Consider the following 144,179-nt stretch of genomic DNA (forward strand, 5'->3'; position numbering starts at 1 on the left):
ACTCTACAAGCAGTCATACCCCGCTGAAAAACTCAAGGGTCAAGTTAGTTGGCTGGAAATATGGCCAGGCAGTGAAAACGCACCCAGATTCAGTCTCAGACTTTGGAAGCTTTCTTTGGTGACAAAGAAGACCAAAACATAGAGACAGAAGAAGTCAACAAATTCCAAGAGCCTACACCAAAAGCCTCCAAGAAAAACATGAACTGGTCCCAGGACATGGAAGGGCTCAAAAAGGATTTGGAAAAGCAAGTTAGAGTAGAGGAAAAATTGGAAAGAGAAATGAGAAGGATGTGAGAAAACCATGAAAAACCAGTCAATGATTTGCTAAAGGAGACCCAAAAAAATACTGAAAAATATACTGAAGAAAACATCACCCTAAAAAACAGACTAACTCAAATGGCAAAAGAGCTCCAAAAAGCCAATGAGGAGAAGAATGCCTTGAAAGACAGAATTAACCAAATGGAAAAGGAGGTCCAAAAGACCACTGAAGAAAATACTACCTTAAAAATTAGATTGGAGCAAGTGGAAGCTAGTGACTTTAGGAGAAATCAAGATATTATAAAACAGAACCAAAGGAATGAAAAAATGGAACACAATGTGAAATATCTCATTGGAAAAACCACTGACCTGGAAAATAGATCCAGGAGAGATAATTTAAAAATTATTGGACTACCTGAAAGCCATGATCAAAAAAAGAGCCTAGATATCATCTTTCAAGAAATTATTAAGGAGAACTGCCCTGATATTCTAGAGCCACAGGGCAAAATAGAAATTGAAAGAATCCATTGATCGCCTCCTCAAATAGATCCCAAAAAGAAATCTCCTAGGAATATTGTTGCCAAATTCCAGAGTTCACAGTTCAAGGGGAAAATACTGCAAGCAGCCAGAAAGAAACAATTTAAATATTGTGGAAACACAATCAGAATAACCCAAGATCTAGCAGCTTCTACATTAAGAGATCGAAGGGCTTGGAATACGTTATTCTGGAGGTCAATGGAGCTAGGATTAAAACCAAGAATCACCTACCCAGCAAAACTGAGTATCATGCTCCAAGGCAAAATATGGATTTTCAAAAAAATAGAGGACTTTCAACCTTTTTCAGTGAAAAGATCAGAGCTGAATAGAAAATTTGACTTTCAAACACAAGAATCAAGAGAAGCATGAAAAGGTAATCAAGAAAAAGAACAAGAAAAAGAAATTGCAAGGGACTTACTAAAGTTGAGAGAGGGAGATAGGGAGAGATAGAATGGGGTAAATTATCTCGCATAAAAGTGGCAAGAAAAAGAAGTTCGGTAGGAAGAGAAGAGTAGTCAGGTGAAGGGGAATGAGTGAATCTTGCTCTCATCAGATTTGACCTGAGGAGGGAATATCATACTTACTCAATTGGGTATCTTACCCCACAAGAGAAAAGGAGGAAGAAGATAAGAAAGGGGGGATGATAGAAGGGAGGGCAGATGGGGGTGGAGGTAATCAAAAACAAACACTTTCGAAAGGGGACAGGGTCAAGGGAGAAAATTCAATAAAGGCGAGTAGGTTAGGAAGGAGCAAAATATAGTGAGTCTTGGATTATTCTGATTATGTTTCCACAATACTCAAATTGTTTCTTTCTTGCTGCTTTCAGTATTTCCTCCTTGATCTGGGAGCTCTGGAATTTGGTGACAATATTCCTAGGAGATTTCTTTTTGGGATCTATTTGAGGAGGTGATCGGTGGATTCTTTCAATTTGTACTTTGCCCTGTGGCTCTAGAATATCAGGGCAGTTCTCCTTGATAATTTCTTGAAAGATGATATCTAGGCTCTTTTTTTGATCATGGCTTTCAGGTAGTCCAATAATTTTTAAAGTATCTCTCCTGGATCTGTTTTCCAGGTCAGTGGTTTTTCCAATGAGATATTTCACATTGTCTTCCATTTTTTCATTCCTTTGGTTCTGTTTTATAATATCTTGATTTCTCCTAAAGTCACTAGCTTCCACTTGCTCCAATCTAATTTTTAAGGTAGCATTTTCTTCAGTGGTCTTTTGGACCTCCTTTTCCATTTGGCCAATTCTGCCTTTCAAGGCATTCTTCTCCTCATTAGCTTTTTGGAGCTCTTTTGCCATTTGAGTTAGTCTGTTTTTTAAGGTGTTGTTTTCTTCTGTATATTTTTCAGTATTTTTTGGGTCTCCTTTAGCAAGTCATTGACTCAAAGTTTTAAAAACAGATGTTCAGAAACAAAAATAAAAGTTTTTGCATTCAACTAGAAAATAAGATACACAGGCAGTGGGGCATAGAAATTTATCTTGCCCTACAAGAAAGGAAGGGAAAACGGGATGGGAGGGGAGTGGAGTAACAGAAGGGAGGGCTGACTGGGGAACAGGGCAACCAGAATATATGCCATCTTGGAGTAGGGGGGAGGGTAGAAATGGGGAGAAAATTTGTAATTCAAACTCTTGTGAAAATCAATGCTGAAAACTAAATATATTAAATAAAAAAATTAATTTAAGAATTTGGATGCTATACCACTTGGTACACATATGTTTAGTAATGATGTTACTACATTGTCTATGGTACCTTTTAACGAGTTGCAATTTCCTTCCTTATCTCTTTTAATTTTATCTGTTTTTACTTTTCCTTTGTTTGACATCGAGGTTTCTACTCCTGTTTCTTTTACTTCAGCTGAAGCACAATACATTCTACTCCAGCCTTTTACCTTCACTTCACATACATCACTCTGCTTCAAATGTATTTCTTCTAAACAACATATTGCAGGATTATGGTTTTTAATCCACTCTGCTGTCTGCTTCCTTTTTACGGGAAATTTCATCTTGTTCATATTCACAATTATGATTCCTGTGTCTTTCTCTCCATCCCATTTCCCCACCTGTTTATGCTTTTCATTCCCCTTTGTCCCTTTCTCTCTTCATAAGTGTTTTTCTTCTGACTACCACTTCCCTCAATCTGCTCTCTCTTCTATCAGCCCTGCTCATTTTTCTTTCCACTTTCCCTTCCTACTTCCTATATGGTAAGATAGATTTCTATACCCAATTGAGTGTCTATGTTATTCCTTCTTTGAGCCAAAGCCAATGAGAGTAAGGTTCAAACATTGCTTGTCTCCTCCCTGCTTTCCTTCCAGGGTAATATGTCTTTGCACCTCTTCATGTGATGTAGTTTACTCTTTTTTGTCTTCTCCTTTCCCCTTCTCCCAGGAAAATTCTTTTTTTTACCCCTTAATTAATTTTTCTATCATCACATGAAAGTCAACTTCTATGCACACCAAACGTCTATGAATACCCCTCTCAAGTGTCATAATAACGATGCAGTTCTCAAGAGTTATAAGTATCATCTTCTCATGTAGGGATATAAACCGTTTACCCTTATTGAACAACATATTTGGGGTTTTTTTCCTGTTTATTTTTTTATGCCTCTCTCTTGAGTTTTGTATTTGAAGGTCAAATTTTCTGTTGAACTCTGGTCTTTTCATGAGGAAGTCCCCTATTTCCCTGAATGTCCATTTCTTCCCCTGAGATAGTATGTTCAGTTTTGCTGGATAGTTGATCCTTGGTTGTAATCCAAGCTTCTTTGCCTTCTGGAATATCATATTCCAAGCCCTCTGTTCCTTTAATGTAGAAGTTGTTAGGTCCTGTGTAATCCTGACTGTGGTTCCATGATATTTACATTGTTTCTTTCTGGCTGCTTGCAGTATTTTTTCCTTGACCTGATAATTCTGGAATTTGGATACAATATTCCTTGGGGTTTTCATTTTGGGATCTGTTTCAGTAGGTGATTGGTAGATTCTTTCAGTAGCTATTTTGCCCTGTGGTTCTAGGACCCAAGGGCAGCTTTCCTTGATAATTTCTTGAACGATACACTCGAGGCTCTTTTTTTGATCATGCTTTTGAGGTAGATCAAAAATTCCTAAATTGGCCCTCCTGGATCTATTTTCCAGGTCAGTTGTTTTTCCAGTAAGGTACTTTACATGTTCTTCAATTTTTTCACTTTTTTGATTTTTGTTTGACTGATTCTTGATGTCTCATAGAATCGTTAGCTTCCCCTTGCCCAATTCTAATTTTTAACAAATTGCTTTTTTCAGTTAGCATTTGTGCTTCTTTTTCCATCTGGCCAATTCTCCTTTATAAGGAGTTCTTCTCTTCGTTGGAGTTTTGTACCTCTTTTTCTATTCAGCCAGTTGTAATTTTTTAAGGAGTTGTTTTCTTCAGTCAATTTTGTCCTTCCTTTTCCAAGCTATTGACTCTCTCTTGCATACCACTAATTTCTTTTCCCAATATTTCTTCTACTTCTCCTATTTGACTTTTAAAATCCTTCTTGAGCTCTTCCAAGAAGACTTTTAGAGTTTGGGACTAATTAATATTTCCCTTTGAGTTTTCAGATGTAGGTATATTGAACATGTTGTCCTCTTCTGAGTTAGTATTTTGATCTTCCCTGTCACTATAGTAATTCTCTATGGTCAGTGTTCTTTTCTCCTTCTTGTTCATGATAATTACCTATTTCCTGGCTTTTAAAGTTGAGTTCTCCTACTGCAGCACAGGGGGCACTGTCCCAAGCTTCTTGTACTGGGGCCAGGGTCCTGGTCACTGGCTTTGTGTGCTGAGGCCTCAGGTGTTGGCAGTTGAGGGCTCTAAAGGTCTGCTAGCTTACCTGGTGCTGAGCTGTTGTCCTAGTGGTGGTGTCTGGTGTGTGCTGAGGCCAGGTTGGGGTGGTTTTGTGTTTTCTTGGGGCTGTGCTGAAGCACCTGGGTGGTTCAGCTGGTGGAAGCCATACTTGAAGGGGTATAGGAGATAATTTTTAAAAAGTTGTCAGTTGTCATCAAAGTTCATAGCCAAAGTGACTTTTATTTAAGGTATTTGGTTAAGCTGATTTTATATATTTGAAATAATAGTAAATATCAAAAAAGATGATTTGTAATAACCTTAATATCATATTTATTCATATTACAACAATGATTTATATCCATGATAACTTTTTAAAGGTGCTGGTGGATGTTTTAAATTCTCTAGAAGTTAAATCTTATTCACTATAATCTTAGAGTGAAATGCATTTTATTTTAGTTTTGTCTTTTGATAATTTGGAATTTATATATGGTATTTGTGGCAATTCATTATTTACATATGTTTGATTTAAAGGGACAGCTTATTCATCATGGAATGGGAAAACATGCCAGATAAATTATTTTTTTCTAACAAATATAAATTTTCTTAAATTATTAATATTCACATCCACAATGATCATGAGTAAGCAGTATTTTTAATATTGTACAATTAGATAAGGAACAAAATTGAAAGTAAACATAGAAAACCATATCATAAGTAGTAGACTAATTGTGTGAATGGTGATTATGTGTCTTTGAGGAGGCCTCCCAGTAGGCATACTGGCACATATACTTTTGAAATGAGGAAGCAAAGTACAGTTAGTGAGAGAAAATCAGTTGACTCTATCTCATTGAAGTTTTAATAATATCTTTTTTTCTTTAAGTACTTTCATAATTAGTAAACTAAATAGACTATTCTTGCAATTCCTACATTCCTTATAGAACAGAGCTGCTTGTCTTCATATTTTTTTTCTGATTTCATTGTTTCATCTCTCCCTTTTATGCCTATTCCTAAACAGATATAGAAATACAGGAATCTCCAGTGCAGACATCAGGAACAAGAATTTCAGGGAAAGGTACTCTTTGAAATAACCAGATGTACTCAAATAATAATTAAACTACTTTTGTTGCTACTCTAGTTCAAATTTTATTTTTGGTGTTGCTTTTACTATTTTTTGTTTCACCTAAGCATTACATAGAACAAAATAGTATATGATCCCTTATACTGATATTTTCTTTGTGGCATGCCATTAGAAAGTAGTATACAGTTTTTTAACTTGATAAGCTCTGAACATTTTGTTAATAATTGAGAGGATTTCAGGGGAAAAATGTGTTAGTATAATCTTTTTAGCATTTCTACTATTTTTGAATAATTATCTTGAGTTTGAATTTTGTATTTAAGGTATAAGTATCTTTTTTGAAATTCCTATTTTAAAAACTACTTTGTAATCATAATTTCTTTGGTTTTGTTCATTATTAGATTGAGTTAATTCTACTCATGTAAATATTGGTATTATATTGATTATATATCATATTAATATTATAATTCCACTCCATTATATATATATATATATATATAAAGACAAACTAATCAAATAGTTTTGCAAACTATCTTATTTTGCCTAAGTGTTTCATTCATATTAATTGCTTATGTGCCACAAAAAGAAGGAATATCAACATGTTACTACTCCGATCTTTTTTGGGTTTTCTTTTCAGTGCGACCATGTAGTTGTTAACTATACTGAAGTTTTGCTACAATCATTATATTGTGTAGTTTGGGTGCTTTCTAATTTAAAAAAAAAATGAATGAGAGCCTAAACCAGGGGACTTAATTTGCTGGATATCTTGTCCCTGAAGAGGCTCTATCCAAGCCCACAAAGCATGATTTTTCTCCTTTCCTTTATCATGTAAATTTCACCCTGCCCCATTATACATGTCTATGGTGTGATGTAAGACTGGAGACATTGTGCCAGCTCTCCAGCTTTGAGGGGATTAGAGCTTTTATTCTTTTTAAAACCTCCATAGTGAAACCTTTCCTGATTATCTTTAGGAAAGAGAACTAGAGACTTTGTCCTCTATGAATTTGGCTTACTTCTGATCCTCCACCCTTAGGAAAGTAAAGGAATACCGTTTTATCCTGCACAGTATGATATAACAATTTTTGCTTAGTTATAATTTAATTGGGAAGAAACAATGTAAGACTCATACTGGTCACTCTGCTTTATACTGAAGTATTATTCTAAAATTCATCAAAGTATAGAGGTAATCCTAATTCTCAAAATTTATGTAGACAAAGTGAACACTCTTGCAGGTCTTAGCCATTTGGAAAGACTCGATAGAGAGCTGGACTCTACGGCAAGATGTCATGGGTTTTAAACCCACTACTGATACCTACTGGCTGGTTGACTCTACACAGATTGCTTAACCTTTCACTGCCTCAAGTTACTAATTCTCTAAGACAATAATTTGCAGAGAAATTGCCTGATGAAATCTCCTATCTAGTAGAACATTCTTAGTTCAAAAGAAATCTGGCAGGATTTTGTTAGATGGATTGGAGAAAGTCAAGTTTAGAGAATGGTTATGAATCAAATAATTAAAGAATGCACTCAGGGAAATGGGCAAGTGGTCACCTCTTAATTGCTTCCCTGAAATTAGTGTGATGGTTGATAGGAAAAAAGTGCTTATTTCATTGCCCATCTAGCTATCTTTGGACTGTATTTTGGGGAAGAAGGTCAGAAGAAATAACACATGTACATTGTACATCATAAGTCTGTTGTTTTTATTTTTAGCACCCCTCTCCAGGAAGGCTTGAAAAGAAAAAAATATATATTTACAACTCAACATTCCCTTCTTTCTAGGGATTGTAGAGGTTCATACAAGGTACATTATTTCTGAATCTCTTGCCATGGAAAAGAGCTAGAAATATGCTATGTCATGCTAAAGAGAGCAGTCTCTGGATCTTCACTGACTTACAGAATGGACCAAACAGGTCATGCTGTGTCATACTTAATGTGGCAGTACTATATCTCCAAACATTCCATCTCTGAGGTATGTGGTGAGAAAGGTGAAACAAAAACAGTCTTTCTCAATCTACCCCCAGAAAAAGCCCAGATTAATCCTGTAATATCAGCTTGTTCCTTCTGTTTATGATATCTGTTAGTGAGGTTATGTTCTGTCAGTGTGAAAGAGCATGCTAGTAAAATGGTTAATGTAAACGAATCACTGACAGATTTGATGCTTGAAGAAGATCTCTTTCTACCCTCAGAGCCTTGATATTTAAGACATTTATCTCTAGCATAATTCCATTTGTATCAAGGGTCTCTGTTACATCCCCCAAAACACACTGTAATAAAGCTTCATAAATTATACTTTTAGGTTTTTTAATATTTGGGGCATGTATTGGTATATATGTTTTAATGCTATATTACCTCTTTCTCCAATAGTGAAAGAAAGTTCCCTAGAAGAATCTACAAGCAGGTAGGCTTCATAGCAGGTTAATATTTGATTAATTAATTCACATAGTCCATTCTCCAATAGGTGTTTCTATCCAAGGCAAAACAAATTCTCATACTCCAAAAAACAACATATCTTCAATTTAACCAATGACTACCATCACATTAACCTGTGTTTTTACTTCATTATCTTGCATCAAATTATGTTTATTAAACACCTACTATATTTATTAAGTAGATGGGCAACTGTTGTGTGTTAGAGAGCTGCTTGGGAATACTGAAGGATTAAGTGACTTGCTTGGCCTCACAAAACCAGTATGCGACTAAGGGAGAACTTGAATTCAGTATATTTGTACTCCCAGACATACTCCTGATCCATAATCCCCTAAGAGAACTATTAATAAACAGTAATTAGCTGAATGAAGAATGAGCCAGCTATGTTCTTCCATATGGTCACACTATGTATTAGCTACCTGGGATGGATTCCTAATAAGCCTTTTAAGGCACATCTATGGTGCAAATATGTATCTTCTTATAATTGTGGAGATGTATTTAAGTGCTCAGGGATTATCAAGTCAAGGAGTTATCAACATGGGGTGGGGATTAGTCACAGAGGACAGGGTCCTAAGTCAAGGCAGAAAGTGGTATCTCAGCAAGAAGTAGAGAAGCAATAGAAAGAAGTCAGAATTGGCTGCTAAGTGGTTCCTGCTTGGAACTCTTGTGAACAACAGTGGTAGAAATCTGCTTCTCACATTGAGACTCTTGGCAGGAATATTCTAGTTCCTAATTTGAGGCATACAGGCAAGCTGGCATTATATCTTGAGAACAAGTGACAAGCGTGTTAAAAGTATGATACCTGAGTAGCCAGCTATTGCTAGAAAAACCCTGCCCCAACCCCTAACTACAAACCCCAGTTTGCACAATAAAGAGTGGACTCAGAACTTTTGGAGTCTAGCAAACGTTCCTAGGGCTCCGAGACTCCTCCAAGGAATGTCAATAGATAAGATTATCCCACTTAATGATAACCAGTCAGAATCTGTGATCTGTCAGAACCTTTGTTCCTGTACCCCCAGACCACCCTATGACCTGGCATGTAAATTTCCTATGTAACGCACACTTTCACCTCAAAATGGGGCCATTGATTTGGGTAGCAAGACCCCAATGGTCGCCGGCTAATAAATTCTCCATTTAAAACTTATACTCTGTGGCGTGTCTCACTTGCATCTGGTACAATATTTTGGAGGCCCCAGAGAGATGAGACGATATTTCGTGTTACTGCCCTGGAGACCCACACAGAATTTCGGACCTCAGCAGAGAGTCTCTGCCTCGATCCACCTCCTCTCATTTCAGAGAGCCGGCTCCTGGGGTTTCTTTTCCTAGGACTCTAAAGTGGGGTGATGGTCTTGGAGAATGGGCTCTTTGCTGACTTGTCCCTTTTCGGCCTACAGAGAATTCTGGTTTTCGGACCTCTAGAGGTAAGGTAAGATTCTGTTCTGGGCTAGCCGTCCGGTCTCTGTTAATATGCTACCTGGACGCAGGAATACGCGTGTTCAGAGAAGGGAGGTGTGATAAAATTGAAGGCATATGTATATCCCTGAAGGGGAAACCTGGTTTATTTTTTTCTTTCCTCTGAGGGGACCTGGTTTGGCTTTCAATTTGATCCACCCATTTTGGTTCTGTTCTGTGTCTTCTACGTTTTGTATTTTATCCCATGTTCTGTATATTTCGGATTTGTCTGTGTCCATAAGTCTATGTCAAGATTGCGAAGTGTCTATATTTTGTTAAAAATCTGAAATGCAGACAGCCAGAGATTTCAGGCTGCAACTAGGAAAACAAATACTCTTTCCCTTGTGGTTTCATGTTTGGTTGACTTGGAATTACAATGGAAAAAGGGTTAAAATTTTGGCAAATTCTGGGTTTTAATTGTTAAAAAGTTTGGAAATTGGTTAGTCGAATTTGGGGAGAAAGAACTCCTGAAATTGTAAATCCATTCCAGGAGCTCACTCTTGCTGAAACACCTCCTCCCAATGAATGCCTTCTGGCTAAAACCTCTGTTAAAGTTTTCAGTGGGACTCTTGCATTTGTCCCTGACCACAGTTGGGAAGGAGTCTTTTCCCTTGGATTCTGGTGCAGGGAGGTTTTGGGGAGTGAGCAAGGGGTGAAGTTTACTTGAATTACAATCATTGAGATCTTTCACCATTGTTGTCCTGTCTCTGACTGAGCCAGGGCTGCAGTAAAAGTTAGAGCAGATAAAACAAACTCCTCTCCTCTCAGATCAGATTAGAAGAGAACGCAGGAGAGCTGTAGGGAAAACTTAAATCACCCTTCCCCACCTGGCAAAAAGGAGGAGAAAGACAGAAATTCACAGACTGACAGTCAGTCCTGTGCCCCTGGGTACCTTCATAGCCCATCCTTTTTGGCAAAGCTTGGAAATGCCATCCAGGTCCTATGCATCCTGCCCACTCTGTCCTCAGCAGCTGCAAACTGCCCTAGGCTCAGTAACTTCTGCAGTCGTGGGAGAAGGGTGAAGTAGATGGATTTGGACTTTCTGCCTCCTAGAATTGTCACCACTGGGATACCAGCTTCTGCTCTAGGTAACTTCACACTTTGTTCCAGTTGCAAAACTGTATTCTCATCTCTGTTTGACCTGTTTCCTGATTTGTAAAGGGAAATAATAATGATGGCTCTTTATATTTTAGACACAACATTATTATTATTATCTCTCTCTCTCTCTGATTTAATGTAATTGTTAACCTTTGAAGTAGTTTTTGGATACCAAAATAATAAGTTGAATAATTTCTATATGTGATAAAATTTGGAACTGTTATATGTGGTTGTAACAAGTGAATAATTAATAATACTGATATTTAATCATGAGAACAGACTTTCCATGTGAGAAAGTTTTTATTATGAGAATATATCTGGTGGTTAAAAGATGAGATGGAAGATTCTCTGTGCATAGAGGTTTAGAAATTCCCTCACGTAAATTTATAAATGGGCTCTGAATTAAGGGATGGTTAGATTCTAAAAAAAAAAATAAAAGCTGCGAAAGTATGTAATTGATTATTCACTTGAAATGTTTGAGGCAGTTTGGGTCAAGATTGGGAAAGAAAGAGAGAAACTTGTATAAAGGAATTTAGGTGGGGGGGATGTTGCTCTTAGCTGCCATGTGCTTCTGGCCACACCCCTCCCCCCACCCTCCACATTGAAAGACTGTGGGGAGCTGAAGCTAAAAGAAACTTGTAACCTGATTGAGAATATACAGTTAAATAAATAAAGTGTATTTAAGATATTAATGTATTGATATATGTTATGCATGTATTTATATATTATTGTATTAATATAGAAATACTAGAAGTAACAGGATCAACAATTCCTACATGTGATAATCTGGAAATGCAATCAATGTCACCTGAAATTTATTGTTTCTGTATTTCTAAAATTATATTGTATTTCTAAAATTCTTAAATTTTGTAATTTGAGAAGACCATTATGCGATTTTAATCTGAGTTTGATATATGTGAATTGGGTGCTTTTAAAGGATGTGATGAAAATTTGGTAATTTTAAACTGTCATATTTGGTTTAGAAATGTATTTATCTAGACAGAAATGAGTAGTTCAAACTTTACGCACATAATAATGTTTAGGGCTTAAAGTTGCATTAGGTCAAGAAGTTGGACAATTGCTGTAACCTAAGAAATTATATATTTCCTAGTTTTGTCTTTATTTAAAAGGAAGTTCAATTAAAATTGTTTTTGCTATAAGTCAGGAATTTGTGCAGAGGCCTTTTGGGGTTCTTTTGTGATCTCTGTCAGTTCAGGATACATTGTGAACTGTTAAAATGTGGCTTTGTAGACAATGATCGTTTCTTTTACAATGCTAAGTTTGGGGCCTTAGAAATTAAAAGGAACTAGACAGAGAACTAGGAAAAACTGTTCATGCTTTCCTCAGGTGGCATCCAAAAGTCTAGGGGGAGACCCGAAAAGAGAGAGGAGGATAGGGCCAATTCTTTCATCCTGGTTGAAGGCAAATCGCGGTGATCCTTCCCTTGAGTTATCATGCTAATTCTGAGGAGACTGATAGCAATTTGGCCCTCACATTTCACACAGATCCCAATATCTTATCTATAATCCCTTAGCCTCTATGAATTCATTTGGGAAGGGAAGAAATACATAGTTTTTTATATGTTTCTTCTTTTCTATTAAGTCTTCACCTACCATCTCTCATCTGTCCCATTCAAGAGGAATTCCTATGAAAAAGTTTTTTTTTAAAAGTCCTAGTAAACTTTGTTATTGTAATAAAGCTAATTTAATTGGGTATGTAATGTATAGAAACTAAGCGTTCGCCCCATTACAACATCTTTTTGACTAAAGAATTTTGTGATATCTAGAAATTCTGTAATAACAAAGAATTCAGTTGTTATAATACTTTGAAAATATAGGAGTGTGATTTTCAAGGCTGTATCATCTAAAGATGTGTTTATGTTGATCTGGAGGACTAATTTGTGAATGAATCCAAATGTTTAAAGGTTATTTTGCTTTAAGAAGGAGACTCATCTCATTTTAGAGCTGTCCAAATAATTTTCTTCATGAAACTTTAGTGACAATCCCTGTTTATATCAGGATAAATTTTAAACTGTTTTAAAGAAGGGAAAATACTTTTTAAATGCTCTGTAAAATCTTTTTGTATGATTTTCAGAAGGCCCGCTGAATTTCCACCTGTAAGCTAATTGGTTGTAGGATAAGATTAGGTTTCGAGGATGTGGGTCTTAAGAATACAGTTCTTATTAGTGAAGCCTGCCATCTTTAATCAGAAATAAGCAGGTAGTGACAAAAGGGAAGTTGTCTGCCAGAATCTGTTACCATTGTGAAAGAAATTGTTTTTTTTTTAAAAAATGGGAAATTGGATAAATGCGAATATGTGAAATCTTGTTGTTTTAATTAAATGACAGGTTATATTGGTACTCTTGTATAGCCAAATGAAAGATAATATGGTTTCTAAAGTGTTAATGAGAATAATTTGGGAAAAAGGGGAAAGAAGTTTTATGAGACAATATTGTTTACAAATGTAAGGCTGAATCATTATCCCATAGACTAAGGCTGGGATTTTAAAGTTATATTGTATTTATGTGAAATAGAGTTCTTAGATGTTATAAAGTGATATAAGACCAATTAGGTATTGACACAAATAGTGTAATTAATTACTGCGACTAAATCAGAGACCTCTTCAGTTTAGGGAAACAATTCTAGAAGTGTTTTGGAAAATGTTTTTGTGATTTTAAGTGAGAGTTAGAGCTTAACAATGCGTATGAGACTTAATTCCTGAAGTGTTCCTTTTTTCTCCAGAATGAGTTAACAGGGACAAATCCATCAACTTGTGAGGTCAGTCATTGATCTGTTTTGTTTATTTAAGAAGCTGGAATGGGATTCCAGTATACACAGTTATGTCAGTAAAAAGTACTAACTTATGAGTTGTTTTGTCTTATGGTTGAAATGTAAAGGAAGACTGAGTAATGGATTTGAAAGATTTGGAAAGGTAATTTAAGGTTGAAGGAAAATAGGAAAGGCAGATAACAAAGTTTGGGGACAATGGGAGTTAACTAAGCCTCCCCTGTCCTGAGAATGATAGTTTCAGATGGTTTAAACAAGTTGGGAAAGAGTGTGAGGAAGTATTTAGAAGATGGAAATGTTATGTAGCTTGATTTGTTAATTATTAGCTCAATGAAATTTGGGCAGTCTCATCTGAAGGATATTTATTTGCTATTTAAGATTTTATGGGACTACAATTTAATATTGTTTTAAGCTCTGATTACAGGAATAGGTCACGTGAAGCCAGTAGTAGTATGACAGGCATTACAAGCTGAGAACTCTAAAGGTGGATGTCTGTGCCTGGGAAACAGTTTTGAAGATGACCTTGGACACAGCCTAGGTAGGATCTTCCTGACTCTATTTCCCAAATCTCCTATTTCCTTTCTGAAAAAGAAAATCCCCACCTGATTACTCTTAAGCCCTGCTTTCAGCACCTAGTGACTATATGATTGGCTATCAGATATGACTCATGCCTGGAATCAAACAGAGCTAAGGAAGTTCTTTCCTTCTGTTAAGATACATGACATTGTCCCTCTTTTCTTTCATAGCAAATTTATATTATCAAGAAGTTTTGTAAGCACTATGCTAAATCTGTTAGATAATAGATGAATATTGAAATACCTCTGAGTTATTATAATAGGATAAAGGTATGAATAGCTTACAATTTTAACCTATGTTCATTGCCAAATAAAACATTGAAATAATATAGAGATAACATCCTCTCAAAGGGGGAAGTGATTAGACAAAACAATAAGGCAAAGATGTAATGTGATAGAATGTCTAATTAAATAGGATAGCAATTTTTTTGAGGAAAATAACAGGATCAGATTGATTCCCCTAAGAATTATATACAGATGTGTATGATTGGCTCCAAAATTTATCAATTCTGGAAATTCGGGCTGATAAGTGTGTTTTGGTAATAAGATCTTAAATTTGGATGCTAGCACAAGAAAAATAGTATAAGATAGTGGTACAAGTGAAAATATATCTCCTTTGTAAAGTATCTGTAAGTTATATTAAGTTAGAATTGTCTGAGAATTTCTAGATCTGAACCAGAGAAGCAGAATTCTCTTTTACTGTCAAGGGACCAGATAACTACAATCAGGCATCTGGGATTTAAAAGGGCTGCTTGAATGGACATTGTAAATATGTAACTGTAATTTAAAGTTACTTTGTATACAAAATGTGCAATTAAGTGCTGGAATTAAATCAGAAACATATTTAGATTTGTTAAGAATGGTTTGTGGACTATTTGTAAATGCCATCAAAAAGACATGGCATGGCTAAAAGTTTATGATGTTATATGTACTGTGCTACTGGGATACGAGGAAATTAATGTTAGTCAACATTGTTAATAATGATTGCATTACTTTGTATGGTTCATGTTTAAGTTTTCTTGGTTATCTAAAGTGTAAGTGTAAAACATGTGACATGCAAATCTCCCCTCTATTGTGAATCATCTAAGTAATTTGGTCTGTACTTGACTCAATATAATTGTGCAGTTTTGTGAATTATGGGAAGAACTTTATTGTAGTTGTTTGAACTCAGCACTGTGTGGCTGGGATACTGAACTACTTACTGTATTTGTTTGAACTTAGCCTTGCGTGGCTGGGACCTATGTTGTGCTTTTTTCTCTAAATCATCACATCACATGTGTTCTGGGAGCACCTGGTAGGTGGATGTCGACTCCTTGCTCCTTCTGTGGACATCTGAGCCTATAGGAGACCTTGCCCTGCGGTTTCAAAGAGCCTGAAGGGGACAACATCAGACACAGGCAGATGATCCTGAGACTCTGAACCAGTACCTGCACAAAGGACAGCTCCCTTTCTGAGTCCTTGTGTTCCCAAGACTGTTTTCCTGAATTTTAGCTATTATGCTCCCTCTGCTTGTTTACAATTAGTTTACAATTTCTGCCCATCTCTGGGGATGTCCAAACACTGAAAAAAAAACTTGACTGCAACTAGATAGGGATTTTAGAACTTCACCCCTGAGGAAGATAGAGGTTTTTCCATACCTTAATTGGTCTTCAGGCAAAACTTTCAGTTTGCCTTTGACCAAAAGGGGGAAATGTGGAACGTTTTATACCATTTTGTATCATTTTTAATTTCAACCAGACCCAGAGCCTGAATTAATGAGTAATTGGAAGAAGATCCATGACCTGGGCTTCTTTGTTCTCTAAACTTTGCTCAGGAAATACCCCTACTACTGTGAACAAGGCCAGATCAGACTTACTTAAGGATATTTTTTCCCTGTTAGCCATTAAGGGATGCTAGCGTTTTGGCTGCCACCTCATTTTATTGATCCTGTCCATAACTATATGTTCCTGATTACTTTCTCATATCTCCAACCTTATTCGTTCTCATGTGAATTCTGTCCCTGTCTTAGTGGCCCAAACCTCAGGTGCTCTGGATCAAGTCATTCCTTTTTCAAAGATTTGAAAAGTTCCATAAAAAAGTGGGAAATGTGATACCTGAGTAGCCAGCTATTGCTAGAAAAACCCTGCCCCCAACCCCTAACTACAAACCCCAGTTTGCATAATAAAGAGTGGACTCAGATCTTTTGGAGTCTAGCAAACGTTCCTGGGGCTCTGCAACTCCTCCAAGGAATGTCAATAGATAAGATTATCCCACTTAATGATAACCAGTCACAATCTGTGATCTGTCAGAACCTTTGTTCCTGTACCCCCAGACCACCCTGTGACCTGGCATGTAAATTTCCTGTATAACCCACACCTTCACCTCAAAACTGGGGCATTGATTTGGCTAGCAAGACCCCAATGGTTGCCGGCTAATAAATTCTCCATTTAAAACGTATACTCTGTGGTGTGTCTCACTCGCTTCTGGTACAACAAAAGGACATCATTTCTCTGGAGCTCCTAGGGAGGCAAAAAGACATGGAAATGCATCAACTATAAATGCCACCGACCAGAGTGACTAAAGACTAAGTATCTCACTTTCAGTGAGCTCATATTCACAACACAGGTTGCTTTTCAGTGACCTACAGATTTTGTTCTTTGTTTGTACTGCGACAGGAGTTAGTCAATATAGAAGAAGGCAAAAAGGCTGGAGAAAAAAACCTTTGCACTCTCCAGATGATCAAGTAGAATCAAGTGTTCCTAGAAATGATACAGTTTTTTTTTCAAAAAATAAAGAAAAAAGAGAACTTACAAGAGGCAAGGGGGAGGAGTGAGTATGTCAGGAAGCTGGTGAGAAGAGTCATATGACACAGAGAAGCTGAGTATTTGGAGCCTTCCTTCCTTCCTTTGTGCAAAGGAGGTTGCATGAAAAAAGGAGTAGGAGCAGGATCTGAACTCAAGGGGAAGGAGTTGTGAGGATCATTTGGAATCCTTTAGAATTTTGAATAAGATCAGAGACTGAAAGTTAATAATATAATGAAATTCAGGAGACCTTGAGAAACTGAAGTAACTTGAGCTGAAGGAGAAATACTTCATGTAAAGGAGGAAAAGAAAAGAGAAGGATTTGAAGAGATGGAGGAGGGTATAAGGAAGAAGACGATGTGAAGGTTATGAGAAGGAGGAGGAGATGGAATCAAACTGGAGGGGCAGAAGGAGAAGAAGGATTTAAAAAGACAAGATGAAATAAGTAAAATAAATTGGCAAGTTGAAGGAGAAGGAAAAAGAAGTTGGGCATGCCTATCAAAGAATTGAGAAGAGCTACAAAAGAAAAAAAAAGCTGTCTTGGTGTTAAGAAATTCTAAGAAGGTAAGACAAAAATTGCCTTAGGGTAGTGGATAGGGAAAAGGTCTGGGAGTGAGGATAAACTAGGTTGAGTTCCCCCTTTGTCACATAGTTATTTTGGGACCCCAAGCAAGTCATTAAATCCTTCAGTGTTCCCGGCAACTCTCTGATGCAGTACAGTTTCCAATCTGCATTATTTCCTCTCTTGAAATTCCCTGTACCAATGAAATCACAAGTCATACACCTTCCACTCCTTGAATCCACACCCCTCCTCAACCCCTGAAAAAGTGAATACAGTGATAACCCTGGAGGTGAAACTCCCTGAAAGCAGATTGGGAAAGTTGTTGTGTAGCAGTGCTACTAGCAAGAAAGATAAGGATTAATAATTTTATTTCTTGTATGTGTGGGGAAAATCAAGTAAAGTTTTTTAGAGACCTGAATTAGTTTTTCTGATTCTGTGATTCATGGAAGTCTGTTGTAAGGAGATAACTCTTAAACTAGGTCCTGAAGAAAATGATATACATTGATTGGTAGTAGATAGACAGATAGATGGACATTGCAAACCAAAATGGCATCATGAATATTTAATTTACTGTGCAAATGGTTTCTATTCTATTCTATAATATTATCTGACCAGATTCATCAGTGATTATATTACATCCAGAAATGGTTGCACTTATAATATATACCTTTCTGAGATTGGAATATATGACCTACTCACATATCTAGAGGGCAGCTAGGCAACACTGTGGATAAAGCACTGAACCTGGAATCAGGAAGAGTCATCTTTATGAGGTCAAATTTGGCCTCAGACACTTACTACCTGGGTGGACCTGGACAAGTCAGTTTCCTCATCTGTAAAATGAGCTGGGAAAGGAAATGGCAAACCACTTCAGTACCTTTGCTAAGATGTGTTGGCAATCAAAATGGGTTCTTAGCACTCAGTTCAATCAAGTGCCCTTGAAGAATTTGACCTTTGTTTCCTTGGTTTTTCTATGGCAATCAGGTCCCCACAGAACACTACCAAATGGACACATTTGTACTCACCTCAGGATTAGAAGATCTGTGATTTCTTCTATTTTTGATATTTTTGCTTTTGGAGTATCACTTGTGGGAAAAAGATCATCTTGGCTTGAATTCTTTTTACTTGTAATAGTTGAAGCCTTCGTAACGTTTGTTGGATTAATACAATTGGTCTCTAACATGGAAATGGTATTTGTTGCTGGCAAATCAACATTTTGCACCAAGTTACCAATTTCCTCAATGACAGTGGTTTCTAAATTGAATGGTGAAAAGTCAGTTCGTTGATATATATTTGCATCCTAATGGTTTAATATTACCACCAACACCACAAATATCTGGACAAATTGTAGGGACACTGTTCTTTTGGCCAACTTTCTTCAGATCACTACTCAAAATTTGGTGGCTCCCTTTAGAACCAGAGAGGTATTCTCAAACATACGGAGAACATTCTGAAAGATCTGAAAACAATTTCAGTTACCAGTTCACCCTATACTTTGGGACTTTCTGAGTTCCAAGTCCAGGGCTATCTGCTAAATCTCCAGTAGCCTGCTCCTCCATAATACTACCAAGAACCACAATCTCAGGGCAGCTAGGTTGCACAGTGAGTAGAGCACTGGCCCTGGAGTCAGGAGGACCTGAGTTCAAATCTGCCCTCAGACGCTTGACACACTTATTAGCTGTGTGATCTTGGGCAAGTCACTTAACCCCAATTGCCCTGCCTTCCCCCTCAAAAAAAAAAGAACCACAATCTCAATCACTGCAGTCGTCCTCAAAGCTCCTATTGTAATAACAACTTCTCATCTGGTGGGGTGAGAGGGAGAGAAAAACTGCAGGTCTTGGTCAGCCCTTAACTCCTGTGGCACTGAACTTCCAAAAGTGTACTAATAAATGGTGGTCTCCAAGGGGACCTCATTTCAAGGCAGCTTTCGCTGAGACAGAGGTAGCTCACAAGTACTAGTATCATCTCAGCAGTGTTACACTGCTTCTCCCCAGAGTTAGGAAGCTGGGGTACAGATGGAATAGAGGTGGCAGAGGGCATGGGCCACCTCAAGTTAACTGGGAAGGGCTGACTTCTCTCTTCAGCCCTTACCTCACAAGACAACTGAGGACACTGAGTACCTAAAAGGCTGAGGAATGGGTGGAGAAGACACTTAGAGTAGCAGTGGGGGGTTAGGGACCACTTATAATTCCTGAGGCCCTGGACATATGGTCATAGCTTCCTTGGGCATGGTACAGGTAGAGTACAGTGTAGAGACATCTAAAGGAAGTTCACTATTCTGCCTTTGCCCTCAGCTTCCTTTGGGAAAAAGATAACCCTTTGGAGAAAGGGAAAGATGGGGAGAGGGAAGAGAAATTTGGAAGGAGTGAAAAGAAACCAGAGGAAAGACTGAGAAAATAAACTTAAGAAATATACAGGGAAAGAAGAGACAAAGATTTACAGGAAGACAAGTGGTGAAAGAGCAGAGTATTTGGGAGCAAGGAATTAGGGGAAAGGGAGATGACAATATAATGGGTGGGTTAGAGGAAAAAGAGGAGAAAATGCATAGAAGAACCAGGGGAAAGAACCAAGTGGGGTAGTTAAAGGATGAGAGAGATGATATTTAGGAAAACTCCTGGGGCATTGGGTTGAAAAATAAGACTGGGTGGGGTGGGGTGGTAGACAGAGAAAGAGGGAGAGTGAGGGGGGGAGTGTCAAAGAAAGAGTGAGAAGGGAGTAAGGAGAGCTGGGAAGATGGAACTATAGAGCAGACTTTCTAGTCAAAAGAGGTTCTTAGGAAACCTTAACTCCACCCCACCTCCTGGGTATCAATCCTTTCACAGAACCCAGTTGTCTACCCGTCCCCATCACCTTTCACCCCAACTCTGGTCTTAGAGCCCCAAATGCCCCACTCTATTTCCCAGCCTTCTTCACCTTAGATAAGAATCTAGGTACTCCTTCCCCCTCCAAACATATCTTTACTCTGCTTCTGGAAAATGAATGCTGCTATCCCTAGACGCCTGCACTCTATCTCCCACAGATAATCCCTACACAAAGGAAAATGCCCAAGAGTGGAGTAAGGGTGGAGATGGGAGATGATACTGGAGGATGGAACACTTCTCTTCCTGCCAAGTCAGAATCTTCCTCCTTCCTAACTTATACAAGACAAGTTCCCTGAGGGACGGGGTTAGAAACAGAGGTATCTGGAGAGAAAACAATGAGAAAATTACTCCTTTATTTCCTCAGGTATAAATCCAAACATTGAACAACCTCGGAAACTACAATGGACCACCCCAGTCATGTCATATTTCCCTCTCTATATATTCTACGTTCCAGCCAAACTGTACTCCCTTCTCCCCACTGAGGTTATTCAGTGCCACTACCTATGTCCTTCACCTCAGATTGGTGAAATCTACGCATATTGTAAGATAGTTTAAACACATTTTAAATCCACCTTTCATTTCCCCCACTAACAAGTGTCCACACAGAGTTTTCATCATCAATTCTCATAACTCTGAGATCTATTTTCTTGGATTTTTATCTAATTAAATGTGTTGTGATGATTACTATATAATAGCTCACAGAGAAAAAGGCTCTCTTCTTCGGAGTAACATCTTTCTGTTGTAGGAGACTATCACTAAAGAGTTCAAAAATCCCAGTTTCATTTCACAAATATGAATCCATTTTCCAGACTAGGGTTTACCCATCCTTAGTTTATATAAACAATATATAATTTATGAGGGGACAAGCCAATTTCTAAACCTCCAAGTTACAGAGCAAAGTAAAAATAAATTGACAGATCCATTTGAAACGTGATGTCAGTGAAAAAGCAGTAGAAAGGCATTTCTAGGCATGGCTCTTCTATGGACTTCTAGAAATTTTGGCGAATAATTGTCCCTAACTTTTATTATATGAAAACAGGAAAAATACCAATTGCCCTGAGTATCAATTACTTATTTATTAGTAAGTCATTATATTCTGGGCACTGTGCTGGGCTCTGTGGACACAGATACAAAAATAAGGAAGTCCTTGCTCTCAAGAAGCTTATATTCTACCATGGGCAGACAATACAATCATCAATAAACACTCCTGGGTTTATTGTAGTATTGTGTTTATTGAGTAGAGAGAAGAGAAGAGATGTGAACGCTTCATGGCACTGTTTTAAGGACTATTCTGAATAAGATGCACAAGTCTAAATGCTCTGTAAATTATGAAATGCTAAACAAATATAAGGTATCATAATAATAACTTATGTAAGATTTAGAGTTTACAAAATGCCTTCCTCAGAGCAATCCTGTGTGTCAGGGAGAGCCAGCATCCATTTTGCAAACAAGGAAATAGGGACTCAGTAGGGCTGAGTGCTGCCTTGCTATATTCACAGCACTAATCAAAAGAAGAACTGAGACTTGAACCCAGTTATTCTGACTCTAAGTACAATGTTATTAATTGAGCTGCTTCTCCAAGGTAATAAAAAGGAAAACATCTCATTTTCTCAGCACTTTTATTAAATATTTTACATTAATTTATTATCAGAAAAAAGATAATGAAATTTAAGTTTGCAGTGCAAAATATCCTAAAACATTCTTTTACTTTGGGAATTTAAATAGCTGTGTTATTTTCTTATTCTTATCTCAATAAGGCTAGTAGATATCACAACTGCTCAAAGTAGAACGTCCCATATTTGCCTTTCAAACACGTGTATTAGAGTTCTATATTTTATATATGCAAGTAAATTTCCAGCATTTCTTGAGATAACACTAATATTAAAAGAGAAATGCAAACTCCTAGAAATAGTTATACTTACATTTGATCTAAGATGAAGTGGTTTATCAATAGATTTTACCAAGTTTTGCCTTTCAGTTGATTTATCAAACACATCAGCCCAGCTTTTTCAATCAGATCCTTAAAAATGAATGTGAGATGGTAATCTGATATTCTCAAGTGAAATACTTAATAAACTCAATATTTTCATATTTCAGAATTTTAAAATGTTGCTATGACAAGAATACATACTTTTTTAATACTGGAAAGTTCACATTTTGCTTGCTTATTTCCTGGTTCAAGATTTAAAATAATCGTGAAGTCTGAAAAAAAGGAAAAAAAGTACAATAGTCAAAGTATTTATAGAGTTCAGGAGATTACATGTTCAGATACTAATCCCACGTCTTCCTACCAAGGTCATACTTAAATGTGTTAGTAAATAGAGCAAGTCATCCAGGGGAGAACAGCATTTAGCAGTAAAGATCTAGAGTAGATTCTATTTTTCTGTATTTCCTATATGAATAGGGTAAGTCAGTCTTAATTTCTTCCCCTGAATACATCAATAATTCAACTCAGATCAATACACATTCATACAAAACCTACGAGGTATAAAGCACTATGCTGGGTGCTGGGGATATAAAGAAAACATTATAAAAGTACCTGCACACGAGTTTATATTCTGCTGAGGAGATATAATATGTACACAGATAAACTGAAAAAGGTAATTTGAAGAGGGAGAGAATATTAACAAAAAATAAACAGATGGCCCTTGAGTTAAAGGATTTTAAGAAACAAAGATGGGGAAGCACATCCTAGCTTTGGGGACAGCTTGTGCAAATGCAGAAGAGCTAGATGAAATGTTGAATTCAGGAACAGCTGGCAGTACTGCTTGGATACAGATAGAATGAAGGGTAATAATATGAGATAAGGAAAAAAAACAAAGTTCCACTGAAGGCTTTTTAGGAAGGGAGTGGCATGGCCAAATTTGTGCCTCAGGAAGATTATAAACTGACAGCTGTATGGAAGACAGATCTCAGACACTAGAAGACTAGGGTTTACATTCAAAGTCCTTGAATAAGGCCTGTAAAGTTTGTACTTTATTAGTATAGACTTTGAGATCACCTCGACACTATAGAGCAATGACTGAATGCTAGCATCAAAGAAAAAGATATAAAACAAAGTTCTGTCCTGATTTAATGAAGTAAAAAAAGCTGCTTAAGAGAGAAAATAGAATCTAGATGCTAGTTTCAGCCTTGCAAATAGTGACCTATTTTTTGAAAGCCAGTCTCCCTATTCTTCTATTATTCTGGGGGCTAGTGCATAGTTTTGTGGTCCTAAGTTTCCCTCATTACCACCTCTCCTATAAAAAAAGAACTTATGGGGTAGGAGATTTTAAAATTTTGGTCCAGACCCATGATTTCATAGATGAAGGAACCAGTGAAGACCTTTCTTCTATTAATGCTAGCAAAAATTAGAGTTGCTTGGGGGCGCTGAGAGGATATAGTGACTTTCTCAGTGTCAGACAGTATATGCCATAGGAAGGAATTGAACTCATGTCTCCCTGACTTCAAGGCCAGCTCTCTATTCACTATGACAAACTGTAGTGCAGAGGAAGGGGGGGAAAGGAAAAATCCTATTTCTTTATGTATTTATTTTAAAAATAGAAAAATAAAATTTAAAATTGTAGCAACTGAGCAGCTGCTATTCGCAAGGACCTGTGAGGGATACAAATATGAGTAAGTCATGACCTTGCCTTCAAAAAACATATATTCTAGTCTAGGAGGTTAAGATGTGTACACAAATAACCATAATACAGGGCGGAATGAAGTAAGTTCAATTGAAAGGCACCCACAATAAGCAATGAGGGCTTAAAGGGAGAGAGAAATCACTACTAGCTAGGGTCGATAAGGGAAGACTTCATGGAAAAGCCAATTTCCCTCCCCACCATCATCCCTAAAGAGTACCTGGATCAACTATTCAGGGAGGAAAATGGGTCACATTCCTCTCAAAGTCAATTGTAAGTTTTGTCTCCAATCATACCTACCTCATTACCACTCAACATTCCCTCATTCTGCTCCTCAAGCCTATGCAAGCTTATAACTCAGCTTTATAAGTGCTACCGGGAAAATTTTCTTTTTTTTTCTAGTTCCCACTGAAATTTTCTTCTTTTCCATTTATTTATTTTTTCAACATTCACTCTTGTAAGATTCAGAGTTCCGAATTATTTTCTCCCTCCTTCCCTCTCTCCCCTGCCAAGACAGCAAGCAATCTGATATAGGCTATACGTGTACAATCATAATATTAAATGTACTTCCACATTAGTCATGCTGTGAAAGAAGAATCAGAACAAAAGGGAAAAACCACAAGAAAGAAAACGGTATGTTTCAATCCGCATTCAGACTCCATAGTTCTTTCCCTGGACGTGGATAGCATTTTCCATCACCAGTCTTCTGGAATTGTCTTAAATCATTGTATTGCTGGGAAGAGCTAAGTGTATCAAAGTTGGTCATTGCACAATGTTGCTATCACTGTATACAATGTTTTCCTGGTTCTGTTCACTTCACTATGTATCAGTTCATATATGTCTTTCCAGGTTTTTTCTGAAATCTGCCTGCTCCTCATTTCTCACAGCACAATAATATTCCATTATATCCATACACCACAACTTGTTTAGCCACCGATAGGCATCCCCTCAATTTCTAATTCTTTGCCACCACAAAAAGATCTGCTATGAATATTTTTGTACACATGGATCCTTTCCCCTTTTTTATGATCTCTTTTGGATTCAGACCTTGTAGAGGTATTGCTGGACCAAAGAGTATGCACAGTTTTATATCTCTTTGGCCATAGTTACTGGGAAAATTTTCCCACCTGAAAAACACCCTTACCCCTTCCAGAGCACTTCCCAGCTGTCTCCTAGTATTGTTCTCCCTACCTCATGTCAAATCCAACCTCCACTTAAATGACTTTCCTAAACAGGCCAATGTCAGTCTCCTTAATAATCTTTAGTGACTACCCATTGAATCTAGGATCAAATTTAAACTCCTCTTTTTGTCATTTAAAATCCTTTACAACTTGGTTCCAAACTAACTTTCCATATTTATACCTTATTCTCCTTTTTGCATCAGCCAAACAGATCTTATATTGCACAAAAACAACTAAAAAAAATCCAAACATGAAGGGAATTAAGATATTGATACCATCCATTAAGGAGAACCATACAAAAATAATGAACTTATGTTGAAAACTTTCTTCTGAACTGAAATCTGATTCACATTTGCTTATTTTTTTGCATTGTATATGATGACTATCCACACACAAGGAAACATGATTCCTACTGAAAAACGCAAAGCTGCTATGTTTACTGACTTACAACCTAATATCTAATTGCTGTTTGGTGTAACTTTCAATAGAAAATTATCTTTAAAAAAATTACTTGCTTAAGCTACTAACTGACAAATTTTAAAAATAGGATTTTTTTTCCAATTCAGAATTATGCTAAAAATATTGTCAAACAGCTGAAGTATTGGTTGGTTTTGCTCAACTGCTTGTTTTCTTTTAAAATCTCTGCTACTAAGGATGGCTTAGCTTATTGGGGAAGGCGAGGGATATATCAGAAATGAAACTGATATAAAGAAATATCAATAAAAATAAATAATAAAGAGACTTGTCCATCAAGGAGAAGCTTGGGATCATTAAAAGTACTGCACAATTTCCACAATGCAATCCAGCCTGCTTCCTTTCATTTATCCAGTTCTGGACCCAGCTCATTTACAGTCTATCCAAAGTTCAGGTAATGAAGAACTACTTCACTAAAAGCTATCCATATAACTGTATCATAATCTGGACAGTTCCTGGCCTTAAGAAATGGACTGTCTGTCTCCCAGAAGAGTAGGCATTCTTTACCCATCTGGTTTTTCCTGTGATTATTAGGTTGTGTTCTTCTGCGTGATTGTGGATCAAAAGAAAAGATGCCCTGAAGCATTCTGGCTTTAATACAAGGAGCTCTATGCCATTCTCAAAGGAGTTTAGGAGATCCCACTATCTATACGGAATCTCTCTCTTTCATTTGTACTCTGTGGCAAACAACCTCCATAAAAGTGATAAAAATTTTCGAGAGGTACCTGAGTTCAGACAAAGCATTCCTCTTGTACTACACTCAGTCTATTCCCAAATGAAAGCTGAATATTTCTTACCATCTTCCTTTCATGCATAATTCAGACTCCACCATACTTTGACTCATTCAATATTTCAAATCCCCCTTTGCTATAATTAGAGGAGTGGTCAAAATATTGTTTCCCAATGAGCTGGCTTTAACTGATCAAAAACAAGCAACAAACGACACTCAGTGGACCAAGTTATTTAGTCTGCCTTTTGAGAGAGGCCAAGGTGATAAGTTAGTACATAAAATTATAGTAATAACCAGACAAGCCCAAGAAAGCTAGACTCTTGCTTTCGTTTTTCTGGGATTCCCCACTTTTAAAAGGCATCAAATTCTACTGGGCATTTCCTGACTGCCTACTTTTGTACCGAGTCAGTTAATCAGCAGAATTTCAAGTTGGGAGGGATCTCAGTCACTTTTTAGTTCAATCTAAACCTGAAAGAGAATTCTCTCAATTACACACACACACACACACACACACACACACACACACACACACACACACACACGTGTGGGGGGGGGATGTATTTATGGAGAGAGAGCAAGAGCACAAGTGCTGTATCATTGATACATGCCACTAAAAATGCATTTTCCACCATGCATGTGTGTGTGTGTGTGTGTGTGTTTGTGTGGGTGTATTTATGGAGAGACAACAAGAGCGAGGACACTGTATCATTGATACATGCGACTAAAAATGCATTTCCCACCTTTCCTTGAAGATATAAGAAGGCTGTGGGAAAAAAAGAATGTTATTTTTACTGTCCGATTAGGTTGCTAGATCAGTCGGGTTTTTACTTAACTGTTTTTCTTTGTTACAAGATGAGAAGGTTCAAAAGGTTTGGAGAGACGGGAAGAAGATATATCCAGAACAACTGTAATATTTAAAAGGCATCAATAAAATGTTTCTTTTACTTTTTTTAAAGAATGCAATTCCAGATAAGAAATTAATTACTAACCAACAGCAAGCAACAAGGATGTTATTTAATATAAAGAAAACATATTAAGTTCAGTCTTTCTAGAATAACACAGATTATCTCCACTCTATCAGTGGCTACTAACTATACTTACCAATACACATATTTAAACATGTCTATAATGTAGATATACAAAGGAATACTGGGAAGATGGTGGGATAAAAAGTAGCTCTTCTCTGACCAAATAAAATAATACAAATAAAATGCTTCTAAATTCAGAAAACTCAGCAAGCCAACAAGAAAATCAATGAAAAAGCATGCCATAATATAATTATTACATTACTATGTGCAAGGCACTTAAAATCATATCAATTTCTGATGTTGAACTATTTGACAATGTCAAAGACTTTGGTGACAAGAACTTTCTTTTCTGGGTCTTTAACTCATGTGGCTTTAGCACCTACAGAAGCAGGTGCCAGACTGCACTTCCACACAAGTTGCTTAGTACTTAGCATAGTACCCAGCACATAGTAAATACCTAATAAGTACTTGTTGAATTGGGATGCCTGTCTCCTCCACCAAAGCCTCTCCAAATGATGATTGGTTTGGAAGCAAGACCAATGTGGGAGAGGGGAAGGGCTGCCACTTCCCCTGGCTCCTATGCTTGTCTGTCAGTTGGCGACAGTTGGTCAATAGTTGTTAGAGAATTAAAAAAAGATAAATTAAAAAGGGAACCCAAAATAAGCACCTTGAACATTTATGGCCCCCCCAACATAAAAGATCATAAAAGATGAAATTGATTCTAATGTTAATTATGTGAAATTGAAAAGCTTCTGCTTGCAAAAATTCCAACGCTACTTAGATAAGAATGGAAGTTGTTGATCGGAAAAACAATCTTTGCATCGAACAGCTCTGATAAAAGTTTGTCAATAAGGATCTGATATCCAAACTATATAATTAACACAAATACCTCAGATTAAGAGCCACTCACTACTTTCCAATGAATTAGTGGTCAAAGGATATGAACAAACATTTCTCAAAAGACTTGCAAACCATTAACCATTATTAAAGATTACTCCAAATCACTAATCATGAAAGAAATGAAATACAAAACAACCCTGACCTGGAGCAAATTGGCAAAAATGACAGGATATGGGAATAGTCAATGTTGGACAAGTTTAATGCCTGTTAATAAAATGGTGAATTGGTCTAATAATTATGGAAAGATATTTGGAATTGTAAGAAAGTGTAGACTAAAATGTCCACACTCAAAGACCCTGAGATTCTTATTAGAGACCCCCCCCCCACTACTTTGATCCCTAGGTGTCAAATGCAGAATACCATACATGTAAATATTAATAGCAGCACTTTTTATGGTAGCAAAAAGCTGGAAATTAAGTAGATGCTCATCTGGGAAACATCTAAATAAACTGTAGTATATAACATTACTGTAGCAAACTAGTATGAAAAATTCAGAGAAGCTTGGAAAAACATGAACTGATAAAGAACTAAGTAAGCAAAACTATGCATAATGGTACTACAATTTGTAAAAACTTCAAAAATTAATCATCAATATTATAAAAGTGTCCCTGGTTTCCTTTGATATGCTGACATTAGAATTTGGTAGTATCCTTAATTTTTGAAGAAGTTAGAATCTCCAAACAGATTTTCTAAGGGGATACCCAATACCCAAAACTACAATTGAAACCTTTTGACTTTTTCATTACTGTTGAATTTCTCCATATTTTGCTTCAAGATTAAAATAAAATTGAAATTGGAAATTGCTTGGGTTAGCACCTGTTCTCTAACAAAGTCAACTACTGACCAGCATCTTTCTCCAAAGAAATTTTTGTAAAATAATACATCTGAAGTATTAGCTAAAATCCAGAGTGAAGCCTGTTTTTTCAACAAATTTAAATGGAAAGGACCGTGATAATTTAAAAAATAGCAAAAGAAATGAAGCTTGACAGTTGGCTCTGAAGAAAAGTTGAAGTAATATACTTCCCTCCATTTTTTACAAAGGTGAGGGAGTTTGGGTGTAGAATAGTGCATATACTTTCAGAGTCACTGATATGTTGCTTAGTTTTGCTAAATTGCATTTTTTAAGTTCTTGACAAAATTTTAAAATAAAGCTATAACTTCATCTATAGATTTACTGAAGCAAAACCATCAGCTCCCTGGAGATTAAATTTTCATAGTTTTGATTAGCTCTCTTGGGTACCTTAAGAAGTGAGTGCTCCTATTTACTTGCCTTCCTCTCCCCTCCCCAAAATGATGATTAAAATTAGTCAGATGTGCCACTGTGCCTAGATGGAGGTGTGTCAATGTACTCCATTCACCATTCCAATTAACTTTCAGAACCTTAATGGCTTTCAACTCTCCTATGTGAATTGTCTCCCTATTTAGAATATATAACGCCTTCAGAGGAAGGCATAAACTATTTTTGCTTTTTTATTTGTAGCCATAACATTATGCAGAAAATTAAGTGCTTAATGAATGTTCTTCCATTCATTCATTCATTCAAACTAGATCCAGACAGGGCTGAAGCGGGAGACTATCAAGTACAGAACATTAAATATAATGTCAAACTGCATCAATGCCGTAGTTTTATAGAAGGGTTCCCCTCCCCGCCCCCCTGCCGCCTTTTCTTTGCCCCAGCCTTTATTGTAGGAGAAGAACACAGGAGAGAGATTAGAAAATGGAGACGACATAAATTCAATAGTAATACATTTTTAAATAATTATGAAATTCATCAGATCTTTATTCTAGCTTTTATCAAGGTTTATTTAGAAAATACATAACCTGGGGATTTTTCATAACATTGCTGTCCATTCAGTGGCACAAGGAGAAGTATACACATCTATACTTTCCCATCCATTCAGAAAAACCTAGGACAGTTTTTCAGTTTTCTCTGATTAAACTCAACTAATTATTGCTAATGTTCCCTTTGTACCAACCGCCTCTCAATGAAATGACAAATGGGAAACTTTACTTCAAGCCCCAGCACCATCACTTAAAAGCTTTATGACCCTGGATAAATGTCAACCTATATGGCTCAGTTTCCTCATCAGTAAAACATGGAAATTTGTATCTTACTGCATCATTACGATTAGGATTTTAAACATCATAAAAACAAACAATTTTAGAGCCACAGAAGACCTTAGAGATAACTAGTATGCCTTTGCCCTTTCTTACCCCCATTACCTGAGGTCAAAATGTTACTCAGGCATGGGGATCTCCCATTGTCAGCCTAAAGCTCTCCTCAAAGAACTTACCCTAACCTGGATGCTTAAGACTTCTGGCTCCTCTTGCCTCATCCATTTGCTGCCCAAGGTTCTACATTACATACCCCGTCATGGGATCCCACCCGTGGCTGGTACTGATTTTTGTGGTCAAATCCTCAGTGAGACTGCTACATCTTTGAGTGTAACTCCAGAACTCTGTGCTTCTTTTTCACTGAATTCTTCCTGGCAGTCTCTATTTAAATTTCTCAAGCATTTGGAATGTTATTCCTCCCCTTTCAAAATTCTACCTATCCTTCAAAGCTCAGCTTAAAGGCTACCTCCTTCATGATGCCTTCATTATATCTCCCAATGAAATTAATCTCCTTTTTCTTTTTGTTTCTATCATACTGTATTACAACCTTACAGTAACCATCACAGTGTACCATGTATTAAGAGTTACTGCTCTAATAAGTTTATAAATTTTTTGAGGGCAATGGGTATGCCTCATTTAACTTTCACACACAGGGCCAACGACAGCAACAATTTCATTGAAACACAATCTAGTACCCATGGTGGGGATAGAGTATGACAGCAGAGTGGGGGAATAACAGCCATGGTGATGTACAGAGGGAACTCTGAATGCCCCTAAATCACTACAGCAGTAGTGAAGGCCTGGCAGGAACCCTGGAACAGTGGGTAACTGGGCTCTGATTGGTGATACCAAAGATTAAATGCCAGTCAGTATAATGAAATGGATGGAAGTATGTATGATTACAGGCTGGCCCTACTTGAAACTCTTAGTATGGATCAGCTTGATAGTGAGAACAAAGGTGGTTCTCCTTTAGTGCTCTGGTGTATGAAGGCAAGATACCTTAGAAGAAATCAGAAATATGACAAACCTCAATTACGTGTACGCTAAAAAATGAACACTTGCATTATATTGTAGTATTAATCACAATAAAAACTAAAATTGAAACCTCCTCAGCATTCGCTCTCCCTGGCATCCTTCCATCAGGCTGAAGAGGGTGGACAAAACTGTAAACAGATCTCACCAAGGGCTTCACACTACTTTTTGTCAACAATACCATTAGCTCCAAGTCAAACATCAATGTATCACTGTAGGGAAATAATAAAAAATAATTTTATCCCTAAACTTAAACTAAACGAACTAAGAGATGAAATCAATAAGTTACTAAAATCTAAAGAAGGAAAAATTAGACATCCTAAGTTCACTATTTTTCATGGACCAATAGGCAACAAATCCCCACACTGTATAAAGGTACAGAGCTCAAAACTGGAACCAGACAGCAAATGTCTGAATATAACGCTGACCCATAAAAACTTAAGAATCTGTTTTAATAGTTGTCACTATACCAAATACTTGTACTATCCAAGGTACGTGGAATAAAAAGGTTTCAAAGTACAGTGACCTCGTAAGGATCAAAGTCGCATATGAACAGGATGGGGTGAGTATTATCTCCATTGTCCTGTCTGCTACTAAGAGTTATACCAAAGATACTTTCAGTGAGCCTACAAAGGATATATTTATATCCCAATACTTTAATTCAACTATAAAAAGCAGTTATTTTGTCCATCTATGCAATAGTCCGTAGAACACTGACTATAAAGGAACAAGAGGTTAGCAACTTGTTTCAGGGTTGTTTTCTTTCTGAACTATGTTTAAAAAAAGGAGCAAAATGAGATAGTAATATAAATAATAATAGCAGGATAGTAACTTGTCTTAGGTCTGTTTTTACTTTAACTTCATCAATAATTTTAAGAGCAAGATTAATACTATTGTTATTATTACAATTTAACTGATGAGAAATTCCCATACTACAAATACAAACTTCAAAATATTCTTGGGAATTTAACAACTGGCCTAGTAACTATAGACAAAATTAAAAACAGTATTTTCAATACATGTCACCATTTGAAAAGCTTCCAAGTATCGAGATCTAGCAAAAGAAATAAAAATTGTGATGAAACAGTAGGAGGCAACATATACCATCCACATTCTTCCTGCCAGTGGAGTTATCCCAAAAATGCTTGCAGTGAGTTTACAGATGCACTTATATCCCAACAGTCTTACTCCATTACGAGAGGGACTCATGTTATCCAGCTGTTTAACAGTCTGTAGAACATTACTCTCCCTCCACATGTTTCTATCTAAACTTCATCAGAAAAGACAACAGTAACTGATGCTCATACTCTGTTAAGTTTTGCAAAGCACTTCACATACAGGCTTAATCTGCATAACTCCTTCAAACTAAGTACTACAGGTATTAGCCACATTTTAACAGATGAAGAAACTGAAGCTTATAAGTGGCTTGCCCCTAATCACAAGGCTAATAAATATTTGAGAGAAAGTGTGCCTCAGACAGTAAGCACTTAATGTTTATAGAACAGAACTGGAAACTGTTTTTGTTCTGATTTCAAACATTCACCAAGACAGCTACATTTTCCAAGCAGATTTTCCTATTTGGAAAGGATACATTTACTGATCTATATGACTATTTACCAGTTCTATTTCTCACTGTAAATTGATTTTCTGGAATAAAGTAATCCCAGGAGTTTGAATGATGTGAGCCAGTTTTCCTAGGGCCTATCTATCCCTAGATGAGTCAAGCATTAAGTTTCCAGATCCCTAAAGCTAATGAAGCTCAAGAACAAGTTAATAGAAGCCTTGAAGGTTTCTGTATCATCAACCTTTACATAACATCTTGCTTATAGGTATTTTCAATACATAAATAGTACACTCTTTAGTTAGATGGAAAATCTGGTTAACAAGAATATTTTATTTGTCAATTAGTAAGATTCTCAAATAGTTCAATAAAAGATAGCACGGCATGGTAGAAAAGGCTCAGTCCTAGCTTTGCCATTAACTAGCAACTAAGTGCTTCTATTCTTCTTCACCTCTAATTTACGGTAGTCAGAAAAGATAATCTCAAAGATTTCTTTCAGTTCTTAAACATTCTGATTTTAGGAAAGAGCACAAAAAAGGATGACCTTTTGACCCTTTACCTCCTCCAGGAAGCCTACGTAGATTCCCATAGTTTTAAGTACCCCCCACCCCATGGAATTATTTTGCGTGTATTTAATTATCTGTATACATGTATTTATTTCAACAGAATTTAAGTTCCTCAAGGGCAAGGACTATTTCATTTCTGTATTTGTATCTCTAGAGTTCAGATACTGCCTATTATCATAGAAAGGACTTAATGAATGCTCATTGTATTGAATTAAATTCATTTATCTCCCAAAACATAGACCTGGCTATAATAACTGTGGCACAATGGATAGAGAGGTGGCTTTGGGGACAGGAAGACCTGGTTTCAAGACTTTTCCCTGACAAATACAAACTATGCGACCATAAGTTACAACCTTTCAGTAGCTCCAGGTAACCTTCTCAGATCCTAATTTACAAAGAGATACCAATCTACATCCATACAGGTAGTACTGGTCTGAGTAGAAAAAAAAACTGATTTTTCAACCACAAATTCATATTTTCTTTTCCTAGTTCTAAGTATATGTTAACCAAACAGTAAAGAGTTATTAAGGAAAAAGTACTATCATAAGTACTGTATCTAAAACCAGAACATTTACAAAGCAACAATTATAGCTCACATTTCTAATTTCTCAGAGTACTTTCCTCACAATGCTAGCCAAGAAGTTATTTTAATGTCATATTCTTCTTTTCTGAATAATTTGTGTACATCTCTCTTTTATGTTATAGGTGAAATTTTGGAGCTTTATATGTTAACATCATGGTTTTATATTTTACACAGATAAAAGGAGAATCCACATATTTTTTAAGCAGAAAACTACAAATCAGTAGATTAGCACTAAGAAACCTAATCTGACATTGTAATAAGATCAAGGTGCTTTACAAATAGAAAATTCAATAGAATCGATTTATTCAAAGCCAAATTGGTTGTTGATGATAATTATAATAAAGGCAGGACTAAAGTTCCTATGCACTTAGTGAAGACTAATACAAGACAGAGAAGATGAGAAAAACTTTAAGTAACGCTTTACATAAATAATTGATATGAATTATCTATTTTTATAATCACTATAGTATTTCCACTGATGGTCTTTAATCAATTTTTTAATCAACTAGTATTTATTAAGGGTCTGTTGTGTGCTAGACAATGGGGACACAAGAACAAAAATGAAAGTCTTTGCCCTCAAGGGGCTTTATTTAAGGAACACTTTGTTGATCCTAGTTGAATTGCTCTATGTCCTTAAAATTTCATTTCTCCCCCTTCTATATTTTTTTGGTCTAGTCTCAAACTGGCCTTCATCCTGTTCTTCACCTGGGATACTCCATCTCCCATCTCTGTCTTTGCACTGGTCACCCCATATGCCTGTAATGTACCCTCCTTCCCTATGTCCACCCCACAGAGTCCTTCTCTTCTTGGAGGATATCCTGTAGAAAGCCTTCACTGATCTCCCAACTGCAAATGGCCTCTCTCTCAAACTAGTATTTTACTACTTTGTACATATTAGAATTTATTAACTTCAAACTTATGCTGCACATATATGTACTTTCTATAAGCTTCTTTGTAAGGAGGAATTGTTTCATTCTTTGTACTGAACACTGAGAACTTCATCATGGTTAAAAACAGTAAGCTATTCCGAGTGGCATTGTGGTGTAGAGGAAAAAGCATCACACTTATACTAGGAAGACTTGGGTCCCCTTGACCTGATTCTTCACTAAATCTGTGACTTTTACCAAGTCAACTAATATTTCTTGATTTCTTCATTTTCAAAATAAGGTTTGTAGAGTGGTTAATTTTTAACATTCTCTCCAGTTCTAATTCCTATGATCCTACTAGAAAGCTATCTGAATAACTCTTTACTGCAAGGGCATTATTCTGTTCTTTCTTGCATTCCCCATAATGCCTTATACATAGAAGCCACTCACTTATCAATATCTACTGAATAAATAAATGAAGATAATGATGATAAGGGTTTTATTCCTGATCTGTGGAGAAGGCTATAGAGATCCTTGCTCCTATAACCTTAAGTCTCATCAGAATGACTAAATTCTAGTAAATACTATAAAAATCTTACTTTCTTTGGCTTCATTTAATTTTCTCAGAGCTGTTCTTGCTGTACCTCTTCTGGCAAAAGCCTTCGAATATGAACCATCTAACAGTATAGCTTGTGTACAGTCTTTTTCGGCCTCTTCATATCTAATAAACACAGTTTTACAATTCCCAAATTCAGCTTTTAAAAAAAATCTTAAAAGATTACATGAATAATGCAATTTAAAATGAATTACCAATCAAGAGTATTCACACTTGTGAAGAAGAGCTACTTTTCATGTCCCTCAAAACTTTAAGGTCAGTGGGAGATGTTAACAGTGAAGTTAGGAGAAGGGAGGAAGTAAGTAAAATCTCAAATGAAAATGAGAATGAAAGATGCTGCCTGTTGTATTCCCTCCTCCAGGCCTGGAAAAGACCTTAGAAATCATCCAATACAGCCCCTTATTCTAGAAATGAGGAAGCTCCAGACACAAAGAGGCTAAGTGGCTTGTGCTAGTCCACCTAGTAAAACCTAGAGCTTAGGTTTCCTAACTCCTTTTCCTTAGCTCATTTCTAAGGTCCCTTTTTAAACATGAGAAATCCTTCTGCTGCATTAATGTAAGCTCTTTAGGGAAGGGACTGTTTCATTTTTACATGATATCCCAAGTACCTAACACAGTACTGGCATATGATGGTTGCTTAACAAATACTTAATGAAAACATGGTTATTCTATCAGAGCCTTTTTCAGGTTACCATCTCTCTTTCTTTATTTGACATTTTTTTCTGCTCTTTGATTTTCTTTTTTCCTGAACTGATCACAACCTCTACTTCTCACAATGAGCAACAAACCCAGGCAACAGTTTCTTGCTCCCAGTCTCTCCTTACAAGGTCTGGTGGCTTCTCTTTTTCCCTTCTATAAAACTTCCCATATATAAACTCTCCTATCTTCTGTCTGCTGTTTGTATTCTAGCAGTACAAACGAGCCCAATTTGCACAGGTAAAAATCCATAACTTAAATCTGTAACAGAGAGGAATGATGTTAAAAGTATATAAAACAGCATAGCACAAAAAAGGCAATAGCCATACAAGTTCACCCTTGAGTTCCTCTAAGTCTCCGGGTGGGGGGATGGACTAGCATTAGCCATCTGATTACCATACTGTTTTCTGCTCAAACTGGCAATTAATTCTAAAAGAGCCCATGAGATTTGCACTACTATGTATGCCTCCAAACTTTGAGTAGAAATCTCTTAAACCTTACTCAGTGATCTTTTGAGTTTAAAGTTATTGTGAGCACTTTCTTCTCTATAGATAAATTCAAATCAATTTCTAATGTTATACATTCGGATGTTCTTTCCAACAATGCAGATCAGAAGCCATCCATATCTGCCCTTCCTGTCCCACTTTTGTCCAGTTCCGCTCAGAAACCACAGCAGGTCCACCCAACATGCTGAGGGACTTTCTCCAGACACTGGAAGGATAGCAACACTTAAGCTCTCTATCATTAGTTGGCTATTTTTTGCCCTTACCACATGAACAGCCCAATTTTTTTTAGATCACACATTTCTCTAATGACACCCTTAACTTTTTTGGTAGTTCCTTATTTGCTATGTACCTCGACTTTGATTTCTGAGTGTAATCTTCAGCATCTAAAATGTTATACAACTCACAGCCATATAATACAGGGCAAAAGTCATTATTAAAAAGATGGACCTTTGTTTCAGGGAAAAGTCTGGATGATTAAAGGAGCTATGCAATTTACTGAAGTCAATACAGTCCATCTCCTTCTGATTTAATTCTAGGCCCAAACGTTTGTTGACAAACACTGCCTGTCTGTCATAATCTAGACAACAGATATTTTTCTGAAGAGTACTAGTAAAACAAAGGCTTTACAATGCTCTAGAATTTGATGCACCCAAAATGAAGTCATTCAGAAAGAGGACCATCTGGAAGACCGCACCATCCTTAGGGAATCCTCCTTATCTAGGATCCTGTAACATGTTGGATGAGCAATACTGTGTTGAAAGGCAAATACTGTGTTGAAAGAGAACTTTTGAGACCACACTGTCCTCCACCAAATCAAATTTGTTTGAAAAAATAATCAACAAGAACAGCAAGATCTTAAATTCTCTACAGCTTTCAGTCAACTGGTCAGTCAATGATGGTAGAGATATGATCTATTAAGAACTATCAATTAATAAACACTTATTAAGCACCAGCTTTATGGCAGGCACTGTGTTAAGTCCTGAGGATACAAAAAACAAAAAGGAAATAGCTCTTATCTTCAAGGAGCTAACTTTCTATCACTTGCAAGAGTCTTCCTGTTCCTTACTAGTACTCTCATCATGGATGCTTGCAATGTATGTGTATCTTATTCTCATTAAAAAATTACATACATATGGGAAAGCAAGCATTTGGATCAGCAGTTGGTGTTTTCCATCACCTTTCCCCAGCGCAAATAAATTTTAGTATTAATAAAGTTTAAGATGTTTTCCATGCCTTTTATATCTTCATACCCTTCAAATTTCTTGTGAATCAATCTCTCAATGCCCCAATAATTTTGAAGCATCCAGCATTGATCTCTGTATGTTCTTTGTCTAATACAGCTACTTTTCCCATCTTTGTTCTCTTGAGCCAAATCCTTGGCTTCATGGTTCTTGGTGGTAAATGTTATTTTAAAAAAAAGCAAAATACCCCCAAATTTCGCAAATCTTTTTCACTTTTCTTTTCTTTGTTGTTATCCTACCATTTTCAGTCTTAAATGGTCCTAAACAACTATGCTTATCTAGATCCCTCACTAAGCTTTCTAAAATTGGTTATACCCTTCACTGTTTGTCCCTGCTCATAATCTTGAATAATCCATCCCCATAAAATGTTTAAAATGATTTCAACTGGCATTGCTTTGATGCCATCTCTCCACTTGGGACAAGTCAAATGTGTGCTAATTATGGAGTTTTTAGGAACTTCTGCTCCCTCTTGCGATAACTAGCTAACATAGGCTAAATTTCCATATGGAATTATTAAACTAGATGTCAATGTTATTTTATCCATTAAATATTTTTCAAGAATAATTTAAATTGATCAGAATGGAGTTGTTTTAAATCCCCAGCAAGTCTTTGGTCACTCACATTCCTTCTTCCCAAACCATGCTTTCTGATAGATTTCTCATCATCATCTTTTTTCTAATTTTTATCCTTCCATCTAGCTTTGTAGTAATTTTGATCTTTGCTTTAACAAACAAGTGGTCTGACAGGCATAGAGAGCCAATTCAGGAATGATTTTCTTTTCAGTAATTACTTAATTCCTATCTATTAATATATAATCAATTTCATTTTTTGTGGTAATTCAGTGTTTGCCATATCCATCCCCTTCTAGTTCTTTTCTAGAATCAAATTTTCATAATATGCAGGCATGATGCATCTATATGTTCTCACTATATTTCTTAAGTCCCACCTTTAAAGAAAAAATATCAAGTATTAAAGTATAAACTGATTTAACTTGAAGGATCTTATCAAGTTATATAGAGAGAATTTTTCTGTCTTTCTAGCCTCTACAACATGTTTGGTGCTTAAGCTGCAATTATTTTCTTGATGGCCCTTTTGCAACTACTCACAGGATCACTATGAGGTGACCAAATGTCCCATGAAACAATGTTGCTTGTTTCCTGAGTACATGATAAAACCAACTGGAGCCTTTATTTGCCTTTCCAAGGAAAACCATACATTAATTTCCTTTCTCTCTTCAATCACAGACAAAGCAACACAGAAGTACTCTGGGACTAAAAGAGAAGGCAAAAGTTTGATCAACAATTTCAGACACATAGAGGGGTGGCACTGTGGAAAGAGCATTAGGCCTAGAATCAGGAAGACCTTCATATCTCTGGCCTCAGACACTAGCTGTGTGACCCTGGTCAAATCATTTAACCTGTCTGCCTCAGCTTCCTCATCTGTAAAATGAGCTGGAGAAAGAAATGGCAAACCTCTCCAGTATCTTTGCCAAGAAAACCCCAAACGGGGTCACAAAGCATCAGACGTGACTGAAACTACTGAATATCAACAACAAATGTAAATGTTAACATATATATTCTGCCTAGTCAAAGTTTAGTGCAAAATTTCTAGCTATAATACTTGTTTAAATAAAAGATTCAATACAACAGTGACATTAAACTATTAGTCCTAACATCTTCTGCATAAAGCACCCAAGTATTCTGTGCCTAAAAAATTCAGTACCAAGACAGTTCAATATAGTTAATGAGGGCTGGCCTTCAAGTCTCAAAGACCTGGTTCAAGTCTTGCATCTAACAAATGCTATGTAACCATGGACAAGTCACTTAACCCCTCAGTGGTCCTAGCAACTCTATAAATTACTGAAAAATTACTGATTTGTATTGGGAGAAGTTTCCATGCTACAAGTTCCCACAATGATGAAATCAAGAGCAGGGACTACTCTTCCTTTCTACTCCAACTCCCCAAATTAACTACCTGTTACAATCCCAATACTGTGCTAGTTCTAGCTATCAAAAACCTTGTATTAAAATCTGCAAGACCATACTAAATTAAAGGAAGGTTTTGTGTAAAGAGAACTAGCTTTCCAACAAGGAAAGGAAGGAAAAGCCATAGTGGGTACTATTCCCTTTCCCTACTACCACTGCTGTTCCTACCAGCCCAAACACTGGTTTTTGAGGCTTGGTCAACAATTGTGACAAAGTTCCCAGAGATTTACTTGAATCTGGACATTCTCCCAAAATGTGGATGAGTTTTGCTGCAATCCTTTGAAGTAACAACAACAATAGTGCAAAGTGTGCTGAACTTGAAGTCAGGAGAAACCTTGTTTCAAACTCCACCTCCAGAATTCTGTGGATGTGTGCCTGTGGGCAGGTTACAAACTTTCTCAGCCTCATTTCCTCATTGGTAAAATAAGAACATCTATTTTAACTATCTCACAGGTTTACTAAGAAGAACAAATGAGAAAAGTACACTATGAACTTAACATGCTAAATTACTGTCAGCTTACAGTAACTAAAGCAAGAATCTCTTCTTTATGTATTTGGTTGAAATCCAATTGCTTTTCCCCTCTTTATTCTCTTTACTGCCTTTTCTACCTCCCCCATAAGCACATCTGGTGATTGGAAGTTAGAGAGTCCAAATACCTGGTGGTAAAGTTTACTATAAAATTTTTTATTGGTTATTTTTCATTTTTCTTCTGTTTGGTGTCCTTCAATGGCCTTAGGATGGCTTTGCTTAGATGCATTTACCAAACTTTCTTTGAATTGGCTTTATCGCCCACTAATTCTCTGCTTTAGATAGTGTTTATAGTCATCTATCATTATTCTAAGATTTTTAGAAGCAAATGTATATTCTAAACCAGGTTTGCCAGTTGCTAACTCTCTTTTTGAGGCAAGTAAGAGTTTGACTAAAGTACTTTCTGAGCTCTTGTTGTGGAATTAATTTTCATCAGCTAAACAACTATATAAAATTATTAAAATATGTATTTATGTAATTTCTCTTGTCCATTACCCATTTTTCATCATTATTTTTTAAACAGTAAAGGCTGAGTGGTTTCAACTGTAGGCTCTATCTTTTTTCTCATTATTTATTATCTCTGACAAGTGGTCTGACAGCAGAGACAGCAGATTCAGGAATGATAGCTTTTTTCCTTCGTCTTTGCTATATCTAGCATCTTTCTCAAATAAGGTGATCATGTAAGAAGACATGACACTTCTGTGTGTTACACATGTCCGGCTACTCAGAACCCTTCTTTTCTGAGCCATGCTTTCTGATATATTTCTCAACATTCTCACCTTTTGCCACCTTTGTATTCATGTTACTAAGTATCAAAATATATGATGATTTCATTTGGAGCGTCTTTTCTACGCTACCGAAGGCTTTCTGACTCACGGTATCTGAAGGAGAAGATACCAAAGACATGGAAAAAATTCCTGGCCATTAATACAAAAAAGGGCCAAAAAACCCATCAAAAATTATCAAATTTATGCCTACTTTCCCTTTCTGAGACTCATCTTACATCAATCAAGGACATCCTCACTGAGGATATTAGTAGGCAGGAAACAGAGCTTCCCAATCAATACTCTATACAGGACCACACCTTTACTATTTCTTGGACTAAAAGATGTAGAGAATACAAGATTTCGCTGTATTTATTATTTGATTTGGTAAAGCAAAATGATGCCTTGTACTGTCTCTTCTAAGAAGGAATCTATCCATATATCGTAATTATTCAAGATTCCTTGAAAGATATGATAACAGAAATTGTTGTTCAATCACCATCTGTTTATAAACATAGGCAAAGCATAAAACAGGGAGATATGTTTACCAAAGGTGTTCACCACTGATAAGGGGAGGTCCGGTGCAGTGTTTGAGTTGAAGGTGGATTTCCTAAAGATGGTGAGGACTTCTAGGGGCTCCTGTTTGTATAAGACACTGTACTGGCAAAATAATATAGAACACCTCTCCTGGAAGAGATCTGTAACCACGCAAAAGAGTTTGGTCCACTTGTCTACATAGGAAAAAGCAAGTGAATGAAGAACATCTATTGCTTACATTAAGACATACGTATAGATAGACAAATCCACAGAGCATGTCTATTAGTATAATATGGCTGGGAATGACAATAAATATAGGTGGACAAAGTGGGCCCAGAGTTAAACAAGAGGAGGAAAAGGGTCTGAATTGCTTCAGCAAACTGCAAAGCTCCTTTAACGATCCCAAGCTTCTTCCAGAAACAAATGCCAGTTTTTATAATATACCAACATTCTAAGGGTGTTACTGCAGGGTGTTGAAACATGGAACACAAGTCTCTGAAGAACTGAACATGAGAGTGTCATATGGAAGGCAATGGAGAGGCACATGGTAGATGTGAGAGGGCTCCAAAAACGAACCAATGAGGAACTTCAAAGAACATAAGCAGAAGATTATCATAAGGAAACACATGACAGGAAGAGAAGAGGGGCTAGGCACACTGTATGAGATGACAGGTAGACAGCCAGAGTAATTGACTGGCTCACAATGTCAGGAGAAAATGAGGAAGGCTTGTAGCATGTTGGTTTGAACCCCTCAGCGGAGAAAGTATGGACATGGACAAGAGTCACGTAGGACGAGTAGGAACAGATGGGTTGCAAGCTGTATTATTAGAAGGTATATCCAAATGGATGAGATCACAGGTCTAATTGCATATCTCAGTGTTAACATCAGCTATTGTTAGTATTATGATAATAAATGGAAAAATTAAGAGATTGAGCACAAACTGCAATAAATATATTAAAATTGGGAAATACAACAATATATAGTCAATGTATTATATTGTCCCCATTAGCTGATAAGCTCTCTGAGGGCAGGACTGTCGTTTTTAATTTCCACAAGCATTTAGTAAGTACCACCAGACTCTCTGCTAAGCAACAAGAACAAAATGGCAAAGGAAAATCTTTGCCCTCAGGGAGCTTACAATCTGCTGGGGGGAAACAGCATGTATTGGGTACATTAATATAAAATATATACAAAATCATTTCAGGGAGAGAGAGGAGGCAAAAGGAGATCAATAAAGGTCTTATATAGGAGGCAGAAGAGAGCTAAGGCTTGAAGGGAGCTAGGAATTGCAAGAGGCAGGTGAGGAGAAAGAGTATTCCAGGAAAGACGGGCAGATTGTATAGAAAAACACATCAGGTAAACATAGGGAATGTCACGTAAAGGGAAAAACATGTTGGCCAATTTGGCAGGAACACAGACTTTGTGACAGGGTATACTGTAAAATTATTTTGGAAAAATAGGCTGGAGTCAGCCTAAGAAGAATTTTAAATGTTAAACAGAGATACTTTTATTTTATCTTAGAGGCAAGAGAGTCACTGAAAATTCTTGAGCCTGGACATGGTCAAATCTGAGTTTTAGGGACATCAAACTTAGCAGCTCCATGGAGCATGAATTGAAGAGGCACAAAATTAGAAAGGGAGAAAAGAGGGCCAAGGACAGGGCCTTGGAATATAACCAAGCATAGCAATGATCCGGCAAGAGACAGCAATTTCACAAAAATCTAGAGCGAAGAGTATCTGAGTGCAATCAATAGTGGCACATATTAGCAAAAGGTCAAGTATGAAGATGGAAAAATAACTACTGGATTTAGGAATTAAGACATCATTGGTAACTTTTTGGAGAGCAGTTTCAGTTGAATGGTGAGGTAAGAAGCTAGACCGTAAGAGACTGAGGCATAGGATGTCAGGGTATAGACAAGTATATTCAGGTTTTTCACCTTTGTGTTACTAGCACAAAGACTGGAGCAGGAAGGATACTTAATGTTCTTTAAACTGCATGTAAATATAATAACATATACATTTATAGCTTTGCACAATGATCTTTCTATACAGCAGTTCATTTGAATTTTCAATAAAGCCAAGAGACAGGTACACATCACTGACTGTAAACAGTGCTAAAAGCAACTAACTGAACTTTAGTAAATTATTTTGATATTTTGCGAAAAGAAAAAATATTCAATTTTCATTTGAAAACAGCACAAAAATACAGAAAACTTACTTCTGAATCTTTAAATAGGCCATAGCCCTATTGGCTGGAAGAAGAGCATTGGCGCCATCTGCTGCTATGCCTCTAGTATAACATTCAATTGCTAGTTCATACTTCCCTTCTTTGAAAAATCCATTTCCCTAAACACAGAAAAGAAAGCAGACTAAGTAAGAGCTGATGTACATGAGATTGTGTATGTATGCAAAAGGGAATTTATTAAAATCAGTGTCACCACCACCAAAAAACTAAATGACATTAAGGTACTTTTTACTCCATTACTGTTAGGAAACATATAAAACCTTACATTTTATAAAATGCCACTTCAATTGAAAGAAAAGAGTGTGGAAAGAATGACTTCAACTTACTGTACTAAGAGACTTTATTTTCTTGTATCAAGTTTTTTTCATTAATCATCTTTAGAACCAGTTTTGCTGAAATGCTTAACCACATCGACCCAGTTCCAGCCTTGTGGAAGTGCACCTTTGTGATTTCTTTTGTTCGCTTGTTTCAGAGTTTTTGAAAGGTATTCTTTTTTCAAAACCTTTTTTTTTCTTACTTGAGGGAACCTTATTAGGAATTTCAAGTGAAATAATATTGCTTATTGATGTCACAGACTTAAAAGGATGGTGATTCTCTCAGAACTGTTCTTTACTGTCCATGGCATAATCAAGTGTGTGTCATAGCAGTTCCAAGATCAATTTCAACTTCTTCTTGTAATTTAGCTAGAATATTTTGTTTTGTAGCTGATGACATGGCATTGCTGAAAAAAAAGCATTCATAAATATGATTGGAGATGCTTGTTTTGGTCCAAGAAATTTCTATTAAGAAGGCTTTTGGATCACCATTTTTACTTATCCTACACTGAAATGAAACTGGACTTAGTCTTTGGAAACTTTTATTGCTTTCACAAATAGGACGCAATGCTTCCAGTTCCATTTCCTGGTGCTCTTTGGTGCTCATTACTCAGGCAGCAAGGTCCTCCTCTCTCTGATGGGGAGGCCGGTGAATGGTGGTGGGAGAGGGAGGAAGCAGCCAAGAACGGGATCAATATCGAAGGACCAGAAGCCAATCCCCATCTCACCACACCTCAGTCCACAAGAGCATATATTAATAAAAACATTCCATATATACAAAAGTAAAAAACACTAGCATTAAGATTTTCCATTAAAAACATATTTAAGTTGACAACAGGCAATTCTGTTAGATATATACTTCAGTATTCATAAGTTTTTATGACATGTGAATTATAGATTGAAATTTCTTGCATTTTCCTCCTTGACTCTATAAATTTGTTTTTCAATGAGGTAAAATCTGTGCTATTATCAAAAAGTAATCTCTTCTACAAAGTCCTATTTACTGTCCAAATATTTGCTATTTTTCTAAAAATGTACAAGATAATAATAAATTTTCATTTAAAAAATTTTAATATGTGCTACCTTATAATGTTAATTTTCAGCTTAAATTATACTAACATTTTAAAATACTCAAACTTTAAGAAGAAATACTTATTTTCATGCATATAGTCTCAAAGGTGACAACATTTTCAGTTGTATTACAGAAAAGAATTATTCCAATGTCTGATTGTACTATGGAGGTGACCCTGGGTCCTCAAAGGCTATCTAAGCAAAGTATAGCCTTTAGAAGGGACCACCATGATGATAAGGCTTTGAGTACCATTCTGGCCACAGACTGTGTCTCTTTTCCAAGCTAGCTAAGCAAGTATGAAGAGACTCAATACCAATAGTCTAGCCATTAAGTGATAAATCCTTTGGCCACAGTAATCCACAAAGTAAGAAATGACCCTCAGTCCTTTGTGTTCCTCATCTACTTCCACAGATACTGTAGTTTAGGTTCAAATAGTTTTTCGACCATTGCAGCCATAAAACAGGGAGAGAGGTGTTTGCTATTGTCATGAGGAACATCCAACAAAGAGTCCAAATGGAAGAATGACTCCATATAGGTGGTGAAAGTGTATGAGGTATCAAGCCTCACAATTTTTCCAAGTCTCCTAAACATGTTTTATAATCACTAAAGGAGTTTGTCCTAGTTATCCATAAAAAATGAAGAATGTCTACTGTCCACAGACTATTTTACGCAGTTAGATAAACAGTCCATAAAGTTGGATCTATCAGTACCTCTATGTTGGTCAGACAGGCAGAGGGACAAGAAGCCAGGATCAAAAGTAAACAAGAGGAAGAGATCATTTGGGAAACCACACAGCACTTTCAACAATGTCAAATTTCTCCTTGGATCTAAAATCTATCTTTTTAACACTAACATTCTTCTAGCAATGCTATGTTGCTAGGAATTGGAATACCATAATCTCTACAAATTAAAAAGTGAGGGTAACCCAAAGAGCAGAGGAGACATTCTCGGTGGGTGTAAATGGGCTATATTATATAGCAAATTACCGATGACAAAATGTATGCACAAAGTAGCATTTAAGAAAAGAGATTTGTAAAAAGAAAAGGTGAAAGGAGGTGTTAACAGAGGAGGAGTTTATATGCTGTATTTGTAATTACATAATATCAAGAGACAGAGCAAGGTCCTCATGCTACTAAGCGGACCCACTGGGCAGGACTTATTGGAGGCTACAGGATGAGAAAGCATGGAGGGAATAATCCTCATTGATGAAATCACAGATCTGCTAAATTACTGAAGTATTTTTAGTAGCATTGATAGTAGCTGTGATATAGATTTCACAAATCAGGTCTTGTGAAGTTTTGTCAAATATATTATATCAGAATATAGACTAAATTAAGATTTGCCAAATTCCAGAGTAAAAGAACTCATCATTAACTCACTCAACAACTATTTATTAGTTATTTACTATTTATTATTTATTCAATGCCTGAGCACTGAGCTAGATGCCTCAACACATAAAAATTAAACAAAATCATGTCTCCCAAAAATATACATCAAAGAAGCATTATTACTATTAATAAAAGCTTAGGGAAAAACTAAAACTCAAGCATTAGTTTTATTTCCCCATTCCAATATTACAGAGGCATTTCATGGCAGAAAAAAATTTCACTGGGGCAGCTAGGTGACATAGTAAGTAGAGCACTGGCCCTGGAGTCAGGAGGACCTGAGTTGAAATCCGGCCTCAGACACTTGACACACTTACTAGCTGGGTGACTTTGGGCAAGTCACTTAACCCCAATTGCTCTGCCTTCCCCTCTCCAAAAAAAAAAGTTAAGAAAAATTTACTGAATTCATATTGAGGTCAGTTTAATTTACTGGAGTATGAATTCAACATTGTTCTAAAAAGAAATACAGTACATACAATACCATGAAGTAGGATCACCAAAATAGTCAGAATATATGCTAATTAAGTAGAAAACTAGTTTCAATTATTAAGAATGATCTCATTTTAAGATAAAACTGCCCTTACAACTTCGTACCATTTACATATTTAGTTACTCTAACCTGCTTCAACTACCAAAAATCCTGAATTAATCAGGTTTCACTACACCTTATTTCAAGATTCTACTAATTTGCCGTTTGCCCTAAAAATAACAATCTTTTTGTATTCAATTTTGCTATCAGAGGGGTAGATTTTCACCTGAAAATTAATATACATTTTTGCAAGACACTTTTTATTCATAAGTAATTAGGTGGTACAAAACTGAGGTACAAAGAAATTAAAATATCTATTTCTAAGTTAGTTACTTGCTAGAACTATAATATTACCAAGTACATAAAATGCTCTTAGTCCACTACCTGAACATCAGTCATCATATTATGATGACTTGTTTACACACAAAAGCTACTATCTTAGCAATTTCCAAAGTGAAGTTCCATAGCAATTTAAAAATAATATGAAAGGCAGTAAGGTATATAGTATATGGTCGTTTGGAGTCAGAAAAACCTGAGTTCAAATTCCACTTCAGACACTAGCTCTGGGACTCTGGACAAGTCACACAAGTTATTCTCTGTAAACCACATTTTTCTGATTAAATGAGAATAATAAAAGTACCTATTTCACAGGGTGGTTGTGAGTATCCAACTAACTACTAGAAGTAAAGTGCTTTGTAAATTTTGAGGTCCTATGAAAATGTTAATTGTGATGACAAAATACAGGTAGTAGCAAATAAGGAACCAAGGCAAAATATTAAGCAGAATCATTATCTATGATGTATGTTACAATGTTCTCAGAATATTTTGTTAAAACTAAGCAACTTTAATGAATGACAGCAATTTTGTGAAATTCAATTTTTTGTAATAATTTTTTTAACCTAATCTTTCTCTTGGATGCCCTGTTGCCTAAACTGCTGTTCTTTAAGTTGTTTTTTTTTTTCCTCTTCAGTTACTTCAATCACTGAATCATTTTCTTTTAGGTGAGAACCTTCTTTGGACATCAGTGCCTAGGAAATAGAAACATTAAGTGGAAACAAACATGTGATATACTTGTACATTTTGCATGAAATACCCATGAAGAATTTGTGGACTATCTCAAAAAAATTCCTAAAACACCAAAAGATCAAGTTTAATTCAAAATCTACACTTGATCAAGTAAAAACAAATGAATATTTGACATGGCTCTCAAACCAGCATTTCAAACCAGAAACATCTCCTAAAAGTAGATCTCTGTCTCAGAGTATGATGTATATGTAAGGTAGGTCTGAGACTAAAAATAAAACAAATTCTCAATTCTATAATATAGTGATATTGTTCTAACATGAAGCTATATTGATCTCCTAAAGCAGATATATTTTCCTGTTCTCAAGAAGAAAACAAATAGAAAAGCAGGAAAGAACCTTACAAACTTTAAAGCACTACATAACTGTGATCTATTATCTTTTTACTTTAGATTTTGTTTTTAGTTTTCAACATTCAGTTGATTTCGAGTTCTAAATTTCTTCCTCCCTCCCCTCACAATGGCATGCAATCTGATATAGGCTCATGTACAATCATATTAAACGTCAGTCATATCAGTCATTTTGAGAAAGAAAAAATCAGAACAAAATGGAAAAACCATGAGGAAGAAAAAAACAAAGAGAAAATAGTGTGCTTCTATCTGCATTCAGACTTCACAGTTTTTTCTCTGGATGTGGATAGCATTTTCCATCTTGAGTCTTTTGGAACTGTCTCAGATCATTGTACTGCTGAGAAGAGCTAAGTCCATCAGAGTTGGTCAACACACAGCGTTGATGTTACCATATATAGTGTTCTCCTGGTTCTCCTCACTTAACTCAGCTTCAGTTCATGTAAGTCTTTCCAGGTTTTTCTGAAAGCAGCCTGCTCATCATTTCTTATAGCACAATAGTATTCCATTACATTTATATACCACAACTCAGCCATTCCCCAATTGACAGGCATCCCCTCAAATTCCAATTCTTGGCCACCACAAAAAGAACTGCTATAAATATTTTTGCACATGTAAGTCCTTTTCCCTTTTTTATGATCTCTTTGGAATACAGACCTAGAAGTGGTATTCCTGGATCAAAGGGTAGGCACAGTTTTATAGCCCTTTGGGCATAGTTCCAAATTGCTCTCCAGCATGCTTAGATCAGATCACACTCTACCAACAATGCATTAGTGTTCCAATTTTCTCACATCTTCTCCAACATTTATCATTTTCTTCTTCTGTCATATTAGCCAATCTGATAGGTGTGATATGATACCTCAGAGTTGTTTTAATTTGCATTTCTCTAATCAATAGTGATTTAGAGCATTTTTGTGTATGACTATAAATAGCTTTAATTTCTTTATCTGAAAACTGCCTATTCATATCTTTTGATGATTTAGCAATTGGGGAATGACTTGTATTCTTATAAATTTGACTCAGTTTTCTATATATTTTAGAAATGAGTCCTTTATCAGAGACACTAGCTGTAAAAATTGTTTCCCAGGTTTCTGCTTCTCTTCTAATCTTGGTTGCATTGCTTTTGTTTGTGCAAAATCTTTTAAATTTAATGTAATCAAAATTATCCATATTGCATTTTATAATGTTATCTATCTCCTGTTTGGCCATAAAATCTTCCCTTCTGTGACCTATTATCAATACCAATAGTACTGTCTATATACTATATACTACTACTACTACTACTACTACTACTACTACGACACACACACGCGCGCACATGCACACACACACACACACACACACTCACACACATACACAATATGCTATATACTATTATGATACCATTATTAACTCCTGATCAAAAACCAAACTGAAAAATTTTGGAACTGACTACAGTATTACTTGCTAGATAATTTAAATAGTAATATTGAAGTCTTCAATGATAAAGACATTATTTTTGTACTTTATCTAAAAAAATTCATATTACAAAAACTCCATTACTATGTGAAGTAAAAAAAAATTGCTTTTCATAAAGCTAGACACAAAGGATTGACCACTATTTATTTGAATAATTACTGTTTAATATGAGCAACTTTTTTTTTTACCTAATTGTCTTTAGTTCATTTTTTGCTTCAAAGTTATTTGGTTCCAGTTCTAATACTCTTTCATAATCTAAGTGAGACATAGGAACATAAAACTTAAAAATACATGAAAAAAAGTTTCATTCATAGTCAAGTTTTTAAAAGGAATTAAGAAACCATTAACAGTTGATATCAAGCAAACTGATATGACTTAATCTCAGCTCTAACTCCAACACCCAACTTAAAAGAAAATCCTAGCACAAATCATAATCCTTCACTAGACCCAAGACCACTACTTGCAAGTATGTACTATGTACCATAAGTTATTAAGCCGTTAAATCCCACTACATATCCACTTCAGGCAGACATTTTGTGATCTATACAATACAAAGAACATGTACTGTCAGGTCAATGAAGTTAGAAATTTAAATGAAAACTATAAAATCCTTTTACTAGATATTAAGACTCATTTAATCCCTTATATAGTTGCCTCATTTTTATCAATACTACTGAATAATTAGTAATGAGAATAAAATACACAAAAATTATTTTAAAGTAACTCCTTAAAAGCCAAAGGTGGTCACTATGTAGTCTTCTTTGCATGACAAAATGAAAAATGAATGCAATTTGATAATGATTACCTTCTTTGGCATCCTCTAACTTCTGCAGTGCAAAACGAGCAGCCCCTCTTCTAACATAAGCCTTTGTATAATTCCTATTCAATGCAATTGCCAAATTACAATCAGACTCAGCAACAGCAAATCTGTAATACATGAAATGTCATTATTAATAAGATAAAGTATTAACAAATTTTCTTAAACATAGTCCTCTTCTGATGACTCACTGCAACGAGAAGACAACCCTGAGCTCTTCAAGGTTTTGACAGCAGAGGGGAAGCTCAGAAAGGTTTTGAGAATGATTCTATCTATGAATGAATAAATGAGTTAAAAGGGTTTAAGTGTTTAGCACTACACAAAATAAGAAAGCAAAGATAGTTTTGCCCTCAAAGCAACCAGACTACATTGTTGACAAGAAGTATAGAGTTTGGATCCTACCTCATACATTTACTATGGATGACCCTGGCAAGTCACTTCACCTTTCAGCCTCAGTGTCCTCATGCATAAAATCAGGATACTAATAGCCCCTATCAATCTCACAGCATGGTTGTGAGCACTGGCTGGGATAACACATGTCAAGTGCAATATAAATGCTAGCTATTATTATGATTACTATTCTAATGGAGAAACAATAAACAGAGTGGAGTGCTAACCAGAGAAGGGCATTCTACTGAGTCAAGATAAAGGGATAAATGGAGTTATAAAACAGTGACACTCCATCCAAGAATAATGAACTCCATTTAAAGAGGGTGCCTATGCCAAACATGTCTCATTAGTCTCCAAAGTACATTCCAGACTTTCCCAACGGACCCCTGAGTAAATATCTTCATTCTCATCCCCCCTCCACGGCTTTTCAGCTTCATTTTATGTTCTATCTTTCCTCATTAGAATGTAAGCTCCATGGTGGAATGGATTATTTTTCTACTTATATCTGTATTCCCAATACTTAGCACACTGCCTGGCACACAGGAAACACTTAATAAAGGCTTCTTGACTGACAATGGCAAAACTGATCTGAACAGAGTGCACGGCTGCAGAACCAGAAGGTTGTGGTAGGAGATAGAAAGGAAACACCACAGATGGAAAGGAAGCTGTGGAGGCTGGAGAGGAAGAAGTGAAGGATGGCTAGGGCTTTCCTGAAAATGGAATAGAAGAGGCAGTGATGAGGCAGGAGGGCAGCACCCAGGGCAGAGTTTTCCATTGTACAGTTGGTGAAGAAGTTGTAAAGGAGAGTGCTAGAGACTAACTGGCCAAGTCTACTTTCCAGGGACCAACTTTGGAACTACAGTTCTACTAGTGCTGTCCACACTAGTAGAATGGTCACAAGATTATTATTTTTTTTGGCCATGGCAACTCCCAAAACAAAGTAAAATAAAAACTGGCCCATAGTCTTGCATGGCTGCAGAAGGGATGGGAAGGGGACTACTCAAAGTCCAATGACTGATGGTCAATATTGCTGGAGGACCAGAATTATATCAACCTTGGCCATCTTGCTAGAAAAGCAAAACCAGAAGATGGAAATTACAGCTAAATAGAAGAATGGCTTCCAGTATTCCTAAGAGAAGTAAAGAAAGGAGTGGATTTTATCATATGCCTAAAGACAACAAGAAATGTTATGTTATGGAATAACTGGTTATCAGGTGTTATGACAATTGCAAAAAATAAAACAATTGCCAAAAATTGCAAAAAGTACTTGCAAAAAACACAGTGAAAATAACTGCAGACATACCAAATAAGTATCAAAAAAATGAAACAAATTATACTTTGACAAGAAAGGACAAATGATGTAGATTTCATCCCTCCCACCTTCCCCCACACCCCCCCACCCCGAGCTAGCTGTCAGGCATTTAAGCCTGTTTCCTGGAAAGCTAGACAAAAGACATTTCACAGTTAACTGAAAGATGTAGAGAATAAATAAGCTCATTGTGGTTAATGTTTCTTGATTATGAAAAAGGATTTAATTTATTAACGTCATCTTATACCTCATTTACAGTATGGTGTATCCCATCCATACATCAAAATCATTTAAAATTCCTTAAAGAAATAACCCTGTTCAACGACCCTCTGATGATAAACATAAGGCAAGGCATAAAACAGGGAGATGGATGCCCCCTAAAAGTATTCACCACTGTGATAGGGAGGGTGAGTGTAAGGGGTTGGTGCTGACCCCAGGGCTGTTGGGACCACTAGCACTGGGCCTGTTTCCTGGGTAAACCCAACAGGCTTAGTAGGAGTGGAACAACATGGCACCCAGAGGAAGGGCGTCCACCTTTGGGAAGCCCCTATAGTCTTCCTACACATGGTGGCAGAGCCTGTCCACGAGGGAGACACGAGCTTGGAAGGAGAGACCCGGTTGGTCATTGCCTAATGCTTCTGAACCATTACCTAATGCAGTGCCTTGTTACTTTACTAGGACATCTTTGATACTTTACGGGCACATCCTGCCTTGTGTCTCACATAACCCATGTAGCTCTGATATGGAGGTGCTGACTGTCTTGCAACATCCCTGATCTTCCCATGACCATGCAGATACCCAAACTGAAACATTTCTGTTCTTTCCTATGCTGTCATCCTCATAACCATTGGCCCCCTGCTTATGATCACGCATTGCAAACCCTATAAGAAAGGATGATTTCCCCCAATAAATAGGAGTTGCTTCCACCTTGACTCCTGCCTCATTCATCGCATACCGAGACATGTCCTTGCTGGTCAAGGACCCCCAGAGGTGTCACCGTGACAGGTGACGTCCTCCAGATGCTCCTGTTTGCAGATGATGTTATAATGATTGCATAAAGCCTCAGAACACTCTAGGGTTCTAAAAGAGATCTGTAATCATTCAAAGTAATTTGACCAATCTATCCCCACAGGAAAGACCAAGTGGATGAAGAATATCTATTGACCACATTTCAACAGGTATTTGGACAGACACCCTATAGAGCTTGTCCAAGAGCACGTATAACTGGGATAGATGGCACACATAGACAATGAGTTGGGTCCAGAGGTAAACAGAAGATTAGGCCTGACTGCCTTTGAAAAACTGCAAGGCTCCTTTACTCATCTGAACTTCTCGTGAAAGCAAGACTCTTCTTTTTAATGTTAACACATTCTATTAGTGTTGCTATATGGCAGTGAGACAAGGAAGTTACACAAGGTAGTTATAACTACCTCCAAAACACTAAAAATTGGCATCACATGGAGGCATGGAAAGATGCATGGTGAGCACTGAGTAGACACCCCCCCACACACACACACACACGCACACTTGAGTAACCTGGAAGAACAAATATAAAAGAAGTCATCAAGGAATTATATGGGCTGGTAATGTGGCAAGAAAGAGAATACTAGAATCCTCATGATACCAGAAGAAAGCCTCTCACCACAGTGGATAGACCCTCTATAGGAAGAAGGGGAGAACAAGACACATCACTTACGTTAACTTTATGGGAGGACATGAACAAGTGTCATATGGGATGACTAGTTATGGATGGGTGGCTGCTTGCACTGTTTAAGAGAATTACTGAATTGGGGCAGCTAGGTGGCGCAGTGGATAGTGCATCTGTCCGGGAATCAGGAGGACCTGAGTTCAAATACAACCTCAGGCACTTGATACTTACTAGCTGTGTGACCCTAGGCAAGACATTTAACCCCAATTGCCTCACCCTTGCCCCCCAAAAAGAGAGAGAATTACTGAATCAATGAGACTACAGGTCCATTAAGTGTTGAAACCACAAAGAATTCCTTGAAGTCCACTACTGTGGTGTCAAGAAAATGGAGTCTTTTCTTCCTTTGTTCTTTTCATGGCGTCTAAGAAGTTCATCTCCTAATTGTTTTTTCCTGAGCTATCAAAGATAATCTAAAAGAGTAAAATCCTATCTGATGTAAGAATCTAATACACTTTATTTGCATTCTTACTTAACCATAAAGTATCATTTTTTTTCTTCTCCTATAAAAGCAACCCTCCTTAGGTTAAGAAAGAAAATTCACTCTACAAGTGCCAAAAAACCTCCTATGGAACAAGTATATCAAAATCCAGGCATTGATAGCAACAACTAAGATCCAATTCTATTGCCAAAAAATAATTATCCCCAACACTAATACCATTTATACTGCTTTTTCTATTAGCACACTGGGTTTTTTCCTGAGGGGGGAAGGCAGGGCAGTGACTTACCCAAGATCACCCAAAAACTTTTTCAAAAAATTTTAAAAATTTTCAAAAAATTAAAAGTAATCCCAAGATTCAGTTCCCAATTATAATTGCTAAGCATCATCAAAGGTGGCCACATATTTGTCTTCTCCTTTCCCTCACTTACCAGAAAAGGATAGAAATCTAAATCATCACAGACCACCCTATTTCAAGGGCTGAATAAAGGTGGGAACTTCATCTTCTAGCCCTCCCTTTTTATTTCCATCTCCCTTCAACTCTTTCTCTTGAGATTGAGGAGAGAAGTGCTTAGCCTCAAGCACCAATTTCTCACCCAGAATTATAACACAGACTCTGACTATGGAAAAAGGAAAGTCCCACACTCCATTTTCAGATTCCCTGCTGGTTGTGAGATTTAGTGGTTGTTAGTAAAGGTAAAATTGAATTCAATCTTGGTTTCATCTGCTTCTAAATGAATTCTAAACCATCAAATCAGATTGAGAGACCCAATTTTACATACAGTTTATATGAGATTTGAAAGACACAAAACCTTAAAGCCACCCTACTTGCACACTTAGCAAACAAATAAGGGCATATACAAAAGACAGAGATTTATCTCTTTATCCAGAGGATAACCACATTGATAGCAATTTAAAGGGGAGGCATGAAACATTGCTTTCAAATTTCCATCTTAAAGAATGGAGAGGAAGAAGGTAATAGAAAGTAGGTGGCCCTCAGCCACATGGGACAACTGATGGGACAGACCACTATGGATGGACAGTGACTCTGGTTGTGTCTGGTTTGTCCTTCCTTCTTGAAGAGGACCATAACATCAGGAAGATGATGCCACGACATGCAAGTGAATTGGATTTAAGTGAGGGAGGGCTGTGCAAGGTCACCACCTCACTTTGTCCTCAAAGGAGGGTCCAGTAACAAGATACAGAACAGGACAACTGGAGATAATCCAGAGTGACTCTGGTAATCTTTGGGTGTCCAATCTCTCTCACCCCATCAGCACTGGCCTTGTTATAGCTCCCAGTTGCTGTAGCTAATGAACTGCTTTGATACCCTCTTTCCTGCTCCTGGCTTCTGCCAAGAAGCATGCCACCTTATATACTGCCTCTCCCATCTCTCCACTTCTCTCCCCAACCTCCAACTTTTATGGGCTTTTCTCAAAAATTTGGACATCTCATTTGAAGCCTGGTGATCATTTCTTGGCTGGGAAGATTAGTAAAAACTACAGTTCCCTAGATGCTTAGCTGTCATTCAAAATATTTGATTCTTCAGGTTTTTAGAACCTGTCCTAGCCAAAGAGGGGGAGGAAAGTTGTCACAATAACTAGTTAGTACTAATTATATTGTTTCTTAAGCTAATTTTAAAAAATGTTTAGATAACTATTTCAGTATAATCTGTTTCTTTTGTAGTCCCTATATACATTTTGTTTTATTCGTTTGAGGGGCCCATAGGTTTCACCAATCAAAGGGGTCCAAAGAGACATTTTTTAAAAATTATTTTTATTAGCCCTTCTCAGAAGTGCCAGGATCTATGACAATTCCAAAAGACTCACAATGGAAAATGCTATCCACATCCAATATTTTAAAAAATAAATTTATTTTTAGTTTTCAACAAAAAAATTCCACTTCATAAGCTTTTGAGTTTTAAATTTTCTCCACCTCTCTCCCTCCCTCTTTCCCCTACCAAGACAGCATGCAATCCGATATAGGTACTCTCTCTCTCTCTCTCTCTCTCTCTCTCTCTCTCTCTCTCTCTCTCTCTCTCTCCATATATATGTGTATATATATACATATGCATACATACACATTCTTATTAAACATTTTCACATAAGTCAAGTTGTATAGAGGAATTAGAATGAATGAGAGGAATCACGAGAAAGAAGAAACAAACCAAATCAAAACAAAAAGACAGCAAATAGTATGCTTCAATCGGCATTCAGACTCTATATTTCTTTCTCTGGATGTGGATGGCATTTTCCATCATGAGTCTTTTGGAGTTGTTTTAGGTCCTTTCATTGCTGAGAAGATCTAAGTCTACCAATGTCAGTCATCACACAATATGGCTGTTACTGTGTTCAGTGTCCTCTTGGTTCTGCTCACTTCACTCAGCATCAGTTCATATAAGTCTTTCCAGGCTTTTCTGAAGTCTGCCTGCTCATCATTTCTTAGAGCACAATAGTATTCCTTTATATTCATTTACCACAACTTGTTCAGCCATTCCCCAATTGATGGGCTTCCCCCCAATTTCCAGTTCTTGGCCACCACAAAAAAGAGGTGCAATAAATAGTTTTGTACATGTGAGTCCTTTTCCCATTTTTATGATCTCTTTGGGATAGAGACCTGGATCAAAGGGTATGCACAGTTTTACAGCCCTTTGGGCATAGTTCCAAATTGGTCTCCAGAATGGTTGGATCGGTTCACAAATCCACCAACAATGCATTAATGTTCCAATTTTCCCACATTTTCTCTAGCATTTATCATTTTTCTGTCTTGTCATGTTGGCCAATCTGATAGGTGTGATGTGGTGCCTAAGAAATGTTTTGATTTGCATTTCTCTAATCAATAGTGATTTAGGGCATTTTTTCGTATGACTATAGATAGCTTTAATTTCTTCTTCTGAAAATTGCCTGTTCATATCTTTTGACCATTTATCAATTGGGGAATGACTTGCATTCTAATGAACTTGACTCATGTCTCTAAATATTTTAGAAATGAGACCTTTATCAGAGACACTAGTTGTAAAAATTCTTTCCCAATTTTCTGCTTCCTTCCTAATCTTGGTTGCATTGACTTTGTGCAAAAACTTTTCAATTTAATGTAATCAAAATTATCCATTTTGCATTTCATAACGTTCTCTAACTCTTGTTTGGTCATAAATTCCTCTGTTCTCCATAAATCTGACTGGTAAAATATTCCTTGCTCTCCTAATTTGCTCTCAGCCTTTATATCTAAGTTGTGTGCCTGTCTGGATTTTATTTTTGTATACAGTATAAGATGTTGGTCTATGTCCTGTTTCTGCCATTCTATTTTCCAGTTTTCCCAACAGTTTTGGTCAAATAGTGAGTTCTTAAGCTGGGGTGTTTGGGATTATCAAACAGTAGATTACTATAGTCATTGACTCCTGTGTCTTGTGTACCTAAGCTATTCCATTGATCCACCACTCTATTTCTTAGCCAGTACCGAGTAATTTTGATGATTTCTGCTTTATAATACTATTTAAGATCTGGTATGGCTAGGTGTATTGGGAATCAAGATGGGCTCTTAGCACTCATTCAACCAAGTGCCCTTGAAGAGTTTGGCCTTTGTTTCCTTGATTAAATTAGGAGTCTTTGATGACCTCCTTGCCTCAAGAGAAAGCCTAGTTTACATGAGTTTGATAACATGTTTGTGACATCAGAGGCTTTTAGACCACATGGGTTTAAGTCACATTTTTGTGACGATTTTAAGTCACTTGGGTGAGTTGCATGTGTGACTCACCCTTGACCCTGAACAAGATATATAAAACCAGGGGTTGGCTTTCTTTGTCTCAGTCACTGGAAGAGTGGTGTGTGACTCTGGGCAGCCATTTTAAGAGTCCCCAGCTTGTAAACTCAGAAGTTGATGCTTTCTTAGTAGCTCTGAATTGTGATTTGTTCTGTTTATATTGTGTGTGTTTGTAATTTGTATTTGCTCTGAAGTTCAGGGCGCTGGCTTTTTCCCCTCAACTAAGTGAACGATATTTGTATGCTGGAATAAAGTAAGATAGTCAACCCCTTAACACTGCTTTCCTTAGTAAAGCAGATGAAAAGAACTTGGGCTTGCAGCACTCTTGTCGTTGGGCTCGTGTTGGTTTTTCACCCCCACAGCAGCTGCTAGCCGAATTGTTGCAACACTAGGCCACCTTCCCTAGCATTTCTTTTCATTCATTCCCTTGAAATTCTGGACCTTTTGTTCTTCCAGATGAATTTTGTTATTTTTTTTTAGTTCCATAAAATAGTTTTTGGTAGTCTGAAGTTGAGGAATCTTAATGAAATGATGACGCTACAAATGAAAATAGTTGGAGACCCACTCCAACAATGGACTGAGAAAAATAACAACTTTCTAAAAAATAATCTGTTCAGCAGAATATACAAAGCAGGAGTAAGTAGGGCTGGCCTGGAGTGCTAACCAGGAATTTGGCTCCTTGGGCAAATTCATGATTGAGGGGGAGAGGCAGAGTTTCAGGGATACTTAAACACCCGTGTCCCTACTGCCCGCATCCTATACTTAGGCCCTTACTACTATCCTCAAACTTGAGCTACTTGAGGACCAAGAGTATCTTTTGCCTGAAGATTTAGCCTCAGCTAGTAGAAAGGCAAATGAATTTAGAGTTATTTAGACAGTCAACCTTTCACATTCCAGTGAATCCCACTTTCTAAACCAGAGAACTATGTAGGCCTTCTCAGAACTTGCATCGCCACTGACCCCCAGGGGAAATAAACTGGAGCTTGCTAGAAAGCGTTGCCATTGAGCTTTTATTACCTGAATAACTAATGGTAGTAGCCAAGGGCAAACTCCTGGTATTGAGCTCTTCTGAATGGTAGCCCAGTGATTTGCTCCATCTCTTAAATTCAGGGGCCAAGTGTTCAATCCTTAGTCTGGGAACTTTCACCTCTCAGCCAGAGGCTTCATTTCTGTAGTTACCATCTCTTAGGCCAGAAAGCTGCCACAGCTTCTCTACAGCTGCCATTTTGGGGAATGAAGTAGCAGCTTCTTGCGGGCTAAGCAAAGAGGCAAATTTAGGCTTTACCATCTAGTGTTTAGGTCTCTTCCCAACTGATCTTAGCTTCATCCCCTTTTTAGAAGCCCATTACTTACCCAAGGCATGGTTCTAATCCAAAGTAAACTGACTCTAATCAAATCATCCCTAATGCTGAGACTTAATCACTAATACTTAATGGGATATATAATAATGAATCCAATGAAAGGGGAATTCACCTTATTGGAAATTATGATTATTTAAAATATAGTAATTTGTTCCAGCCCAACAGAAATATGCAGTGAGAATTTGAATAATGCAACTACTTCATGGGATTCATTATTCCCACTAATTTGGCTCTAACTAAATTGTTCATTAAGAGCCAGTAGTCCTGGGCACTCCACAAATGCCATTAGGGAGATGTCCTCAATTATGTCATTGAGATATATCAATGACCATGCCCAAACCTTCCACAGAGAAATTTAATCAAAGTTCTAAAATTATTAGGCTTATTATGGCCCAACTTTCCTCTTGGTTCATACCATCTAAAACATGGGGGGAAAGTGTCAAAAGGGGTTTAGAGCTCTGAGGCAAGATGCTTGGGTTTTGTCCTAGACCTGCTCTGTACTGGGCAGACTTCATTTCTCAACTTAAAAATCTTATACTACCCTGCTTCCTTGGTATTTAAGAAATGAGCATGACTTCTATGACTTCTAATTCCTTCCAATGTATCCCCTTTCTCTTGATATTTTTTCCCGTGGATTCCATCAGAAGGATATATGTCTAGTCCCATTTCAATCTGTGAAACTCAGAATTATTTAGCTGACCTTGAATAGAGGAAGGTTGGAATTGTTTAACCTTTACCCTTGAAACTGGATTTTAGTTATATAGGTTTTCTTGAAATGGCAATTTATTCCTTTATATTGAATCCTCTCATGTTCTCCATGTACACACATGGCAATTTTTCCTTTCTTATTTTGTATTTAAGTTTAAAATAAAATTTAAGAATAAAAAAAGATTGTATCAATGATACTTTTGCAAATTCTACAAAATATTAATTCTACCAAATAAAAGTGTAAATGTTGTCTCTAATCAAAATTGTAAACAAAAAAAAAAAGACTGTCTAAGGGGCAGAGAGGTGGAGCAGTGAATAGAACAGCACTGACCTTGGAATCAGGAGAACCTGAGTTCAAATTCGGCCTCAGACACTTGATACCTACTAGCTGTGTGACCTTGGGCAAGTCACTTAAAGCCTATTGCCTTGCCTCCTCCCTGCAAAAAAAATAAAAACAACCAAAAAGACTGTCTACCACTCTCCAAATGTCTTTGCCATATACTATGAAGACAGCAGTGGGGAAGGGCTCCTTTCATTCCCCTTAATCCCAAGCCATTTAGGATTTTCCTGAGTAGTGTATTGCTGGGTTTACACATGGCTGCTCTGCCCCACCCTGTCCATTGTGACAAACTACCTCTGGTCCATGCTTAAAGGAAATCCCTGACTACTAGGGTTCACCACTTAGTGGTTGTTGTTGTCCTGTTTTGGCCAGCAAACTGATCCTACAAGTACAATTAATGGGTGTTCTTGACAGAAGGGAATTCCCCCAAAATGTAAGTTTGATATTCATTTGTCTTTTAAAATAATTATTCTGCTTTTGACCAAAACATCATACAGCTGTGATTTTGTCATTGTTAAGTGTTTTGGTGTCTGAGGGGAACCTAATACAATGAAACAATATATGCCTAAGCCTATAAGGGAATTAATTTTTCAAAAGGTAGGGGCTTCTCAGATTTGTTGGCTTTGTTTTATTTTTTTAATTGTGAATTTGGCAAACAACAACAAATATGAACATTTCCATATGTAAAGAACATAAAAAGAGTCTTGTATGTAAAAGCAATCTCTATGTATACTTTTGAGTATTTATGAAATTTAACATGACCATGTCAACTCTTCCTTGCTTCTTTTTAACTCCTTCAGAACTTCCTTCGACTCTCCTCTCTGTATTGTTTAATGTTTCATTGGGACTTTTTCTCTTATGTGTTTCTGTCACCTCACTCCACCCTACAACTCCCATGGTGGAAAAATAAAAGCCCTCCCCTGTAACAAATATGAATAATTAAAGAAAATAAATTTATATAGTGGTTGCATTTCATTCTACAACTCTAATCCACTACCTCTAAGAGATGGGATGCTACATTATCAGTATTCTAGGGTTGTGACTGGTCTTTGTGTTGAGGATTGGGGAGATGAAATCCAGGAACCCCAAGACTGGAGTTCCCGGGCAGCATCATTGAGGGGGAGTACCCCTCAAGGACCCGAGTCCTGGAGACAGAAAGGATGGTCTGGAATGAATTCACAGATTCAAGCATTCTTTAAGTCTTTATTATGCTTTTCAGTGGGCAAGAGTTCTTAGGGAACCTGCAACCTTACAGGGGTGCAGGTAAAGTTTTTATAGGATATTTGATGGTAAAACCTGCCCAACATGTTAACTAGGTGTTTCGGGGTGGGATTAGGGAGTGGTTAAGGGGTGGTCTTATTATTATCTATTTATATTAATTACTTATATATCTTGGATATCAAACATTTATTAGAGAATTTGCTGCAAATATTTTCCTTCTCATTAACCATTTCCTTTATAATTCTAACTGCATTGATTTTGTTTGTGCACTTTATGTGTAGTACGTATATAAGATCCAGGCATCCTTATCTGAACTCCCGCTCTCACTGATAAGTTGCCAATTGTCATGAGCCTTTCCTTACTCCTTTTGAGAGGCATACAAGCTTGTTGACTGGATTCGATTTGATTGCAAAACCTATACCAGCTTCATGATCTGATGCTTCATCACTTGCCCATTGCCACAGGACTTCAAGGTAGTTCAAAAATGGTAAAATGGCATGGGTGATGTCCCCAAAGTCAAATATCTCTGGATTTACTTCACTGGTTGAAGAGCCACAGTTCTTATGATGGTCACTGCAGAGGTGCAGAGGTTTAACAACTGGCTCTCCTGGAAGAAAAAAATCTTCCTTGATGTGCTTGAAGTTTAATCTCATTAAATATTTTCTTCATCAATTTCTTAAGTCTAGACAATGAAAAGAACAATAAATCAATTTGCCAATGAAAAATTAACAACCAGCTCTCTAAAGCTGGTTTGAACTGACTCTAGTAGATGCCACCTGCCTGTATGTTTCTGTACAAGTTGCATAGATGGTCGAATTGTGCACTTATTAAGTCCCAGGACATTTTTATATTTTTCTAGCATCCTGATAAGAATTGGTTCTTATTAGATCTGATACTCCATTTATACATACGAGACATACTAGAGCCAAAATGTTCATTGCCTTATTGACACCAACAATATCTTCAGGAAATCCTGAGACTACTTTCTGATGGATCTCAAGTATGGGTGGATTTTCTCACTCAATGTCTTCCAAAGACCAATCCTTCAAGAGGCTATATAGGAATTTTCCTCAACTCACTGTCCACTAACCACTCTCCACAGTGATTCTTCCAACCTTTTTCTCCCTCCTCAAACCTCTCATGGTTCCCCCTTTCTCTAGCTGAGAAACTTCTCTCATATTTTATAGAAGAAATTGAGACCATTGACTATGATTTCCCTCTTCTCCCCTCTTCCTCATCTCATATCACTCATGCCTTCTGCCACCACCTCTCCCTTCACCAGTGTCTCACACAATGAGGTAGGTGGCTTTCTACCTTACTAAGGCTGACCTCTCTACCTGCTCAACTGATCCAGTTCCATCCCATCTCTTCCAACCCTCTGTCATCCCCACTATATCATGTATTTTCAATCAGTTTCTCTCTACTTCTTCATTCCCTACCACCTACAAAAATGCCGTATCTCCCCCATCCTCAAAAAACACTCACTTAATCCCTCTATCCCCACTAATTATCATCTTATGTCTCTTCTGCCCTTTGTAGCTAAATGCTTTGAAAAAGCCATCTACACAATAGGTGTTACCACTTTCTTTCTACTGACTCTCTTAAACCCATTAGAATCCAGTTTCCAACTTTACCATTCCACCAAAATTGCTCTCTCCACAGTTATCAGTGATCTCTGAGTTACCTTATCCAATGGCCTTTTCTCTATCCTCATTCTCCTTGATGTCTCTGTAGCCTTTAACAGTGTTATCACTTTCTCCTTCTTAATACTTTCTTGTCTCTAGGTTTCCAGGTTTTCCTATCTATCTGACCACTCCTCAGTTTCCTTTACTAGATCCTCATCCAGATCATGCCATGTAACAGTAGGCATACCACTGAGTTCTTTCCTGATCCCTCTTCTCTTCTCCCTCTGTACTACTTTACTTGATGATCTCATCAACTCACTTGGATTTAATTACCATCTCCATACTGATCAGTCTCAAATCTACCTATCTTGCCAAAGCCTCTCTGTTGACCTCTAGTCTCACATCTCCAATTCCCTTTCAGACATCTCAAACTGGATGTCCAGAAGAAATTTTAAAGTCAACATGCCCAAAATCAAACTCACTTTCTTCCCCTCAAAACCTAACTTCCAACTCCCCACCCCAACTTCCTTATTATTTTAGAGTGTAACACCACCCTCTCAGTCCCTCAGGCTCTCTCTATCTAGGGACTCATCCTAGATTTCTCACTCTCTCTCACCTCATATTCAAGCTGTTGCCAAAGACTGTTGATTTCACCTCTACAACATCTCTCAGGTATGCCCCCTTTCTCTCTTTGACTGCCACAACTCTGCAGGCCCTCGTCACCTCATGCCTGGACTATTGCAGTAGCTTGCTGATGAGTCTGGCTGCCTCAAGTCTCTCCCCACTCCAGTCCATCATCCATTCAGCCACTAAAATGATTTTTTTAAAGATGTCACCCTCCTCCCCCCACCCCCTACTCAATAAACTCCAGTGGTTTCTTATCACCTCCAGAATTAAGTACAAAATCCCTTGTTTGGCATTCAAAGCCCTTCATAACCTAGCCCCCTCCTACCTTTCCAGTCTTCTTACAACTTATTCCTTACCCCCTCAACACGGTCTTTGATCTAGTGTCACTAGCTTCCTGGCTATTCCACAAATAGGACTCTGCATCTCTTGACTCCAAGCATTTTCTCTACCTGTCCCAACACCTGGAATGCTGTTCCTCCACATCTCTGCCTACTGCCTTCCTTGGATTTCTTCAAGTTCCAACTAAAATCCTACATTTTGCATGAATCCTTTCCCAACCCCTTTTAATTCTAGTGCCCTCCCTCTCTTAGTTGTTTCCTATTTGTCCTGTGCAGTTTGTTTGTACATATTTGTTTCCATACCCTCTTCCCCATTAGATTGTAAGCTCCTTGAAAGAACTGTCTTTTGCCTCTTTTTGTATCTGTAATACTTAGCACAATGCCTGGCACACAGAAGGCACTTAATGTTTATTGACTGATTGACAGATGTCTCCTACAGAATAACTGGACCATGAGGATTAGTAATGCTCCACAGAAGTACAGTAAACTATTAGATTTTATTAATCACCTCTATACATGATTCTATGAGGCCAGGTAGAAAATACCTATTAGGAATGACTGACAAGGTGTCATAATCATTATCTGTGGGGACCCAGGCCACCTCCTACCCTAGACGCACCTCCTTTTCCCAAAGTTGGTCCCTACTCTTCTGCTTCTCAATTCCCCCAACTACATTTTCTTCTCAAGTTCTGTGTTGTGAAGCAACGTTTGTTGCTGCAATTTAATTTAGTTTCAGTTTGAATTTGTTCAGAAATGACTCAGAGTGGAGAGAGAGAGAGAAAGAGAGAGAGAAAGAGAGAGAGAGAGAGTTAATATTTATTTATAATAATAACAAGTCTCAATCAGTAAATCCCAATAGTTATGTCACAATCAGTAAGTCTCAATAGGTATGTCACAGTATTACCCCAATTGATCAGCACTGATGGGGGAATTATGTACATCTGGATCACATGGCTAGGGACTTTCAGGTCAGCCTCCAGAGTCCTGACAGGAAGGTCATGGCCTACACATCCATACCACAGGGGAGACTCCCAAAGATGGCTCAGGACTACCTACCTTTAGTAGTTCCTTCTAACCAAGAAGGCATTTTGCCAATTAATGCATGATAGGTGGGAAAGGAGCTGTTCCCAAAACATCCTTGAGAGCATTTCTGTTTAGGAATGTCTGATTCTGGGAGAGGTGGCCAGCCCTCCCTGGTAGCAGACATCATAAATAGTCTTTCAACATCTGGCTAAGGATAAGATTAGTTGGAGTCAGTTTGCAGGGATACTGAGTGAGGTTGGAATGTCCTAATGAATTTATGCATCACAAGTTCATGTGAACATCATTTGGCCATCTTCTTCAAAATTGTAGTACAAAGTAACTCGAGTTTTTGGTTTACTCCACATGAATAATTGTGTGTGTCCTGGTCTCCATTCCCTTCTTTCAGTTCTTTTTCAAGCAAGACCGTTACTGTCCATGGTATTCTTCTAAGGTTTTCTTATGGGCTTCTGTCTTAAACTCAGCATCTTTCAAGTAATTACTTTGTCGTGTTTCCTTAGCCCATGTTCTGGCAAGTGTTTCTTCCTATTTGTATTTGGAACTTCCCAATAGAAATCCTTTCTTAATTTATTTGAGCCTGATGTCCATCTCAAACACTAGTCTATCAATTCTGTGACTGCAGGTGGATCAAGGTATCAGCTGCCCAAGTATATTCTCACTTTCTCATTTTGTTTCAAGCTCTTACCTCTTATTTCCCCTTGACCTCATTCTCCTCTTTGCAGGACTGTCCCCATTTTTACTAATGCCTATAATCTAGTGTTCACATTAATTAAAAGTCAGTTGGTTTTTCTCCTTTGTGCTGAAATGCTGATGCTGCAAATGAAGAATACTCTGGCTTTAGTGTTTCACCACCCCCAAAATACTTTTCAAGTTTTTGTAAACAAGTTGGCCACATTGTTTCAATTAATAGCTATCAAGTCCTCCAACAGTCCATGAGGTTTTCCACTGAGGCTCTCCATCTGCCTTTTCTGGATGGGACAGGAGCCTTCCAATTCTGTAATGGTACTGACACCTATATGTTCTAGGTATATTCTCATGGAAAGCAGGGTCCTCTCACAAGAAAGTCCCTAATTGTGGCAAGTGAGAGCTTCTCTGACATGACAGACTTAGTCCTAAACCTGTCTTTTGTTAAAGTTTGTTTTTGCCCAGTCCAGTGAACCTATCTCCCCTCATGTTCAGGGAAGCTATCTCTATACACCTCAAGAGGCCCATGCCTCCTAATGAAGGGCTATGAAGGTCTTGGTGGTCTGCCTCCCAACCAATGTAGCTGTTGGCTATCTGTCTGATAATAGCCTATTATTCCTCCATGGAAGTCTAGGTGTGGGCAACAAGTCTGGTTGAAGGTATATAGACTCAGCATTACTCACACTTGAATGGGCTCTTACAACTGGCACTGTACAGATAAAAAAACCAAATGTATTTCTTTTTTTAATTAGATATTTTATTTTTAGTTTACAACACTCAGTTCTACATGTTCTTGAGTTTCAAATTTTCTTCCCTTCCCTCCCCTCCTCTGCCCCCCCCAAGAAGGCATGTAGTCTGACATAGATTCTATATATACCTTCCCATCAAACTTATATACACAATAGTCAAGTTGTAATGTAGAATTATGACCAACAGAATGAATCATGAGAAAGAAGAAACAAAACCAAAAAAGAAGAGAAAAAAAAAGAGAGCAAATAGTTTGCCTCAATCTGCATTCAGACTCCACCTTTTTTCTCTGGATATAGTTTGCTTTTTCCATCATGAGTCCTTTGGAGCTGTCTTTGTGCCTTGTATTGCTGAGAAGAGCCAAGTCTATCAAAGTTAGTCATCACAGAATCAATATGTCCATGGTTGTGTACAATGTTCTCTTGGTTCTGCTCCTCTCAGTCAGCATCAGATCATGTAGGTCTTTCCAGCCAACTGATTTGTCTGGTCAATAATAGTTTTCATCTGCTTGGATTTTCCTATGTGGTCAAACTCTAACTACTGGAAATTTCAAACTGGATGTCCCATAGATCTCTACAACTTAACATGCTTAAATAAAAACTCATAATGCACATTTCCCCACTTTCTATTAGTGTACTGTATTTTTTATTCTGGTTGTGGCTCTCGAATAATTATTTTATTTTAATGTGGCCCTAAGATAACCTAAGGTTGCACAGCCCTGGTCTAGAAGATGGTTTCTTTGCCTTTTAGGGGAAAAACTAGCCTAGCCAACCTGGCAGAGACTGTCAATTAGATACTGCTCTACTGTAATAAGGTCTTTCACACAATATCACATCCTTTGCATTGGCATCTTCCTGTGCCTAGAATGCACTTCTGGTTCACCTCTGCCTCTTGAAATCCATACTTTCCTTCAAGATTCACCTCAAGTACCTCGCCCTCTACATTAGTGGTATCAAATAGAAAGGATCCCTGCTGGCCACATATTTACTTAGAAAACTGCAAATTAACATTATCTGTGTTGGGTTGTATATTTATTCATTTTGTTAAACCTTTCTCAAACACATTTTAATTTGGTTGGATCTACTGCCCAGTGATAAGTTTGACACCTTTGTACTATATAAAGCTTTTCATGATTTCTTCCTCAAGGGCTAATGTCCTCCCTCCCAAGGCTGATTTCTATTTATTTTTAAACTATTCAGTGTATATTTAATTATGTACATATTGTCATCCCCTGACTTCTCCATAGAGTATAATCTGCTCAAAAACAGAATGTGTTTCATTTTTGTCTTTGTATCTCCAGCACCTTGGACAGTGCTTTGCTTTTTGGTAGATTGATTATGCTTCTCATTTAGGAAGCTCTGCAGTGTTCCAGGGCTTGAATAAATAGGTACAATACCACTCACAACCAGGAGTCTAGGTGTACAGATATTTAATCACCACCTTTAAGTCTCTTGTTGCATGTTTCATTAAATTTATCATATTTTCATATTTATATGTGGTATCCCTTCTGGGATATTCCTACAACTCTCACACTTAACAGGTGGAATTCCTAGAGGATGGCTACCATTCTGTTCTACTGTTACCCTGTTGGTCTGCACTCCTGCTAAAACTCTACAGCTCATGAGCCTCTACCATTGCTTACCTTGAATAGTCAGTAGATGCAATCAGCTTGAAGCAAAGGCTTCATATGGAGATGGTATGGTAAGATGGGTAGCTAGAAAACATTCTCCCTCCTTTCCCAATACCCCTTCCCCCATAAGACACAGTGTGCTATCTCATAGATATCCTGAGTATCCATGGGAAGAGTGGCACAAATTCAGAGAGCATAATGGTATAAGGGAACACATGTAGGGAACATTACAGCCAAGACAACTCATATACCCTGTACTACAAGGTCTTGATGTCCTTTCCCTCTCACATAGTTCCCTACCTGGGTGTAGTATCTCTGATCAGCAAGCTGCTGAGCTGTGCTCCCAGGGTCTATGGTCTACATCTCTCTGCAGCCAAAATCCTCAGTTGCCGTGGCTAATTCACCATTGAATCTTTTCTCTGACAGTCCCTGAAACTGTTTTTTTTTTCGTGAAGTCGTTGCCTTTCTCTGCACATGTCTGACAGAAGATTGTATGTCTCCAAACTCACATCTCCACCTCAAAAACTCCCAAAGTGGGTGAGTGGCTCAGAGGCAAAACTGATAGCAGTGGAAGGAGAAATTCCTTTTTTTCCTCCCCAGAGGATTCTCTCTCAGGGGTCAGGTTCTTCCTCATCTGCTGGTTCCTACCTGAGGGGGTTTCCAGAGCTAGTGAGAATAAGTTTTTAAGGAGTCAATTTTAGTCCCGCCAGTAGTCTTGTGCTTTCTAATTCAATTAAATCAAACTTTTCCTTATTTCATTAAGGTATACAGGTCATAGGCATATCTCTTCACTTAGTTTAACATCTCAGTTATCTGCCCCTTACTTTCTTCGATTACATTTTGGGATTACCGGCATGAGGACTGGTCAGAGACCAATTCCTCTACATATAACCATAATTATTTGTGTTCATATCTTCTTCCCAAAGATTGCAAGCTCTATAAAAAGAGAAACTTGTCCTTTTTCATCTTTACATTTCCCTCAGGCCTTAGTATGATGTTTAATACAGCTAGCAGGTTTTTGATAAGGGTTGGATTGCATTTCATCTCTCGATTGTCTTATTTGTACATCATCCCAAATGTTGGCTTCTTTTACCCCTTACTTCCTATCTTTTGACAATTTTACTAGCCATTAATAGGTCAAGAAGATAGACATACCTTCTTCATATTGTAGAATCATAGAGATTTAGAGCTAGGGAAAAAAATCCTTAGAGATCATCTAATCCTCTTTATTTTACAGATGAAGAAACTGAGGCATTGAAACATTAAATTATTTATTTGTCATACTAACCTAGCTAGTGAGGGAGCCAGGAACAGAAATCAGGTCTCTTAGCTCCAGATCCAATGCATTCTATTATTTAACTGATTTTAAATAAAGTCAGAGGTTTGGTAGGAGAAGAATTTGTAACTGCTGGATATACCATTTTTTTAAAAATGGATTTCATTTATTTCATCCCAATGCATAAGTAATCCAGGAGACTTAGCTGGTTAAATTTTGAATTTACGTTAAAGGTTATATTTTCAAGGAGGACTATTAAATTTTTTTTCCTTTTTTTCACAGAGGACTATTTACCATACCTTACTGTTTTCTTTAGTTTAATAATACTTTTACTGAAGCTCAAGAATTTGAGAACAAACTTCTTCAAAGGATAGAGATTAAGATTTCACAGTGCAGATATTCAAGAATTTAATAAAGATAGTTATAATAGTAACAATATTATCTTACCTTCATAACAGAAGTGGGAGTAGGAGTTATTTCACTGGAAAGAAAAACTAGGCATACTCTGACTCCCACTCTCAATTAGGCTAAGCCACTATTTCCCAGCTCCTCCCTTCAAGGATTCCCTAGGCCTGACTTTCCCAGCCCACCCATGTGCAAGATAGGTTGTTCTTTCATTGAATCTATCTAGAGAGACCAATGGAGATAGGAGTTGCTTGGGTCCAGTGGAAATCTACTCTAACTCTTCCCTACTTACCAGACCTCTTCCCATCAGACTACTGTGTGGAATGAGTGAAGACAGCTCATAAAAAGGACAAATTAAATAAGTAGAAATAAGTAGGATAGTGAGTCCCATTTCTCTGCTTAAATATTTTCCTTTCTGTAAAGCCATTTCTCTACTTAGATGTTTTCCTTTCTTTAAGCCAACCTAGTGACTGTAAGGGCCCTGAGGATAAGAACAGGACACCAGATATTCCCATCCTGTGTATTTACCTAAGGGAGAAAGGCCCAAAAGAAAGGATAGAGGTCAGCAACCTTAAAATCCTCTGAGAGTAAGGATAGGGCATAGGATGCTCACCTCCTGTGTATTGACCGCAGGATAAGAGACCCTGGGCTCAGAAGAAGAATGGATCAAAAGCTGGAAAGCCAGGTGCGATATAGACGTGCAAGACCAGTGAGGTATAAGAATGATGGGAGACAAGATGTAAGGGTGCTGGAGATATCCGTCACAGATGTAAGGGTGATGGGGGCATCCGTTGCAGAAGCAAGGGTGGTGGGAAGGCTAGTCTGCCACAGATGTGAAGATGAGGTAACCAACAACTGCCTTCTGCCTGTCACAGATAACCAAACCATTTGTTCATCGTCATGGTCATTAAGATAGATTTATCACTTCAGATTGATGGGAGAATGGGATAAGAATGGTGGAAAGGTTATGTCTGTCACTTGCTTGTCAAAAATAATTAAAACTTTGTTCTTTGCCATTGGCCCTGGGATAGATTTGTCATGTCCGGATTGTACCCTCAAAGTTTACGTCTTCAAGCTGAGAGGAAGGAGGTTGGGAGGGGGAATTGTGGTTAGGGACCTATATAAACACCCCAATTCTCTGTGTCCAGTGCGCTCTGACACTGAGAGGTGCCTGGAGTTGCCTTTTCCCGCAGGATCGTAATAAATTTTCCTTTCTACTTTCACCTTGAGACGCCTCTGTTTTAGTTCTTTGATTTGTAAATTTATTTCACACAGTACTCTTGGCTCATTTTGTGTCTGAGTCCAGATTCACTTAATCTTTTCCCTATTTGGGGAACTTTAATAATAGATATCTATAGAATATAGATCTAATAGGTATCTATAGAAATCTCTCTAGCTCCTCTCTAGTCCCCAGATGGTAGCCCTAGAAATTGAAAAGAGAAATTCCTCCCTCTTTCTGTATCCCTGAGCAAGCACTGTCCCTCTCAGTTACTGCTTTTAATCCCCCCAAGGCTGGGTACACACACTTTCACATACTGAATGATTATCTTAGAGAAACTACTTTCTTTTTGGAAGTACATGGCCAATATAGAAAAGGAACAACTTTTTGTTGTTGTTGTTGAGAAATAAAGAAATTGGGGCAGCCAGGTGGTGCAGTGCATAGAGCACCTGCCCTGGAGTCAGGAGGACCTGAGTTCAAATCCTACCTCAGACACTTGACACTAGCTGTGTGACCCTGGGCAAGTCACTTAACCCTGATTGCTGAGGGATGGGGGATGGGGAGAGGGGAGAGAGAGAGAGAAAGAGAGAGAGTGAGAGAGAGAGAGAGAGAGAGAGTAAAGGAATAGGATACAGGCTCAATAAGAAAACCATAATGAAGAGATGGGGGAGTAGGAATATCACCATTGTTGTTATGGGCAAACACAGAAATCTACAGCCTTTTCCCTGTACAGCTATTCTTCCTCTTCCCCTTCCTTGTCTCCCTGGCCCCAGCCCCTTTTATCTTTCTTGTCTTTCTTGTTGGTTTTCCCTCTGTTTGAAGTTGCTTAGGTAAGGAGGCTAAAGTGGACTTAGTGGGTGCTACTTACCTCTCCTCTCTGATGCTTGGATCTCTCTCTCTGCAGAGGTTGGGTTTAGGGCCCTTAACCATTCCCCAGTACTCTTGAATCCTTCTTTCCTTTTAAGAGATTTCAGTTCCTCCTCATGTCATAACACACTGAAGATTTCATTCAAGTTGCATTGTAATTCCTTGAGTAAGAAGATGCATGTAAAGTGCTTATATAATTTTTAAAACACTTTTAAGTATATACTTTCAGATTCTGGTTGTGAGATACCTGTGTCCCAGGGAAGCCTTGCAGTGAATACGTGCTTTGTCCTAAAACCTTCTGGGTGATATAGTCCAGAGAGTCCTTGCCTATTCAGATTGGGGCAAACTTCTGGATGGAGAGGATAGACAAAGACAGGGTCTACTTTCAAAGACTGGCATATACTATCTCATTTAACAGAAGGACAATTATGCCTGTGAAAAAAAAGAGGAGCATTTCCCTGGAGTTGTTAGGGTGGATGAAAATTTCTAGAGTGTAATTGGCTCCATGGTTACTAGAATTTTATTCCTCTTCATAGAGCACAGACTATGACAATGAAGAAACTTGGCTTTAATCCCTATGTCAACCATTCATTTTAGACAAGTTCTTAAAGATCATCCCTTCATCCAGGCTGCAATGTGTCCACATATCTATTTAACATTTAATATGGATAAGTACAAAATTCTACACTTTGATCCAAAAAAATCAACTTACGTGTAGGAAGAGGAAGCTGTGCATCATAAACAAGGCTGTCTGAAACAGGTAGAAATGAATCATCAGTGCAACTCAAGTTAGTGGACAGCCAACTCAGAGTGAGCCAATATATAATACATATTTATATATAGTTACACTTATATGTATAATATACATACACATATTTATGTAATATGACATCCATAGGAGATGTTAAGACATCAAATTTAGTAAGTCTTAATGTAGAAAACAAGGAAATTTATAATCTCATCATATTCTGTCCTGTTCAGGCCACATCTAGAGTGTTGTGTTTCATTCTGGGGCAGCCACCACATTGCTTCAGAACCAGATTAAAATTTAATTGGGAAATATTTAATAAATGAAAATACAATAAAACAGATAATATTAATAAGTGGCTTTTAAGTCAATATGGAGCCTGCAGGGCTCCTTATGTATGGTTTAGTGGCCAGTTTCTATTTCAATCTGACACCATTTAACTAGAAGAACATTATGAAGAGGGCAACCAGAACAGTGGTGAAGGTCCTTAAAATTGCACTGTATAAAGGCTGTAGCTTCACCCTTTCTTGAAGTCTTCAAGAGGGCCCTGGTTTTCTCCTCAGTAAAGTGAGGGGATTGGATTGGACGGGCTTTGAGGTCCTTTCCAGTTCTAGATCCCTGATCCTAGGAAGACTGAATGACTACTTGTTAGGTGTCTTGGAGAGATCATTGTTGTTTGAGTACTATTATGGGGACTTTTTTATTTCCTTTTGTTCTTCCTACAACTTCTGATTAACATTAATCTCACCTGATCAAAACCTGTCCTGTGGGATGTAAAAATTTACTTAAGAGCCTAAGCATTCCTTAACTAAGAAGCCAGAGGAAGAATGTCAATTGTCCCTGACTCCTTGGTGACATAGGACTCCTCAATCCGTCTATTTGTGAATCCTCTAAATGTAGTTTAATCTGTAAGTTGACTTAGTTTACCTATAGAGTTTATTTGACAAAGTTTTCTTCCTTAGAGAATGTATGAGATTATGACTGTTTAAATTTGTTCAACTTTTATGACATAGAAGGAAGTAGGAGATTATGGATCTATTGTCCCTTTAAATGTTTATGACCTAAGAGGAATGTATGAGATGGTAATATGTAAAAGAATTATTTCTCTGTCACTCTGATGTAATTTTTCCTATAAAAAGCTTTTCAGAATCCTCGTGGTTGTTCAAGTTTTCTTTGAAGCCTGAATCTATGCTTCAGCATAATAGTAAAACCTAGGTTTTTTCCTCCATAATTTCTGTGTTGTGACAAATACCTATTTGGCAGAAATTACACACCACATGAATTCAGAGAGGAGATATTTCTCCCATAACTGTGTACAAGTTAAATCGCTTCTGACTTTCCTTCCAACTCTAAAATTCTATAATTGCCTCTCTATAATGGGGAGGAGGAACTATATTCCAGGTTTACCTTAAAATGATGTATTTGTACATTGTACAACTTTAGGAAGCATGCTGTATAATCACCCTAATATTCACAAAGCTTGACAGGGCTAATTTCTTCCTGTGCTATTCTTTTTTGAATCAATGCCAGGAAACGATGGAGCTGGATGCTGAGATGGATGGGGTTCAACTAAACCAACAAAATTGGCAAAAGTCAAATGATGCTAAACCTCAGGATCCAAAGCCTCTACTGCTTCCATTTTCTTCACTCTTATCAGAGGATGACCATCTCTTGTATACTCGGCACCTGTAAGTCTTAACAAATGTAACAGAACATTTGACAATTTTTTGGAGTAGAGAGAACATAATTATGTAGAAAAATTACATGGAAAAAATTCAGTGTTATGGTTTAGATCTAAACTTAGGAAAAAATAGCACTTAAAATCTAGGAGAACTTTGAACTTTGAAAATAGTACTGACATCAAAAAATAAAAAATAGAAACAAAATAGTCCTCACATCAGCACGTACCTCTCTGGGAGAAAATCTTTTCACCATTATTTTCACCCTCCAAACAAATGAGGTACTTTCACCATACTTGTTTGTTGGGCATGGTTCAGCAACCAATTGCTTTCCTTTTTGCCTGATCACTATTCAAACTATTCTTGCTGCTGTGCTCACTGTGCTGATGCTTGTCCTACCTGACACAAGATGCCATGGAACAAAAATGAATGATCATGAATACAAATCCATCATACAATTGCGTGTAGTTTCATCTGGTATACTTTAAAACTCACCTACTCACAATATGAACCTCTTCTTATTCCAAGGGACAATGTAAGGGCTGTAGGTCAGCCTACATGTGTCCTGAGTAATTATGGTCTCATTAAAGAAAGTCACAACCAAGGTTGTCACTCATGAGTGCTTCATCAAAGCATTTGTAATCTTTTATATGAGGCAGAAAAAGTACCAGAATTTCTCTTGTAAATCAAATCTAGAGTCATGTTATTCTTATACAATTTATAAGGATAAAATTTTTTAAAATTGCTTTTTAAATTGATTTCACCATTTCTACCTGAACAGTTTCAATACTTTTGCTATCATTGTATTCAGCTATGTACTAGTGTCAATAAAATTGACATTTATGAAGAAAAAATGAAAAAAAGAAAGAAAAATAGTATTCATGTGTACTACTCAGGAAAATCCTAAGTGGCTTGGGATTAAGGGGCATGAAAGGAGACCCTCCCCACTCCTGTCCTCAGAGTATATGGCAAAGACATTTGGAGAGTGGTAGACAGTCTTTTTGGGTTTGTCTTTTTTTTTGGAGGGAGGAGGAAAGGCAATAGCTAGTAGGTATCAAGTGTCTCAGGCTGGATTTGAACTCAGGTTCTCCTGACTCCAAGGCTGGTGCTCTTCTGTTCCACCTAGCTGCCCCTTAGACAATCTTTTTTTTTTTTTTACAATTTTGATTAGAGACTAAATTTACAATTTTATTTGGTAGAATTAATTTTTTTTAAATTTACAAAATTGTCATTGACATAATCTTTTTGTATTTTTTAACTTTATTTTAAACTTAAATACAAAATAAGAAAGTGAAAAAATTCCCATGTGCACAGCAGAACATGAGAAGACTCAATATAAAGGAATAAATTTCCATTTCAAGAAAACCTATATAATAAATACTTCACATTGTGTTCAAAGCTGTCCAACTTTTCTTTGCTTCTTTGTAGGTTTTCTTTTGTACTCTGTTGCACACTTTTCATTTTTCCCCTCCCTACGCCCCTAAAAAGGCTACAGTTAAGTGCATATATTACACATATATGTATACACACACACACACACACACACACACATATATATATATATATATATATATACACAGAAGACATCTAAGATATAAACATACACATACATTCACATATGCTTATTTCCACTTGTCATCTGTATCTCTGAAGGTAGATAGCCTCTGCATTCATAAATCCAAGTCTTTCCATATTTTTCTAAATCAACCAGCTCATCATTTCCTACACCATGGCAATTCCAACCCAATCACATTCTATATGAGAGATTGTTTATGAAAGATTTCCCCCCAGTTTTCTGCAGTCCTTCTATTCTTGGCTGCACAGGTTTTATTTACACAAGAAAATTTTAGTGTAAAATAATCAAAATTAAGATCTAATACTGCTGAATCTCCTTCCTTTGCATCTTTTTCCCTTGGTATCTTTGAAGTTCCTGACCTTTTGTTCTTCCAAATAAACTTCGTTGTTATTTTTTCTAACTCAGTAAGATAGTTTAAGTAATTTAATTGGGATGTCATTACATAAATTAGGTGGGTAAAATTGTAATCTTTTTATTACATTGGCTTTACCTGCTCATAAACAATAAACATTACTTCCGTTATTTAGATCTAACTTTATTTGCATAAAAAGTGTTCTGTGATTATATTCCTAGGATTCCTGTGTCTCATTTGGCAGGTATGTTCCTAGGCATTTTATACTGTCTAGTTATTTTTAGTAGTCTAAAACAATATTGAATAGTATGGCTGACACATAGTATAGTTTCTCTATTTTTCTTTTTTGATTAAATCTATTTTAGTGTTCACTTTGAGATCATTACTACCCCTACTTTTCTTACATAATAAATTCTACTCCTGATCTTTATTTTGTGTTTGTGTGTATCTCTCATTTTAATAGCATTTCCTGAAAGCAACATTGAATTCAATGTTGAATTCAAATGTTTAATCTGCTATCAGTTTCCATTTTGTAGGTAAATTTATCCTATTCACATTCTAATCTATAATTACTTGTATATTTTCCTCCTTCTTATTTTTCCCCACTATCCTTCTCACCCTATTCCTAGCCTTCTGATTTACTTCTACCCACTACCTTGCCCTCCTATTCCTTAACTTACACCCCGCTCATAGAAACCTCCATTATTCTCTCCCCCCATCCTATCCCCTTGCCCTCTTGTTTCTTTTTGAATTTAGAAGAGTTTTATACCCTTCTAGACATATTATTCCCTCTTAAATCCATTCCTATTGGTCTATACTCCCTTCTATAACCCCCCCATCCCATTCCCTCATACTTTTATTTTTTTCTACCCTTTTATTTCCTTATGAATTCAGAATACTTTTAATACCCTTGTAAACATGTATGTTGTTCTTTCTTTCTTTAACCCATATCTGATGGTGAGTAGGGTTCCAGCACTACCAGCCCTCTTCCCCTCTCTTATCCCACTGTGTCAATTCTTCATCTCATGCACTATTTGTATGAGAAAATTACTCTTTTTACTTTCTCCTACACAATTTTGCTTTTTAGAATCACATGATATTTAGCTCTACCCCAATCTTTCTTTCAAATTATTCATTTACTAATGACAATCTTAGGCGTACAGTTTACACTTCCACATACAAAAAGTAAACACTTTGTCCTTATCGAGTCCCTTATAATTGGTCTTTTTTTTCCATAATCCAAGTTTTTTTATTGTTTTTTTAGCAGTCACTTATGCCATGAATTCGTAGGGGATTACTGCCAACAGCTCGGCTTCCTTGCCATTGGTTCTCACAAAGTGTGCTTCTCTGGGTGGAGCAGGCTGGCATTTCAGTTGAACCCAGGTGCCTTTTTCTTTGGCTTCCTTCTTCTTCTGATCATTTTCCTTTACACGCTTCAGGAAGCTATCTCTGCTCTTAGAATGCTTAATATGCTCAATACACACATTAATTCTCTTGGCTAGAATCTTGCCCTTGACCTGTTTGTTTACAACAATGCCTGCAGCATGTTGAGTAACATTATAGACTCGTCCAGTCTTGCTGCGGTAACATTTGTGGGGCACTCCTTGCTGAACTGTGCCCATACCCTTGATATCTACAATATCATCCTTCTTGTATATTCACATGTAGTCAAAGGGGCAACACCATGTTTTCGAAAGGGCCTAGAAAACATGTAGCATGTCCCTCTCCTTTTTCCTTTTGTGTTTGTCATTTTGGCAACTCACTGGAATATGGCGGGAGCCGGCGGAAAGCCCTTGTAATTGGTCTTTAATATTTACATTATATTTCTCCTGGATCTTGTATGTCAAGTTTTCTATTAAGTTCAGGTGTTTTGGGACAAAATCCTGGAAGTTTGTCAACTCATTGAATATCCTTTTTCTAAATTCAGGATTGTATTTTGCCTGAGGTATGATGTTTTTAGCTACAATCCCAGTGTTTTTGCTCCTCAACATATAGTGTTCCAAGACCTGTGGTCTTTTAGTGTAGTCACTACTAGGTCTTCTGTAATTCTAATTGTGGCTCCACAGTATTCGAATTGTTTTTTTCTTGTTGTTCATAATATTTTTTCCTCAACCTCGGATTTCAGAATTTGGCTATGATATTCCTGTAGGTTTTCATTCTGAGTTCTCTTTCAGGTAGTGATCAGTGGAGTTTTTCTATTTCTATTTTCCCCTCTTGTCTTAAAACTTCAAGGCAATTTTCTTTAATCATTTCCTGAATTTTCATGTCAAGATTCTTTTTTTGATCATAGCTTTAAAGTACTCCAATTATTCTTAGGTTTTCTCCTCTTGTTTGTTCTATAGAGCTGTTGTTTTTCTTATGAGATGTTTCACACTCTCTTCTATTTTTTCATTCTTTTTATTTTGTTTTATTATTTCTTGGTCTCTTATAATGTTGTTGGCTTCCCCTTGCCTAATTCTAGTTTTCAAGGAGTTGTTTTCTGCCTTAAGATTCTGGATCTTTCCAGTTAATTGACTTTCCTTTTCTAGTTGATTGGCTTTCTCTTCACAATCTTCTTGGTTTTCTTAGATTATTCTTTTTAAAAAACATTTTCCCAGTCTATTTGATTTTTAAAGTCTTTTGAGGTCTTCTAAGAATTCTTTTTGGGGAGGTGATCATTTGATGTTACTCTGTGGGGTAAGGGAGGCTTTTTTTATTTTTTGCTCTGTGTCCTCTGAAGACAAACCCTGGTCTTCTCTATTCCCATAGTAATTGTCTATGGTTGAGTTCTTTTTCCTTTGCTTGCTCATTTTTGTTTTGTTTTTGTTTTTTTTTTTATTTTTAGCAGCTTGTTATTACAATCACCTCCTGTTTTGGGGTGTGGAAGATGGTGCCTCTGGCCTCAGGTCCTTCTTACTGTCATTTTTTGAGTATTGTCTAGGGCCCAACCTCTGAATTCCTTTCCCCCTCCAAGCAACAGCTGGGGCCTCCTGAGCACACTATGCTGGAAACGCTCATGCACACTGAGGACCCTTCACTGGCCTTAAACTTCAGTTCTCCCCTCCGGCATGGAACTGGAACCAAGAACTCAGTCCTCCTGTAAGTGCCCACAGCCAACAGACTCCCCACCCCACTAGAATCTCTTTGTTTAAAGTTTCATTGATGCCTTTCTAGTTTTTTGTTGATGTCACCTCCCCATGTGCCTTCTCCACTAAAACAAAGAAATATTTTTAAGCAAAACAAACTAATACATTGGTCATGTCTAACAACAGATATTTAATTCTACCTATCTGCCCAGTGTAACAGCAAGCACCCTAGCATACCGAGGATGTCCTGCTAGCACAGGTCCTTTGATCTGCTTTTAAAGGAAAAATAGGTTTTAAAGGAGTCAACAATCTTACTTTAATTACACATATATATCATTCACTAGGTCAGGGGGAAAAGGCCAGCACCCTGAACATCAGAGAAAATACAACCAGAGAAATTAGCATAAAGACCAACTGACAGTGCTTCCAACTGTCTGACCAAAGCAATACATACACAGTCACCAGAGGAAAGCACCAACTTCTGGGTTTTCAAAGGTGGAGAGGGACTCCTTAACTGCTACCCACAGTCCCATCCAGCCAAATTACAAGAACATTCTTCCAATGAGTGAGTCCTGAAGCAAAATGCTAACCTCCAGGATATATATATATATACAGCTAGAAGGCATCACAACCCTGTCCTTCAGTGCCTAATTACCAAAATATGTGAAAGCCTTCAAGCAAGCAGGTTTCCCCATAAGCAAGCTTTCCCTTTAAGCAAATTCTTCCCCCAATGAGCTTCACATGACTCAGGATGTATCACAGTTGTGAGCCGGAGTTTTAAAGCAGTAAAACATTTTGATTTAACACATGTGGTCCCATTAACTTATTAATGGATGGGGAAGATCTTCCTATTCCATAAACATTACATCCAGAGGAGAGAAGTTTGTTTCACTACCTGCACTTTGAAGTCAACATGAGTTGTTTCATGTCCTTTAGTCTTATTTACTTATTCACTATTATATTTATTTTGTAAATTATTCTCCCACTTTTATTCTCTGCTTTGATGATCTCATATACATCTTTCCCAAGTTTTTGTGAAATCTTGATGGTAATAATTTTTATAATGTAATATTTCATTACATTTGTGTGCCATAATCTTTTCAAACCATTTCCCCAATTTATGGGAACCTACTTTGTTTCCAGTTTTTTGTTTTTATTTTTTGCTGTCACAAAAACTGTCGCTTGTAAGTATTTTGACATATATGAGATCCTTACCTCTGTCCTACACCTCTTTGGACATCTAAGGGGCTGAAGGACATAGATTCTTTAGTGACTATTCTAATATAGTTTCAAATTGTTTTCCAGAATAGTTGTATCAACTCATAGCTCAATCAACAGGCCATTCATTGAAATGATTTCTAAGCCTTCTCAAATTAAAAAAAATCAAATCAGGAAAATTATTTAAATAATATTTTAAAAATAGAAATAGTTTCATTGAGTCTTTTAAAATGGTAATTAAATATTTGGGGAGAGACTAAAGCTAAATAACAAGCTCTCTTTTCTAGTCAAAAGTATCTATCTGGTCCACTTAGGTGGCAGGAGTGGGGGGACACTCTCTGATTGCAGAAAATGAAAAGAAAAATAAACCTATGCAAAGGTTAAAGATTGATATTTCCAATTACATGAGTCATTTTTCCTCTTTATTCCCAAATATTGATCACAGTAATATTCCTACAGGATTGAAGAAAATATCTTCCTCAAGCTGAATTGTTGGAAGGTGAGGATATTCCTTGAAATTAAACACCTTGAAACAACTCACAAAAAAGGAATGGAGAAAATGGACAAAATTGTGAAAAAAATAAGTACAATGGAAGAAACACTAAAAAGGTAAGTAAATGTGCTGTACTAAATGGTTGTATATGGGAAGATTCCTTGTCTTGGTGACAATGAAAACACCGTACATCTAAAACTTGCTAGTTAGGAAAAGCTTTGCAAGTCTGTTGAGGTGAAGAGCTTAGAATATAGTATTTCAAAGTCCTACTTTAAAAGTTTCAAAAGCTCAGTCAACATTATTATATATTCACTATTGATAATACTAAATCTCTTTAAATAACCTCTGAAGTCCCTTCCATCTTTAAACCTCTGATCCTTTGATCCTGTTGTAACCAATAAGTTGCTATCTGGTAAAGCTGAGAGGTTTACAGTAGAGCCTGGCTCGCTACTCCTACTGGTTAAGTTGGTAGGAGAGATTCTTTCTGGATCATACTTTCCCTTCTAGTAGGTGGCCCAGGCCTTCCCTCTTGGTCCATGCCCCTACTCTACCACCTTTGAATTGAAGGCTGGAGCTTCCCTGATTCCCCTACATCCTAGTCACCTGATTTGGGTTCAGCAATGACTTCGGTATCCTAGGGGGGGAATTGTCATATCACTCATGTTTTTTTTAATAAGGCTATTAATAAAACTGAAGCCAAGATGAAATCCTATTTTTAACCAAGGACTTCTGTTACATTTCAATTCTGTTTATTTCCAGCTAGTCACTAACATCTCCCATGAAACCTCCTTGTTATTGTTTCAATCCTTTCTGACTCTTCATGACACCATTTAGAGATTCCTTGGCAAAGATCCTGGAGTACTTTGCCATTTCATTTTCCAGCTCATTTTACAGATGAAGAAAGTGAGGCAAATAGGGTTTCTTGACCAGGGCTACCCAGCTGGTACATGTCTGAGGTCAAGTTTGAATCAAAACCTGATGCCCTATCCATGGTACTATCTAGCTGTCCTTACATATTCCAATGTGGAATTTATATATACATACATATATATACATACATACACATGTATATTTGGACAAGGCCAATGAGGAAATTTATTTTTCTTGACTATGCATATTTGGTGTTTTAAACTTTATTTTTAGTTTTCAAAATTCATTCCCACAAGATTTTGAATTACAGATTTTGTCCCCATCTCTACCCTCCCCCCCCAACCCCAAGAGGGCATATATTCTGATTGCTCCTTTCCCTAGTCTGCCCTCCCTTCTATCACTCCACTCCCTCCCACCCCTTATCCTCTTTCTCCTTACTTTCCTGTAGGGCAATATATATTTCTGTACCCCACTGCCTGTATATGTTATTTCCCAGTTGCATGTAAAAACATTTTTTAACATTTCTTTATAGATCTTTGAGTTACAAATTCTCTCCCTTCTTCCCTCCCCACCCACCCTCCTTGAGAAGGCAAGCAATTCAATACAAGTTATATATGTATAGTTATGCCAAACACTTCCATAATAGTCATGTTGTGAAAGACTAACTATATTTCTCTCCATCCTACACTGTCCCCATTTATTCAATTTTCTCCTTTGATCCTGTCCCTTTTCAAAAGTGTTTGCCTTTGACTACCTCCTCCCCCAATCTGCCCTCCATTCTTTCATCCCCCCATCCTCCCCTTCCCCCCTACTTTCCTGTAGGGTAACATACCCAATTGAATGTGTATGTTATTCCCTCCTTAAGCCAAATCCAATGAAAGCAAAATTCAATTATTTTCTTTCACCTACCCCCTCTTCCCTTCCATTAGAACAGCTTTTTCTTGCCATTTTTAGGTGATAATTTACCTTATTCTATCTCTCCCTTTCTCCTTCTCCCAATATATTCCTCCCTGACATCTTAATTTTATTTTTGTAGATATCATCCTTTCATATTCAACTCACCCTATGCCCTCTGTCTATATATATGTATATTCCTTTCAACTACCCTAATACTGAGAAAGGTCTCATGAGTTACAAATATCACCTTTCCATGTAGGAATGTAAACAAAATGGCTCAACTTTAGTAAGTCCTTTATGATTTTTCTTTCCTGTTTACCTTTTCAGGCTTCTCTTGATTCTTGTATTTGAAAGTCAAATTTTCTGTTTAGCCCTGGTCTTTTCATCTAGAAAGCTTGAAAGTCCTCTATTTTATTTTGAAAGTCCATATATTTATTGAAAGCCCATATTTTGCCTTGGAGTAGTATACTAAGTTTGGCGGGGTAGGTGATTCTTGGTTTTAATCCTAGCTCCTTTGACCTTCAGAATATCATATTCCAAGCCCTTCCATGAAGCCCTTAATGTAGAAGCTGCTAGAATGTGTGATATCCTGATTGTGTTTCCACAATACTCAAAAAGTTTCTTTCTGGCTGCTTGCAATATTTTCTCCTTGACCTGGGACCACTGGAATTTGATGACAATATTCCTAGGAGTTTTCTTTTGGGGATCTTTTTCAAGAGATGATCAGTGGATTCTTTCAATTTCCATTCTACCCTCTAGTTCTAGAATGTCAGGGCAGTTTTTCTCGATAATTTGTTGAAAGATGATGTCTAGGCTCTTTTTTTTTATCATGGCTTTCAGATAGTCCAATAATTTTAAAATTACAATGAGTTATTGTCTTCCAATTTTTCATTTATTTTGATTCTGTTTTATACTTTCTTGATTTCTCATAAAGTCACTACCTTCCACTTGCTCCATTCTAGTTTTTAAGGCAATATTTTTTCTGTGGTCTTTTGGACCTCCTTTTCCAATTGGCTAATTCTGCCTTTCCAGACATTCTTCTCCTCATTGGCTTTTTGGAGCTCTTTTGACATATGGGTTAGTCTACATTTTAAGGTGTAATTTTCTTCAGTATTTTTGGGGTATCCTTTAGCAAGTTGTTGACTCGTTTTTCATGATTTTCTTGCATCCCTCTCATTTTTCTTCCCAATTTCTCCTCTACTTCTCTTACTTGATTTTCCATATCTTTTTTGAGCTCTTCCATGGCTTGAGACCAATTCATATCTTTTTTGGATGCTTTTGATGTAGGCTCTTTAACTTTATTGACTTCTTCTAGCTATATGCTTTGATCTTCTTTGTCACCAAAGTAAGATTCTATAGTCTGAGTCCTTTTAGGTTGTGTGCTCATTTTCCCAACCAGTTTGTTTGACTTTTGAGCTCTTCTTCAGGGTATGACTGCTTCCAGAGGAGAAAGTGCTATATCCCAAGCTTCAGGGGTTTTGTGCTACTGTTTTCAGATCTACTTCTATTCTGAGGTGGTATCCTGGCCTATGCTCTGCTCTGTGAGTGCAAGCACTCCTTTCTGTCCTGTAACTACCAGGAGGACTCCCTCTCCACAGCCACCACAAGCTCTTCCACCCCAGTGCTCCTCCTCCCCCAAGGAGCACCAACCAAGGACTGTAACCCAGATCCAAGCAGGGCAAAGAAAGAGAACCTTGCCTCAGTGCCAGCAAAGAGATCCCTGCACTCCCACTCTGATCAGCCACTTGATTCCCCCACTGTCTGTGGGCCTGGAGCTCCAGAAGCAGCCACTGACATTGCTGCTGCTGCTTCCCTGCCACCACTGCAGCCACCTCCACTGCCCCTGGGGCTGGGGCCAGACTGAGCCCTTCTCTCACCCAGGTCCAACAGGTTTCCCAGTGACCTGCTCTGTTATCTTTGGTGTTTGTGGCTTGAGAAGTCTGGAGACTGCCACAGTAGCCAGTGTTTTAGTACCCTGAGGCCTGCTCTGCCTGGTCTGCTCTGTCTTGATCTGTCCTTGAGGGGCCCATGCTGGGCTCCACTCTGCTCCCAGCACAGTGCAATAGACCCTTTCCAGCAAACATACAGGCCCTCTCAGACTGAAGACTTGTTTCATTCTGTCATTTCATGGATTCTGTAGCTCTAGCATTTGTTTAGAGTGATTTTTACAGGTATTTGGAGGGATTTGGGGGAGCACTGAAGTGAGTTTCTGTTTTCATACTGCCATGTTGGCTCTGCCTCTGAGTTGGAATTAACACATTGACATGCATCACAAAGCACTTTGGATCCATAAGTTTTTATTTTCCCAATGAGATTAAATCAATAAATAGAAATGGTTTTAAGAAATAGCAAATATTATATAGAAAGCACTTGCAAAATTGCTCACAGAAGAAAGAATTAGAGGGTGGGGAGAGTTGAAAGGGGAAATTAAACTTTTCAAATATTTTCTGAAGCTCTTAAACACATAGTCTCACTTGTGGCCTCATTCACTTAAAGTGAAACCCTGCCCCATATCAGTTTTTTTTTTCTTTCTTTGTATCCCTAGCTCTTAGCACAGTAACTGAAATGAGTTCTTAATAAAAGATTGTTGACTTTACTGGCATACAGGCTTTATCCTTGACAGGGATATATACCTGAATAGTATTGAGGGATATTACTCTTTGGCAGAGAAGGAAGAACAAAGCATCATGATGCCTAGGTAACACTGTGACCTGTAAATTCCTACTCCCAAATATTGAAAAGAACAAAAATAAGCATTTAAAAATGTTTGTAAAATGCTTTATACACACACACACACACACACACATATAAAGCTAAATGAATGATTATTATATTACCACCTTAATTATTTATGATAATAATTATTTAATTACTACATTAATTATTATTCAGACAAAAGATCCATAAGATTTATTTATATATTTAGTCAGACTAGTGGTTCCTGGACTTTTTGCTTGGTGAAGTGACCCACAGACCAAAGAGGAGAATTAGCCACACTTTTCAGTTTGTGTTCCTAAAGGAAGAGTTTAAGTAAATTTTTAAAATTAGGTATATTAATTAGAAATATTATTTTCTGGTCCTCCATACTTTTCTGCAAAATAGCTGGATTTGTAATCTTGAGAAAAATCCATTTATAACTGACATTCTAGTCAATATAATAATAGATCAGTTTCAAGAAATTTCAAACAGGGAACTATTTTTTGTTAACATGTTGAAAGCATTTGAAGGATAGATGTAAAAAAAACAAAAGATTTTTGGTTCCCCAACATCATTACTCTAATTCATTGAAAAGCTAAAAAGTTAATATTCTTTAAAATGTAGCTAAAATAGTGGTTTTCCTAGGCAAAAGCTCCATTAAATGTATTTCTTTAGGAAGGCTTGGGATATATATATTGGAATATAATGCAATTATTCTATTAGTCACTTTTTTTTTCTTTACAGTTTATTGGGTGACTTAAGAAAAATAAAAAAACAATGCCAATCCCTCACAATTGAAGAGGTAAGCAAGCAGGTAAGAAGACTTCAAAATGTCTACCATTAAGTAGACTTTTTTCCTTCTAAAGATAATATTCATCCTTCTCTCATCATCTTCAAGAACCTTATGCTCTTTTTTTCTTGAGGGGCATATCCCAAACTGACAACAATTTTCTGACAAAACTGGAAACTCTAGGATCTAAGGGGTCAAGACTGGGATGCAGTTTTCAGGGCTTTAAATCTCACTCATTGATGGTAGAAAAAGGTTTGATTTTCCTGTTCCAACAGGAAACAGCAGATGCATCTGATAGGTTAATGGGGTATTTATCCATATCTCCAATAAAGAATATTGTAGTTGTGTGACCCTGGAAAGTCCCTGAGCCTTTGTCTACCTCAGTTTCCTCATCTCAAAAATGGAGATGGGGCAGCTAGGTGGCTCAGTGAAGTAGAGCACCAGCCCCGGAGTCAGGAAGCTCTGAGTTCAAATTTGGCCTCAGACACTTGACACACTTACTAGCTGTGTGACCTTGAGCAAGTCACTTAACCCTCAAATACTCTACCTTCCCCACCTCAACAACAACAAAATGGAGATTGCACCTACTTCCCAGGGGTGTTATGGGATTTGAATGCAACAATATTTATGAAGTGCTTTGTCAACCTTAAAGTGCTACATGAACAGATTACTATTACAGTAATCCAGGCAAGAAGTAATGAGGTCCTGAATTAGCATGGTGACAATGGAAATAGAAAAGAGGGGAGAGATTCAAGAAATATTGTAGAGATGGAATTGACAATGCTTGGCAACTGATAAATTATAGGAGAATCAGTCAGGTTTTGAGCATAATAAGTGACTGGGAGAATGATACCATCAACAGAAATTGGGAAGGTGGGGTCCAGAAATGATCTGGAGAGAGGCCTGGTTTATTCTGGGACACGGGTTTCAGACATTATTGGGACCTCTAGGGGGAGAAATTTAGCAGCAATTGGTTGTAAATATGAGCCTCTGTAGCTCCATTAGGAGAGAGGTTAGGGATCAAGTAACAGACTTGCCAATCAACTACATAGAGAGCCCTTTAGATTGCCAAGAGAGGGACAGCATAGAGAAGAGGACTGAGGATACAAAGCTTGCATTTAGAAGATAGGAGAAGAAAAAAGAGCTACGTAGGAAAACAGAGATGGAGCAAAGAGGCAGGAATACAAAACAGATGAGTTTGAGAAGCAGATTACAAACCTTGTACATAGGTACAATATAGTTTTGTATTGTAAAATTTATATTTATGTATTTATATTGTGTATGTTTGTATATATTTCATATTGTATAATTTATATGTATATAAAATGTAGTTTTGTCATGGTTGGATTGGAGCACTTCTTAGGGAGCTTTTCCCTTGCTCAACTACAAGCACAAATTGCTCTTTGTGATGAGGCAACAACTCCTAATTACTTCCAATGCCTGAAGACTATGTCAAAGAGGATTGGTCACTTGCAAAGGAATGGACTCTTAGGGTGGAATCTCCCTTCTTCCAAAGAGATCAGAGAGGCTACACTTTCTTTTGAGTGCATCATTTTGAGATTCTGTCTTTCTCTTTGACTTCTTCTAATAAGAAATGTTCCTCTCTACCCCAGAGACAATGGAGGCTTCAAGCACTTTGTGGTGAAAGATTATGTCTGAGTGCAGACCTCAAATTCTTGGCTGCCTCTTCTGCTTTATGTGTCTTTCCTTGGTATTAAGGAAATAAAAATTGTGAGACAATGAACAATTAAATAGCAATTATGTAAATTTCCAGCCTTGATGCCTAAGTTTAGTACTTCTTGGGTTCTTCCATCAGTGCTGGTTGCACCATAGGAGATATTCCCTGCAACTGCACAACTTCTCAGAGGAGAACATGATGATTGACAGCATCATAATGAACCAGAAAAAGTCTATAGAACCATATCTGGGTAGTCCCTGGCTCTGGATGGGACTGATTACTCAGACAAGAAAGTGAATGTGAAAGGTCTTCAGCGGTTCCTACAAAGCGACTTTACCTTCAGGAGATATTATAATGATGGTGATGGGATCTCACTTATTAATGCATAGATAATATCCTCTTATAATAATTAGCTTGTTTTAAGCTTGGAGAGCATACAATGGCACTTGAGATCCATAGGAATCCACATACCTTCTGGGACTTTAGGGAGGTTATTTTAGATGAAAAGTTACGAGTATAATACTGAGAAATGATGCAAGCCCTCAGGAAGATTCCTAACATTGAGGAAGAGATTTGGTTTTCTGCCTTTATTGGTTAAATAAATGTGTGTATATGTATCTATATGTAGGTAAAAATTAACCCCCAGTCTCTTTATGGTTGAAACAAAATTCAGGTCATTAGAAATGTTTGAGTTAACAAGCAAGGAAGTAATTTGTATGAAAGGGAAACTGGGGAAAAACCAGGCCTTTTTCTTGGAGCTGAGGCAGCATGAATCTTCTACTTCATGATGACTTGCAGCAGATGGCCCTTTGATATCTCTCTTATCTGCCACAGTCTAATCCTATCTTCTCTTTCTCCTTTCCTTCTTTGACCAGAGGCTGCTTTCCTGCTTATCTTCTCATCAGAATCCTACTCTTTCCTGTCCTCAGCTAGTCCCTGACATGTCCAGTTCTGAAATAGTTCCTCCTTTTCATACAAGCTCTTCAGGGAATGAGCAGGCCTTATAGCCTTTCACTGAGGCAAGAAGGAATCTCATACTTAGTTCAGACTGATTCAATCAAAAAGAGTTCTTAACTAACAAAAGTAATTATCCCAGAGATGGAATAATTAGTGGAGCCCCATCCTTATGTAAACAAGACAATCAATCTATTTGAGGTCTGTGTGTGTTTCTTTTGTGATGGATAAAATAAATAGCTTGATGAGAGGCAGCCCAATGTAGTGGGTAGAACTGGACTTGAAGTCAGGAAGACCTGAGTTCAAGTCCAGTCTCTTATTTGTAGTGACTGTGTAACCCTTTCAGTGTTCTAGGTAATTCTCTAAGACTAACTTTCTCTGCAACTTAGTCTTAAAGAGTTACCTATGAAGTATTGAGCACTTGTACTATTGGTAGAGGGAGTTCCCCCATTGGGGATTTCTCTATATCAGTGGAATCACAGGTGCAGGCTGGATATTAAATGTCTATCTTGAATATAGATATCCAATATCCTCTTCTAGAAGGGATCCTGTTAGTCACTTTGGGGAGAAAGACTAGATATGAGGCATACTTAACCTTTGTTTTAGATACTTTTCTTGTTTATTCTCTGTTCTAGAGTGTTATTCTGGGTAAGGGCATAATGAGCTAGAGAGAGATGAAAAACCAGCTGACCTCTCTCTTTGCGGTGAAGCTGACACCCAGCATGAATCTGGGCTCCATGTCCAGAGCAGGAGCCCCTTGTGGGAAGGGCCTTCCCTATCTCTCTACCTCCCCCACACCAGACCACTGGTCATATAGGAGATTTTAGTTATCCAGGCATCTGATGCAGCTATTTTTCTGCCTCAAACAGAATAGCTAATAACTTCTTGACCTGCCTTCATGATAATTTTATCCTCCAAAAAATGAGGGAAACAACAAGGAAAAATTGTATCCGGGATCTAATTCTCACTAATAAGGAAGAGAATGATTCCATGTGGGTGGAAATGCCAGCTGCCTTGCAGGGAAGTGACCATTGTTTCCAAGAGTTCATTAAAGAGAAGGAGTGGAAAAGTGGAAATAATGCCCTTGTATCCTAGCCCCTGTCAGGTCTGGCTACTCCTATAGCTGCCAATTTGTGGATGTGGACTCCTTGAGCCCTCTGTCACATCTGAAGATTGCCCTTGCTCCCAAGTGGATGTCTGAGCCCATAGGAGACCTTACCCTCTGGTTTCAAAGGGGCCTGAAGGGGAAGACATTAGAAGTAGGCAGGTTTTCCCCAAGGGTGCAGACCAGAACCTGAAGGAAGAACTGCTCTTTCCCTACCTAAGTCCCTTTGCATGCCCAAGAATGGTTACCAGTATCTTTGGTATCTTTAGCTTATTTTACTTAGTTGTTATGTATTTCCCATTATGCTCCCTACCCTGATCCCCCTGGCAACTTGCTCCCTCTGCTTGTTTACATTTAGTTTATAATTACTGCCCCATCTCTGCAGATGTCCAACCACAGGGGGGAAAAACACCTGAATCCACCTAGGTGAGGATTTTTAGAACTTTGCTCCTGAGGAAGATAGAGGTTTTTCCATATCTTCTTTGGTCTATAGGTGAAGCTTTCAGCTTGCCTTTGACCAAAAGGAGGAAATGATGATCATTAATACCATTTCATATCATTTTTGTAACTTTCAATAAGGGCCACAGCCTGAACTCATTAACCAGCTGAACCTAAGCTTCTTTGTTCCCTGAGTGAACTTAGAAAATACCTCTTCCTATGTCAACAAGGACAGATCAGGCTGACTTAAGAGCATTCTTTCCTCTATCTGTGGCCATTAAGGATGAGACCTTAACCCCAGACACTATCTTGAATAATGTGACTTTTTCTTATCTTAATATTTTATTGGCATATACTATGTTATGGAACGTTAATGGTAAATTTAACACAGAGAGCCTGGGCTGTAATTTCCATTCACACTTTGTCAACTCTCTTATCTGATTGTATTTACAACCTATTCCATTAAGGAAAAATCCTTTTTTCTTGTATCATGGTTAAACATACATGGGGATCATAAAAATGAAGTAACACAGGCTTGCTGAGTTGGGACTAAAATAATGTATTTAAGCCTTGTCATTTCTTTGTTCAGGCAGTCAGACTTGGTCTGGCCCCATACATGTATGTCTGCTAATTTTAAGGAAATAAATGAAGTAATATAAAATTTTCTGTCACTTAGCTCTGTTTTCCTTCTTTAACCAAACATACAGGTTGACAATACAAAGCCGCTGTCTCCTGAAACATCACATTTAGAGACAAATACTTCATCTTCCTCTACAAAATGGTAAGTATGAATAAAGATGAAATCCTGCTGTCAAAAAAAAAGTAAGAAAGCAGTTAAAACTTGGACACTAGTTTGTCTATTTACTCCCACATCTTGCCAGGGTAATCCCTATGGATTCATGGCAAATAAGATGAGTATCTCCTCCAACAACTTAAGACAGTGACAATCTTCATGTGAGCATAACATTAAGAATGTAAATTCCTTAAGGACAGAGACTAGATGGTATTTAATCTTCCTATCTTCTCTGTCATGCACAAAAGAGGCATTAGAAAAGTACTTCCTAATTGAATTGAATGGGACATAATGAGAAAAGGCTCTATGATGCTATCAGTTAAAGAAATTAGGGTGATTGTAAAACTTCCACCTGAAATGTAAAAATAAGAATAAAATGTAAAAAAAAAAGTAGCCTGTGATTGAAAAAGAACATGGTGTATAAATTCAAGAAAGTGTTCTGTAACAAGATTTAGAAACCAAAAAAAAAAAGAAGAAAAATATGTATCTCAAATTCAAGAGAATAATTTTGACTTTTTCAAGAGGAAAAAGCCATTCAAAATGAATAAAATTTATTATTTTAAAACCATTCAGTATAGGTATAGGTGCCTTTGGGTGCTCACAAGTTGGAATTTTATGTTGGGTACATAAGTTTATTATTTATTATTTATCACCATTATACATTGGGCATATAAGTTTTCATTTAAGAGCTGAGACATTTTGGAAATGAAAACCAATGCATAGGATACATACCTACATACCTACATATATACACACGTATATACACACACATACATGTATACCACTCTTTCATAAATAAAAAAGTCTTGAAATATGAATTAAATTAAAATTTACTTTATTTGACTTCTTTTGAAAGCTAAAATTGTATCAAGTGAAACACTAAAAACTCAAGGCTTTGATTTAAAGCCTGCCTGTCCAAAAATGTACCAGTTCAATATTCACAAAAAATTAATGTTCTTTGGAAAATCAGAAAGGAAAAATTTTATCAATGATGACAAATAGTTTGGGGTACTGCCTTCATTTCTTCATTTACACAAGGCAAACATATGAGAGAATGAATCAATATTTTGTCACTTCAGGAAAGGCACCTTCAATCTCTAGCTACAATTTAAATACCTTTCAGGCCTGGCTAGATTTATTTTTATTGAATGAATGAGTAAAAAAAACTGATGGTAGCCTTCATTGGTTTACATTAAAATCTAGCATAACTGCCAAGAGACACATTATCGATAAGACTTGTGATTGTGTTGGTATAGAGAACTCCCAGTGAGCAACTTCTTTCTACGAAAGCACATCAGCGTCAGTTCTGCCACTCGCAGTCTTAGAGTGTCTCCTGGGGCAACGAGAAATTTGACTTTTGCTTAGGATGACATAGCCAATATATGGCAGAAGCAGGATTTAAACTCAGCTCTTCCTGACTCTGATCCTGGCTCTTTAGATTCTACTCCATGTTGCCTATGAAGAGATAAACACTGGGAGGAAATGCCAAGAAATTTGAAATGCATTCATGAAACTCATTAAATTGATCACCAAAAAGATTAAATAACTTTGTTACCTATTTTATTCTTTGAAGTACATCCAATACTCAATGCTCAACCAATGGTCTATAAATGTAGTAGTCTCTTCCAATGATACAGTCCTAAATTATACACACTTGACAACCCTGGGTAACTCTAATCTACGTTTTCTCAAAAATTTGTTGGGGAGGAGGTAGGAATAGGAAGACTAGGACGAGGCAGCCAATGTGCTGAAGGTCTTTGTATTGGCAACCAAAAATGGGCTCCTTAGCACTTAGTCAACAAGTGCCCTTGACTAGTTTGGCTTTTTCCCCTGAACTGAATGCTGTTTGTATGTTGGACTGGAGTAAGCTTGTCGGCCCCTTCACCTTGCTTCCCTTGCTTAAGCTGATGGAAAGAACCTGTGCTTTCCCGGTCAACCCCTTCACCTTGCTTAAGCAGACTGAAAGAACCTGCGCTTTCCCCGGCGTACCTTACACCCCCGCAGAAGCTGGATGGTTAAAAGCAGCTCCCGTTGGAGCCAGAGGCTGCTACAGCCACAGCCACAGCTGCAGCCACAGCTACAGCTACAGCTACAGCTACAGCCACAGCCACAGCTGAAGCAGGAGCTGCCAGTAGCAGAGCTGACTTACAGGAGGAAGCTGAACAAAGACTTCAGGCCAGTGGGTAATCTTTTTACCATAGAGGGGGAAGCATGATTTTGCTTTACGCAATCATGCTTCTCTGTAGCCTCCTGGTTACTCTTTCAAGGCGTACTTATTGGGCCTGGAAACTTTTCATTAATATGTCAAAATGGGGATGCTGGTTCATGGGTTGGTTACTGTGGAGCCTAAATATATGTTTTGATTCTTCTGCCTTCTACTTTGAGAGTTTCTTATATCCAGCGGTTCTGAACCTTTCAGACGTGTTTATGATCCTCTTTGAGATTATAAACTCTGCCCTCCTAATACATTTGGTGACAAGGATGGGATCGCTAGGTATAAGATCTCTATTTAGAAGCAGAACAATTTCAGAGGAAGAGATGAATATCCCAGGATGGGAGGATCCATTTTATTCCTCCCTAGCAAAAGAATTGGCTAAAAAAGCTGGACCCTATGAAAACTGGGAACCAAGGCTACGGAGAGGAGATCCTAGGGATTTGGAAAAGTGTTTACAAGAAGTTGAGATTCAGTCAGGGGCATCACTATCTAGGCAAAGCTGGATAGTGTTATCAGCCTACCGGCTAGTATACAAAAGATTGAGATTAAGTGAAAGACATGGGGGCACTCCTACCCCACAGCAAGAAGGGGAATCTCAGATAGCAGGAGACCAAACTGACTCAAATGAGAACTTTTCTATTAATGTGGCTAAGACCAACAGGAGACCAAAAAAGCCCAGAGTGCATTTCAACCCAGCCCAGAAAGAGCCTGACTGCCTGCTTCGTCCTAGCCATGGTGGCAGAGGAAGTGAGTGGGGGGAAAATGAGACAACTACTGGGGTTCAGGATGTCCCTCACACAGAGAACAGGAGATGGTTAAATGATCAGACAAGGGCTTGACCCAAACAAAGGAGGAAGACAGAAACCCGAGGTGAAGATTTAGTTACAAGGGAAATTCAGGAAGATTTCTCACTGCAAGAGGTCACAGATATTTTGAGTAGATTCAGCCAAAGAATAGGAGAACCATTAATATCTTGGATGGTAAGACTCAGTGATCAAGGTGCCAGTGGAATATCAGTAGATAGGACAGACTGTATGAGATTCATAGGTATCAGCCATGATCCTCTAGTTCAACAAGCTTTTAGGGAACATCATCAGCAAGGAGATGGTGATAGCAGGACTACTCTGTTGGCATTAGCCGCTGTGGGATGCAATAAGAGATATGCTACTGATTCTATGTGGCTCACTGAGCACAGACCCTGGTATTCACTTAGAGATTGTATCATGAGACTAAAGGAGGAGGTGATGAAGACTGCCATTATGATAGGAACCGCAGACAAATATTACAATGATCCAATGGGACTGCCTCATAGGAATTTAATAATTAGGACAGCTCCCCCTGCTTATAAACAACTAATTTTGAATTTATTACTTGGAGAAGTAGGGAGCCGTCTTACAACAGTGATAAATAAGATTTTACAGTTACATGACTTAGGTGACTGGGGAAGGGATAGATCTCCTCGAGAGAGAAGGGTGAATAACCAGCAAACTTGGCGCCAAAGGAGAGTAACAAGGAAAGAAATGTTTACTGCTCTATTGAGAGCAGGGGTAGGTTTTGAAATGATAGATGGAATTCCAACCAATGAATTATATAGAATGTATAGAGATAAAGGACTTGATAACAGGAGAGATAGGGAAATAAGAACTGCTCCTGCAAATGCTACAGATGTTGAACCTTCAAACCCAAGTGAATCACATGAAAGGGAATACTAGGGAACAGGCCGAACCCCAGTCCAAATTAAGGAAATACACAGGCTGGATTGCAGACCTCACATTAACTTGACCATATATTGGAAAAATGGGTCAAGTACGGTAACTGAGGCATTAATGGATACTGGGGCCGAGGCCACCCTTATTTATGGAAATCCAGACAAGTTCAGCCATGGAACTCCTATTACCATTACAGGACTAGGAGGGACTGAAATATCAGCCAGGCAAGTTAAATTAATGATGAAAATTGGACAGTTGCCCAAGAAAGAATATAGTGTGGTTATTGTGCCTATTCCCGAATACATCATTGGAATAGACATATTGAAGGGTATGACCTTAAATTTACCCGAAGGGAAATACCAATTTGCTGTGAGGAAAATGGGCATTAATGCAGTCTTAGTGGGGAAAATCAAGATGGATCCAATCACTTTGCCCGAACCTTCTAAAATAATTACTTTGAGGCAATATCGTGTGCCAGGTGGGCAAGATGAAATTGCCAACACTATAAGAGAATGTGTTGAGGCAGGAGTGTTAGTCCCTACAACTACTCAATGGAACAACCCTGTCTGGCCAGTCCGAAAGTCAGATGGGACATGGAGGATGACAGTAGATTATAGACAGCTGAACAAAGTGACTCCTCCCTTGTATGCTGCTGTCCAGACACGGTTACTTTAATAGAGAGAATACAAAAACAGTGAAGGGACTTGGTATGCAGTTATTGATTTGGCCAATGCCTTCTTTACAATCCCAATAGACCCCAAGCAATGGAATCAGTTTGCTTTTACTTGGCAAGGCCGACAGTATACATTTACACGCCTGCCGCAAGGATATATTCATAGCCCAACTATTTGCCACAGGATTGTAGCTGAACATTTGGATGAATTAAAGTTACCTGGTGTACATCTTACACATTACATAGATGACATCATGATACAGGGAAAGAATATAAAGGAGGTGGAGGAGAGTTTAGCATTATTAATTGACCATATGAAAAGCAAAGGATGGGAAATCAACCCCGCAAAGGTTCAAGGGCCAGCTCAAACTGTAAAATTCTTGGGGATACAGTGGAATAGAGGACTGCGAGAAATTCTCCCACAAGCTCGACAAAAAATCCAGGATTTTCCCACCCCTACCAATAAGAAAGAGGCCCAAAAGTTCATAGGGCTATTTGGTTATTGGAGACACCACATCCCACATTTGGGACAGATTTTAAAACCCTTGTATAAAGTCACCAGAAAGAAATATGAATTTGACTGGGGACTTGAACAAAGTAGAGCTTTTGAGGAAGCAAAGGCTGCTATCCAATTAGCTCTAGACTTATGGCCTATGCAAAATGGGCCAGTGGAGTTACAAGTGACTGTACAAGATGACTATGCAAATTGGAGTCTGTGGCAAAAACAACAGAGCCGAAGTGTACCTTTAGGCTTTTGGTCAAGGAAACTGCCCTCATCTGGAGTGCAATATACACCTTTTGAGAAGCAGCTGTTAGCTGCATATTGGGCTTTAGTAGAAACTGAGCAACTAACTCTGGGTCATGAAGTGGTATTAAGGCCTGGAATTCCAATTATGACTTGGGTAATGAGTACCCCAGCTTCTCACAGAATTGGACATGCACAAGAGGCAAGCATAATCAAATGGAAGTGGTATATTCAGAATAGGTCCAGAGCAGGCAAAAATGGAGTTTCTGCTCTACATGAATCTGTGGCGAACATTGATACTGAGAGCAATGAAAAGCCCCTTGAATCTAAGCAACAGATGGTACCATCCTTAGTGAAATGGAATAATGGATAGACGGACTAAATGAAGAACAGAAGAAACATGCTTGGTTTACTGATGGGACAGCAAAATATTTAGGACAGAAGAGACATTGGAAAGCAGTAGCCTATAACCCCTGTACAAGGAGAACTCTGGAAAGTTCTGGGATAGGTGGAAGTAGCCAATATGCTGAACTGATGGCAGTGCATCAGGCCATCAGAGCAGAGAAAGGAAGACAGTGTCATATATTTACTGACTCGTGGGCGGTAGCTAATGGATTAGCTACGTGGATGCCTATATGGAGGAATCAGAATTGGGAGATTCATGGCAAACAAGTTTGGGGTAAAGAGTTATGGGGAAAATATATGGGACATGTCTTTGGTTACAGATCTGTCAGTTTTTCATGTTGATGCTCATGCAACCCTGACCACACCAGAACGTGAGTACAATGCACATGCGGATCGACTAGCAAAGATTGCTACTGAATGTATTGTCCCTACTCCGACTCCAACTGATGACCCAGCCTTAGCAAGATGGGTCCACCAGACTGCTGGCCATTTAGGGGTCCAGGCCACCCATCGATGGGCACAGGATCGAGGTATCAGTATTTCTCATGCGTTGTTAAAACAAATAACAGAGGAGTGTTGTATATGCCAATTAGAAAAAGAACGAACTCTTCCTAGGATAGTTACTGGAGAAATAGCAAGGGGAAAAGTTCCAGCCCAAATTTGGCAGATAGATTATATTGGCCCACTACCCCAGGATAAAGGATGTAAATATGTATGTACGTGTGTTGACACCTATTCAGGTGTACTAGTGGCTTGTCCTTATAAAGACGCAACTCAGAAAAACACCTGTAAAACTCTAGATATTGTAAGTTTATATTATGGAACCCCAATGCAGATTCAAAGTGACAATGGGTCACATTTCAAGGGCAAAGAAGTGAAAAGATATTGTGTGTTGAATAATATAGAATGGATATATCATATTCCATATTACCCACAAGCATCTGGGCTAATTGAAAGAATGAATGGATTGTTGAAAGAACAGCTGAGAAAATTAAGCTCTAATAATTCATATCTACATTGGAAGGATAATTTGTCTATTGCCTTACGTAATTTGAATAATAGGCCCTTAGGGGGGAGTACACCTCTAGCCAGAATGATGACCCCAAATCTGCAGATCAGAGAACAGCAAACATGTGAGATCCAAAACATTGAATTTTGGACTGTGAGGGAAGATGTCCCACTACCAAGTCCAGGAACACCTGGTTCAGCAGGATATGATTTACATTGTATAGAGAATTTTAGGTTGAATAGGAAAGAGATAAGAAAAACCCCTACTGGAGTATGTATGAGAATCCCCAAGAATCATTTTGGACGGATATTACCTGAACCAGGATTAGCGGCTCAAGGAATACATGTATTGGCTGGAGTGATAGATTCTAATTATCAAAAAGAAATTGTTGTGACACTCCAGAATATGGGTAAAAAACCTGTACAATTTTGTAGAAATGATAGGATAGTTCAAGTGATTATTATCCCCTGTGAAAAAATACCCTTTGTGAAAACTGACCCTCCTCCCAAAATAACTACTAGAGGGGCAAAAGGGTCTTGCTCCATTGATAGAATAAAGTCAGGAGCTAAGGTATTGGTAAAACGGAAGCCAGATGATATTCCAAAGGCTGCAGAAGTTATAGCCCATGGGAAGAACAACACTGTAACAGTTGTCTATTCAGGGGAAAATAATTACCAAATCGTACCCCTGAACCATATATTTTACCATGAATAGGTTATAAGAATAGATTCACAGACTCCACAGGTATGGCTGATGCTGGTAAATGCCATAAGCCACTCAGAGGAAAGGTGACCTTGTGTGATTAACAGATGAAAACTTGTACATTTGGGGAAAGGCTGGGAGGACAATCCTAGTCTCTATCTAGGATGGGATCCTCTTAGTTTAATTTTCCCATTGTGTTTCCTTGTACATCTGGGGAAAGGCTGAGAGGACAATCTTAGTCTCTATCTAGGGTGGGATCCTCTTGGCTTCCTCATTATGTTCCTTTTGAAAAGAAACATTTCCCACCTGAGTTTGGCTCTGATGTTGGATCTTTGCATAACTGAAATCTCAACCAAACTTGAGATGATTTTATTTGAAGAATAATAGTCCATACTTCTCTACTCTTTTTGTCCTTTGTTTTGGCTAACGTTGTTGCTAGTTCTGTTTCCTTTAGGCTTAAGCACCCTGCACTTTCTGGTGACTGCCTAAGCACATAGCATTCTTGGAATTCCTGCCAGCTCGTTAAAGAACTGACCTCTGGAATGGGACTTTTTGGGGCAGGGCCATCTCTACATCCAATTTCAGCATGAAGAAGCTATGGAAAATGAGACCTTCACCCCTTACCCCAAGATTTTGAGCCCCAATCATTCAAGGGGGGGTGGGAATGATGATAGTGTTCTATGTTTACTTATTTTGTGTTATCTTTGCTATGTTGTTTTATTATTATGATATTATTGATCCTATGTAATGGATACAAGGATTTAGGGGTGGACATTTGAATTATTAATAATTATTTTGGGGATGATTGATTGAAGAGATTATCTTGCTGGGACCTAGGGGTGGATCACATTTTAATCGTAAACCAATATTTAGGAATGTCACCAAATGATATGTTTTGCTTTATAATGAATGATATGTTTTAGTTTCCTTTGTAATTGGATCACAATGTATGTTCTAGGATACATGGCTGATTAGATTATGTATCCTATAACAAGGGGTGGAGTGTATTGGCAACCAAAAATGGGCTCCTTAGCACTTAGTCAACAAGTGCCCTTGACTAGTTTGGCTTTTTCCCCTGAACTGAATGCTGTTTGTATGTTGGACTGGAGTAAGCTTGTCGGCCCCTTCACCTTGCTTCCCTTGCTTAAGCTGATGGAAAGAACCTGTGCTTTCCCGGTCAACCCCTTCACCTTGCTTAAGCAGACTGAAAGAACCTGCGCTTTCCCCGGCGTACCTTACACCCCCGCAGAAGCTGGATGGTTAAAAGCAGCTCCCGTTGGAGCCAGAGGCTGCTACAGCCACAGCCACAGCTGCAGCCACAGCTACAGCTACAGCTACAGCTACAGCCACAGCCACAGCTGAAGCAGGAGCTGCCAGTAGCAGAGCTGACTTACAGGAGGAAGCTGAACAAAGACTTCAGGCCAGTGGGTAATCTTTTTACCATAGAGGGGGAAGCATGATTTTGCTTTACGCAATCATGCTTCTCTGTAGCCTCCTGGTTACTCTTTCAAGGCGTACTTATTGGGCCTGGAAACTTTTCATTAATATGTCAAAATGGGGATGCTGGTTCATGGGTTGGTTACTGTGGAGCCTAAATATATGTTTTGATTCTTCTGCCTTCTACTTTGAGAGTTTCTTATATCCGGCGGTTCCGAACCTTTCAGACATGTTTATGATCCTCTTTGAGATTATAAACTCTGCCCTCCTAATACAGTCTTCCTCACTTTCCCCCAGCATTGCAAAGGTACCAATGGATAACTCTGGCTATACACCAGTCATCTCTCATAACCAATGCAGGAAGTTATCTAATTCATTGATGATGTTTTTCACTCCTGCTCTTTTTTGGAATTCCTCCTTTTTTATGTTGTATCCAACCACCATAGATTATTCTATTGCTCTCTGTGAAATAGTCACCTTTAGTTCTTCAGAGGCAATGTTCTTCTACATCTGGCTGCCATGGAGCAACACTATGTTAATGTTTTTAAAATTGGCCTTTGCTTTCATGGGAAGCTTGGAGTCATTAAAAGAGCTTCTTAATCTCCAGAAGGAATATATTCTCTGCTCCTTCCTTCTTTTTAACTCGTCCATCTGTCCATCTGTATGGTCTCTCTCAGATGTATATTCTATTTGACAAGATTGCATATTGACATATTAGCAAAGGAATTCTATATCCACTTGGTCTTCCCTTTGTGGATGTATAGGCCAAACTCCTTTGAGTGATTACAGCTCTCTTCCAGGAGATTTTGCAAAATTCTTGGTCTTGGTGGTTTATGTTTGGACAATGTCACCAGATTATGGGAGCCTCTGAAGAACCTTACCCTCCACAGGAAATCTCTTTTCACTTGGACTCTATATTGGATAGCATCTGTCAGAGTAGCTAATATATATCTCTCTATTTTATGTCTGGAAAGAAGAAATCTCAAGATTCTCACCTTAATACTTGCCCTCTTGCAAAAGGAGGTCTGGTTTAGGGGATTAGCTCTGATCTAAAACAATAGCAAGAGGTGGATTAATTTATTCACTCACTCTTTTAAGCCTATCCATTCATTTATTCAAGTGATGCCAATGTTGGGGTGGTCCAGGAAAGAGGGTTGTTCAACCTCTCATATTTGCTTTCTTCATTGCTTACTTTCTGATTGCCTAAATAGATTTCCCAGTATAAACCTTGAAGTTTGAGCCTATACTCGGTCATTTCCTTCACAAATTTATTGCATGTACTACAAAAAATGGCCATTTTAAGGGTTTCAGAGAAAAGTTCTAACTTCATATCCTGATCATGTTTATACTTCGAAGTTATATTGCCTGTGATTATCTTCATGTTTATAATGATATTTTCTTTTTTTGGCAGGAAACATATACTATGGATCTTCATGTTTCTTTGTGTCTTCACCATCTTTGGACTTTTGTGTTACACATTGTTTATTGATTCTACATTTATCTTTGAAACCATGCTCCCTAGGATTCTTGGGCACCGAAGAATGTGGAAACTGAGAGAACTCATTGTTCCCTTCTTTTATTTGGAAGTTGATGACTTGTTGCCAACTTGAAGAAAAAGCGCTGGCTTATTATTTTCCCATTTAAAATTCTAGCTTTTGTTATATTATTGTTATTACATTGTTTTTCATAGGATACTACTTTAGAAAATATTAATCATTAAATGGCCATAGGAAAAAAATAAAGTATTGATGTTCTACTTTTGCAGTGGAAAATTTATTTATTCCACCCTCTGACTGCCCACATTGATGCATCTTCCTCAAACCATTGTCCTTCCTCTCAAGTAGTTAATGATTAAAGTTTGTGAAAGAGAAGGACCTAAATGACTTCCCCTTTGAGTAGTGATTCTCAAACTTTTTGGTCTCAGGACTCGTTTACATTGTTTTTACAAATTATTTTTTTGGAGGGGGGAAGGCAGGGCAATTTGGGTTAAGTGACTTGCCCAAGATCACACAGCTAGTAAGTGTGTCAAGTGTCTGAGGCTCGATTCGAACTCAGGTCCTGCTGATTCCAGGGCTGGTGCTCTACTCACTGAGCCACCTAGCTGCCCCACCCATTTGCATTCTTAAAAATTATTGAGGACCAAGAGCTTTTGTTTATGGGGATTTTATCTATGAATGTTTACTGCCTTAGAAATTAAAATGTCTTATTATTCTTCTGGAAATAGCTTTGACCTCTTGGGCCCTCTAAAAGGGTCTCAGAGACTCCCTCCCAGAGGTTTCCAGAGAACATCTTTTTAAATGTTCCATAAAACATCTTTTTAAATGCTCCCTAGAACATGCTGCCCATCCTTTACCGTTCAGTCTACCCAGTTACCCTCAATTCCTTCTTCCCAAATCCACTGAGAATGCTCCACCTGGGAGACTCCATTGGCACAGGCACCTTCACATTGCTTTCTGATTAGAATGTTGAAGCTGATTTAACTTACAAATTTCTCCATACTTAATATTTCTCTTCTCTTTGAGTTAGCAAATTCTTGCACTTACTCATCTTTTCCCTTCAATTTACCCAACTTCTACCAAGGCAGAGAAACCTTTTCCTGAGCTACTCCTAATCTCATTCTTATCCAACTCAACCCCTGTTCCCATGTTTGGCTCTTCTGATAGGCCCTCTGGAACACATATTCTTTTAATGACGTCTTCTTGTCTATGTCTCTTATCGTGTCTCCACATGACCTGTGATGCAGCATGTTATCTACCTCCTGACTGAGGTGATGACCACAAGGTACAGAAAGGGACATGTATTTTTGGACATAGTCACTATGTGGACTTCTTTTCTCTGCTAATTTGTTACAAAGGTCTTTTTTTCTCTCTCTCTCAGTTTTTAATTCAGTATGGTAAAGACGTTGGGCAAAGAGGTTTAGCAATAGTAATACCAAGAGAGAAAAAAAAATAGAGGGCCAATGAAACATGTGTTTAAAGGCACAGAAGATAACAGAAAGAAATTTAGAAGGAAGCAAAAAAAACAAACACGTGAGTTTTCAATAATGTGTAGAATTTATTGTACACCTTTACAAAACCAAGCAGCTGAAATAGAGGTTTATAGAATCCTCTTTTGTGTTCTGCTGTGTTATGCAAATTCTCTGGGTTTTTTATATGTTTAAGTTCAGAATAAGAAACAAAAATAATAATTTGAAAAATCTAGGTTTCTTCCTCTCACATTCCCTCTATCTTCTGTCATTTCTCCTGAATTCACTTCATCCCTGGAATAATCTCTGGAATAATGGCCACTCTTCTCACTGAACCCTACTGGGCCAAGAAGATATGTTAGCATAGTCGTCACACCCATTGTTACTTCTAGATCCTCTCTCTGCCACCATTAGACAGCATCCTTCCCTTCTTTAAATTTCCCATTTAGCCATTTCCCAATTGATGGCCATCTCCATTATCTCTTCCAAGACTCCTCCTCCTCTGGGAGTAAAAAAAGAAAATACAAAATATAAAACAAATTCTCATATTGACCATGTCCAAAATTATGTCTCACTCTACATGTTACTCTATCACTTCTCTGTCATAAAGTTGGTAGTATTCTTCATTTCTGATCCTTTAAAATCATTGATCATTGCAAGTCTTTTTAGAACTGTTCATTTTTACCATATTGATGTTTTAGTATATATTTTCTCTTGGTTCTGTTAACTTCACTCTGCATCTGTTCACACGAGTCTTCCCAGGTTTCTCTAAAACCATCCCCTTCATCATTTTTTGCAAGGCAATAGTATCCCATCACTATAATATATCATAACTTGTTCAGTCATTCCCCAATAGATGGGCATCCCCTCAGTTTCCTATTCTTTGCTACAACAAAAAGAGTTACTATAAACATTGCTGTACATATGGATCCTTTTTCTCTTTCTTTGTTCTCTTTGGAGGTGTAGACCTATTAGTCATGTTACTGGGTCAAAGGGTGTGCACATTTAATAGTTTTGGAGGCATAATTCCAAACTGATTTCCAAGATGGCTGCACCAGTTCATATTTTCACCAAATAGTATATTAAGGAACCTCTTTTCCCATTTGTCATTTTACTTTTTTGTCAGTTTTGTCAATCTAATGGGTATGAGGTGAAACTTCAGAGTTGTTTTAATTTACACTTTTCCACTTGTTCGTGATTGAGACCATTTTTTCATATGACTTCTGATAGCTTGGATTTCTTCCTCTGAAGATTGCCTCTTTATACCCTTTGACCATTTATCAACTGGGGAATGGCTACTAATACAGGATTTTTAAAAGGACAGAGATATATGTTCTCTCCACACTTGGGATTTTAGTTGCATTAGGTCACTAGGATTCTACTCTGGAAAACCCAACTGTGATTCTAAAGCACAGACATCAAGGGAAAGTAGGATTAGGATCCAAACACAAAAGAAGAAATTGGATAATGGACATATTGAGGGAGGGAGAGGGGATTTTAAACCCATGAAATCTGGAAGAAAACAAAAGGAAGTCAATAAAATAAATATGTTTTTTTTCTCAATGGCTGGCCTAACCAACCATATTTTCCTAACATTAAAAACATATTTCCAATATTCAGATGTCCCATAAATAAAACCTTATTATATTTTTGCTTGTTCAATAGATTCCCAAAATGGGTGATACCACCCCTGGGAGGCACTGGAATGACCCGGCGGGGGAGTAGTAGTTTGAAATTATGCAAATTTCAAAACAAATCATTAAAAGGTTAAAGAAAGTAGATTGGAGTGGGGGTGGTGCTGAGTAATTTATGTTTTGAAAAGGGGGCTGTAGGTCAAGAAAAATTTGGGAGCCTCTGCTGGGTTAGATTTATCAGATGCTGTGAGCTTAGGGTCTTTCTTGCAGGCATTGCTGATAATTGAGATTAAGCCTTTTTCAAGTTCTAGGATCATAGTTGTGATCTGACAATCACTACCACTACCACCACCAACCCCTCACAAATAAAAATCAAGTCAATTTAATCTACAAACACATAGAAAAAAATTCAATGATGGGCCACCTGTTGTTTTAATTTAGTGATAGGGACAGGAGGGGAGTTTTAACAATCTTAAAAATAAGGATAATTTCAAAAGCTTTATTTTTTCATTAATGTGACAGGTGGACAGATTACTTTTGGCACTCAAGAAATGATAGGTGATTTTGACTAACCTAGTTTTAAATGAAGAAGAATAAAGAGTAGAAACAATTTCCTAGTAGCAGAGAGAAACTCTTTCCTCTTTGTTGTGGGAACAATGGCCTAAGCTCCAACCACTTTCCACCCATGTGAAAGTTAAACCAGTTTTTCCTTAAAAACATATTGAAAGTGTCCTTGAGATTTGATTGGCTGAAAAGGCTAAAACTGGGGCTACTGATGTAATTTCCCAATTATCTGGCTACAAAATAGCCAGGACTCAAAGCAAGGGGCCAGTGATCTGAGGTTTTATTTAAGATCATAGACCCCCATGAACAGGAGTGGAAAACTGTGCTCAACTGAGTCAATGTTTTATCCTGGATGAACATCTAACTCTTCCCTGCTTTAAATATCTTTCTCCTAACATGGATATAGAAACTTCCTTTTATTCATTCTTAAATGCTTTCCAAGTTTCCTCCTTCATAAACTACCAGGAGACAGACCTGACTTGGACCTGGAATATTATACTCCTCCTTTGAAATGAGTGTGAAATGTTAGAATTTAAATAAGTATTTCTACATTGATGTTTCACTGAATTTGATTAACTGAACTGAATCAACTCATTAGTAGGTCTAAGGGCTCTAGCACGCTTTTGACACATTTCTGCACTAACACAAAAGAATGAACAGCATCTATTTTTTTTTCCCAAGAGGATTTGGCTTGCATTCATGTTTTGTTTCACAGATGACCAGTATGTTTAAACCACTTGGATCAACACTTGCAAATGGAAAAATGAAAAGGTTAACATTGTATTATTGGAATTTAGGGACATTTCTTGGGCAGAATAATTTAGTACTTTGCTGTACTCAGACCAGAACTAGTTGAAAGACAGTATATTTATTTATGTGTGTGTTTGTGTATACTTACATATGTGTATATATGTATACATATATATATATATGTGAATACTGGTTCAGAAGAAATGCTTTTATGGTTTTGCAAAATGATAACAAGTTGATTTAGGTTTTGTGTTATCTTGAAGTCTGGTTGTGGGTCAGAATTGTTATTCAAATTTAAATTTTTTTAAAATAAAGGAAGGTCTGGGGTTGAATCCTATATCTTGTATATTCATAAGGTGTGCAAGTAACTTAATCTCCTTCAGCCTCTATTATTTTCATTGGTAAAATCAGGATAATAATACCTAGAGGGCTGATCTTAAATGCTATTGTAAGACTCAAAAAAATTCTATTAACATAAATCTTATTATTATATGGTAAGTGCCAGACCCATGTAACATGTTAGTATGCTTTTCTTGGTTTCTGGTTGACCATGTGTGTAAGCAAAATGGGCTCCTTAGTACTGAGTTCAACCAAGTGTGCTTGAATAGCTTGGCTTTTGTTCCCTTTGAGTAATTTAGTGTATTTCATTGAGCCTTACTAGGTGCTAAGCCCCAGGGCCAAACCCCTATTAGGTGTAAAACCTTAGTGGGTGTGGATTGGCAACTAAGGTGGGGCCCAAGGTGGGGCTAACTCCAGGGAGGGCCTAGTTTACATGTCTGGGAGAGCAGAGGGTCTTAGACCACGTGGGTTTAAGTCTCCTCTTTGTGACGATTCTAGGTCCCGTGGGTGAGTCGCATGTGTGACTCACCCCTGACACTGAAAAAGATATAAAAACAGGGTTTGGACTTCTCTTCTTTGGAGCTCTTACCTACAGCAGTGGTGGCATGCATGACTCTGGGCCAGCCCTTGTTCCGAGCTCCCGGGCTGAACCTCGATGTTGGTAACTATGAATCTGTATTTGGTCTGTTTGTTGATGTTTGTAATTTGTTTGCAATTTGCTCTGAAGTTCAGTGTGCTGGTCTCTTCCCCTGAACTAAGTGAATGATGTTTGTATGCTGGATTCAAGTGAACTTGTCAACCCTTTCATCTTGCTTTCCTTAGTTAAGCAGATCAAAAGAACCCGTGCTGTTGGCAGCTTTCTGGGTGCTGGCTGTGGGTGGATCTTACACCTCCACAGAAGCTGCTAGCCGGATTGTTGAAACACCATGTGGGAGCTTTGAAATCTACTTCCATCCATGTATGATTGAGTACTAAAGGATCTTTGCTTTGAGACGACAAATAGTCCCCTTATTGGCTGCTAAGCTTGAATTGCTCATGACTTGGTGGTTATTTGAAAAGTAGTGTGCCAACTGCTTCCCAAAGGGCTCCCTTCCCATGAGGGGTGGTAGAGGGATGGATTGTCCTAAATTCTACTCCATGGGAATATACCCTGGCCTCCATGTTATCATGAGAATATATCTTCTCTAGACAAGCCTGATCCTAGATTGAACTGCTTTTTTGTGTTTTATTTTTTCCTTAGATTGGGTGAATGAGGATACCCAAGTGGACATGTCCAGGCTTGGAGGCAACACTGTGAGTTTAAGAGGTTGAGAAGTGTTGTTTCCTTTTGATAAGAGCTAGCTGGTAGCAAGTAGGAGAGTTGGCAGCAACTACAATGCTCTTGGAGAACATGTCCATCAACAATAGTGTAATGCCCCCTTAGGCTCCTTCTATTTGGGGCATTCTCAGAAACAGTCCAGTTGAGCACATAACAGAAGCTTGGAGTAGAATTGCTTCTGAGCATGTATGATGGAAGGGTTCCCCTTTCCCCTCAACTTTAGTGCATGTACAAATATCCAATAATTACTTTCTGTCAGCCATGAAGACTCAGATTCATACTTCGTAGTGACAAAAAATATTTTAATTGTTTGTTGACCCAGAACTCCTAAAGGAAGTTCACCCTTCAAGCCTCTTCTTATTTAGTTGCTTTCAAAGAAAGAGGATTGTTTTGAGCTATTGGGTTTTTGTTTTTTTAGGGGGTTTGGTGGGAGGGTGAGTATGGAGCTAATAACATCTCTGTTTCATTTGTTTTTATTCTTCGCTAATTTTGAGTGAATGAGTATTATGATAGCGGGTGGCCAGGCAACCACTGAGAATAGAAAATGCATCAAAGCCATCAGAGGTGCCACAACAACTCACACTGATGATGAGGTTTGGGGTTGAGAGATGTTCGAGACCCCAAAATAGCAACACGCTGGGTCCTGCCTGACTTGCCCATTGCCTATGTGATTCACCAGAAACGAATTTAGTGGAAGGGAAAAGGACTCCCAGGACCAAAAGTCTCAAAGTATTCCTCATTCTCATAAGTGACTTCACTTTACTTTTACCGAAGTTAGTGACAATGTTAGGTCTGAGCCCACTCTTTCCAGGGTCCTTGTGTTTGTCTAAGGAGAGCATGTGCCCCCTGATTTGAGGATTTATGTGTGTATGTGTGTTCTTTCTATACCTTTTCAGTAAATATTGTTTTAATAAAAGCTTACAAATTGTCGACTGGTTTATATTGGGGAGCATGTTGGCTAGGGGCTCATGAGCAGTGGTACTGGAAAATGTCATGCCCACTCAGGGTTACCTTGATCGATACACTGGAGAAAAGTTGTATTCTCCAGTTTGGGAACCTAACCTGCCAATTCAGTGCAAGATGGGAGAATGAGCCCAGAGAAGGTCAATCTACAAGACGACTGGTCCATTTCAATACTAGTATGGACCAGGAATTGACTGAATAGCATAGCTTCAAGGAAATAGAGGCCCTACAAACTACTTTATGTTCTGATGAGATCTGAGAATTCCGATTGTGTGATAAGTTTAAGTTGTTACTGAATCCTGCTTTAAGTTGTTCTGTCGATGCATGCTAAGTTTTTGTGCCTGTCAGTATTTCTTTAGTGGGAAGAAAAATAAATACCTACCCTGTACCTGATTTACATGGTTCAGGAAGTACTTTTTTTTTACTCCTTTTGAGGGGGAATCTAGAAATTAGTCTCAAGCCTAATCTTTGAATAATTTGTCCTAGTGGAGGGTGAGGTAATGAGCCAAAGAGTGTGAGAAAAGAGAGCCTAATCCCTTTCATTAGGGGCCAGGCTCCCTTGAAATTGACCTTGGTCCAGACCATAGTAACTATATCTAGAGTAGAAGAGATGAAACAAGGAGAGAATAATCTCAAAGAGGGGGGATCACGGGAGAGAAGGGGAGGAGGTCTGATCCTAGTCATCTCTAGAGTTGTAGGGATAGTTAGAGAATCAAAGGATGTGTTGAGAATCCCACTCCCCCACGCATCTGCTGCTGTCCACCATTCACAAATCTACACTACTGCCTTCTCTGAATTATCTGCTCTGCTGAGTGGTACTCAGGCTCACCAGTTCAGAGGGCTTCTTCAATCAGGAATCCATCTCCCATAGCATACACTTTCACGAGGCTGTTTCTCAGGAAAATCTCATTAGCTTGGGAAGAAGTGGGGCTACACATTAAGAGAGTAAGCCTATAACATCTCTCAGGAAGAATCTAAGAACAATGGATTTCAGAGGAACTAGGCTCATTTGACCAGTCAGTCCATCAATAAACATTTCTTAAGTGCCTCCGATGTGCTAGATACTGTGGTAAATACTGGGGATGTGAAGAACGGCAAAGGACAGTCCTGAAGGAGTTCTCAATCTAACAGGAGAGACAATATGAAGACAACTATGTCCAAACAAGCAATATACAGAATACATTGGAAATAATAAACAGGGGGAAGGTATTAGAATTAAGAGACATCAGGAAAGGTTTCTTGCAGAAGGGAGAGTTTTAGCGGAGACTTGAAGGAAGCCAGGGAATCTAGGAGACAGATGAGGAAGGAGAGAATTCCATGCATGGAGGACAGCCAGTGGAAATGCCTGGAGTCAAGACATAGAGTATGCTAGGTGAGCCTGAAGAAATTATACATATATCCATGTAATAGGACTAGGATTGCTTAGGTAAAGTGTGCCTTGCTGTAATCGCATATATTTATTGCAGGTTGAGTTGTACTTGTAATTTATTGTTTTGCTAGGACATTCATTCACTTATGTACCTGTGCTACATTTATAATATAGCAACCTGTTGGTGAATTGTTTTATTCATTGTTTATTTGCATATATGTGGATGATTACGATTGCCTAGATTGGACAGCTTGGCTCCATCAGCTGCTGCTTCCACCTGCTGGGACCAGATGAAAGCTGTGGTTGGAATGGTCTGTGCTGAAATATTTCCCTCTCGAAGATTCAAGGACAATGATGTCCTCTAATTCCCCTCTCCCCTTCTCTTCCTCCATCCAAGATAGCAGAGTTGCTTCAATGTTTTTTCGATTCTCTAAGTATATTCATCATTACTGAGTTATTGACTGGCTTAAAACCCACTCACTTTGGATTTGTATGACATTACGATCCAACATAACTGCTCTTGAATGGTGTTGATGTGGGTGCAAACAGTGCCATAAGGACTAAATTGCCTTTTTCTGGGGACACCCAAATGTATCTTAATACAAAGGTACCCTAAGGGATGGGTTTCTCTCCCTGGCACCCCAAAGTCTCCTCCCCTAATCTTGTGTCCAGTGTCCCTTATCTTGTCCTTACCCTGTAAGGCTTATCATATTCCTAAATCTCCAACCCCCACAAAAAACCCTGAAATCATCCTACAGAATGTATAATGTTTTGTCTACATAAGCCTAGTCCCTTCCCTACATCAGGGCCTCTGTTTAGCTCCTTGCTAAATCTCAGGCCCATTGCTTTTGCATCAATAAAGTTCCCAATGGCTACAGAGAAGGTGTAAGTGAATTCTTTCACATTTGATGAACCAGCGCTCACAACTCTGTCCTCATCATTATTTTGGTGCTGAAACTCAGGAGTCCAAATATTAATTGGATACCAATGATCTTCTCCTAGCCACTGGGATAACAGGTAAGAACCCTTTTCTTTGTTGTCTTCCCCAGATTCTTTCTGTTCCCACTGTCCCCCTAGCGATAAGACCCCTGGAGGGCCCAGACACTGCCAGAGGCGCCTGAAGCTCCACTGACTTCTGGGCGGTCAGTTGGACTGTGGCCCTTAGTATAAGGGGACGCCCTTGCCCTGGGTCGGTCATTTTCTTTCTCCCCTCTGTCCTGGGATGCTGGGATGAGTGGTGAGAGGCTGCTAGGAGACTGCTGGGAAGGAGATGTTTAAAGAAAAGTGTCTAAGTGTTCCATTGTTACACAGCCTGACCTCAATATAATCTGGAAAAGCAATTTGTGAAGGGGATTTCTAAGCAAATTCCAAAACTTAAAAGGCGCCTTGCTCTGCTTTTTAACCCTGTCTTGTTTTCCCTGCACCCCGATTTTTTGGAGGTCCCTGTACCCCAGTTTCAGGGTCTCTGTTCCCTCTGGGCCTCTTTGGGGGTTCCTGCACCAGCCCAAGGAAACAAAGGTTATCTGCAACTTGCAATTGTCACCACATGTCTTCAAAAAAATGTGAGTTTATAGATAATAATCTTTTAAAGTGCTGAGAGTATTGGGCCTTAGAAATTAAAACGTTACTGCTAGTGATTATGAGTCCAGATTTGATTTGCTCATCCACCGACGTTACAGACACCTGATTGGTAATTGATTGGTTCTGTTTCAACTTTTAAATACATGGTAATTGCTTGTGGTGTGGTTATTTTTCTAAATATTCTTATATTGTGAAACTCGGTGAACATTGTATATTAGCTATGTTTGTTAGAAAAGCAATTCCTCTTATACTCTAGTTGTTTTTAGATTAAGAATTGTACTTAATTAAGGTTGTTAGCTTAAATAAGAACTTTTGGAACCATCTAGCCATTAATTCTTCTCAACCCTGTGTATGTCTTCTCTGCAGTGGAATTCCTAGTGAGTAAGTTCTTAAAGGCCTGGTAAACTTGGTTATTGTGATAAGGCTAGTTTAATGGGGTGTGTTCTTTATTTAGGAAAAAGAAAACCTGAACTTCCTCCCAAAGGTAAATTTGTTTTGGTACTTAGGGATTTGTGATTATTGAGAATTTTGGTTTTACGGTACTTTGGGGATTTGTGATACTTAATTGACACTTTACACCAACTTGGTTTTAATAAAGCCCATTCCTTAAGGTTTCCAGCTAATTTATTTTATGAACGTTTTAGTGATTATTCCCTTTGACATCAGGGTAAATTGTATGCTTTTTTTTTAGAAAGGGAAATACTTTTTACAAAGAAATGTTTTGCAAAATCTTTTTGTGTGATTTTGAAGGCCTACTATACTGATAACAATTATATTCAAACCTACTCTGAATTCTCTAAGTTTCAATCTTTGGTTTGTTGTGTCCTTAGATCAACCTTAACTAGGTGCTTTAAGAGAAACAGAGCCACTGATTCATGTTTTTCAGGTACACTAAGAAAGGGCACTAGTGTCATGAATGTCAGGCTGAAAGGTTCAGTGTCCCACTTGAAATTTTTAAGGAATGGGCATAGAAGTGAAAAGTTAACAGCCTGAAAGTACCTCCCAGGAAGCCAGCCAGTCTCATCAACACTTGGTAAGACAATCAATCTTTCCACATTTCCACAATTTTTTATTTAATATATTTAGTTTTCAGCATTGATTTTCACAAGAGTTTGAATTACAAATTTTCTCCCCATTTCTACCCTCCCCCCACTCCAAGATGGCATATATTCTGGTTGCCCTGTTCCCCAGTCAGCGCTCCCCTCTGTCACCCCACTCCCCTCCCATCCCCTTTTCCCTTTCTTTCTTGTAGGGCAAGGTAAATTTCTACGCCCCATTGCTTGTGTATCTTATTTTCTAGTTGCATGCAAAAACTTTTTTTTTGTTTTTGAACATCTGTTTTTAAAATTTTGAGTTCCAAATTCTCTCCCCTCTTCCCTTCCCACCCACCCTCCCTAAGAAGTCAAGCAATTCAACATAGGCCACGTGCGTATCATTATGTATAACCCTTCCACTATACTCATGTTGTGAAAAACTCACTATATTTTGCTCCTTCCTAACCTATCCCCCTTTATTGAATTTTCTCCCTTGACCCTGTCCCCTTTCAAAAGTGTTTGTTTTTGATTACTTCCACCCCCATCTGTCTATCATCCCCCCTTTTTTGTCTTCTTCTTCCTCTTTTTTTCCTGTGGGGTAAGTTACCCAATTGAGTATGTATGGTATTCCCTCCTCAGGTCAAATCTGATGAGAGCAAGATTCACTCATTGCCCCACACCTGACTTCTCTTCCCTTCCTACAAAATTGCTTTTTCTTGCCACTTTTATGTGAGATAATTTACCCCATTCTATCTCTCCCTATCTCCTTCTCTCAATATATTCCTCTCTTATCCCTTAATTTGATTTTATTTCTTTTAGGTATCTTCCCTTCATCTTCAACTCACACTGTGCCCACTCTCTCTATATATATTTATTTATATATATACACATACATGTATACATACATACACACTCACATATACATATATATACATAAACATTTATATATATATGAATATTCCCTTCAGCTACCCTAATATGAGGTCTCTTGAATCATATACATCATCTTTCCATGTAGGAATGTAAACAAAATAGTTCAACTATAGTAAGTCCCTTGCAATTTCTTTTTCTTGATTTCCTTTTCATGCTTCTCTTGATTCTTGTGTTTGAAAGTCAAATTTTCTATTCAGCTCTGGTCTTTTCACTGAGAAAGCTTGAAAGTCCATATTTTGCCTTGGAGCATGATACTCAGTTTTGCTGGGTAGGTGATTCTTGGTTTTAATCCTAGCTCCATTGACCTCCAGAATATCGTATTCCAAGCCCTTCGATCTCTTAATGTAGAAGCTGCTAGATCTTGGATTATTCTGATTGTGTTTCCACAATACTCAAATTGTTTCTTTCTGGCTGCTTGCAATATTTTCCCCTTGATCTGGGAGCTCTGGAATTTGGCAACAATATTCCTAGGAGATTTCTTTTTGGGATCTATTTGAGGAGGTGATCAGTGGATTCTTTCAATTTCTATTTTGTCATGTGGCTCTAGAATATCAGGGCAGATCTCCTTGATGATTTCTTGAAAGATGATATCTAGGCTCTTTTTTTGATCATGGCTTTCAGGTAGTCCAATAATTTTTAAATTATCTCTCCTGGATCTATTTTCCAGGTCAGTGGTTTTTCCAATGAGATATTTCACATTGTCTTCCATTTTTTCAGTCCTTTGGTTCTGTTTTATAATATCCTGATTTCTCATCAAGTCACTAGCTTCCACTTGCTCCAATCTAATTTTTAAGGTAGTATTTTCTTCAGTGGTCTTTTGGACCTCCTTTTCCATTTGGCTAATGCTGCCTTTCAAGGCATTCTTCTCCTCATTGGCTTTTTGGAGCTCTTTTGCCACTTGGGTTAGTCTGTTATTTAAGGTGTTGTTTTCTTCAGTGTATTTTTCAGAATTTTTTTGGGTCTCCTTTAGCAAGTTATTGATTTGTTTTTCCTGGTTTTCTTGCATCCTTCTCATTTCTCTTCCCAATTTTTCCTCTACTTCTCTAACTTGCTTTTTCCAAATCCTTTTTGAGCTCTTCCATGGCCTGAGACCAGTTCATGTTTTTCTTGGAGGCTTTTGTTGTAGGCTCTTTGACTTTGTTGACTTCTTCTGGCTGTATGTTTTGGTCTTCTTTGTCACCAAAGAAAGCTTCCAAAGTCTGAGACTGAATCTGGGTGCGTTTTCACTGCCTGGCCATATTCCAAACCAACTAACTTGACCCTTGAGTTTTTCAGCGGGGTATGACTGCTTGTAGACTAAAGAGTTCTATGTTCCAAGCCTGGGGGGATGTGCCAGCTCTGCCACACCAGCACTCCTCCTTCCCCAAGAACCCCCAACCCAGACTGGACTTAGATCTTCAGCAGGCTCTGCACTGCTGCTCTGATCCACCACTTTATTCCTCCCACCATGTGGGCCTGGGGCTGGAACCAACTGCAGCTGTAGTTCTGTAGCTGCCCCACCTCCGATGCTACCGCAAACTAATTCCACTCCCTCCACTCCTGCAGCTTTTCCCACTAACCTTCTCTGTTGTCTTTGGTGTTTTTGGGTTGAGAAGTCTGGTAACTGCCACAGCTCACTGATTCAGGGTGCAAGGGAACGCTCCGCCCGGCTCCTGGTCTGGTTGGTCCACGCCACCCACACTGGGTTCTGCTCCGCTCTGCTCTGCTCCCAGCTCCCAGCTCCATGCGGGATAGACCTCACCCAGAGACCATCCAGGCTGTCCTGGGTTGAAGCCCTGCTTCCCTCTGCTCTTTGGTTGGTTCTGCAGTTCTAGAATTGGTTCAGAGCCATTTTTTATAGGTTTTTGGAGGGACTTGGCGAGGAGCTCATGCTAGTCCCTGCTTTTCAGCTGCCATCTTCTAGCGACAATCAATTTTCAATCAATAATTTTCACATGATCTGGAAATGCCGTTGATGTCATCTGAAGTTTATTGTTTATGATACAGCTAAAACAATTTGAAAATAATATTGCTGGTTACGTTGTAATGCTAAAACCTAAAGCTGGTAATTGATTAGTGTGTCTGTTCTGTGGAAAGGAGGGTTCTGCCCATTCAGAGCGGTCCTCAGCGCTAGTCAAAAGCACAGCTCATAGCAGCTCTAAGGATAGATGGGGTAGATAAGGCAGCCCCTTCTCAGGGGTCCCTCTCCATCCTTAATTTTATAAGCTTCCCAAAGAGCTTGTTTCAGTTATGGAGTTCTTAAACAAGGAACTTGGCATGCTGGGAATTTGCAAGTATATAAAAATGATCTCTACAGTGATTGGCTTTTGCACAAGGACAGATTTAAATTGGAGATCTAAGTCCTAGTAAAAATTTTTTTCATTAGTGAAACTTGCCATCTGAGGTAAAAGTTCTTGGGACCAAAATAAGCTGTGTTTTGAGCTATCTGGTGGATCTTAAAAATCCGTCAAAAATCAATAGTCCATAATCTACCATCTGAGAGAAATGCCACAAGCTGCTCAGAGAGAATGTAACTGTTATAGGTGGAGCCCTGAGTTTGGAAAAGCTGAGAGGACAATCTTAGCCTCAATCTAAGGTGGGATCCTCCTGGCTCAGTTTCCCATTGTGTTCCTTTGAAAAGGTTCCCACCTAACTATTCCTGAGTCTGGCAATGATATGGAATTGATACTACATGGTTGTAAAACTGTGGTAGTTTAGTTACTCATGTCCTTGTCTTTCCCTTTTATGGCAAATTTCTGTAATGAAAGCAAGTGGTCAATATAAGATGTGAGCACAATCTGAGTATGTGAAATCTTGCTCTTTTCAATCTGAATGTGTAGTCTGTGGAATAGAGCATTCTTTCCAAATATGGGAATAATTAGACAAAGGGAAAAGGTGTTTGTGAAACAAAGGTACACACACAATGTTTATTATCCCGTAGACTAAGGCCGGGATACATCTGAGCTACCATGATAAAGTGTGTGTTTAAGATCTGAGCTATTCAGTCTAAAATGATACTCCTTTTTACATCTTAAACAACTTAGTAAATGGGTATTTGGCCTAGTTACCTGCCTGTTACTAGACATATGTCTGTATGGAATAAGGTCCTTAAATGTTTCAAAATGATGTTAGAATAATTAAGTATTGGTACAACTGACTGAGAGACCTAACTGTTATTTTATTGATCACTGAAACTAGATCAGAAACATTTTCGGTTTGGAGAATAGAATTTCAGTGCCAATTTCTTAGAGGTAACTTATGGAATACTTTTGCATTAATAGAAAAGTCAATTTCATTCAAAGTTTGTTGCCATTGTGGAAGTAATATCTGTTTATACTGTGTGTTCTGTTGTGCAAACATGTTTTATTATAAGCACCTTATTGATATGCATTGTTTTGGAATTAATTACTTCTGGATCCTCCCAAGTCTTTTATGATAACTGGAATAAAAGTCAATCTCTTACAAGTAAAGTCATCTCTACAATTACTGAACTCAACGGTACAAAGCTTCTACCTGCAAAGTGTCGTTACTTACATTTACATGTATAGAGTTGGATCCTCAATAGCATCTGATCTTCCTAAGGAACTGGACTCAGAGTGGAAACTTTCCAGAAAATAATAAGATCAGAAAATCCTGTATGTCAAAAGTAAATAACAGCATCATGGGGCTCTTGGTTGCTTTCTTTGTCACTGGTAATGTTCTTTCTATTTGGGCTCTGCATATTGAACTTGTCTGTCAGATTTGTGACTTCTAGACTATTGGCTGTCCACGTGCAGATGGTCATGCAACAAGGATGTCTGTTCCACACTCTCCTCATCCCCTGGATGCTGCTTCAGCCTCATTTTACTCCCCTCCTCACCCCCACTCAGGCAGGGATAGCTCCTTTGTCCCTCTCTCTAAAGCATTTGAGTGGATGGTGAGGCAGACAAGAATGCTGAGACAGAAGAAGCAAGCAGGAGGCAGGATGTGAGATGTGAGATAAGATTCAGGGTGTGACTAGCCAGAAAAGTGACCAAAGAAAACTATGCATTGAAGCTCCTCACCTTGGGAACTTGCCTGTCTGCTTTCTAGCTATGCTGGGTTCTGGGCCCCACTTTGAACCACTTCTGTTTCTAGCCCACTGATTCCTAATTCCCACTCTATGCCTAGGGTTAGGCCTGCTTCCTCAGGACTGGAAGCCTAATGCCTTAATTCAAATAGGGAACTCTGTGGGGCAGGGCAGAGTACAGGATTGCTGGGTGTGTCACCATCATTCCCAGGATACTAGCTAACTCCCCATAGCTCTCCCCCTATTCCCTGGGAAATCTGCATGGAATTTATCCTTTGAGCACTTGAAGGACATTACAGGCAGCCTTTTGGATGCAAGACATCCACTCCTGCCTGGTATCTCCCTCTACCTCTTCCTGGGGGTCATGGTTCCTCCCCCTTCTTTCACCCATTCTGACCTCATTATTAATCATTTTATTTGCTTCTATATTTGGTCTGTGCTTCTTTGACCTCTTGGTTCATTCACTTTGTGTCTTCTCACCTACAGAAATTCCACTTTCAGCTTTTAGGCTACCAACCCCTACCCTTGGTGTCCCCCAGTGGTTTGCCTCTCTCCATCCTGGACTCAGCTAACACTGCATTCCACACCCCTAAGCTGATCACTTCTCCTCAACCTATTCTTGGCCCCTGAAATGGACTCTTCATCTCTGTTCAGCAGGAAGCAGCTACTGAAGATAACAAACTTCGCCTCTTCCCCCCCCCCAATAAGAATTCTCCTGCCTAGTGGGCTGAGTGGGGAAATGATGTGATATGACAAAAGCACAATGTCATTTTCCCACGCCTAGAGTCGCCTATTTAGAACTGGAATGTACTTTAGTAAAAACCATTCATTTTTAGAAATCAGGAAAATCAGGTAGAGTTTAATGATTTACCCAAGCTCATTTGATACCAAAATGGCACCTGACATTTGAGCCTGTTCTGACTCCAAATCCATTGTTCTTTCCACTATACAATGCTGTGGTGGAGGGTGGGGGGGGGCTCCCTAAAACTTCTAGGATCATATGTCTGACCTCTAAAGCCCTTCACAACCTGGTTCCAACCCACCTTATCATATCCATCACTACCATCATATCCTCTAGTCCAGCCTTATGAGCCTTCTTACTCTCCCACATCAAAGAACATTCTGTCTAGTCTTAATGCCTTTATAATCTGGTCAACGTGCTTGGAATGTACATCCTATTCATGTCTTCATCTTAGAATCCCTAGTTTCTTTCAAATCTCAGCTCAGATTTGTATGTGAGGCCCTTCCTACTTTACCGAGCTCCTAAGTGTCTACCTGAGAAAATTCCCTCATACTGATTTTGTACATATTTTGAATGATAGACAGTCCTAGCTCCACTCATACTGTGAAACCCTAAGCAAAAATTACTTATCTTCTCAGTGGTTTAGCAACTTTCTGGAACCATATAAATTTACAGAGAATGGTCTACTCTGTATTAGTAGGGGGAGTTTTCCTGTCCTGTAGTTCCATATGCAATTGCACCATAAATCACAAATCAAATTCTGATTTTTCTTATGTTGTCTTCTCCCAAAAGAACATCACTGGATGGAGGGCAGGGAGTGCTTCACTTCTATCTTTGTATTGCTGACATCTAGCAAAATTCCTGGCCTAATAAGTGCTTCTTGAATGGTTGACTGAATAACATTCTGGGCCTCAGTTTCCTCTTTCATAAAACAGAATAATATTAGGTTAGAAAACCCCTAAAATAATCTAACCTGAAAGTTTTTGATTCAACAGTAAACTACTCTTACCACATCCACTGGTTCTTCATTTTGGCATGTTTGAGGCCTCTTTCCTTAGGTAATTCTTGGTATATTTTTCAGGCACTTTGGAATATCCACTGAGATATAGATAGATAACTATGTCATTTGAAATCAAAATAAACTACCCAGCAAAACTGAGTATAATATTCCAAGGCAAAATATGGACTTTCAATAGAGGACTTTTAAGCATTCTCGATGAAAAGAGCAGAGCTGAATACAAAATTTGACTTTCAAATATAAGAATCAAGAGAAGCATGAAAAGGTAAACAAGAAAGAGAAATCATAAGGGACTTACTAAAGTTGAACCACTTGGTTTACATTCCGACATGGAAAGGTGTTTGCAACTCATGAGACCTTTCTCAGTATTAGGGTTGTGGAGGGAAGGCACAGGGTAAGTTCAATATGAAGGGATGATATCTAAAAAAAAATAAGATTAAGGGGTGAGAGAGGAATATAGTGGGAGGAGAAAGGGAGAGATAGAGTGGGGGTAAATTATCTCACATAAAAGTAGCAAGAAAAAGCAGTTATAATGGAAGGGAAGAGGGGGCAGGTGAAAGGGAATGAGTGAATCTTGCTCACATTGGATTTGCCTTAAGGAGGGAAGAACATACATACTCAATTGGGTATCTTACCCTACAGGTAAGTAGGGGGGAAGAGGATAAGGGGGGGTAGCGGATGATAGAAGGAAGGGTAGAGCAGGGGAGGAGGTAATCAAAAGCACAGGGTCAAGGGAGAAAACTGAATAAACAGGGACAGGATAGGATGGAGAGAAATATAGTTAGTCTTTCACAATATGACTATTATGGAAGTGTTTTGCATAATGATAGATGTGTGGCCTATGTTGAATTGCTTTCCTTCTCAAGGAGGGTGGGTGGGGAAAGAAGAAGGGAGGGAATTTGGAACTCAAAGTTCTAAAAAACAAATGTGCAAAAAAGTTGTTCTTACATGCAACTGGGAAATAAGATATACAGGCAATGGGGTATAGAAATCTATCTTGCCCTACAAGAAAGGAAAGGGAAAAGGGATGGGATGGGGGGGGGGGGGAGTCTGGTGAAACAAGGGAAGGCAGACTGGGGAAAGGGGCAATCAGAATATATGCCATCTTGGGGTGTGGGGGAAGGGAGAAATGGGGAGAAAATTTGTAACTCAAAATCTTGTGGAAATTAATGTTGAAAACTAAAAATATTACGTGACGATTCTAGGTCACGTGGGTAAGTCACATGTGTGACTCACCTCTGATGCTGAAAAAGATATAAAAGATGATAAAAAGATATAAAAGATATAAGGGGTTGGCTGTCTGTTTTTTGGAGCTCTCTTACTCACAGCAGTGGTGGTGCGGGTGACTCTGGGTCAGCCCTTGTTCTGAGGTCCCGGGCTGAACCTAGATGTTGGTAACTATGAATCGGTATTGGGTCTGGCTGTTGATGTTTGTACTTTGTTTGTAATTTGCTCTGAAGTTCAGTGAGCTGGTCTCTTCCCCTGAACTAAGTGAATGATATTTGTATGCTGAATTAAAGTAAGCTTGTCAACCCCTTTAACCTTGCTTTCCTTATTAAAGCAGATCAAAAGAACCTGTGCTTTCGCAGCATGCTGGCAGCCTTCTGGGTGCTGGCTGTTGGTGGATCTTACACCCCTGCAGCAGCTACTAGTTGGATTGTGGAAACACCCACCCCTGGATTCTGGGACCTTGAATCAGAGATAGTGAAATCAAAGATGAGAACTAAAATGTACTCTTAGAAATGACAAAAGGCCTTGAAATTAAATTAAATCTGCAATATGAGTTTTTAAAAGCACCATTCCTGCTGCACATTCTCACAAGGCTTTTCTACTTTTGGTACTGATTTCTTAAAAGTCAAATTATGTTCTTAAACAACTCATCCTTAAGGAATGGAAACAAAATAGATGCTCAGTAATGGGGGGGGAAGGGGCTAAACAAATATAGAACATGAAAATAATGGAATATTACTGTGGCACAAGTAATTACTGTGCCACATGAATAGAAGTAATTGTAAGGCACCAGAGAAGATTCAAAAGAATGGTGTAAAGTGACATAAGAGGAAAATGCAAAACACAATGACTACAATGATACAAATATAAACAATAACCATCAAAACAAAAATGATGAATAATTATACTGAACAAATTTGACCCTAAAGAAAAATGTACCTCCCTCCTTTCTTTGTAGGGTGAAGCTTATGGATATAGAATAGTATTTTTATTGTCAGACTTAGTGATGTTTTCATTAGTTTCAATAAAATGAATTTTCCCCCCTTCTTATGTTTTTTCCTGAGCACCAATCCCATATCACCAACTGCCTTTTGATTATTTCAAACCACATGTCCTGCAGGTATCTTGATCTCAAAATGTCCAAAACTAAACTCATCATCTTTCCTCTGGAACCCTTTCTTCCAAGATTTCCTATTACTGTTGAGGGTAGTCCTCTCAGTTGCTCAGGTTCACAACCTTGACATTTTCCTGGACTCCTCACACTTGCTCACCTGACATAGAGAATCTATTCTCAAATCTTATTTCTACCACCATAATAAAACATTCCTGTCTCTCTATAATATGCTATAAAGTATATTATCCCCCTTCTATCATTTCAATGAGTATCAGTTCTGCTACTAGAAAAATTTTCCTTTTGAACATGCCTACTGCTATGTCCACTGAGACACCTAGAGGCCTCCCAAATTTTTCTCTTGATGAGACACTTTATGTACTCATATCTAGTGCCTTAGTACTTGGCATATAAATAAATACTTGTTAACTGATCATTGATTGAGAAGGCTAAGGAATTCTGGGGAATGTATGGACTTTATTATGTTTAAAATTTGTTTCTATGACTTCCATCAGTTTTGAAATATGGCTCAATTTCACTTAGGTTCAAAACAGGCTCTCAGGAGTAATTAATCTAGAACAATTTTTTGAATATGAGTGGTAAGGATATGGGATGGAGAAGGGCTTACTTCCCACCTCCTCTCCACCCCCACTTATTAATGTAAGTATATTTATGGTCTTCCTAACATCTTAATATATGCCATGTTGGTTCAGTAGTTTAAGTTGTGTCTGACTCTTCATTTGGGGTTTTCTTGCCAAAGATACTGGATTGATTGGTTTGCAATTTCCCTTTCTAGTTCATTTGACAGATAAGGAAATTAAGGCGAACCAAATTAAATGACAAATAGAATCACACACATAGTAAGTGTCTGAGGACAGATTTGAACTTGGGAAGATAAGTCTTCTTTTCTCCACTCCTAGCATTCTATCCATGGTACCACCTAGCTGCCCTAGGCATGCCCCGGAAGGGATTCATTAATACATTACATAGAACTGACTCAGTATTTTTAAAGTATATTTAAAGAATCAAAATTTTTCTAATTCCTCTAAATAGGAAGATTGCCCCTTGAGAATGCTAACTTTTAAAAGTGGGAGTGGGTAAGAAGAGAAGACTGAACCCTTCTTCACCCCCTCCTCCCACCACACACACACTCAAAAGCTAAGCAGCTTTTGGAACCCTTAGACCCAGATGCACTTAAGGAACCACACATCCACTCTGTCCAACTCTGGCCCAATGGCAGGAGCACTGAATATGAAACCTCATTCCAACACTGCTACTTACTCCCTATTTACATATTATCTGTACCAACAACAATGTAAGGTTAATCGGGAGATCATTTGGTTATTTAACATGCCATTTATCTATCCACTTCCAAATTTTAAAGATTGATTTTTTTTAATGGATTGTGGAACAAGTATATGGGCAACTAATCAGTAGCCTTTGAGCAAAATATTATTCCAATTATATCCGTGCATGCTGTATTTCTGAACAACCTCATGCAGAATTATTACAAAACAAGATGGTTTTTTTTTTTTTGGTGTCTTATGTTTTCAAACAGGATTCCTAAATTTAGAAGTGGTTTGGGGAGCCAAGATGGCAGCTGGAAAGCAGTGACTAGTGTGAGCTCCCTGCCGAGTCCCTCCAAAAACCTATAAAAAATGGTTCTGAACCAATTTTAGAACTGCAGAACCCACAAAACAGCAGAGGGAAGCAGGACTCCAGCCCAGGACAGCCTGGATGATCTCTGGGTGAGGTCTATCCCACACGGAGCTGGGAGTTGGGAGCTGGGAGCGGAGCAGAGCAGAGCCCAGTGTGAGAGGCTTGGACCAACCAGACCAGGAGCCAGGCGGAGCAGGCCCTAGCGCCCTGAATCAGTGAGCTGTGGCAGTTACCAGACTTCTCAACCCACAAACACCAAAGACTGCGGAGAAGGATAAGTGGGAAAAGCTGCTGGAGTGGAAGGAGTTCGAGTTTCGGCCACCACCCCTGGGGCAGCGGAGGTGGGGCAGCTACAGCTGCTGTTGCTTCCCGCCCCAGGCCCACATGGTGGGAGGAATTAGGTGGCAGATCAGAGCAGCAGTGCAGAGCCTGCTGAAGATCTAAGCCCAGTCCCGGGTTGGGGGTTCTTGGGGAAGGAGGAGTGCTGGTGTGGCAGAGCTGGCACATCCCCCCCCCCCCCAATGTGGAACATAGAACTCTTTAGTCTACAAGCAGTCATACTCCACTGAAAAACTCTTTAAGTTTTTAAGGTCAACTTAGTTGGTTGGGAATATGGCCAGGCAGCAAAAACACACCCAGATTCAGTCTCAGACTTTGGATTCTTTCTTTGGTGACAAAGAAGACCAAAACATACAGCCTGAAGAACTCAACAAAGTGCAAGAGCCTACACCAAAAGCCTCCAAGAAAAACATGAACTGGTCCCAGGCCATGGAAGAGCTCAAAAAGGATTTGCAAAAGCAACTTAGAGAAGTAGAGGAAAAATTGGGAAGAAAAATGAGAAGGATGTGAGAAAACCTATGAAAAACAAGTCAATGACTTCCTAAAGGAAACCCAAAAAAATACTGAAAAATACACTGAAGAAAACAACACCTTAAAAAATAGACTAAGTCAAATGGCAAACGAGCTCCAAAAAGCCAATGAGGAGAAAAACGCCTTGAAAGGCAGAATTACCCAAATGGAAGAGGAGGTCCAAAAGACCACTGAAGAAAATACTACCTTAAAAATTAGATTGGAGCAAGTGGAAGCTAGTGATTTGATGAGAAATCAAGATATTATAAAACAGAACCAAAGGGATGAAAAAATGGAAGACAATGTGAAATATCTCATTGGAAAAACCACTGACCTGGAAAATAGATCCAGGAGAGATAATTTAAAAATTATTGGACTACCTGAAAGCCATGACCAAAAAAAGAGCCTAGATATCATCTTTCAAGAAATCATCAAAGAGAACTGCCCTGATATTCTAGAGCCACAGGGCAAAATAGAAATTGAAAGAATCCATTGATCGCCTCCTCAAATAGATCCCAAAAAGAAATCTCCCAGGAATATTGTCACCAAATTCCAGAGCTCCCAGATCAAGGGGAAAATACTGCAAGCAGCCAGAAGGAAACAATTTGAGTACTGTGGAAACCCAATCAGAATAACCCAAGATCTGGCAGCTTCTACATTAAGAGATCGAAGGGCTTGGAATGCGATATTCCGGAGGTCAATGGAGCTAGGATTAAAACCTAGAATCACCTACCCAGCAAAACTGAGTATCATGTTCCAAGGCAAAATATGGATTTTCAATAAAATAGAGGACTTTCAAGCTTTCTCAGTGAAAAGACCAGAACTGAATAGAAAATTTGACTTTCAAACACAAGAATCAAGAGAAGCATAAAAAGGTAATCAAGAAACGGAAATTGCAAGGGACTTACTAAAGTTGAACTGTTTTGTTTACATTCCTACATGGAAAGATGATGTGTATGATTCATGAGATCTCAGTATTAGGGTAGTTGAACGGAATATGCATATATATATGTATATATTTATGTATATATATATGTAAGTGAATGTGTATGTATGTATATATCTATGTGTATATGTATGTATGTGTATGTGTGTGTATATATATTATATATGCAAAAGAGAGAGCAGACACAGGTTGAGTTGAAGATGAAGGGAAGATATCTAAAAGAAATAAAATGAAATTAAGGGATGAGAGAGCAACATACTGAGAGAGGGAGATAGGGAGAGATAGAATGGGGTGGATTATCTCACATAAAGGTGGCAAGAGGAAGCAGTTCTGTGGGAGGAGGGGAGAGGGCAGGTGAGAGGGGAATGAGTGAACCTTGCTCTCATCAGATCTGGCCTGGGGGGAATACCATACATACTCAGTTGGGTATCTTACCCCACAGGAAAGAAGAGGGAGGAAGATAAAAAAAAATAAAAGGGGGGGGGATGATGGAGGGGAGGGCAGATGGGGGTGGAGGTAATCAAAACAAACACTTTGGAAAGGGGACGGGGTCAAGGGAGAAAAATCAATAAAGCGGGATGGGTTGGGAAGGAGCAAAATGTAGTTAGCCTTTCACAACATGAGTATTGTGGAAGGGTTATACATAATGATACATGTGTGGCCTAGGTTGAATTGCTCGACTTCTTAGGGAGGGTGGGTGGGAAGAGAAGAGGGGAGAGAATTTGGAACTCAAAGTTTTAAAATCAGATGTTCAAAAAAAAAAGTTTTTGCATGCAACTAAAAAATAAGATACACAGGCAATGGGGCGTAGAAATTTATCTTGTCCTACAAGAAAGGAAGGGAAAAGGGGATGAGAGGGGACGGGGGTGATAGAGGGGAGGGCTGACTGGGGAACAGGGCAACCAGAATATATGCCATCTTGGAGTGGGCGGGGAGGGTAGAAATGGGGAGAAAATTTGTAATTCAAACTGTTGTGAAAATCAATGCTGAAAACCAAATATGTTAAATAAATAAATTTAAATTAAGAATCACCTACCCAACAAAACTGAGTATCATGCTCCAAGGCAAAATATGGACTTTCAATAAAATAGAGGACTTTCAAGCTTTCTCAGTGAAAAGACCAGAGCTGAATAGAAAATTTGACTTTCAAACACAAGAATCAAGACAAGCATGAAAAGGTAAACAAGAAAGAGAAATCATAAGGGACTTACTAAAGTTGAACTGTTTTGTTTACCTTCCTACATAGAAAGATGATGTATATGATTCATGAGACCTCAATATCATAGTAGCTGAAAGGAATATGCATATATATATATATGTTTATGTATATATATATATATATATAAGTGAATGTGCATGTATGTATATATGTATGTGTGTATATATATATATATATAGAGAGAGAGAGAGAGAAAGCGAGAGAGAGAGAGAGAGAGAGAGAGAGAGAGAGAGCTGACACAGGGTGAGTTGAAGATGAAGTGAAGATATCTAAAAGAAATAAAATCAGATTAAGGGATGAGAGAGGAATATATTGAGAGAGGGAGAAAGGGAGAGATACAATGGGGTGGATTATCTCGAATAAAGGTGGCAAGAGGAAGCAGTTCTGTGGGAGGAGGGGAGAGGGCAGGTGAGGGGGGAATGAAGGAATCTTGCTGTCATCAAATTTGGCCTGAGGAGGGAATACCATACATACTCAATGGGGTATCTTACCCCACAGGAAAAAAGAGGGAAGAAGATAAAAAAGGGGGGGATGAAGGAGGGGAGGGCAGATGGGGGTGGAGGTAATCAAAACCAAACACCTTGGAAAGGGGACAGGGTCAAGGGAAAAAAATCAATAAAGGGGGATGGGTTGGGAAGGAGCAAAATATAGTTAGTCTTTCACAACATAAGTATTGTGGGAGGGTAATACATAATGATACACATGTGGCCTATGTTGAGTTGCTTGACTTCTTAGGGAGGGTGGGTGGGAAGGGAAGAGGGGAGAGAATTTGGAACTCAAAGTTTTAAAAACAGATGTTCAAAAACAAAGTTGTTGCATGCAACTAGAAAATAAGATACACAGGCAATGGGGCGTAGAAATTTATCTTACCCTACAAGAAAGGAAGGGAAAAGGGGATGGGAGGGGAGTGGGGTGACAGAAGGGAGGGCTGAATGGGGAACAGGGCAACCAGAATGTAAGTCATCTTGGAGTGGGGGGGAGGGTAGAAATGGGGAGAAAATTTGTAATTCAAACTCTTGTGAAAATCAATGCTGAAAATTAAATATGTTAAATAAATAAATTTTAAAAAATTTAAAAAAAGAAGTGGTTTGTCCCAAGAGAGTGTGAGGATTTAGTTCTGCTAACCCCACATTCAGTTTTTTTTCCAATACAGTAAGCTGCTTCACCACTATCACCTGTGTTGAATACAACATCCTAATTTCAATAGAAGGAATTCCTTACTACTTGATACATGAAGTGGCATTTCTTGTTATTTTCCCTGAATTCAACTCTCTTGATTTTCCTAACTCTTCTGATCCTATCAACTCCCATTCCCAGCTGAAGAGTCCTAATGTATTCAAGGCTGTCCTTATGCAATAATCTCCCCCCAAAGACCAAAATGAGCCACTTCCCTCCCTATCACAGGTGAAAACAATTTGGTCTTCAGCACTGACCGCCAAATTCACCCTCCTGCTAGTAACACTTTGGGCATGAAGGATTTGAATTAAATGACTACAGGTAAGCATAAATGCAAAGACTTAGCAGAAAATTGGTTTAAATTCCAATTCTGACATGTACTTACTGAATGAACTTGAGTACCATATCACTGGGCCTCAGTTTCCTCACCTATAAAGTGGGGGTGATAAAAATGCCCACAGTTATCTATCAACCTTCACAAAGTTGTTCTTGGCACCAAATGAAATAATACTTATTAAAATACTTATTAAAACCAGTGCCCAGTCATTACTTTGGAAGACTGATGATGAAGGATACCTCCTGCTTTGTGACTGAGAGTTGTACATGCTGAGCCATGGTCAATGTGTTGATTTGTTGTACTTGATTATACTTATTCCTTACAAGGAAAGGCTGCTATTTGGTGGAAGGGTTGGGTTAGTGGGGCAGTGAGGTTGAGTAGTGGATAGAGTACCAGGCCTAGCGTAAGGCTCATCTCCCTGAGTTCAAATCTGACCTCTGACATTCCCTAGCCCTGTGATCCTGGGCAAAGCTGTAATCCTGTTTGCCTCAGTTTCCTCATCTATAAAATGAGCTAGAGAAGGAAATGGTAAATCACCCTAGCATCTCTTCCCAAAAAAACACAAATCGGGTCACCAAGAGTCAGACATGACTGAAAACAACTAAACAAATGCGTTAGTGGACAGTGATAAGACATAAAAGAATTAAGATACAGTTTAAATATACAGAAGAAAAACAACAAATCTATGTAATAGAAGTTCCCAGATTTATATACTTTTCTTTATTGTCCTTAGTTATCTATTGAAATGTTTATTAATGATTATTTAATTTAAAATTGAAATTCACGTGGCAAAAATAAAATGCTTTACAAACTTAAATTGCTACATACACATTTGTTTTTATTAAGAGATTAGAATTACTTCAAAACATAGTTTTGATAATTAGTGATAACAAGCTTGAAGAAACCATTGATTGAAGCAACATAATTCTGACGGGAAATGATGTATTTAGTAGCATTTCTTATTTTCCCTAAACTTACCTCATTCAGGTGGCAAAGCAAGTCTTCTTATCCTACTATTCTGCATTTAATAAATAAGGCAATGTCCAATTTCTATCTATACCATGATTGCATAGATTGGGGGTGGGAGGGATGTCATTTCCACTATCAACCTTCACTTTTTCAAATTGAAGGGTCTTAGAATGTTTTAGTTTGTCTTCATTTAGCAGGGATATCCAAGGGGATACAAAGCTGCCATTTCCCCCCCCCCCCCATGAGTAAATGAAATGGCTCTCTCCTCGAAGTAAGAGGAAGAGACTCTAACCACCATACTAGTGTGATCTAGGATGGTATATGGAGAGTGCTGCTAGACTCAAAAGGATCAATGCTATGTCCTTCTTTCATTTCCTCATAGCTTAACAGTCCAGTGATTTGTGCTCTGCCTCTCAGGTCCTACTTCTGAGTTACTGCTTAATTCCTTGGGTCAATATGTTGCCATGGTAACCAACAGTTGCAGAACATAGCCCTGTGACAGTTGGACTTTAAGCAAGTGACTCTCAGGATCCAAAATGATTTATAGCCTCTCACAGTTAATAACTCATAATCCTATAAATGTTCTTCTTAATGTGGTCTCCCATTAGAGCTTGGCATATCAAAGACATATAAACTGTTCATTCTTGTACCTATGCTTTGAAACTACAGCGAGGAATAGAGTTAAGATGTCAAGAGGAATGTGCTAGGGAGAAGGACTGTTACATACTACAGTGGGTTTCTTAAGAAAGGCAATAGCCTCCTTTGAAAAGTAAAACTTCTATGGGATGGCAGTCATGGAAAGCATGGGAATGGACGATTACTCAAAGAGTAGGGGCAAAGTATTAGTGACTTTCTGATGTTTTCTCAGACAAGGAAGGTCTGAAAGACCAGACCACCCAGGCCATGAGGTCTGACCCCTTGGACGCTATGACTCAGTCCCCATCCTCCTGGAGTGACAGCACTGACACCGAGATTAGCAGCTCTGAATCCAATTTCAGCCTCTCTGTGGGCTATTATCCCTCACAAGAAATAAACTGCTGTGAGGAAACAGGACCAGAGTGTGAATCCATCCATTTTCTCCCACCCTGCCAAGGAGCATGGCTGACCGAAAGAATGGGGAAACCTAAAGGAAGATATAGCAAAGTTGAGACCAGCCCAGAACAATTTTCCAAACTTAGAATTACTCTAGCATGGGATATTGATCTGGGCCCTGACCAATTATGCTCAGTATCTAACTGGAAACTGAACAAAGAAAATAACTGGGCAGGCATGAAGCAGGAAAGAAATACCCACCAGACTATGAGGGAGCTGGATGGTTTTGTTCAAAAGCTGGAAGCAGACACTCAGAAAGAAGATACCTTTATCCCTGGGTCACTTCTGAAAGATTCCCAGATCACCACAGTTTCCCCTCTAGAAACCACTAAAACCACCACTACGTCCATCCAATATGAGACTACATCTCAAGCCTCTCCAACTGTTCCACTGGCAGAAAATAGACATCTGGTCCAACCAGTCATGCCACAGGAGTGCCAGCTCAAAGCAACAAAGCAGGTTAAGTATACATAATATTCTGTGGATGTTGCACTGGGAAATCACTTTTCAAAGGGCAGAGGTGAGCAAGGGAAGCTACCAAGCCAGAGGAAAAGGGAGAGGGGGAGGGGACAAAATGAAGGGTTGCTGTGGGAAAATCCCAAAACAGAGCCTTAATTACCCCAGATGGAACAGGCTGGACCTGATGAAGCACTTTAGGGTGGTGGGAACGTATTGAAGGAAAAAACAGTGAAAGAAATTATCTTCCAAAGTAGAAGAACTAAGTAGGAAGACAAAAAGGACTAGAGGGAAAATCTTAAGGAAATAAATATGAACTAGGCAGATTTCTTATGGGATTAGATATTAAAATACTGCCCTTAAAATGATGGACCAAGCACTATGTCAAATTTCCTCCTTTCACAAACATTGTCAGAATGTGCACTATAATGAGCCAAGAGGAAAGTCACTCTTTTGCAAACTCCTTCCAGACAGAGTAACCCCTCATTTCCTTGGCAGTTGCAGACTTGGCAGTACAGGAAGGAAACACCAAGCTACAAGAGGATAATAAGCTCTGGAGAATCCTCCTCACTCTTCACAGAAAAGAGGGAGTACCAGACACCTCCTTCCCCAGGTAGACAGTCGCTGTCCTGTTTAAACATAGGCAGGATTGTTCGGTGGTTAAGAGAGCAAGTGATTTCCTCACTCTCAGGAAAGGAGCAGTCCCAAAACAAGTCCCCTGAAGGCACAAAGCTGCTGGCCCAGAAAAGACAGTGCTCATGCAGAGAAAGGAGAGTCCAACCCCAGGATGCTCAAAAATCTACCTGCCTATAGCCCCTGGTTTCTCTGAACTTTGTGATAGCAACTCTCCCACTTTCCCCACAGGGTCATCTTTTGCTCCAATAAAATACATCTAAATTAATGTTGTTTGTCATGTTTCCTTACTACTAACCTACATTCCTTTACTACTCACTTACTAGATTACAACTTTTTTCTGATTAGTAGAATTTATTATTTAAACTACAGTTATATAATGCTTTAAGATGTCAAAAAATGCTTCCTTCACAAAGGTCCTATATACAAACAGGTAACTATAAGTTATGGCAGGCCTGCACCATATATGGTGAAAATATTTCAGAGGTACTGCAAAAAAAAAAAAAGAATGTGAAAAGAAAGTAAAGTTTTTAGCAAGTGCTTTGTCCTTGCCCCCTTAACCTGCCTTTCATTAGTCACTCTTGAGCCCATCATGAAGCTTGGCAGGTGGGTTGCCACACTTCACACTCTTTTCACACTCTTTCCTGTTTATCACGTGAGCCGTGGCAACCAACCATTGTCAGTGTGCCTCTACTCTGAGAGGTGCGCTGTGTTTTTGGTCCTTACTGGAGTTCAATAGGAACAAAATGAATGTGGCCACTTGCCTGCTGCTCCATGAGCATCAACAACAGGAGAGTCTTCACCACTCTCTTAAATTACATGAGTATCTGGTGCTCTCTCCAAGGTCAAACCCTCAGTTCAATACTCCTTTGTATGTGAGCAGTTACTGAGAATTTCTGGTGCTACCATTAAAGTCTTGGGGTGACTTCATAAAATAAGTGATAAAAAGAAAGGGAAGATCTAATTAGAACATGGAGTGTTTAATCCAGAGTGAACATAGATACTTGGATACTTACACAAGAGACAAAATATTGTGCCTTGTTAGCCACGAAGTAATAGCTGTACCGAAGGAACACAATCTTTGTCACCATTTTGAATCAAAACATCCTGAATTAAGCAAATTGGACACCAATGAAAATTTAAAGGATCTAAATTGTTGAAAAATCTCAGTGAGAAAGAGTGCTTTTTCACAAAAATAAACTCAGAAAATGAGGTGGCTACTAAACATGATTCTGGAGAGCAATAAACTGATTGCTGAGAAGAATCATAATACATCCCCTTAACTAAATGTAAACAATAAGAAAACCTGAAAAATATCCTAAAATTTGTACCATTTAGCAAAGTAATTTTTTAAAACATTGATGTGATTTCATGGATGAAAATATTAAGTACTAATTGTAATTAATTGATATTAATCAAAATTTCCCTTTTTAAAAATATAGGTTATTTGCAAAATAGTTTAATTAATTTATACCTTTATTTGGAAAGTAAGCCACTAAAAATCTTATCTGCAGGCCAAAGAAGCTTAACCTATTTTAATTTTGGCCCCTACCTACTGCCAAGTTATGCAGGTCTGGATTACAGTATAACAAAGAAATATAGGTATATAATTTGTCTAAACCCAATGTTTTCTTGCCCCACCCCCATCCTTTTTCACCCTCTTCTTCCTAACCCATAAATTATAAACTGAGAAACTCTTATGCCAGTAAATGAGTATGGCCAGACTCATATTCTGACCCATTGATATCTTCTGTTTTTTACAACACAAGTTTTCCTCAATATCACTCTCCATTTTTAAAAACAAAAAGAAAATAAGAGGAAAATACAGCAAAACTAATCAATACATTTCAAAACTCTGAAAATATTGCAATTCATAAAATAGTCTTGGACCTCTGATCATCACAAAGGAATGGGATGGGAGTGTTTCCAGATCTCTTCTTTTGAACTATTTTTCTTCTTTATCATTTGTCAAGCCTCATTTTCAATTCTTTGAGGTAGTTTTTGTTTTCTATTTCCATTCATTGTGTACATTGTTTTCTTGACTGTACTTCACTACTTCAGTTCATTTAGGTAGTCCTTCCCTGCTTCTCTGTGTTTTTCACATTCATTGGTTTTTTTCTAATAGTATGTTATTTATTCCAATTATACATGACAATTTTAAACATTCTTTTAAAAATTTTTTGAGTTTCAAATTTTTCTCCCTCCCACAAATCCCCTCTTCCAAAAGAGCATTTTGATAGGTTATCTATGTGTCATCAAGTAAAACATATTTCTCAATTAGTCACATTGATAAAGAAACAGATCAAAAGGAAAAAACTAAGAAAAAAAGTGAAAATTGTATGCTTCCATTTGTATTCAGACTCCATCAGTCCTTTCTCTGCATATGGATAGCATTTTTCATCATGAGTCTTTTGGAATAGTTTTGGATCACTATATTACTAAGAGCTAAGTCACTCATAGTTGACCATCATATTATGTTGTTACTGGGTACATGTTCTGGTTCTGTTCATTTCACTTTGCATCAATTCATATGTCTTTCCAGGCTTTTCTGAAACCCACCGGCTCATCATTTCTTATTGCACAATATTCTATTGTTGTGTAGAAAATAACAGCAAGATGAGACCTGGGTTCAAGGTAAATTTAAGTGTGGATTTACTGCTCGAACGCGCGACTACCTGGAGTATACACTCAAATCAGGCAGTCCCGAAAGGGACTATATGCTATATGACAATACACTATTTTTGTAATGTGATGTTTTAATAAAATTTTCTATCATGGAATCACAAAATTCTTTCCTTTTTATATTCTGCTTTTCCAAATCCTTTTTGAGTTCTTCTATGGTCTGGGGCCAGTTCATGTTTTTCTTGGAGGCTTTGGTTGTAGGCTCTATGACTTTGCTGTCTTCTTTAGGCTGTATGTTTTGGTCTTCTTTGTCACCAAAGAAAGAATCCAAAGTCTGTGACTGAATCTGGGCGCGTTTTCGCGTCCTGGCCATATTCCCAACCAACTAACTTGACCCTTGAGTTTTTCAGTGGGGTATGACTGCTTGTAGATTACAGAGTTCTATGTTCTACGTTTGGGGGGGAGGTGCCAGCTCTGTCAGAGCCGCACTCCTCCTTCCCCAAGGACCCCCAGTCCAGACTGGGCTCAGATCTTTGGCAGGCTGTGCACCCCTGCTGTGATCCGCCACTTATTTCCCCCCACCAGGTGGGCCTGGAGCCGGAAGTAACAACAGCTGTAGCTGCCCCACCTCCGCTGCCCCCGGGGCTGGAAGCCGAACCACGAACTCCTTCCACTCCCGCAGCTTTTCCCACTAACCTTCTCCGCAGTCTTTGGTGTTTGTGGGTCGAGGGGTCTGGTAACTGCTCACGTATTCAGGGCGCTAGGGCCCCCTCCGCCCGGCTTCTGGGCTGGATCGTCCACGCCGCTCAGGCTGGGCTCTGCTCCACTCCGTTCCCAGCTCCCAGCTCCCAGCTCCCAGCTCCGTGTGGAATAGAGCTCACCCAGAGACTATCCGGGCTGTCCTGGGCTGGAGCCCTGCTTCCCTCTGCTGTTCTGTGGGTTCTGCCGTTCTAGAATTGGTTCAGAGCCATTTTTATAGGTTTTTGGAGGGACTCGGGTACGGAGCTCACTCTAGTCCGTGCTTACCAGCCGCCATCTTGGCTCCGCCTCCTTTTTATATTCTGGAAAACGATAATACATTTATTTTCCTTCAGTTGCCTCAATAAAGTACTTTAAAATAAGTAACAAAGTAAAGGGACAGCAATGATGCTCAAAATTAAATGTCATCTGTTGCTTGAAATAGAATTTGGATATTTTTAACATAATAACAAAAACACAATTTTGATACAAAATTATTGTTTAATACTAGATTATAAATTCCTCAAAGGCAAGGGTGACTTGAGATTTTATTTTTTTCCCATATTTGTGTCCTGACTCATCACTTCACTATTCTTGAGTTGAATAATATTATATATCAGTGATTAAAAACAGAACAATTGTTTTATGTAAACAAAATCATCCTGGAAACTAGTAGACTTCTAGGAAGCTGGTTGAAAAAAGTTCGACAAAAGAATGTAGTTCTTCAGCATTCCACTGACAACAGTAATACAAGTGTCAAGAAGATAACTGAAACCTTCAAAAGAAAAACTGCTTTTGAAAATAAACCTCAAAACAAAAAGTCGCTGAAAGTCAGAACAAGCAAAAGTTTTAAGTTTGTTGATTAAACAACAATTACTTTTTTAATTTGACCCAGAGGTATAGGCAGCTGCTGATGTTATAAGATGTAGCCATCTAATGAGTATAAAAATGACATGAAAATAGGTTTGAATGCCAGGTCAGTTGTCTGAATGCAATGACTTCCAGAAATTCTTCCAAATTTCCATAATGCACTTTACCATTCACAAATTCAAAGAATATACATATATAAAAATGAAATTAAGAGAAAATACATATATAATAAATGAAGTAGGAACAATAAAACTGTCCTAGAATTTAAAATGAATAACGTGGAAGAAGAGGTTAAGAGGCTAGGATGGGGGGAGAGAAGTTTAAAATAAAATTAAAAAATAAAAAAGATTCTATCAATGATAATTTTGTAAATTCTACAAATGTCTTTGCCATATACTCTGAGGACAGCAGTGGGGAGGGACTCCTTTCATGCCCCTTAATCCCAAACCATTTAGGATTTTCCTGAGTAGTGTGTTGCTGGTTTAACTTTGCTGCTCTGCCCCACCCTGTCCATTATGACAAACTACCTCTGGTCAATGGTTAATGAAATCCCTGACTACTAGTGTTCACCATTTGGTGGTTGCTGTTGTCCTGTTTTGGCCAGCAAACTGATCTTACAAGTACAATTATTGGATGTTCTTGACAGAAGTGAGTTCCCCCAAAATGTAAGTTTGATATTCATTTGTCTTGTAAAATAACTATTCTGCTTTTGACCAAAACATTATACAGTTGTGATTTTGTCATTGTTAAGTGTTTTGGTATCTGAGGGAAACCTGATACAATGAAGCAATATATCCCTAAGCCTATAAGGGAATTAATTTTTCAAAGGGTTTGGGGTTCTCAGATTTGTTGGCCTTGTTTTATTTTTTTTAATTCTGAATTTGGCAAACAGCAAAAAAAATATGAACATTTCCATATGTAAAGAACATAAAAAGAGTCTTGTATGTAAAAGCAATCTCTATGTATAGTTCTGAGTATTTATGAAATTTAACATGGCCATGCCTAATCTTCCTTGCTACTTTTTAACTCCTTCAGAACTTCCTTCTACTCTCTTCTCTGTATTGTTTAATGTTTCATTGGGACTTTTTCTCTTATGCATTTCTGTCACCTCACTCCACCCTCCCCTGTAACAAACATGAATAATTAAAGAAAATAAATTTATGTAGTGGTTGCATTTCATTCTACAACTCTAATCCACTATCTCTAAGAGATGGGATGCTACATTATCAGTATTCTGGGGTTGTGACTGGTCTTTGTGTTGAGGGTTGGGGAGATGAAGTCCAGGAAGCCCAAGACTGGAGTTCCCGGGCAGCATCATTGAGGGGGAGGACCCCTCAAGGACCCGAGTCCTGGAGACAGAAAGGATGGTCTGGAATGAATTCACAGATTCAAGCATTCTTTAAGTCTTTATTATGCTTTTCAGTGGGCAAGAGTTCTTAGGGAACCTGCAACCTTACAGGGGTGCAGGTAAAGTTTTTATAGGATATTTGATGGTAAAACCTGCCAAATATGTTAACTAGGTGTTTTGGGGTGGGATTAAGGAGTGGCTAAGGGGTGGTCTTATTATTATCTACTTATGTTAATTACATATATATCGTGGATATCAAACATTTATTAGAGAATTTGCTGCAAATATTTTCAAACTCATTAACCATTTCCTCTATAATTCTAACTGCGTTGATTTTGTTTGTGCACTTTATGTGTAGTACGTATATAAGATCCAGGCAACCTTATCTGAACTCCCACTCTCACTGATAGACAAGCTGCCAATTGTTATGAGCCTTTCCTTACTCCTTTTGAGAGGCATACAAGCATGTTTACTAGATTCGATTTGATTGCAAAACCTATACCAGCTTCATGATCTGATGCTTCATCATTTGCCCATTGCCACAGGACTTCAAGGTAGTTCAAAAATGGTAAAATGGCATGGGTGATGTCTTTTGGCTCAGCATAAATCAGATTTCAGTGAGACAGAGTTGTGCAAAGTCATCAGCCTCACTCTCTTTTCCAGAGTCTGTGGAGTCCTTTGGCAAGACAAAAGTTAAGACTGGTGATGTCTCAGGATGTAGTGAATGGCCTTGGCATCTTTAATATCTAACTAAGCTCTAAGCACTCCATAGCACCTGCTTCCTGTATCTTCATGGACTGTTGGAACAAATTATTCACATCTACCTCTTCTGCTAGGTATCAAAGAGAATGTAGTGTAATAATTTGGGGGGCATAGTTCCCATTTGCTTTCAAGAATGGCTGGATCTATAAAGCTCCACCTTACAGTTTAATTGTGTGCCTGTTTTCCCCTCAGCAATTCCGACAATTGTTATTTTCTTTTTTTGGGTAATATTTGTCTATTTGATGGTTGTATGGTAAAACATTGGAGATATTTTAATTTTTCTTACTCTAATTTTTGGAATTTTAGATTACTTTTTTGTATGTCAATTTCTTAGATTTCTTTTTTCCAAACCATCAATTTATATCTTTTGATTTACATCTTTTGATCATTTATCTATTGGGAAATGCAAGAAAAGATTTTTCTAAGTTAATTTTTTCTGCTACTTTTAATTGTGTTGATTTTATTTGTGCAAAAACTTTAATTTTATGCAATAAAAATTGTCCATTTTATCTTCTGCAATCCTTTCTATCCCCTATTTGGTCGTGAACTTGTCTCCTAACCATAGTTACAGAAGTCGTTTTCTTTCTTGCTCCTCTAATTTATTTATGATATGACCTTCTATATCTACACAATGTACCCATTAGGAGCTTATCTTGGCATAAGGTATGAGACTGGATACCTAATTTCCTAATACCTAATTTATACCTAAGCCAGACAACTTATCAATTTCCTAGAAAGTTCTTGTCAAATTGCAACCCTTTACTGTAGAGATTGTAATCTTTGGATTTCTCCTACTCTGTATTTATATGCTTTTCTGTATGATGTATATCTAATCTCTTCTAATGATTTTTGTTAAGCTAGTATCAAATAATTTTGAAAATTAGAGCTTTCTTCCCCCTTATTTTCACTACTTCCCTTAAGATTTTTGGCCTCTCATTTCTCCAGATCAATTTTGATATTTTTTCTAACTCTATAAAGCATGCTTCTGTTAAAGTGATCAGTATGGCATTAAACAAATAATTAAGGGTTTTTTTTATTATATTGGAACAGACTATTAATTTTCTTTTGGATGGAGTTGATGGCTTGTTCAATTTATTTTTCTGAGAATGGGTTAATATTTCTCTATTCATTTAAGTATTTCTGTAGAGTGTTTTATAATGGTACTCAGCTACAGAATTGTAGTTGTTCCTATGTGCCTAGATAGGTGAACTCCTACATGTTCTGCCTTCTGTAATTAATTTGAATGGAATTTCTCTTTCTGCCTCTTGCTACTCTGCATTCGCAAGATATAGAAAGGCTGTTGATTTGTGTGGATTTATCTTTTTATCCTACTACTTTCCTGAAGTTATTAATTGCTTCAATTAATTTTTAAATTTGACTCAAGGGTTCACTATGTAGACAATCATTTGGTCTACAAAAAGAAATAATTTTATTTCCTCTTGACCCATGATTATTCCCTCAATTTCCCTTTCTTACCTTATAGCTAGTATTTCTACTACTATGTTAAGTGAGTGGTGATAATAAAAACCATTGTTTTTCCCTGTTTTTGGAAAGGCCTTTAGTTTATCTCCATTACATATAATGTTGGCTCTTGGTTTTTATACAGATACTATTTAATCATATTAAGGAATGGTCAATTTTTTCCTTTCTTTTTTAGCATTTTTGACATGGGGGATTTTATTAAAACCTTTTCAGTATCTATCAATATAATCATGGGACTTTTACAGTTTTATTATTGTTATGACATATTTTGTTTATACTTTCACTAATATTAAACCAGCCTTGCATTCCCAGTATAAATTCTATTTCTTTATAATGTATAATCTTGAATGTGTCATTGTACCTATCTGCTAATATTTTATTAAAACTTTTGCATCAATTTTCCTTAGAGATAATATTGATCTGCAGTTTTTTTCTGACTTGTTTCTGCTTTGTGTTTAGGTATATAGACCATACTTGCATAATAGAATGAATTTCATAGAATTCCTTCTTTTCCTATTTTTACAAGCAGTTTATAGAATAGTAGAATTGTTTGATCTTTTAATGTTTCATCAAACTTACTTGTAAACCTTTTTCTGGGTTGTTTTTTTAGTTCCCTTTGGGTGTTTATTTATGGATTGTTCAATTTCTTTTTCTGAGATTGGGTTATTTTAAATACCTTTTTTCTTATTCCATTAATCTGTGCAATTTTATTTTTGTAGATATTCATCAATTTCACTTAAACTGTTTTGTTGGTATGTAATGGGACTAAATAGTTCCTAATAATTTCCTTTATTATGTGTTGGGATTTTTCATTTTTTATGCGCTTGCAGTTTGATTTATTAATTAAATGGGGTTTTTTTGGCTTACAAATTTGTTAAGCTTTTCTTTGATTTTCATAATTCTTATTTTGATATTTAGTTAGTTTTGTGCCCAATTCATTGATCTGTTCTTCCTTTTAATGTTGTTGATGAAACTGTGTAGAGAACTAAAAGTCCCCTTACAGTTGTTTTGGCATGTTTTCTCTTCCTTGTCATTTTCTTTGCTAAAAATTTCTATAGATTCTATAATTTGTTCTTTGACCTACCTATTCTTTAGGATTCAGTTATTTAGTCTCTATTTAAGTTTTAAGCCTTTCTTCAATGGCACTTTATTAGAAATCATTTTATTGTATTGTTGTTGGTAAAAGTTGTATTTAATATTTTTGATCCTCTGTATTTCCTTGTGAGATTTTTATGTGGTCAATTTTTGTACCATGTGCAGATGATAGACAGATAGATAAACTGAATATGTGCCAGACACTATGCTAAGCAATGGGAGTATATATAGCAAAAAAGCAAAAAGAAAGGCAGTCCCTACCCTCAAGGAGATTCCATCAAATGGGAGAAGATAATACATTAAAGGGAGCTAAAAAGAGGAAGAAAAGGGCAGGGTGTGTTGGCTCAAGAAAACTGATTTGTAATTTTCAGTCAGAGTATATATTTAAACCTCAGAAATTGGTAGATGCTACTTATCAGGGCTTGATTTATTATTTTGTTGATTTGCCTACACTTAAGAAAATTATAGGAAAATGTTAATAATGCAGATTATGCTTAACACCAAGTTTTAAAAAACTTTTGTAAAAAGTAAAACCTTAAAAATTATGCGCATTTTCCCCCCAGACAGTTGATAAATATTTATCAGCCCACCACTGAAGGAGGGCCAACAAAGCACAGGCATCTCTAGAAAGAGAAAGAAGCCAGAAAAAAGATGGAAAAGTGAGCAGAATCAAGAGTAAAATTGTGAGTTGTGACTGGTCCAAGTACTTCTTCAAGTGCAAACTTTCCAGCCAGAGCTCACCAGTGCAAGAAAGGGTACAGCTGAATCTCCAGAGTGAGAAGGAAGCTGAATAAGAAGAAGAAAAAAGCAAAATCGAAAGCAGAGTCAAGAGAGCTGTGAGTATACTCCTTTCCAGTCCCTTTCAGTAATCACCAGAAATCTGGCATATCTAACTTTTCTAAAAATTTTCTGTCTCTTTCTTCTGTATATTGATTAGCTTTTCCTTTAAGCATTTAGATGCTTCAATATATAGTTCATTTAGTGCATATATATTAAGTATTGATGTTAATTCATTATCTCTTTAAGCATAATGTAATTTCCTTATTTCTTTGCATCATGTCTATATTTACAGTAGCATTATCTGAGATCATAACTTCTACCTCTGCTTTTTGAGTTCACCTGAATGAACTATATTTTACTCAGTCCCTTATTTTAACTTTGTGAAATTTTCAATTTCAAGTGTATTTCTTATAAACTACATATTATTGAATTTTGCTTTCTATTCTATTCTACTGCTCTTCTTGGGTTTTTTAGGTGAGTTCATTCCATTTTTGCTCACAGTTAAAATTTGTGTATTTTCTTCCCTCTTATCCTATTATATTTTCCCCTTCTTTCCCCCTAAACATTCTCTTTACACAGAAAATAGTGTTTAACAGATGTGTGCTACATCTGATACAAATTGTTTCCCTTCCACTACTACTCTCTTCTTCCCCTCTCCCAGTCTCCTGTCACCAGTTCTTTCCTTTTATTTCCCCTTATTCCACCCTTGACTCTCTCTGAAGGTGAAGTTTATTTTGAATAATCCCTCTGCAAAGCTATGTTCCCTCTTAATGCCACTCTCTATCCTGACTTGATTCTCTGATGAATTTAATGTATATCCACACCAAACTCTGTATGTGTGTGTGTGTGTGTGTGTGTGTGTGTGTGTGTGTGTGTGAGTGTGTGTATTAATTCTCCTTTGTCTGGTTCAGATAAAAATGAGATTTATGTAAAGCCCATTCCTCCAAAGCCCTTCTCTTTGTTTGTATAGTTGTTTATTTATGCAAGATAGTAAATTCCATTCCTTTTGTCCATCTTTCCATATTTCTTCTTATTTCTTTTTTCTCTTAAGATCTTCAAAATGAGAAAACTGCTTCAATGCCCTCTGCCTTAATTATTCCTTCAGTGATCCCTGTAGATGGTAGGGTTTAGAAGGGTCACTTGTTTCTTCTACTTCTATTAAAATATAAATACTTCATCATCCTATAGCCCTTCTAAATATTTAAATATATATACTTTTCTATGTTTCTCTTGGTTTCTGTGTTTGTTTTTCTAAGTATCTATTTAACTTTGGATTCTTCATCAGTATTATGTGTAAGTCCTCTATTTAGTTAAAAGATGGAACACTGCCCCCATCGCCACCTCCTAGACCATACTCAACTTTGCTGGGTAAAATTGTCTTTTGCCTTCTAGAACATCATATTCCAAGTTCTCCTTTCCTTTATCTGGTAACTTGCAGGTCTTCTGTGACCCTAACTGTGGCTCCTTAGTACTTGAACTCTTTTTTCAGGGTATTTTTAGTATTTTTGTTTCTTTGACACAGAAATTCTGCCCTTTGGCCACAACATTCAGGTTTCATTTAGGAGATGATTGGTACCTTCTTTCAATTTTCACTTTTTTCTCTGATTCTAATAAGTCTGGGAAGTTTTTATTCCTGATTTCTTAAAACGTGGCATCTATATGATCAACAGTTTGAGATAGCTTAAATGATTCTTAGATCCTTTCTCTTTCACCTGCTTTGTAGGTCAGTTGTTTTTGATTGGAGATACTTTACATTTCCTGATATTTATTCAATCTTTAAATTTTGTTATTTCTTGTTTTCTGTTATGTCCAATCTAATTCTTTAAGAATTTGTTGCTTTAATAGTTATGCATTTTGTATGCTAAGCTATTTGTTTTCCTAATTATTTCCTTTAGAGTTTTAATTTCCTTTCCCATTCATTCCTCTGGAACTCTCATTTCATTTATATGATCTTAAAGAACTATTGCATCATTTCTTCTAAGAACTTTAGTAGAACTTTTAACAAATCTGTGATTTCCTTTGAGGTTTTGCTTATAGATAACATGGAATTATTCTCTTTTTTTACTTTTTTTTAATTATTTTTTTGCTTTTTGGCAGGGCAATTGGGGTTAAGTGACTTGCCCAAGGTCACACAGCTAGTAAGTGTGTGTCAAGTGTCAGAGGCCTGGTTTTAACTCAGGTCCTCCTGACTCCAGGGCTGGTGCTCTACTCACTGTGCCCCTAGCTACCCGTCTTCTTTTACTTTTTTGACCTGAGCATCCCTAACCCCAGAATATTTCTTTATCTTCAGAGTTTTTTCATTTTTACTAATTTTTCCAGCCTTCCTTTTTTTTTGAAGGCTGAGGAAATATAGCATTTATTTAGACAGCGGAGTATAAAATCCCAAAACCAATGATTCCCATTCAATATAATAGTAATTATCTTCCAAAACCAACAAGCCAACCTCAATGTAACAACAAGGAAATTATAACGTTGTATTAAAGCAAGGAACCAAGTCATCCTGTAACCTTCCCCCCCGCTAGGGCCTTCCCATAAACAATCACTCACAAATTGTAACTGTCTGCTGCCTGTGTCCTCTCCTGCAGTTCTGAAAGCCCTTACAGTTCTCAGAGCCCTTGCAGTCTCCTGGATTCTCTGTGTCCTC

The 144,179-nt window shown here is 37.9% G+C and overlaps 2 protein-coding genes and 2 pseudogenes across 2 annotated transcripts; 2 read left to right on the top strand and 2 right to left on the bottom strand.

Moving 5' to 3' along the window:
• Positions 1-16,453: 16,453 nt before the first annotated feature.
• Positions 16,454-48,515, bottom strand: LOC118851337 (annotated as a pseudogene).
• LOC118852036 lies at positions 44,349-44,902 on the bottom strand (annotated as a pseudogene).
• A 5,130-nt stretch (positions 48,516-53,645) lies between the features above and the next one.
• Positions 53,646-102,534, top strand: SMCO2 (single-pass membrane protein with coiled-coil domains 2). Its single transcript, XM_036760789.1, has 10 exons — positions 53,646-53,689; positions 53,817-53,862; positions 59,068-59,223; positions 74,955-75,112; positions 78,296-78,368; positions 79,985-80,109; positions 81,774-81,923; positions 90,817-90,952; positions 91,944-92,017; positions 102,336-102,534. Exons 1-10 carry the CDS (start codon positions 53,646-53,648, stop codon positions 102,532-102,534), a joined length of 1,161 nt encoding a protein of 386 aa, XP_036616684.1.
• Positions 102,535-130,560: 28,026 nt separating this feature from the next.
• On the top strand, positions 130,561-132,018 carry C5H12orf71 (chromosome 5 C12orf71 homolog). The gene is made up of 2 exons (XM_036760790.1): positions 130,561-131,208; positions 131,704-132,018. The coding sequence occupies exons 1-2, from the start codon at positions 130,561-130,563 to the stop codon at positions 132,016-132,018; spliced, it is 963 nt and encodes a 320-aa protein (XP_036616685.1).
• The last annotated feature ends 12,161 nt before the right edge of the window (positions 132,019-144,179 follow it).

The sequence above is a fragment of the Trichosurus vulpecula genome, chromosome 5 (assembly GCF_011100635.1).
Source record: "Trichosurus vulpecula isolate mTriVul1 chromosome 5, mTriVul1.pri, whole genome shotgun sequence".
Lineage (NCBI taxonomy): Eukaryota > Metazoa > Chordata > Mammalia > Diprotodontia > Phalangeridae > Trichosurus > Trichosurus vulpecula.

Excerpts from the sequence above, each read along its gene's own strand:
- SMCO2 (XM_036760789.1), top strand. The coding sequence starts at position 53,646 with ATGTCCTTGCTGGTCAAGGACCCCCAGAGGTGTCACCGTGACAG. Across the intron at positions 80,110-81,773 it reads ACCAAGAACTCAGTCCTCCT|GATTGAAGAAAATATCTTCC; the intron begins GTAAGTGCCCAC and ends ATATTCCTACAG. Across the intron at positions 92,018-102,335 it reads TCATCTTCCTCTACAAAATG|GAAACATATACTATGGATCT; the intron begins GTAAGTATGAAT and ends TTTTTTTGGCAG.
- C5H12orf71 (XM_036760790.1), top strand. The coding sequence starts at position 130,561 with ATGAGGTCTGACCCCTTGGACGCTATGACTCAGTCCCCATCCTCCTGG. Across the intron at positions 131,209-131,703 it reads AGCTCAAAGCAACAAAGCAG|TTGCAGACTTGGCAGTACAG; the intron begins GTTAAGTATACA and ends TTTCCTTGGCAG.